The 144179-nt window shown below is 43.0% G+C and overlaps 3 protein-coding genes across 9 annotated transcripts; 2 read left to right on the top strand and 1 right to left on the bottom strand.

Annotated features, from left to right (window-relative positions):
* The first annotated feature begins 34711 nt into the window (after nt 1-34711).
* LOC112252633 (protein fantom) lies at nt 34712-67222 on the top strand. Of its 6 annotated transcripts, none has more exons than XM_042323327.1 (26): nt 34712-34730; nt 41301-41396; nt 41497-41641; nt 41827-41953; nt 42198-42384; nt 42558-42663; nt 51609-51752; nt 52005-52110; nt 52403-52549; nt 52831-52904; nt 53004-53143; nt 53223-53329; nt 53435-53485; nt 54294-54473; nt 54682-54799; nt 54950-55402; nt 55522-55664; nt 57111-57480; nt 57727-58043; nt 58246-58422; nt 60260-60425; nt 61464-61567; nt 62467-62653; nt 65469-65553; nt 65908-66044; nt 66260-67222. In XM_042323327.1, exons 2-26 carry the CDS (start codon nt 41309-41311, stop codon nt 66400-66402), a joined length of 4002 nt encoding a protein of 1333 aa, XP_042179261.1. In that variant the 5' UTR covers nt 34712-34730; nt 41301-41308; the 3' UTR covers nt 66403-67222. The 6 variants fall into 6 exon arrangements, with proteins under 6 accessions (XP_042179261.1, XP_024279825.1, XP_024279827.1 ...); XM_024424057.2 differs by lacking the exon at nt 34712-34730 and adding an exon at nt 40252-40402; XM_024424055.2 differs by lacking the exon at nt 34712-34730 and adding an exon at nt 40738-40877.
* A 3895-nt stretch (nt 67223-71117) lies between these two features.
* LOC112252634 (retinoblastoma-like protein 2) lies at nt 71118-95581 on the top strand. 2 transcript variants are annotated; one of them, XM_024424061.2, is made up of 21 exons: nt 71118-71458; nt 72868-72998; nt 75000-75200; nt 75461-75525; nt 76731-76859; nt 78674-78834; nt 78981-79045; nt 79359-79530; nt 79718-79881; nt 81209-81425; nt 82237-82374; nt 85066-85230; nt 85426-85537; nt 85683-85934; nt 86103-86365; nt 87413-87589; nt 88062-88133; nt 93752-93851; nt 93983-94239; nt 94569-94742; nt 94916-95581. In XM_024424061.2, the coding sequence occupies exons 1-21, from the start codon at nt 71321-71323 to the stop codon at nt 95081-95083; spliced, it is 3321 nt and encodes a 1106-aa protein (XP_024279829.1). In that variant the 5' UTR covers nt 71118-71320; the 3' UTR covers nt 95084-95581. The 2 variants fall into 2 exon arrangements, with proteins under 2 accessions (XP_024279829.1, XP_024279828.1); XM_024424060.2 differs by having other exon boundaries at nt 71119-71458; nt 94563-94742.
* Nucleotides 95582-133979: 38398 nt separating this feature from the next.
* Nucleotides 133980-139465, bottom strand: LOC112253384 (sal-like protein 1). Its single transcript, XM_024425366.1, has 2 exons — nt 136121-139465; nt 133980-134887 (listed from the first exon to the last, which is right to left on the bottom strand). Exons 1-2 carry the CDS (start codon nt 139292-139294, stop codon nt 134453-134455), a joined length of 3609 nt encoding a protein of 1202 aa, XP_024281134.1. The 5' UTR covers nt 139295-139465; the 3' UTR covers nt 133980-134452.
* Between the last annotated feature and the right edge of the window lie 4714 nt (nt 139466-144179).

Raw genomic sequence — 144179 nt, forward strand, 5'->3', positions numbered from 1 at the left:
TGATCTTAGGCTTGTATGCGGCTGCTCGGCCATGGAAACCCATTTCATGAAGCTTCCGACGAACAGTTCTTGTGCTGCCGTTGCTTCCAGTGGCAGTTTAGAACTCAGTAGTGCAACCTAGGACAGACAATGTTTTCGCTCGGCGGTCCTGTTCTGTGAACTTGTATGGCCTACCACTTCGCCTCTGAGCCATTGTTGCTCCGAGATGTTTCCACTTTACAATAACAGCACTTACAGTTGACCGGGGCATCTCTAGCAAGGCAAAAATTTGACAAACTGACATCCTATGAAGCTGGCACGTTGAAAGTCATTGAGCCCTTCAGTAAGGCCATTCTACTGATAATATCTGTCTATGGAGATAGCATGGTTGTGTGCTCGATTTTATACACCTGTCAGCAATGGGTGTGGCTGAAATACCCAGAATCCACTCATTTGAAGGGGTGTCCACATACTTTTGTATATATAGTGTATGTCTTAAACGTTTCACTTGGGTAATCTGTGGTGGAGAATAGAGAGCAGCCTGGAGCAGAGCCATCTTTTCTGGGGTTCATCCCAAATAAGCATCCTATTTCCTATATAGTGCACTACCTTTGAGCCCTATTTGCCCTGGTCAAAAGTAACAAACTAAATAGGGAATAGGGTGCCATTTGGGAAGCAGCCCTGCTCTGGTGTGCTGTGGTCTGGTGAGCACAGTGGAGAGACATTACTGAGAGTTAACTGGCTGTGAAGCTCTGATGGGACTATGAGTCTTCATGTCTGAGAGGGAGTTGTAGATCTAGTCCAGGATAAGTCAGGACACAAAGCCTTGGTGCAATTGCAGTACCTTGATGGAAACGACTTCAGTAATTCAAAAGTCTAGGGGCCCTATTGTTTTATTATCAAGCAAACACTATGAACCTCTTTTCAACATGTGCAGTTGTTGTGATTCTTATTGATTGCACAGATTATGTGACTCCAAGAGCAATTATTCACAAAAAATATGAATTTGTCGTGTAAATGAGTATGTTCTGACAGGGCATACAGACTTCCTTTAATCGTCTTGGCATTACAACTCTCTCCACTCAGAAGGGAACAGGCAATGGAGGTGGTGATTGGCCCTCGTGGTCAGGATTAATCTCACTAAGAGGATCAATACAGCTTGAAGACAAGACAAACATCTGAAATCCTAAAGGCTTGTTGTACAGTATAGCATTATGGGATTGAAATCGCACAAGCCCATACCTGCCCTTCCCTTACCCCAAACTTGGTGCCTTAACCACTGCTCCCCAATTGAGTAATGTTGTAGCTGCAGATGCATCAGAAAATGTTTATCTGGATTTACTGTGGGAGGAGGTGGCGGATTGGCAATTGGATGTCGCACATAAACACAAACATCTAGATGGGAACACACACCCTAATGAAATCAGGGCGATTGAATGAGGAAAGCTATAACAGGAATACAAATATTCCACCCACACTGATCTCAACTGAAACAGCATTTTCACATCTTGACAAGAAGAGATGTTGAGCTGGCTGGCATTCTAATTGGCCTCAGACTGGAGTTCCGAGTTCTCCCTCGAATACCAATATTGATCAGGCAGATGTCCGTTATGGTTCATAAATGTCCATCTTGTTACAATGCCCATTCCTGTGTAGTACAATGACACCGCAGCCTGTGTGCAAAGTGACTTTACTGATAAATCAATGTCTGTTAGTTACTGATACGAGGTTGGATAGGACACGAAATGACGACGGTGTTGTTATCTTGTAAGGGGTAAAATTCTATAAATAAGAAAGCACATGTAAGCGTAAATTAATGAAGACACATTCTCTTTTACAATGACGGCCCGAGATTGCGTTTTTAAGAGGTTGAAAGAACTTAGACCATGTAAAACGTGCGCGCGCGTACTGTATGTGCGTGCCTGCGTGTGACACAGTATTGTGTCTGAAATCTCAATTGACAGCTTTAATCAGATGATTACTTAACTGAAACTGAGACCTTCTCTCAAGGGAGCCAAAACATAATAGATAGGATCGCACCATGTGATCACGAGAAAATGCATATCTAATGTAGTTTATGGTTGGTTCTCTCAAAAAATGTGATTGTAATTGCCCCAAAAATTCCCAAGAGTTTTATTATCCTGTTTTCAGAAACGCTGAATTGGTGGCATCTTTCTTGATATGCCACATGAAACAATGTCGATTGTATTAATAGAAGAATGCATACTTTAAAAGGGAGGATGAGATCAAACAGATTCAATTCATTAAAAAAAAGTTTTACATTTACTATCATTATATTGCTTGATGAAAATATGTTTAATTCTGATAGCTGGGATTATTAGTCTGATGTCTGGAGTGTAGTGATGAAAGATCCTGACTCTTTCAAACCCTTGTTTAGAATGTACAGTCTCTATAGGTTGCCTGAAGTACATGTGGGGTATGCAATCAAACTTGTCACGCAAAACACAGAGACCCATTGGCTATGTTGGCTTAGCTATACTGTAGATGCAATATGGTCTCTATTGTCTTTATCAAGCTTTGTTTAAAGCGCTCATTGATCAGGCTTTGTCATTTTATCTATAGCTAAATCTGGTATTTTTTTTACATCGGGTAATTATGTAATGAGCAACCTTACCTAAGACCTGAAGAGTTGTATTAGCTCCCCAAGATAATACCCAGGCATTTAGCTCAGTGGGCTAACACAGTCCTGTGGCATGCAATAGACCTGGTTTTACACTCAGTCAAATTCGAGGGGTAACACTGTCATGATGATTGTACCATCCATTACCAGGCAGCATCAACTACATGAATTTGTAGGGAATTTATTAAACAAGTCTATACTGTGCTGTATTATGTCAAACATATGAAGCCCGGCTTTGAGATATCCGGAGCTTTTAAGTTCAGTGACCTCGGCACCTTGTCATCATTAGTGGTTTTAAGAACAGAATGAACCAACAAGGTGTTTCTGAACATCCATTATGCTCACACTGCAGGGAAAGAAAGTGTATGTCCCAAAATGGCACCCTATTCACATTGTAGTGCACTACATTTGAAGAGAGTCCTGTGGGGCCCTGGTCAAAAATAGTGCACCATAAAAGGGAATAGGGGCTCATTTGGGAAGTAGAAAACAATGTCCTAATCATCAATCGCTGCTCTGTTGTCTTCAAATTATGCTGACAGATAAATGTGCTTCTTTACAAAGGAATCAAAAGCATGATGTGTTCCTTTCATTTGGATTCCTTTTTGAAGAGCCTGTCTAATAAAATTAGCATCTGATGAATAGTTGTTGTTGGAGGAAAACATATGTTTATCAGAGGAATACTCTTTTGATAAAAATTTAGCTAACTTTTAGGCAGTTTTGTGGAGAAGATCAGGCCATATTGAGACAATGCGAGGAGTCTGAGAACGGTAGAAAGTAACTATTGTGTTTTCAATGATATTTGTAACCAGCTGGTCACCGATATCATAATGATTAAGATATTTAAATCTATGTCTCTGCTGTGATGAGGAATTAAACCTATTTATATATATATTTTTAAACTCTAAACATATTCAACAGTGGTATAGTAGTGTAGGTGTAAGTCATGCTCTAATAATTGGTGCTCCAATTAAGATAATAATAATTTTTCTCCTCATCAGAACAACACTCTAGTTAGTGTCTTAACTCATTTTCACAGTCACAGAAACACATTTTGATAAGATAACATCGGGGGAATTTGTTTGTTTTTAATTAGCTTCCCTCGGACCAGAAAATCAACACATTCAAAGAGCATCTTTTGTTTGTGGGGCCGTGTTGTACTGATACCGAATCAGCCTGGCAATTTATTCATTGTTTGGCAAAAATGAATCAGAAATTTGCCAGAGGTGAAAGAGTAACATAATAGAGAGAAAAACCATAGTATGGAAATGCATTGCAATCAGTCTCATTGTCATATCTAAAATCAGAATCTTAGCAAGGTATGCAGCCTTTGGCATAGCTCCCTGACCTTGACTCTATATAACTATGTCTCATTAAGCCAATACTATATTATACTATGGCTCCAACAAGACACATTTTGTTAAAGCCCGACTCAGTGATTTTTACAGCCCTTTTTGGTCATTTAAGTTAATTATACATACCCATTGATTCTTGAATTAAGGAGTGGGGCTTTAAGGGTAACAAATATTCAGAAACTGGTGTGCAACCACAGCATAAAATTATGATAATTAGTAAGGTCTTCATATCACATTTCCTCACTGCGTACGGTTGAGCGAACATAACTCAGATTTACTGCTAAACCAGCGCAGAGCGACTCTACCTCATTTCTCATTGAGCTGCCAGCATGCACAGCCGAATTCATCAAAACGAGAGAGAGAGAGGAAGAGGGGGGGGGGCATTACTTATTACTCCGGCTGTATGAAATCATAATGATTGAGAACGAGGAAGGGTTTTGACTCCCATCATAACATATATGTTTAAATGTATATAACGCTGTGATGATCACTGTGGTGCCATAACGTTCCTTCATGGGACATTAGCCACCGTTCCATTAACAGGGGCAGTAGGGCTCACAGGGGACTCATATCAATAGGCATCTGGGTGGAGGGATAACAAATGACTATTAACACAGCAGGCTTTAAATATGGATGCTATAAGCTGGGGTTTACAGCTCTGATTGATATACTGTAGTATGTGTGACCAGACCACAAACAGTAGGCATTGCCACAAACAGTATGTGATCAAAGCCAACAGCGATAATGTTGTTATATTTACGATATTATGCGACTACAACGATTACTTCTGTGTAATGTCTGACACAGCCCGAAACGGAACAAAACATTGACCACTGTGTGCACAGTTAAAGTGCTTTCATTTTCAATGCTGTGTGAAGACGGAGAAATGTACCATAGGTGACCACAGCTGGGGAGGGGGGGGACAGCCACCATAGCAGATATGATTAAAAAAAGTAGACAAAATAATGAGGAAATTGAAAACAAACAAAAACAAAACAATGGAAGCTCCCACATAAAACAAACCAACATGAAACAGACTAGCATAGCAGAGTGAACAGTCCTGAAGGAGCTCTCGAAAGACAGCATTTCCCTTCACTTTCTCTTCAACGCAGCCCAATCCCTTTGTGGCATATTTATTTCTTTATCTAATAGAAAGTAATGACACAGACTGTGTCTCCGGGCCTCTTTGGCAGGACCCCATGCCTCCTGGGCTAAAACACACAAACACAATAAGCATAAATGCATAAAAGCCAGGAAGCACGGCTCCATTTGGCTGATGAGAATGATGGCTAGCTTGTTGCTTATCGGAGCCCTATAAATCTCCATGGCTGGGCGAGAGATGGGAGCAGTTATCACTTCCTGGCAGAGGCGATATGAATGGTGCCTGACGAAGTAAGGCATCTCCTCCAATGATTTATTGATGGAAGGAGGAGGGATTCAAGAGTGTTGGAATGGGGCAAGCCGATAAAGGTAAGAGTGCAAACTGCTCAAAGTAAGAAGGGTGTACACTAGTAAATGCCAAATAGTTCAACTACCTAAAGTCATCCAAAGATCATTCATCGTCAACAAGACTGGAAGCGAAGGTGACCCGGAAAGTTAATATATGGATTGCAGGTTTAATGCTTTGTCATGCAAATTAACGAATCCCCCATTGCTAACTTGACCAGCCTTTCAAAGCACTTCATGGCTACATACGTGACGGCTACGGGTCGGATGTAATTTAGGCAGGTTACCTTAGTGTTCTTGGACACAGAGACTATGGTGGTCTGCTTAAAACATGTTGGTATTACAGACTCAGACATGGAGAGGTTGAAAATGTCAGTGAAGACACTTGCCAGTTGGTCGGCGCATGCTTTTTAGTACACGTCCTGGTAATCCGTCTGGCCCTGCGGCCTTGTGAATGTTGACCTGTTTAAAGGTCTTACATCGGCTGTGGAGAGCGAAATCACACAGTCGTCCGGAACAGCTGATGCTCTCATGCAGGTTTTAGTGTTACTTTTCTCGAAGTGAGCATAGAAGTAATTTAGCTTGTCTGGTAGGCTCGTGTCACTGGGTAGCTCTCGGCTGTGCTTCCCTTTGTAGTCTGTAATAGCCACATCTGACGAGCGTCGGAGCCGGTGTAGTATGATTCGATCTTAGCTATACCCTTTAGCTTGGTGCAGATGTTGCCTGTAATCCATGGCTTCTGGTTGGGGTATGTACGTACAGTCACTGTGGGGTCGACGTCATTGATGCACTTATTGATGAAGCCAGTCACTGATGTGGTGTACCTCAATGCCATCGGAAGAATCTCGGAACATATTCCAGTCCGTCCTAGCAAAACAGTCCTGTAGCTTAGCATCTGCTTCATCTGACCACTTTTTTATTGACCGAGTCACTGGTGCTTCTTGCTTTAATATTTGCTTGTAAGCAGGAATCAGGAGGATAGAATTATGGTCAGATTTGCCAAATGGAGGGAGAGCTTGTACGTGTCTCTGTGTGTGGAGTAAAGGTGGTCTCGAGTTTTTTTTCCCTCTGGTTGCACATTAAACATGCTGATATTCTGCTATTTTGTGTGTTTTCCGCACCGATTGTAACTTTTTTGGACATAATTTTTCCTCAATCATTTCCTATGACAGAAAAGAGCTTCTGGACATCAGAACAGTGATCACTACCTTCGATTTGGATGGAGATTTCTACTTCAACGAGTCGGAGGTACAGGACATAATGCTCACCCTAGACCAGGCCGTATCCCCGGGACACGGAAAATAAAAAAGTGGTGTAAGAGAACAAGGAGGCCTACAAACCTGACTCAGTTACACCAGCTCTGTCAGGAGGAATGGGCCTAAATTCACCCAACTTATTGTGGGAAGCTTGTGGAAGGCTACCCGAAACGTTTGACCCAAGTTAAACAATGTAAATACTACTTGAGTATTGAGTGTAAGTAAACTTCTGACCCACTGGGAATGTGATGAAAGAAATAAAAGCTGAAATAAATCATTCTCTCTCCTATTTTTCTGACATTTCACATTCTTAAAATGAAGTGGTGATCCTAACTGACCGAAGACAGGGGATTTTTACTATGATTAAATGTCAGGAATTGTGAAAAACTGAGTTTAAATGTATTTGGCTAAGGTGTATGTAAACTTCCGACTTCAACTGTACTTCCAAAATTATTTTCAACTGGTACCGGGGGACATTCAGACGAGTCCCTTGACACTTGTGGGGTTGTACAGTAGAGCAAAACAGAGAACACCATCGTGTTCATGAGACCACCACTGTGTTCCCTTTCCATAGAATGGTCATAATAGTTTCTAGGCCAAACCGTTCAGACGATTTTGTGAGAAGACCGATTTTCGGTCACACATCTCCTGCTCTGTCACCTTTCACCACAGATGCGAAAGTGCGACAATCGGCGGATGCAGTGGATTGAGACACATCCAATGCAAACAGATATCTCTAGCTTAAACTGACTGATTTTTATGAGGACTTTATTATGTTAATTCGATTTCAGCAGGGCGTGGACATCCACCTTACTGGGTTTTAAAGACGTTCATGACCAGCAGGATCAGATAATACCCATGGTGGCTATATCGAAGGCGCAACACAGGTATAGGTACAGTGTAGACATATTTGCCTTTGATCAAGTGAAATAGTGACTCAATGAATCAAAAGAGTATAAAGAAAGTATTAACTGTTGGAATATCATGGGTATCCATTGCCATGATGCAGTTCATAAGCTTGTGGATAGTGGTCGATCAGACAATGATTAGGCTTATAGGCCTATATGAGAGCATGTACACTATACACAGATATTGTACAACCAATTCAGCATACCCTAGATGTTAATATGATATGGTCGCAGTGCTCAGCTTCTGTCACAGCACAAGTCTAATTACTGAAAGCAGCCTTTTCTCAGCTGTCTCCTGTCTGCTGATGAGGTAATATGGAGGCCTGTGCTCCGGCTCCACCACAGTTATTATTAACTCTACAGGGACAGGAACTGACTACGTTGGGGAAGACAGTGTAAATATAAATCAGGACGGGCACACTCACACTCCATTGATCATTATCTGGCTTCAAATCGACTGAAGCGTTTTAGGTCTGGTAACAGGAGGAGGGGAGCGTGTCACAGGGCTATTACACAGATAAATGATTCATGTGTGTGTCGTTTTAAGCCCTACATCCACAGGCAACTAACTGTGATTTCATTTCTATTGGCACTAATAAGTGGTAAGTAAAGACAGAATCCCATGTGGTCTGTTATTTCCTCCAGATAGAGAAGAAATGGTCCTGGATGTATGCTGTAGTTCATTATAGCCTCAAAACAAACACAATGTGGGCTCAGCTCATTTTGAGAGAGAGAAAGAGATATAGAGGGAAGGTAAAAAATAAGCTGTCACATTCTGCTAATTAAATAGTTGATTTGTTTGTTTTCTCTTCCGACACACCTTAAACGTCATGTCCAGCTAAACACCGGATTCTCATTAGACAAGCTAATTAACTTTGCAACTGTCAAGCTAGCCAACGCTAACAAAACTGAAGGCGGGAAAAGCGTCCGTTGAAGGGTGTTAATAACTCAAGAGGCTAACAACAGCCGACACTACACTCGCTTGGATGCTGGGAGGAAAAAAGGGAAATGTTGACATCAAATCGAGTTATCTCCGAGAGGAAAGAGAAGGAATCGAGGATGGAGAGAGAGGGAGAGATAGAGAGAAAAGCAAACCAAGGCAATCTCATCTTTAACGCTGGGTTATTGGCACCGGACAGAGTACGCTTTGTTCCCGCTGTTTGCTCTGGCGTCGAGTCCGTGCCTCTTCACGGTCCCTCTGTCAGAGCCAGTAAAGAGACCGTGAGTGACTCTCAATCTGATGATGAATAGTAGCCCTGGAAGACGTGGGAGATTACTCCCCGGAGAACCTTAAAGCCCCGACCGCTGTGATTTATGACATATTTATCTGCCGCTATCTGAGGTGGCTGTCACCGGCCGAGAGAGTGAAGGAGCAGATGAGGGGATGACGGGCCGGGGGGAGAATTATACAGCTATAATTGTCAATCATGAGCAGGATTGAGCAGTGAGCTCTATAGCTGTTTTCATAACAGAGGTGCATAAAGCTGTCTCGGAGGGCAGGGGGGGACTCTTAAAGGAGAATGATATCCACATTATATAGGATATATACGCTTTAGATATCCTCTTTTCCTCGAATGAGAATTATACCCACATTATTCTTCACTCAGTCACACACCGAGGTGATCTCCTTAGTGTTGGCCCTGGCCCAGGGCAATCTACAGCCCCAACCTTTAGGCTACTACAGAACTGAGCAAATATGTGCATATTTCATCCAGATTTTCATCATTCATATATGTAGGGGGCTAAGTGTTTGGATTGTTTGCATTTGTCTGCTTCACGAGGCACAAAACTCCCCCCAAGTGTCATTTGTCATTTTCCATGACGTTTAAAATGGGTTTGTAAACAGTAAATAGGTCTACATAGTGGTATTGTGTTTATAGATGCTTTGTAGATGATTCTTGACATTCACAGTACTTACTCTTTAATTGACTATATATGTGAAACCATACAATGGATTTTTGTTTGGCCCCTTTAATTTGCACCTACATTTAAACACAGCTGGGTGTCTTTGTGTCACTCTCTTCGGGCATACATACTGGAATATCATATTTATTGGGTGTGGAAATAAAGATTTCTGCTCTGAGTTTAAAATAAATAGCCCAATTGATTTGGACAGCCTCCTCCTCGCATAGCTCAGAGTGGTTTGGTTGTTAAATGTGGTAAGCAGCCGCTCTGCTGCCAGAGTGAGATCCCAATCAGCCTGATTACCGTGTGTGCAGTCAAGTGCAAAACAATGTATAAGCTCCTTAATCAAATCAATAGCCAAAGCAACTCCAAACTGATGGCTCTTATCAAAACCAGAGTAAAGCCTCAGTCATTTTTCATTTAATTACGAGTTAAATCAGAGCTGGGATTTGTGTCATAAAAAATAAGATGATTTCTGTCTATTCGGTTTAAGATTAGGCCTTATGTTCTTGAGCAAAGGTGCATGGTCGTTGAATATGAAATACTAAAAACTAATGGTATTGTTATGACAGGTAACACCAGTTCTGTTTTTGATTTTGTTATTCCTTTTGTAGAATGTTTTTTTATGTATGTTATGTACTGTAATATATGTGTGTTGTATAGAGAGACTGTTTCTATACACACGCTTGCAAATGTGTCTCTGTGTGCATATAAGGTGTGTGTTTGTGTGCGTAGTAAATTGCTGATGGACTGGGGTACTGGTGCGGATAATTAACTCACTGAATGTGCAGATGTTTCTGAGGACTCATGTTGTTAGCGCGCACGCACACACACACACACACACACACACACACACACACACACACACACACACACACACACACACACACACACACACACACACACACACACACACACACACACACACACTCCAGCATCTGCCTAAGCACCTTCCTGAGCATGAGGAGCTCAATCTTTTCCACTTGACAGCAGTGCAAGTGAAGCCATTTAGTGGCAGCTGGTTCGGCATGGCCAGGAGTAGATGGGGTTGGAAAGCCCTGTGTGCTTTAATTAATTAAGGGGAGATTACATGGTCTTTCAACCATGTAGTTTGTCATCAGAATCCATTACGCATTGATATTAGACATTTCTCCACAGTGTCAACAGCAATTTAGAGGGCAGCTGAAGTTTAAGGAGTGTGAAGGAAGTTTTCTGCTGAGACCTGATTATAGTAGTAAATGACCGTTTGCAAAAAAAAGAGGTCAGTGACAATCTAATTACAGCAGTGGTTCTCAATTGGTTTTGCCTCGAGACCCAAATTGAACTAGGTTGTCTCAGTTGCAATCCAATATTCACATTGTGTTTTTTGTTGTTGCCAAAATGCAATCTGAAAAAATATTTTTTAATGCTATATTGATAGTGAATGTACCAATTATATGACAAGGGAACAACATCGTAAATCATTCAATTTTGCACATATTCTTGATGAAGAATGATAAGCTCACTGGTTTGTGACCACAAAATCAACCAAATCCACTAAATAGCGCCGCTAATTATATATGTCACACCCTGATCTATTTCAACTGTATTGTGCTAGTCTCCACCCCCCACCAGGTGTCTCCTATTGTCCCCATTATCCCCTTTGTATTTATACCTGTGTTTTCTGTCTGTCTGTTGCCAGTTCGTCTTGTCTCGACAAGTCATCACAACACGTTTTTTCCTGTGTTACCAGTTCTCAAGTTCTTGTTTTCTAGTCTTCCCGGTTTCGAACTTTCTGCCTGCCCTGATGTTTTAATAAATATTCTGAGAGCCGAACTATCCGCCTCCTGTGTCTGTATCTGGGTCATATCCTGAGTCGTGATAGTACGAACTGGCCATGACTGACCCAGCAGACTCAGACCAGCTCCACAACGCTGTCTCCCTGCAAGGAGCCACCATTGGAAGACACGAGGAGCTACTTCAGAACCTTATGGAGGTGCTCCATACCTTGGAGGAACGCTGTGACCATATGTTCAACTCATCACTGGAGCAAGCCCCAACGGAAACCTCCCAGGCGCTCAGTAACCTCGCTACTAGCGATGCTTCTTCCCAGCCTACCCCGGCTTCCCGAGAACCCCGCTTACCTCCTCCGGAGCGCTATGCTGGAGATCCTGGAACCTGCCGGGCGTTTCTCTCTCAGTGCTCCCTCATCTTTGAGCTACAGTCCTCTTAGTTGCCTTTGGATCGGTCGAAGATAGCGTATCTTATAATGCTGATGTCTGGAAGGGCGTTCGTCTGGGCTATGACGGTGTGGGATCAACAATCCACCGTTTGCCTTAGTCTGGAGGATTTCGTGGCGGAGGTAAGGAAGGTGTTCGATTCCCCAGTGTCTGGGAGAGAGGCGGCTTGGAAGCTACTCCCGCAGTGTGGCAGATTCCCACAGTGTGGCATACGCTGTAGACTATCGCACGCTGGCCGCCGATAGTGCCTGGAACCCGGAGTCCCTGTTCGACACCTTCCTTCACGGATTATCGGAGGAAATCACTATATATACTGCTCGTTGGGTTCCGTTATTCATTCAATTTTACCATCGCCTACCGCCCTGGGTCCAAGAATGTGAAGCTTGACGCCTGCCCCTGCCTGTATAGTTCCGTTGCTACACCATTTGACCCTGAGACCATCCTCTCTACCTCCTGTCTAGCAGCTACACTGGTCTGGGGTAGAGCCGGGTCCGCAAGACGCAGAATTCCCAGCCGGACCATCGAATGTTTGTCCCAGATTCGTCCCCGGTCCTGGAATGGGCCCATTCCTCTAAACTCACCTGTCATCCCAGAACCCTGGCTTTCATCTGCCAATGTTTTTGGTGGCCCACCATGGTTCCGTACGTCTCTGCATTCGTCAACACCTGCACTGTGTGCGCATAGAACAAGACTCCGCAGAAAGCTCTGGCTGGCCTCCTTCAACCATTCCCTGTTCCTCATCACCCCTGGTCCCATATATCCCTGGACTTTGTCACTGGTCTCCTTCTGTCAGGTGGCAACACCACCATCCTTACTGTGGTGGATAGGTTTTCCAAAGCTGCACATTTCATTCCCCTTCCCAAGTTACCCTCAAACAAGGAGACAGCCCAGCTTATGGTGCAGCACATCTTCCGGATCTATGGACTTCCGGTCAACATGGTCTCCGATCGGGGTTCTCAGTTCTCGTCCAGGTTCTGGAAGGCATTCTGCACCATCCTTGGGTCATCGGCCAGCCTGTTCTCTGGGTTTCATCCCCAGTCTAACGGCCAATCGGAGCGAGCCAATCAGGACCTTGAAACTACTCTTTGCTGTCTCGTCTCTGCCAATCCCACCACCTGGAGCCAGCAACTTGTGTGGGTGGAGTACGCTCGCAACTCCTTTGCCTGCTCGGCCACTGGACTCTCGCCCTTCGAGTGTTCCTTGGGTTACCAGCCCCCGCTCTTCACTGAGCAAGAGATCAGCATACCCTCGGCCCAGATGTTCGTCCTCCGCTGTCGGCGGACAAACCACCTCCGGCTCCCCGCTATCGGCCCGGGCAGAGGGTATGGCTGTCCACCCATGATCTGCCCCTCAGGGTAGAGTCTCAAACTTTCCCCCCTTTTTATTGGTCCATTCCCCATCTCTGAAGTCCTTAGCCCCTCTGCTGTTTGTCTTCTGTTGCCCCGTACCCTCCGTATTCATCCCACTTTCCATGTGTCTAGGATTAAACCTTTGTCTCACAGCCCTCTGTCTCATGTTTCCTGTTTGTCTTGTCGCATCAAATCATCCCAGCGTGTTTTCCGTGTGTTACCAGTTCTCATGTCCTTGTTTTCTAGTCTTCCCTGTTCCAACCTTCCTGCCTGCCCTGACCTGCCCTGACCCTGCCTATCATTCTGTCCCATTTTGACTCTGCCTATATATATATATAAGTTAATGATCATTTCTACACACTTTCTACTAGGTTTTAGTTGTTTAAGTTCAGACTGGAGTATTTTTCATAAAAAATAAATGAAAAGGTTTCATTTTTTGTTTTACTCAGACAATCGCGACCCATTCAAAATCTCCTGCGACCCAATTTGGGTCGCGACCCACCAGTTGAGAATGGCTGAATTACAGCCATCTATATAATAAGCTGTAAAATAACATGATGTGATCAGACATTTTCTACCGCTTAAATGTAAACAGGCTGAAAAAGACATTATCGAAGCCTCCTACAAATATTGTTTTATTTTGAAAAACATTTCTGAATCTTCACCCTCACCTGAATTGTTGAGAATTCACTATTGCTGAAAGTGATTTAGCTTCATAGCTTCCAATGGCCTCTCATCATCTCATAATTAAATCCATAACCAATTTGGTTTACATTGATAGCCCCAGTCCGCTGCAGGTACAATTTAATGACCAGCAACACTCATGCTTCAACTGCACTTATTCTGCACCACTTTACTCGATGGGCTCTTAAAGACCTCTCCTGTGGGTTATTATTGTCTCTCTGTCAATGATAGCTCTTTTAATTTGATGTGTTTGTAAAGCTCTGGCGGCATGGCTGGGGGAGATTGGGTCCATTTAACACCCACAGCCTGGAGACAGACCTCATAATGGCAGACTGTAAATAAAACATCAAGGCTTTGTCCCAAATGGCACCCTATTCCCTATATAGTGCCTTGCTTTTGACCACAGCCCTATGGGCCCTGGTAAAAAGTAGTGCACTTTAAAGGGAATAGAGTGCCATTTAGGACTTAAAGCAATTATGAGCTCTCTGAGGTGGAATCTGCCCATTATAATCACATCAAGTGTTTGTTTACTGGAACAATGGGGCAGAATGTTAGGTAACCTTCTGGAACTGAGGAGATAATAATTACAGGTACGGAATCCATTTTCTTCTATGTTGGTTTCTTTTCTTACGTTTGGCACTTCCAAGCAAGAAAGAAAAGATATGTTTGACTTCATCTCTCAAGAAGCTGCCTACTGTACATCTTCTGCAAAATATTCTGAAATACCTCAGTGTCTCTGTGACAGGGAAGAGAGGGCTGGGTGAGACAGAAGGGCAAAAGCAGGTTGACAGCAAAAGCATAGTAAATATTTACCATGTGTCTATTCCTTTACAGTATGATTCAAAATAAGATATGCTCTTTGACGTATTTTTACATTGAGGAGACAATTCAGCAGGGAGCGTTTTAACCATTTTAAAGTGTAAATGTCTCTATTTTGAAGTTTTTCTTTTTAATTGCTACCCTCATCTACTTAAAACAACATTCAATGATCCCCCATAGACTGGAATAAAAGCATTGTTTTAACTGTGATATTTCTTTCAAGAGTTTTTGAGATTGAGCTCACACTTAAAATGAAATAGTTTGGAAATGAAAAAATACAAAAGTCACAGATTAACTTTTTTTTACACTTTATTTTTACACTAAAAGGGACATTATTTATTTGATAAATTACATACTGTCTTTCTTTTTGAGGAAATTAGAATGTGACAGTTATTGAATTGTCTAAACTGACTCATGATTTATGAGACACTGTCAAAACCCCCAACAATGATATCTGATTGAATCTGAATGTGAGCGAATAATTTGAAAGCAATGTCAAGTAAAGTTGCCTTTCTCTACTGGACATCTGTTGGGAGTAACCTCTATTCTTCTAATAATACCAAGAGACATTTTCTAAATCTTCATTTTGCATTCTGCATCAGAATGGTGCCGAAAAAGATGGCTGCCGTTTCACGATCACCTAACCAATTGTGCTATTGTGTATGTTTTTGGCGTTATTTGTAATTTATTTTGTCTTATGACCGAAAACAGCTAAAAGAAATCAGGACAGCGATTACTCACCGCATACTGAAGGAATACTTTTTCTTCAGTGAGTCGGATGGGAAGGATTTACTTCAGATGCCCGACAAGGCCCTCATCCCCGTCATTCGCAGGAGAAAGATACGGAAGTATCGTGGACAAAGGTTCGGGTGCCTTGTAAGGATTAGACACCGAGACGGTAATCTACCTTTACCTATTAGCTAACATACAATCAATCAATAATAAAGTAGATGAACTACTATCACGTACATCCTACCAACGGGACATTAAAAACTAATATTTTATGTTTCACCGAGTCGTGGCTGAAAGATGACATAAATAACATACAGCTGGTGGGTTTTAAACTTTTCAGCAGGATAGAACAGCGGCATCTGGTAAGACGAGGCGTGTCGGTGTATGTATATTTGTAAACAACAGCTGTTGCACGAAATCTAAGGAAGTCTCAAGGTTTTGCTCGCCTAAGGTAGATTATCTAATGATAAGCTGTAGACCACACTATTTACCGAGGGAGTTGTCATTTATATTTTTCGTAGCTGTCAATATACCACAACAAACCGTTACTGGCACTAAGACCACACTCAATGAGCTGTAAACGGACATAAGCAAACAGGAAAATGCTCATCCAGAGGCGGAGCTCCTAGCGGTCGGGGACTTCAAATGCAGGGAAACTAAAATGTGTTTACCTAATTTCTACCACACACAGAGATGTGTACAAAGCTCTCCCTCGCCCTCAATTTGGCAAATGTGACCATAATTCTATCTTCTTGATTCCTGCTAACAAGCAGAAACTAAAGCAGGAAGCACAAGTGACTCAGTCAATTAAAAAGTGGTCAGATGAAGCAGATCCTATGCTACAGGACTGTTTTGCTAGCACAGACTGGAATATGTTCTGGGATTCTTCTGATGGCATTGAGGAGTACACCACATCAGTCACTGGCTTCATCAATAAGTGCATCGATGACGTTGTCCCCACAGTGACCATACGTACATACCCCAACCAGAAGCCATGGATTACAGGCAACATCCGCACTGAGCTAAAGGGTAGAGCTGCCACTTTCAAGGAGCTTACAAGAAATCCCGCTATGCCCTCCGACGAACCATCAAACAGGCAAAGTGTCAATACAGGACTAAGACTGAATCGTACTTGATAAAATAATTTAAATGTTGAAAGATAATGATGAAATAATTCCACTCTGAAACCTTATAATTGTATGAAATTGATTAGAATCATAAAATTATAATCTGATGATGTGTGTAGTTTTAGTCAGAATTAGGTTAAACAATGTATCTGTATAGTGGAAAAACACAGACTGTCTGAGCAAGGCATAGCTCAGGATTTGAACTTGTATGTGGGGGCAGAGGAAAGATACCGAGAACAGTTAAACTGTGTTTGGACCAACCTGGCTAGGCCTCTGAGGAACTTATGAGAGCATAGGGAGTACTTCTCAAGGTTTCCCTAATCTCGGGGAATGGAACTGTCGGCTGGGCAGCGATACACAGTGGTGAGAACTGTAGAGATAAAAACTCACCTACTGTTTGTGTGGAAGTATGTGTGCAGCTATAAAATGGATGTCTTTGTATAATGGACTTTAGAACGTTCTCGTGAATAAACACTTTGATTTTTGTATGCTGGGACTCTTGTCTGCTTCATTCAACCAGAATCTTACAAACTATGGGTTGCAGACTGAGTAGATTAATTGAAGTTTATGAACATTGATAACAAAATTCTCAGAACAGTACTACACTGGCTCTGACGCACGTCGGATGTGGCAGGGCTTGCAAACTATTACAGACTGCAAAAGCAAGCACAGCTGCAAGCTGCCCAGTGACACAAGCCTACCAGAAAGAGCTAAATATGATCACTTCGAGGCAAGTAACACTGAAGCATGCATGAGAGCATCAGCTGTTCCGGACGGATCTGTAAGACTACTAAACAGGTCAACTTTCATAAAGAAGCAAACCCAAAGTTTCATCAGCTGTTTGGAAGGCTCTTCTCAGACCATCCTGCAGGTGAAGAAGCCGGATGTGGAGGTCCTGGGCTGGAGTGGTTACATGTGGTCTGCAGTTGTGAAGCCGGTTGGACGTACTGCCAAATTCTCTAAAACAACATTGGAGGCAACTTATGGTAGAGAAATTAACATTCAATTCTCTGACAACAGCTCTCATGGACATTCCTACAGTCAGCATGCCAACTGCAAGCTCCCTCAAAGCTTGAGACATCTGTGGCATTGTGTTGTGTGACAAAACTGCACATTTTATTGTCCCCAGCACAAGGTGCACCTGTGTAATGATCACACTGTTTAATAAGCTTCTTGATATGCCACATCTGTCAGGTGGATGGATCATCTTGGCAAAGCAGAAATGCTCACTAACAGGGATGAAAACATATGAGAGAAATAAGCTTTTTGTGCGTATGGAACATTTCTGGGATCTTTTATTTCAGTTCATGAAACATGGGACCAACACTTTACATGTTGAGTTTATATTTTTGTTCAGTATAGTTGAGATTAACACCTTGGCATTTGTTCTATGATTAACAACAGCACCAATATGATGACCTGTGACCACAATTACATTTTGGGGGATAAAACGACATGCGTTTCCCAAAATGCCCACTACTGTCTAAACAGTCTAGATTTAACTGAAAGTCACACACAGGATACTTTTCTGGGGGGTTTGTTCAGGTTCTCTCTTCTACAAAATGATGTAGGTACTGTATAAAGGACTTCCAGCTCAAATAGACATAAGGATCCAAGGGTTGAGGGGGATGGGTGACAAACAATGCTATAGAACCCATAAAAACACAAAGGGGTGTCTTTGAACCAATATTTAAAGGTCTTTGGCCTTGACCAAACTGACAGCCCTGAGTCCCAACGGCACCAAAGGTGCTCTCCCTCCAGAGCCACCAGTCTAGTCCTAATTACCCCCTAGCCTTCTGACACTATTTTCCCTCCCTGCAAGGTCAGACAAACAGACAAGAGGCAATACTTCCTCCTTCCCCGGCCCTCAGCCAGGGGCGGCATAAAAATGGAGCAGAGACGTACAGCAACTGATAAAAACCATAAACCAGTGTGAGTGGACTGTGATTGGAGATGAAGGGATAAGAGAGCTATTCACTAGCCCCCTTGGGATATAATTAAGAGGGACCCCCCCCAAGCTGCAGTTTAAAACAGAGAGGCGGTGAGTGGTTAAGGAGGTGGTGTAGGATGTCTGTAGTCTAGGCAGTAACAGCAGCTGAGTGTGTGCTAGAGTCAGTGTTCCGTTTCATTCTGTCTCTTGCTCTTTTGTAAATCTCAGTTGATTAAATGTTGTTAGCGGAGGCCAACTGAATCCCACCGTAATAATTAAAGAATAACAGCGTGCGACATTCTGCGACGGCAAATGGTGTCATTTGCTCTCCAGACCAGCTGCCTGCCAGCATAACCGTCCGACCGACACTTAACTGGTTAGGATTTACTGAGCTAAGGCTGAGCTGAACTGTCTTGGAATCCACAGTTTATACAGCCTTTATAAAACCAGACAAGCCCCTCTCACATTAAGAATACTACCTCGGACTGCTGGCCATTAAAGTTCCTCGCAGTCAATCATTCATTTAGGAGTGATGGTCAGTTATTGTAAATTCCAGACAATGGAATTAAGCATTAGATTTAGATGCGTGTAGCAGAATATCTTTAGCTGATCCGTCAATTAAGTGATGGCGTGATGGTGTAATGTGCAAATGGGGATGCAGCTGTTAGTCTGCTATACAGACAGGTCAGCTGTCCTGTACTTTGAAATGGCACACACAGACATTAGCAAAGAGCAGAGACGACAACATAGGCTACAGCTCAGGCGTCAACAACATCAGTTTGTTATGATTGTTGTTGTAGCTCCAGTTCTTGATATAAATGGGGTAACTTTGCACCTTGATCAGTGGTTCCTAACCAGGAGACCATAGGCTTACTGGAAAAATGCACATGGGGGGGGGTACTTCAGGGGTCTTCTGGGTAGAGCAAAATTCAGTTGTTGGTACAGTAAGCAGAAAAGATTGGGAACCAGAGACCTAGATGCTGCATTACAAGACATGGTGACTCCTTCTAAAACTGCATATTTAGCTATAATGCATGCATATTGGGGTCTTCAGGGATTCTGACAAGCTGTTGTCCCCCCAAGATCAGAAAAACTACACTTACGGCACTCGGGTGGCAGACAACAAGATTGACGTCACCGAACTTTAATGAATGTCTCTCATCTTGTCCTGTCCTTGTCCCTTGTCAGTATGTAAAGTAGTGTGTCTCCATAACCATAGGGCATATGTGCCGTATCCTAATGGGAATGTGTGTATGCATGTGTTCCTGGCTGTCCGAAGTTGAATGGAGTACAGGACCAAAATAAATAATACATAGAAACCCACCCAGACTGGCCAAGGGTAATTATCAAAGGGAAAATATCATCCAGTCTGCGATAGACAGATATCTCATCTCATTACATGATCAAACCACACATGGGCCAAAGCCAGCGTTACATAGCCTACTTTCCAGCCGGCTGGCGTGTTCCTCTGTTCAATTAAAGATGTTCAGAGCCGCAGTCTAGCAGGTGAACATGTGCCGCTACAATTATTCCGACTGACGTTGGAATAACTGCCAGGTAGCCCACCAAATGGTGCTGTCAGCCCCCAGGTTTAATTGCCTTGGCACCGGTGCCAGCTATAATCACCTGTCACCGCAAACAACGGCTGCATCTGTTTACACGTCTGTCAGAGGTGCCAGAATGCGCCGGCCTTTGGGACGAGACAACTTTCAGCAAAGAGCGCGACCTAGACACAAAAGGTCATGTGTCCTCCTGCTTTAGAAGTCATTCACCCAGCAGGAAGAAACTAACAAGGAAGAAAACCATGGATAGTGGATGAGAAATGATGCCTCCGTAAATGTTACTGGGCTCTTGAATGTTAGTTTTTCTTGGATGGAAACGTTGCATTCTTGTGAACTGGACCAGATAATGTCCAGTAGTTTCTGCACAAGATGCTACATTCAATTAATAACTTTCTACCCTGATGTGTGTGGGTGCCAATGTGTATGTTCGTTTATTCTGGTAGCAGAAGAACCAGTATTGGCCCAGCCATCCCAACTGAGTAATGTGATAGCCAGGCCCTATCCGTCCCAAAGCCAGCAGCCCCTTTAGCCCACATAAGTCCCTCCAAACCCACCCCTCCAGTCCCCACACACCCAGGTCTGATCCCCAGCACCCGGCCCAGTTCCTCAACACAAGTGGCCACTAAAAAGAGCAGCTGGTTCTCCCCTCGCCAGATTGAGGACATTTTTATTACTGGTCCTTTCCCCAAGTCACCGTTCACCTTCAACATAATTTATGACCTGCTCAGGAGCCTTGAACAGACAATATGCTTGCTATGAAATTAACTGGAACAGTCTGGTGGATTATAACCAGACCCTAACAACAGTGCCACATGAACTCTTTACACTGTCATATCTAATGGTCCTCTATATATATTCTAGGGTATATCCTAAAACTCATCACAATTACATATTTATTTCAACAAGACATCACTATCAACCATACTCTCAACCAAAGGCTGAATATCATACTGTTTGCTTGTATGTTGTATCTGACAGATGGGGGGCCCTTGTGGCTATAAAATATGTTATTTCCAAGTTATGCCTCATATGTCTGGCAACTCCACACCTGACAATACATATACAACCCTCTCTGCAGCGTCGAACAGACGGAGAAGCACACAGTGCATTAAAGTATTGACATTGACATTATCCTCCTTCCTCACCACTTAAACAGACTGATAATAACCTGCAGTAATAAGTGTTCAGGGCAGACTGGGCTTCGTCCCAAATGGCACCCTATTACCTATATAGTTGACTACTTTTGACCAGTACATGGAAAAAAGGGTGCCATTTGGTATGCAGGCTGGGTCTGCTACCATGACTGCATTGGGCTCATCTGTCTTGGGAGTGTAGAGTCAGATAATGACGCTTCTCATTAAAGTCATTGGATATGCACACGACAGTCACATTTTTAACTTGGTTAGGTAGGCAGGCCCAAGAACATGTTGTCAGTCACAACACCATCGGCAGATAGTGAAAATATGTGATTAGATCCTTTACAGTACCCAGCTAGCACATAATGTCCTGAGAACCATATGTTTCTTAGAGCTTTGTGAGAGTGTCGTTGTCATATGGTTATTTTGCATACATATTTTGCATCCTCTCTAGGTTTCTTCCTAGGTTCCGGCCTTTCTAGGGAGATTTTCCTAGCCACCGTGCTTCTACACCTGCATTGCTTGCTTTTGGGGGTTTTAGGCTCTTTGTGACATTAGCTGATGTAAGAGGGGCTATATAAATACATTTGATTGAAATTTGATTGAACCTTCCCACAACTGTCTCGAAATGGTGCAGGTTAGTTGCTTGGCTTTGGAACTTTTTCAGCACATTTAAGGAACTTGACAAAAAATGTAGTATTTCATTACTTTAACAGAACGTTTCCTAAAAGTTAAAACACAATTATATTCAATTTGGTAATGTTCTAGGAACATTCTCCAACTGGTTTGACATGTTGGAGAATGTTCTCAAATAGAGACATGTTGGGAATGTTCTCAAATAGTTCAGAGAACGTTAAGAAACTTCTGTGGGAATTTCAGTACTTCAGCGTAACTGTAACGGCTGTCTTCCTCCGACGAGGAGGAGTAGTAAGGATCGGAGGACCAATGCGCAGCGTGGTACGTGTTCATGCTCTTTAATAAAACAAGCGAACACTGAAACAAAACAATAAACAACACGTGAAATAACCAACCGAAACGTGTGGAACACACAGACAGAAAATAAACACCCACGAAACACAAGTGGGAAAAGGCTACCTAAGTATGATTCTCAATCAGAGACAACTAACGACCACTGCCTCTGATTGAGAACCATACCAGGCCAAACGCAAAACACAACATAGAAAATGGAACATAGACAACCCACCCAACTCACGCCTTGACCATACTAAAACAAAGACATAACAAAGGAACTAAGGTCAGAGCGTGACAGTAACGTTTCCCTACAGGGTTCCTCATGGTCCTATTTAAAAGCCATGTTCTCAAATTGTTCCGTGAACATTAAGAATTATCAATAAAAACAACAAGAAAACTTTAGTAACGTTCAGAGATCGTTCTAAGAATGTTATTTATTAAAAACATACACTGCTGTTCAAAAGTTTGGGGTCACATAGAAATGTCCTTGTTTTTGAAAGAAAACCAAATTTTTTGGTCCATTAAAATAACATCAAATTCATCAGAAATACACTGTATACATTGTTAGTGTTGTAAATGACTATTGTAGCTGGGAACGGCAGATTTTTTATGGAATATCTACATAGGCGTACAGAGGCCCATTATCAGCAACTATCACTCCATTTAAAAAACGTTCCATTTTACCGGACAGGAAACATATGGCTTTGTTCCCACAACCAATGTGAAACATATTTAAATTGTGTATTGCTTTCCCTTAGTTAAACCACATAAGAGAACAGCAGAACGGTTCTGGAAACCTTGATTTACAACCGGTCTCAAAAATTCCTCAGTTAAAAAAGTTGTATAAAAGGTTTCACACAAATCCCTCTCCCTTGAATTCTGCAAATTACAAAAAGTACAAATTTACTCACCTACTTCAAGTATCCCCAAAAATATATCCTTAAATAATATAAAGTCAACTTGGAAAATCATTAATCAAAAATGTATTGTTGGAAATAAGACCTATAGTGATCCTGATGTTATTTCATGTGAATTTAATAACTTTATGAATGTAGGTTCCTCGATGTCAAAGACAATTTTGAAAACTGATGGAAATCCCTTGGATTACATTAAGGGACATTTCCCTTCTTTGGTGTGAATAAATAAAACATAAACCAAAAACATACATTCCCACAAGGAACCAAATTCCCTTCCAAGGAACCAAATGTGCTAGCTGGGTAATATCAAACATTAACATTACTTTAATATCAATATAAACTTTTGCATTTCTAAAATTGTGTGAATATTGTTTAGTGGTTAAGTCTCTTGTAACAAAGAGACTACACTTCAATACAGTATTCATACCCATTGACAGCCTGAATTCAAAATGGATTAAATAAAAAATAAAAACTCACCCATCTACACACAATACCCCATAATGACAAAGTGAAAACATGATTTTCATAAATGATTGTTGATTTATTGAAAATGAAATACAGACATACCTAATTTGGCTTACCCCGGCCACACCCTAACAACGCTGGGCAAATTGTGCGCTGCCCTATGGGAGTCCCAATCGCAGCCGGTTGTGATACAGCCTTGAATCGAACCAGTAGTGACGCCTCTAGCACTGAGGTGCAGTGCCTTAGACCACTGCGCCACTCGGGAGCCCACATTTCTAAACAACCAATTTCATGTCTTGCCATAGATTTTCAAGCTGATTTAAGAGTGGATTGATGATGGCTAGAAGACCGGCGACACCGACCACAGAACGCCGCCCGAACAAGGAGAGGAACCGACTTCGGCGGAAGTCGTGACAGTACCCCCCTTTGAGTTGCGGCTCCAGCAGCGCGCCGACTCCGGCCTCGGGGACGACCCGGAAGGCGAGGCGCAGGGCGATCTGGACGAAGACGGTGGAACTCCTGCAGCATTGAAGGGTCCAACACGTCCTCGACCGGAACCCAGCTCCTCTCCTCCGGACCGTACCCCTCTCACTCCACGAGATACTGAAGGCCCCTCGCCCGACACCTCGAATCCAGTATGGAGCGAACGGAGTACGCCGGGGCCCCCTCGACATCGAGCACCTCCAGCACCTCAGACTCCTGGAGCGGACCAGCCACCACCGGCCTGAGGAGAGACACATGGAACGAGTGGTTAATACGATAATCGGGGGGAAGCTGTAACCTATAACAAACCTCGTTCACTCTCCTTAGGACTTTAAATGGCCCCACAAACTGCGGACCAAGCTTCCGGCAGGGCAGGTTTCGGGTTGAGAGCCAGACCCGGTCCCCCGGTGCGAAAACCGGGGCCTCACTGCTGTGACGATCTGCGCTTTTTCTCTGGCGCAGCACGGCCTGCTGAAGGTGAACACAGGCAGCTTCCCAGGTCTCCTACGTGCGCCTGAACCAGTTGTCCACCGCAGGAGCCTCGGTCTGACTCTAATGCCAAGGCGCCAGAACCGGCTGGTACCCCAGTACGCACAGGAAGGGAGAGAGGTTAGTGGAGAAGTGGCGGAGCGAGTCCTGTGCCATCTTGGCCCAGGGCACGAACCCAGCCGGTTCTGGCAATAAGACCTCAGAAACCTGCCCACATCCTGGTTTACTCTCCCCACCTGTCCATTACTCTCGGAGTGAAACCCGAGGTAAGGCTGATCAAGACCCCCAGATGTTTCATGAACGCCTCCCAGATCCTAGACGTGAACTGGGGGCCTCGATCAGACACTGTATCCTCAGGCACCCCCTGTCCGCCTCAGCCGACCACTGCAAGCTCACCGGGCCACCCTTCAGCAGTGAAGTAATGGGAGCCGCTACCTGACCAAAACCCTGGATAAACCCCCAGTAGTAATTGGCAAACCCAAGAAACCGCTGCACCTCCTTTACCGTGGTGGGAGTCGGCCAATTACGCACGGCTACAATGCGGTCACTCTCCATCTTCACCCCTGAGGTGGAAATGCGGTACCCTAGGAAGGAGACTACTGGAACAACAGGCATTTCTCAGCCTTGACGTAATAGGTCATGCTCCAACGATCGTCCAAGCACCCTGCACCAGGGACACATGCTCGCGGAGGCGGGTGAAGTGGAGGACCGAATGTACCACTGACGCAGGGATTCAGAGACATATGTTTTCATAGCCGCTGTCTCCGCTTGTGACAGAGGATACACGTGACTCCTGGGAAGTGTGGCGTCTACCAGTAGATTTATTGCACAATCCCCCTGTCAATGGGGTGGTAATTGAGTTGCCTTCTTCTTGGTGAATCGGCATATTCAGGGGAATGCGCACGGTGGAGACCTGGTCTGGACTTTCCACTGTGCTAGCACCAACGGAAACCCCTAAACACCTCCCCGAGCACTCTCGCGACCACCCCGTGAGATCCCTCCGTTGCCAAGAAACAGTGGTGTCTTGACAACCATGGGAAACGCAGGAGAGTCAATGAGCAAGAGACTAATTCTCTCCTTGTGACCACCCTGCGTCACCATACCCAGAGGAGCGGTGGCCTCCCTAATCAACCGTGACCCTAATGGTCGACTATCTAAGGTGTGAACGGGGAAGGGCACAGCCACGGGAACAATGGGGATCCCTAAACTATGGGCGAACGATCTATCTATAAAATTCCCAGCTGCGCCTGAATGGACGAGCACCTTATGCTGGGAATGCGGGGAAAACTCAGGAAAAGTGACATACAAAAACATATGTGCAACAGAGGGCTCGGGTGAGAATGGTGCCTGCTCACCTGGGGTGACGCCAGAACGCCCTGCCTGCTGCCTCGATCCCCAGAGGAACCAACCCAGCACCGACCGGCAGTGTGACCTCTGCGGCCACAGATGGTGCGTGAGCTGGAACCTCCTCCGGTCTCCCTGTGCACCCAGCTTCATGGGTGAACTCCTGGGTGCTCCTCGTCCCCTGCCTCAGATGAAAGAGGCGCTCCCCCGCCGCTCGGCGTTCACCCGCCACTACCCTCGGGCAGGTGGTCGAAGACTGCCCGGAAGCGGCGGGTGAACTCCTCAAACTGGTCTACCCTCTACCCTCGGGCGGGTGGTCGAAGACTGCCCGGAAGCGGCGGGTGAACTTCTCAATCTGGTCCAAAGCCGCATCTCTCTCTCCCCATACGGCATTGGCCCACTCCAGGGCTTTCCCGGTGAGGCACGAAACGAGGGCAGACACCGTCTCACGGCCCAAAGGAGCCGGGTGGATGGTTGCCTGTTATAAGTCTAGCTGCAACAGGAACCCCTGGCAGTTCGCAGCCGTGCCGTCTTATTCCCGGGGAAGGGAGAGATGAATCCCACTGGAACCAGGAGAATGGGGGGCGAGTAGTGGAGACCCCGCTTGTGCTGGTGGAGGAGCTGGTAGAACTCCCTGTCTCTCCCAGTGGTTCATTGTCTGGACAACGCAGTCCATGGTGGTGCCAAGATGGTGGAGCATCGCCGCGTGCTCCCGGACGCGCTCCTCCACCCCTATACCCGGGGTACCTGCTCCTGCTGACTCCATAATACAGGTCCGGAATTCTGTGAGGGGTGCGTACTGGCGACAGGGAAATCAGGTGCAGGACCCCTGAGCAAATGTATTGGGACAAATTCATTTATATGTGTATTAAAGTATTCATTTATTTGGTCCCGTATTCATAGCACGCAATGATTACATCAAGCTTGTGACTCATTTATTGGATGCATTTGCTGTTTGTTTTGGTTGTGTTTCAGATTATTTTGTGCCCAATAGCAATGAATGGTAAATAATGTATTGTAATTTTGGAGTCACTTTTATTGTATAACCTGTTTCTAAACACTTCTACATGAATGTGGATGCTACCATGATTACGGACAATCCTGAATTAATTAAGAATAATGATGAGTAAGAAAGTTAGACGCACAAATATCATACACAACCCCCTAGTTCTAGTAATAAACTTGTGTTACTTCGACACTGTCTGCATCTGGGCCTTCCCTAAAATGTGATACTTATTGACTCAAGACTTTTCATTTTTATGAATTATTAAACATTTCTAAAAACATAATTCCACTTTGACATTATGGGGAATTGTGTGTAGGCCAGTGACACAACATCTCAATGTAATCCATTTTAAATTCAGGCTGTAACAACAAAACGTGGAAAAAGCCAAGGGGTGGGAATACTTTCGGAAGGCACTGTATATACAAGCTAATTCAAATGTGTAAATGCCACATCAGACACAGCAATGGACACAGCCTGATCCAGTAATCAGTCATTAACAAGAACACAGACTATGGCTACATCTCAAATGGCACCCTATTCCCTATAATAGTGCACTACCTTTGACCAAGGCCCTTAGGGTAGTGCACTATAAAGGGAATAGGGTGCCTTTGGGACGGATCCTGTATATCTATGTGGCTGCTGCATAATCAGGAAGTTTCATGGTGTAATACGCCATAGGAGTCATTAAAACAGCCTTCAAAAGGAGGGACACTGACTGCAGGGTAAAGCATGTTAAAACAAGCTCTCCTTTGACTCATGGAATACTAAGTGATAATTAATGTATTGCTAACTTAGATGGGCATTCATCTTAAAGCTAGTTGCTATTACTGGGTGTCAGGCCAGTCGGGCCCTGGCTGCAGATTTATATTGTAACAACCCAGTCAGCCTTGTCTATAAATCATACAAAGTCCCGATGGCAGTCCTTCCACAGGCACGCACGCCCCCCCACACAGTCACTCCACCCCACACACGTTTTGCCAACCACTCGATCACTATGGCATTCATTCTGTAAAACCACCATGAAAAATGAGTGTGCCAGCAGACCTCTTCTGCTTTCTCACAGTGATACCCAATGGAAGAGTCCACTAATTGTTCTTTCAGTCTGGGGGAAGTGCTATTCATTGGTCTAAACAGCAGGGTTGACAAAGGTGAAATCACTCCTATGAAGATGGATCTCTCCCTCTCTCTCTGAATGTGTGGCCTAGATTTGATGAAGAGAAGTACAGTACCGTACAGTGATCTCAAGCTTCTCATGGCCCAAGTGTATTTACTCTTATTAGAACAATACAACCAAAATACCATTATGGCACAAAAACGGCTGATCATTGACAGTATTATAACCATAAAGACAAAGAGCTATAGGACATGATGTAAGATACCAAACTTCTCTTTGGCACACATACACATTCATAGGCTGTTTCCACTGCTAATGCAATCACGTCATACGGAACACACACCAAAAATGTTTTACGGATTTTACGTATTGTTTTGAGGTGAACTGGTTATAATTGACATCACTTTTTGTAAATAGTCCCCCCCATTTTAGGGGAGCACAAGTATTGGGACAAATTCACTTATATGTGTATTAAAGTAGTAAAAAGTGAAGTATTTGTTCCCATATTCATAGCAAGCAATGATTACATCAAGCTTGTGACTGTACACGTTTGTTGGATGCATTTGCTCTTTGTTTTATTTGTGTTTCAGATTATTTTGTGCCCAATAGAAATGAATGGTAAATAAATGTATTGTCTCATTTTGGAGTCACTTTTATTGTAAATAAGAATATGCTTCTAAGCACTTCTAAATGAATGTGAATGCTACCATGAATCGTGAATAAGGATGAGTAAGAAAGTTACAGATGCACAAATATCATAGTCCCAAGATACGCTAACCTCTCATCATTACAATAACAGGGGTAGTTACCCCCCAAAAATGCTATGATATGTGTGTGTCTGTAGGAAAGTTATGCTAATGTACAAAAATTCCCACAGAAGGACATTGTTTCTTAATGTTCTTGGGGAAAAACCATAAGGAAACGATATGCTGAAATTCCCACAGAAGAATGTTATTTCTGAATGTTCTCTGAACCATGAGAACATTACCAATGTCAAACCAGTTGGAGAACGTTCCTAGAACATTACCAAAATTGATATGAAATGTAACCATGTTTGAACTTTTAGGAAACTTTCTGTTAAAGTTGTGAAATAAAATACCAAGAAATTATTCATTTAATGTGCTGTGAATGTTCCAAAGCCAAGCAACTATTCCGCTCCATTCCCAGAAAGTTATGGGTTGTCTGCAAAATAACCATATGACCATGCTCACAAAGCTCTAAGAAACATATGGTTCTCAGAACGTTATGTGTTAGCTGGGTATTTTCCTATTGAGACGCAATACATTGAAAATTGTTCACCGTCTCTTTAAGAGCGTCAAGTTTCCGCAAGAGATCTGTCATTCATTCATTGCTATGATCATTGACCTCCTGAAGAAGCTACCCCTTTGCCTTCCTTTCTTTGCCTCACAAATATTTTGTCGCATATGACATATGATCGCACTTTAGAGCCCTGGGTGCCAGTAATTTGGACCCCTAGCTTTTTTAGATTTGCTTTGTTACTTGTTAAGCAAAATTTCTTTCTCTGAGCAAATGTAGTATAAAGTATAAAATATTATATTTTCTTAATTTCTTTAGCATACAATATAGCTCAGTATTTCTATTATTTATTTTATACAGTCTTTTTTGCTCATCTTTATTAATAAAGGTTGCCAATAATTATGGACCCCACAGTAACATATGTGAATTTTCTAGCCAGACAAGAATAACTTAACCTTCCCTAGTGTGCAGTAGCTTCTCCGAAACACTCAAATCAAATGTATTTATAAAGTCCTTTTTAAATCAGCAGAAACCTAAAACCCCAAACAGCAAGTAATGCAGATGTAGAAGGACGGTGGCTTGGAAAAAATCCCTAGAAAGACAGAAACCTAGCAAGAAACCTAGAGAGGAACCAGGCTCAGAGGGGTGGCCAGTCCTCTTCTGGCTGTCCCGGGTGAAGTCCTCTAAAAATAAAGTACTATAATAATGCTAAACTAGTGTTATTTATACGTTTCTGTTCATATGAAACCAACAGTTTTTTTTAATGAAACCAATTTAAACTAGACTGTTGTTGAAGACACCTTGAAAACATGTCTAGCAGATGTATTGTGGGCTGTGACAGAGGTGAATGAATATTCATCACTGTGACCTATGGTAACATAAGGCTGCCATGGCCCTGCACTGCATGAAAACAAACAGAAACAATAACAGAACGAAAGGCTATGCCACCAAGAGGATGAATGAGGGAGTGTGGGCTGTAGCCTCTCAGAGACTGGTAACCAAGTGCCATCTAGTGTCACATGGGGGTTGTGAGTGTGTGTGGAAAAGGCTCTAATTTTTCTTCAACTTTTTAGTTACCTGTCCCTTTAATTGCACTTTTTGGTTAACTGTCCCTTTAACTGAAGGCACATCTGAGCCATATAAATGTATAGAGACCACAATGTATCAGTCCTCAATGTCGTCCCATGTAATATAGGCTTTTGGGCACTGTAGACCTCTATATAGCTCTATGGTGTAAGGGCACCTGCAACCAATTATTTTATTAAATACCTGAGCTCCTTTTGTCTTTTTGGTCAATGCCAAACAAGCCATGTCTCTTGAAGAAACTCTCCAGCATTTCTACCTTTTATTTCTGTTATCTGTGCGTCCAATACCCAACATGAGTAGCCACAATATTGTTTACAATTTACTTTGTTTCATGTGTGAATATATTTGCATATAATGATGCACTGTTGTATCAGTAGTGGTAGACCTTTGAGTTCCTGCCACATGTCACGTAAGGACATGAATAATTAATATTTTGTATATGCTTTGGCGAATGATGATTTAATAATGAGATTTATGAAAATACTGAAATGGAAATAATGGGTTTGATAATTGTTTTGACGACTCTTATGTTTATGATATGAAAATATGCTGATGCAAATATGTTTTGTTTTCTGTTTATTTCTAGCACACACTTATGGAAATGAAATGGATAATTGAAAGGATAAAATAAAATGGGAGCCGCAACTCTCTAAATCAAAAGCCCAAGTCTCTCTGCCATATCCTTGTCCTCTAAAAGCCAATTTATGCTTGATTCAGATATTTTTAATACAACCTTCCCACTACTTTCTGGGAATGTTGCAGGATAGTTGCTTGCCTTTGGAACATTCTCAGCACATTTAAGGAATTTGACAAAAAAAATGAATCTTGTTACATCATTACTTTCACAGAAGTTCCTAAAAGTTCCAACATGGTTACATTTAATGTCAATTTTGGTAGTGTTCTAGGAACGTTCAACTGGGTTGACATTGGGAATGTTTTCAAATTGTTCAAAGAACGTTAAGTTATTCTGTGGGAATTTCATTTAACATGTACTGTGCATTCCGTTCTCAGCATTAACAAAACTTTCTAGCCTCTATTTTAAGTGTGTTGGCCGCGCCCACTAATTGGACACCTCCTGCTCTTAATGAGTGTTTGTTTCCATCGAAATGGGGTCCATTTGAATACATAAAAATGTACAGCTTTGTATGCGTAAAAACATAAATAGGGCATGCTAGCTCCATCATGTTGGCGCAAGAGACTAATTACATGGATAGAGAACAAAAAACTGTAGGTATGAATTTCACTGATGCAGTGACAAAAAAATGTATGCATTTGCATGATTAAATTAATATTCACAATCTCCAGCACCACCCCAACATTAACATATGTGAAAATTGTACATTTCTATGTTTTGTAGTCGGTGTGTGTCATGTGATTTTAACCAATTATGAGTAGGTATTGCGTACTAATTGGTTGATGTCAATGGAAACACCTAGATTTTTTACTACAAAACATAGAAACACACCATTTCACAAATGTTATTGTTGGGGTGGTGCTAGAGATATGAAGTTGAAACATTTAGAAATTTCATTAACTAACTAACTAACTTTTCATAGAAATGTTCCTGTGGTGTGCAAGTAATGTTTCCAAGAGACTAATCCCTTAATGTCAAATTGAACTTACCCAGAACGTTGTTACCATGTTAGCAGAACTTAAGATATGAAATGTTCTAGACACGTTTCATGGGAAAGTGGCAAAAACATTGTCATTTTCTGTGAGTTAGGAGAATATTCCATCAACGTCCCACCAAACATAACACAGAACATGGTTGGCATGTTCTCAGAACGTAAGATATTAATGTTCTAGACACGTTTCTTTGGAACGTTGCAAAAAATAAATAATAATCATTACAAATCAATTCTTGTTACTGTTGCCGAGCCAATCAAGTCCCTGATTGGTGAACAACTGTTCCATTCATAGCTTTTTTTTGTTGGCAAGGATAGGGATAATCACACACACAGTGCTTTTAAGATAGTGTTTTCAACTAAAATATTTGACATGCATGAAAACATTGTGCATGTTCAATTAATCAGAAATTATTATTCAACATGTTCTCACCTGGGATTTGAACTCCTGACCTATTGGCTCACAGTATACCGATCATGCCACCGTGTCAAGTATCAGTTAATTTGACAATTCTATCATCATTAATGTGATTGACTTATTTCAACAATTTAAGGGCTTTCTGTACAGTTGTCTAATGTCGGTGTGACATATTTACCTGTTTTAATGATACTCCTGAGTGTACCTTTAACAGAGCTGAGATTTACTTTAAAGTGCATTCAACAGATTGCTTACATCTATCTATCAAGTGGTTTTAGATCGACATATGTGCCTCGGGAGGAGTGGTTAGGTTTTTTTTCAGGACAGGACCTATAAGCACATGCCCTAGAGCAGTGGTCACCAACCACTGAATACTGTGAACCAAGAGGTTGAGTAAATGTTGAATAATAATTACTGTATACATGAACATGCACAATGTAATCATGCATGTCAAATATGCAAGTTAAAAGCACTGTGTGTGGGAGTATCCCTAACCTTGCCAACAGGCAAAAAGAGCTGTGAATGGATCAGTGGTTAACCAATCAGGTCCTTGGTCGGCTTGGAAACAGGAACAAGGGTGTGATGTGTAATGAAACAATTTTAGTAAAAAAAAATATTTTTGACCATCAGGCGACATCCTGACAACCGATACACAGAATGTTCTTGCAATTTTCCCATGAAAAGTGTCAAGAACATTAATGTCTTATATTCTGAGAACGTGGTAACCATGTACTGTGTATGTTTGGTGGGAGGTTGATGGAATATTAAGGGAATGTGCTCCTCACTTTAACACCAAAACATGTTAAAAAGGTTCTCAGAGGGTTTTTGCTATCATGGATACAATGTTCCCCTAACGTAAAACTGGACACGAAAACATTAAGGGAACATTGCGGGTAAAGTTACAAAAATGTTTTCTCTCCCTAAAATTGTTAGCTGGAGAAACTACTTCAGAATAAAACCAGACCGCTAGGAGACATTGGGAGGGAAATCTCCTCATTTTACAATGGAGGGAGGTAGGGGAATTGAGGCGTGAAAAAAAGTGCCCTTTCCATGCTCGTCTGATCATGTGCTTGACAGTTCTGTTCTGCAGTGCTTGTTGAACAAAAGTTAGAAAAGCATCATGGAACTCAACGACAGGCCAGCTCTGACAGTTATATGAACAGTGACCTGACAGATAGACACGCCTTGTCTTTGCTGACCGCCAAAACAAAAAAGCACCCTGACACACTCCAACCCTCCGATAAAAGAGAGAGAGAGAGGGGGGGGTCGGAGAAGGGAGTCAAAGGTTAGGATTTAAGGAGGCAGCCATGGGAGGAGACTGTCATGCCCCAGCACTCTCTGCGTGGCAACCCAGGAGCAGAGCATGCAGAGTGAACTCATTCTGTCCAGTCCAGCTCTCATCTCAGCCTTCTAAATTAGTTTAATTGCCAATTCATGAAAGGCAGAGAGCTGACAGCTTGCCTGTCAAATCCCAGACTGTAAACCAGAGCTCTTTTTCCGTCTCAGATCACAAATACACCTACAGGCAAAGTTTGGGATTATGCATAGAACAGGACCTGAGTGATAGCCCTGCTACTTCCCTTCACAGAGGATGGTCAGAGGGAAAGAAAACGAACGATAAACATGAAGCATAGACTGGATTGTATAAAAAAGGGGGACATTCATTAACTTCATTGTAAAATCCCCTAAACATGTAGGCTACAACACAACTGATCTTGCCTGCTCTGTGCAACTGGGTCCTGGACTTCCTGACGGGCCACCCCCCAGGTGGTGAGGGTAGATAACAACATCTCCACCCCGCTGATCCTCAACACTGGGGCCCCACAAGGGTACGTTCTCAGCCCTCTCCTGTACTCTCTGTTCACCCACGACTGCGTGGCCATGCACGCCTCCAATTCAATCATCAAGTTTGCAGACGACACTACAGTGGTAGGCTTGATTACCAACAACGACGAGATGACCTACAGGGAGGAGGTGAGGGCCCTCGGAGTGTGGTGTCAGGAAAATAACCTCACACTCCATGTCAACAAAATAAAGGAGATGATCGTGGACTTCAGGAAACAGCAGAGGGAGCAGCCCCCTATCCACATTGACGGGACAGAAGTGGAGAGGGTAGTAAGTTTTAAGTTCTTCGGCGTACACATCACGGACAAAATGAAATGGTCCACCCACACAGACAGCGTGGTGAAAAAGGCGCAGCAGCGCCTCATTAACCTCAGGAGGCTGAAGAAATTCGGCTTGTCACCAAAAACACTCACAAACATTTACAGATGCACAATCGAGAGCATCCTGTCGGGCTGTATCACTGCCTGGTATGGCAACTGCTCTGCCCACAACTGTAAGGCTCTCCAGAGGGTAGTGAGGTCTGCACAACGCATCACCGGGGGCAAACTACCTGCCCTCCAGGACACCTACACCACCCGATGTCACAGGAAGGCCAAAAAGATCATCAAGGACAACAACCACCTGAGCCACAGCCTGTTCACCCCGCTGTCATCCAGAAGGCAAGGTCAGTATAGGTGCACCAAAGCAGGGATCGAGAGACTGAAAAACAGCTTTTATCTCAAGGCCATCAGACTGTTAAACAGCCATCACTAACATTGAGTGGCTGCTGCCAACATACTGACTCATCTCTAGCCACTTTAATAATGAAAAAATGTATGTAATAAAGGTATCACTAGCCACTTTATATAATGTTTACGTACCCTACATTACTCATCTCATATGTATATACTGTACTTTATACCACCTACTGCATCTTGCCTATGCCGTTCGGCCATCACTCATTCATATATTTTTATGTACATATTCTTATTCATTCCTTTACACTTGTAAGGTAGTTGTTGTGAAATTGTTAGGTTAGATTACTTGTTAGATATTACTGTATGGTCGGAACTAGAACCACAAGCATTTTGCTACACTCGCATCAACATCTGCTAACCATGTGTATGTGACAAATAAAATTTGATTTGATATTACCAGGGCCCAGTTTTTCAAAAGTTATCTATCCGGATGAATTATTTCGGCTATCGGATAGGATTAAATGCATAGAAATACAATGAATAGAATGGGCGTACCCATTCAATTCAATGATTCGTCCATTCTATTGATTCTATTTATATGCGTTAACCCTATCTGCTAGACGGCATACAGATAGATAACTTTAAAAAAACTTGGCACAGGCCATCAGATTGTTGAACAGCCATCACTAGCCGGCTACCTGCCCGGTACTGTCCTGCACCTTAGATGCTTTCTTGCACACAAACTCCCAGACACACACAAGTTCATACACACCTCATACACATGCAGACTCCTGCATATGCCCATACTCACAACACACAAACATACTCACGCACACAGCCAACGCTGCTGTCCCATGTATACAGAGACATTAAACACTGGACACTTTCCATTTCTTTTATACTGTTTTTCATACTGTATTTATATACTGAATTCTCGGCATAGCTCATTCTAATAAACTCAGCAAAAAAAGAAATGTCCTGTCAGTGTCAACTGCATTTCTTTTCAGCAAACTCAACATGTGTAAATGAACATTAGATTCAACAACGGAGACATAAACTGAACAAGTTCCAAAGACATGTGACTAACAGAAATGGAATAATGTGTCCCTGAACAAAGGTGGGGTCAAAATCAAAAGTAACAGTCAGTATCTGGTGTGGCCACCAGCTGCATTAAGTACTGCAGTGCATCTCCTCCTCATGGACTGCACCAGATTTGCCATTTCTTGCTGTGAGATGTTACCCCACTCTTCCATCAAGGCACCTGCAAGTTCCCAGACATTTCTGGGGAGAATGGCCCTAGCCCTCACCCTCCGATCCAACAGGTCCCAAACGTGCTCAATGGGATTGAGAGCCGGGATATTCACTGGCCATGGCAGAACACTGACATTCCTGTCTTGCAGGAAATCACGCACAGAATGAGCACTATGGCTGGTGGCATTGTCATGCTGGAGGGTCATGTCAGGATGAGCCTGCAAGAAGGGTACCACATGAGGGAGGAGGATGTCTTCCCTGTAACGTACAGCATTGAGATTGCCTGCAATGACAATAAGCTCAGTCCGATGATGCTGTGACACACCGCCCAGACCATGACGGACCCTCCACCTCCAAATCGATACTGCTCCAGAGTATAGGCATCGTGTAACGCTCATTCCTTCGACGATAAACACAAATCCGACCATCACCCCTGGTGAGACAAAGCCGTGACTCGTCAGTGAAGAGCACTTTTTTGCCAGTCCTGTCTGGTCCAGTGACGGTGGGTTTGTGCCCATGTCTGGTGAGGACCTGCCTTACAACAGGCCTACAAGCCCTCAGTCCAGCCTCTCTCAACCTATTGCGGACAGTCTGAGCACTGATGGAGGGATTGTGCGTTCCTGGACGGATTGTGCATTCCTGGTGTAACTCGGGCAGTTGTTGTTGCCATCCTGTACCTTGCCCGCAGGTGTGATGTTCGGATGTACCGATCCTGTGCAGGTGTTGTTACTAGAGGTCGACCGATTATGATTTTTCAAAGCCAATACTGATTATTGGAGGACCAAAAAAAGCAGATACCGATTAATCAGCCTGTTTTTAAATATATATTTGTAATAATGACAATTGCAATAATACTGAATGAACACTTTTATTTTAACTTACTATAATACATAAATAAAAATAAATTTACTCAAATTAATAATGAAACTTTTAAACCAAATTGAACATAATGCAAAAACACAGTGTTGGAGAAGAAAGTAAAAGTGCAATACGTGCCATGTAAAAAAGCTAAAGTTTAAGTTCCTTGCTCAGAACATGAGAACATACGAAAGCTGGTGGTTCCTTTTAACATGAGTCTTTAATTTTCCCGGTTTAGAAGTTTTAGGTTGTAGTTATTATAGGAATTATAGGACTATTTCTCTCTATACCATTTTGTATTCCATATACATTTGACTATTGGATGTCCTTATAGGCACTATAGTATTGCCAGCCTAATCTCAGGAGTTGATAGGCTTAAAGTCATAAACAGCACTGTACTTCAAGCATTGCGAAGAGCTGCTGGCAAATGCAGGAAACTGCTGTTGAATGAATGCTTACGAGCCTGCTGCTGCCAACCACCGCTCAGTCAGTCTGCTCTATCAAATCATAGACTTAATTATAATATAATAAACACACAGAAATACGAGCCTTAGGACATAATATGGTCAGATCTGGAAACTATCATTTCGAAAACAAAACGTTTATTCTTTCAGTGAAAGTGGAACCGTTCCGTATTTTATCTAACGAGCGGCATCCATAAGTCTAAATATTGCTGTACATTGCACAACCTTCAATGTATTGTCATAATTATGGCAAATTATTTACGGTCTTTGTTAGGAAGAAATGGTCTTCACACAGTTCGCAATGAGCCAGGCAGCCCAAACTTCTGCATATACCCATACTTTGCTTGCACTAAACGCAAGAGAAGTGACACAATTTCCCTAGTTAATATTGCCTGATAACACAAATTTCTTTTAACTAAATATGCAGGTTTAAAAATATATAGTTGTGTATTGATTTTAAGAAAGGATTTGATGTTTATGGTGAGGTACATTGGTGCAACGACAGTGCTTTTTTTACGAATGCGCTTGCTAAATCATCACCGTTTGGCAAAGTAGGCTGTGATTCGATGATAAATTAACAGGCACCGCATTGATTATTTGCAACGCAGGACAAGTTAGTTAAACTAGTAATATCATCAACCATTTGTAGTTAAACTAGTGATTATGTTAGGATTGGTTGTTTTTTATAAGATAAGTTTAATGCTAGCTAGCTACTTACCTTGGCTCCTTGCTGCACTCGCTTAACAGGTGGTCAGCCTGCCACGCATTCTCCTTGTGGAGTACAATGTAATCAGCCATAATCGGTGTCCAAAAATTCAGATTACCGATTGCTATGAAAACTTGAAATCGACCCTAATTAATCAGCCATGCCGATTAATCGGTCGACCTCTAGTTGTTACACATGGTCTGCCACTGCGAGGACGATCAGCTGTCTGTCCTGTCTCCCTGTAGTGCTGTCTTAGGCGTCTCACAGTACGGACATTGCAATTTATTGCCCTGGCCACATCTGCAGTCCTCATGCCTCCTTGCAGCATGCCTAAGGCACGTTCACACAGATGAGCAGGGACCCTGGGCATCTTTCTTTTTTTCAGAGTAAGTAGAAAGGCCTCTTTAGTGTCCTAAGTTTTCACTGTGAACTGTGACCTTAATTGTCTACCGTCTGTAAGCTGTTAGTGTGTTAACGACCGTCCACAGGTGCATGCTCATTAATTGTTTATGGTTCATTGAACAAGCATGGGAAGTGTTTAAACCCTTTACAATGAAGATCTGTGAAGTTATTTGGATTTTTACAAATTATCTTTGAAAGACAGGGTCCTGAAAAAGGGACGTTTCTTTTTTTGCTGGGTTTATATCTATTATATCTACTGTACATTGCATTTTCTGTTACACTGTTTGTACACACCATGTATTTACATACTGGATTCTTGACATAGCTAATATATCTACTGCTGTACATACTGTATCATTTGCATAGCTTGCATTTGGATTACTGTTAGTGTTATTTGTATTCTTTCTGACATTTCTTGTTTGAATTTTTACTGCATTGTAAGGAGCTAGTAACTCAAGCATTTTGCTGCACCCGCTATAACATCTGCCAAACTGTGTATACGACCAATATACTTCTATTTAATTTTGCATTGCAGGTATCACGGTAAAGGCTAGCCCTGGATCATGACTCTCAGTTCCATTACATTACAAATAAGTCATTGTGCGATGTTGTCTTCTGTACAGGGGAGTTTTGTTAATCCCCGACACTCGGTCTGAACATTAACACGCATCACTTGTGGTACGGTTTTGGAAGCATAAAGACCTTATCTTTCATATCAGCGAGAAATAATAATAACACATTTTTAAAAAGTTAAATTGAAAAGTCATTGAAAATAAGAATTTGTTCTTAACTGACTTTCCTAGTTAAATAAAGGTAAAATAAAAAATAAAAATAAATAAAATTACCACCGAGTTCTTAAACTACCGCAAGCAATATGGTTCAATGTGACATTATAACAGTACAATCTACTTTTTAGTTTTATCAAATTACCGCCTACTTGGACCAAGAATTGGGATCATGTATACTGTGCAAATGCCTATACAAAAAAAAATGAGCAATGTACAATACAGCGAACTTCGCAAACGAGGCATTTGTTGTATGCACACCGGGGCCGCCATCTTTATTAACTTTCGCCTATTAGCTATCTAGCATGCTTCGACACCTGTGTGTAATGGAAGCCCCAGTAGGGTCGAGCTGTACCATCATCTCTCAGAGTAGTCATCCCTCAGGGTCTCTATGCTGCCACCTACTGATATGTCATCTCTCAGTGCAGTGCATCTCTCACGAAAATTGGGGGTGTCGATAGGTGAGAGCATTTAGAAAGGAACCATTATAAGTGGGGGTTTTGAAAGGCGCCTTTTAACACTAGAAGCGCTGGAATTCCATAACTACTAGCACTGCCATGACTTGATATTTCAATTATTATTATTCCAAATATTCAATAATACATTAATGTAAAAACTAAAATTATAAATTAAGGTAGCTAGTCCCGTGTAGCTCAGGTGATAGAGTATTTTGGAGGCGCATGGGCGCCAGCGTCGGGGAGTTCTTTTCCCACGAGGGACCAATAATGAAACAAGTATTCAAATGTATGCACTCACCACTGTACGTTTGTTAAATTACGTAAATGTAACGTTGGCTAGCATTTACAAGAAAAGTATTGTTACATACATACTACCTGTATGTAACATTTAAAGAAACAGCTTAGTCAGTGAATATACTTTTTTGTTTTTTCTACATAACTGAAATTCCTCACTGTCGTCTCTGCATACCATTACTAATGTCCGATAACCCAAACGACATATTGAGTGAAACGTGTCGAAACCCCCACTTCTCCATATAGTTCATTTGAAACGTTCACTCTTTTCGAAAATTCCACTTTTCCTGAGAGATGCGCTGCACTGAGAGATGACATAGCAGTAGGTGGCAGCATAGAGACCCTGAGGGATGACGACTGAGATGATGTCGCAGCAGCTGGAACCCTCTCGCCAGAAATGTGGCGTCACTGAAAAATACTCTCGGCTGCAACTAAAACAGTGTACAGTAATTGAATAGTTTGTATTTGTGAGATTATTTTGATGTGATATGAAAGTCTAGGACTTTATGTTTCTATAACCGCATCACAATTGAGAATCGATTCACGTTTAGATGGAGTATTTGGCTGTTTTGGTCCTTGGACCTTATTAAGGCTAACAGTAAACTCCATTTTGGGCTAGATTAAGGCTTGTCAACATGGTAATGAAAGGAGACAGTGTAAAAGACACAGTGCATAGGAACATTTACTGAAATAATGCCTATCAGCATTGCAAAGTAGCCTACTGCACCAAATACCTGTTAGATATTGACTCACAGTACATAATATTATGAAATGCTCAGTCTTCTGACTGTACTGCTCCTCTCCTGAAACTACGTATCCCATGATTCTTTTGAAACACATGCGCACATGGGAACAGGAAGACAATTGTTTGTTAGCAACAGTCAGTCGCTGAGGAGTGAAGTGTTTATGTGAAACGGTAACAAATGTGTAGGAAATGAATAGTTAATGGTAAACATTATGCATGCATGCTTTACTATTGGATATACACTTTTAAACTGGACGATAGCTAACTTGTTAGCTTGCTTATCCACTCTAAAACTAACGTTAGCTAGTTCATTGAGACTTTGCTTCAGACGAGCCGCTTGTTTTTGTACGTACGTAGCCAAACGAACCTAGCTAGCCTATTTGTGAGCTATTTTAACCTAGAAAGAAACATTTAGCTAAGCTAGTAGAGCAGTAATAATATGTACGCCTATTCTAGACATTGATGGCAACTAGTTAGTACTGTTAGTTGCATGGTTTTCATCTGACCTTCCTAGCTAAAACAAGCCACAGGAGGCTGTGTCCTGTTAGTCTTTCATTGATGGATAGCTGTGATGTCTCAACCTTTTGTTTCCAGATTGAACCATGTCAACGTTTGCTGACGAGACTGCAGCAGATGTGCCGGTTAAAGACATCACCCTAAACCTCACTAAGGTTGGAGTGGGATTATCAGGTTATTAATGCCATTACTTGACTTTAGTTTACTTTACTCTAACCTATGGACCTTAACAATTGGGTCTAAACTGGTGGTAACTTCCTGGCTCTGTTTGCAGAGATGCTGGTAGCCCAGAATGCCCGGGCGAGGCAGGCGATCTTGCGGGTGAGCAGGGAGGAGCTGGAGGACAGGTTCCTACGGCTCCATGAGGAAAACCTGCTCCTCAAACAACACACACACAAACAGGAGGACAAAATCAAGAGGTGGGAACTGCACCTGGATGTATGCACACACACGCAACACACACACACATTTAGCTAAGGTTTCAACCTCAATGCATACCCCTACAGTATCAACCCTTAGAGTTCAACAACTCTTCATGTGGATTTCTGACCCTTGCCTCTGCTCCCATTCTATTGAACTTCAAACTTCTCTTGGCTTTTCACAGGATGGCCACCAAGCTGGTGCGCTTGGTGAAGGACCGTCGGCGTGTGGAACAAGTGGCTGCAGGTGGGGTGCGACCAGGGAGCCGGGACGTGGAGCTGGAGGAGATGATGGAAGAGCTGCAGGAGAAGGTGGACCACTTTGGAAATAAGTGGATGCGTCCGAAATTGCACCATCATTCCCTATATAGTGCACTAGGGCTCTGGTCAAAAGGGCTCTGGTCAAAAGTAGTGTAGGGAATAGGGTGCCATTTGGGACATAACCAGTGTTTTCATGAATGTTTTTGTGTGTTATCCTCTAGGATTTCAAATGCGCATCTTGTCGATGTACGTTTTGTTTATTTGCAACCCAAAATTGAGTGTAATTCAATTCTAGGTCCAGGAGCTGCAGATGCAGAATGAGGGCCTGAAGCAGCGCCTGTTGGCCGCCAAACAGCAGCTACAGACGCAAAGCAAACGGCCCACCCCCTATGGCCATGTCCAATCACGAGTCAATACAGGCCTGCGGAGGCTGAGGGAGGACACGTTCAGCCTGGCTCAGCTACCCCCTGCTGCCCCCAGAGGTGACCTTTGACATTTTACTCTTATACTCTGACACTGAATCCCAAAAGAACTCCTAGTCTTTACTCCCTAGGCATAGATTGGATAGGAAAGCAATATGGCTTTAGCCTCATGTTTGAATTTTGGTGGGAGTTTTCTGTTAGCCTTAACTTTTGTGTCTGTTTGTGTCTCCCAGGCCCTAGAAGTGTGGAGGTGGAGATGAGTGGCAGGGCCCCTCAGGGTCTGCTGCCCAGATACGGACACAGTTTGCTGGACGACGCCAGAGCTGAGATCCGCAACCTGTATGTAATGTTTTTATCAGCTAGCTAGACTGTGAGGGACTGTACCTTTTGCACCATATTAGCAACATCCCCTCCATGATTGCAATGCTCTCTCTCTTATTCTCTTTCTCTCTCTATCCTCCCTCTCTATCTGTCTCTCTTTCACTCAGTCTTTTTCTGTCTCTCCAGTTTTCTGTCTCCCCATCTCTATCTCTCTCTCCCCTTCCCTCTCGTTTGTCTTTTTTAAAATTCATTTTATTCATATATTTGAATACATCTACTTAAGTGATAATGCCCAAGAAGCCGGTGTTTGGAAGATATATTGGCACAGGTACTGTTAGGGTTGAAACGAAGTCTAGAGCCGGCAAACCATACCAATATATCCTAAAAACTGGCTTCGAGGGCATTTTCACTTTTACCAACATATTGAAATAATTATTGACATTTTCGTAAAAAATGTTATTTTGATGAATTTATTAATGCTATTTCATCCTTCCACAAGATATAGTCCCAACACAAATCTAGGGTTGATACCCAAGCTGGCTGGTTGTTCGTTCTATTGGTTTGGTTGCGAGACCGTCGTTCAGTCTTCTTGATCTGTATCTATGGACGCGACCCAGTCGTTCGTTATAAATGTTCCATTGCCATACTGGCTGGCAACATTCTTATCCCTTGCTTGCTAGCTAGCCAACTACTGCTAACTTACAGTCACATCAAAAAGTCCAGCCAAATAACAACAGTAGCTGCATTTGCATTTGTTTAAGCTGTTTTCTAGTGACCTTTATTTGGACGCATCCATAACAATGAGCTAATGAGGCATGATTTCACCTGGCATAGAAAATGTCAGGACACTGTTGTTCAGAGGAGCTAGCCAACAGCACAGCTAACACAATCACTTCAAACTGAAGGTGGAAAGACTGCAAACTAGCTGCACTTCATTTCGTTGGACCTTTTTTCAATTTACATTTCTTTGAATATATCCATAAAAATTATGCCAGCTGATTCACGAGTTCGAATGGCTGAGAAACACTGCCTGTCGGTCTCGTCCCGACTCTCGACACGTTCATTACTATGGGACACACGGAGGTCAAATTTGAATATTGAAACAATGTTGCAAATGACATGAGAGACAGACAGCAAGGTTTATAGAAATCTCCACTGTTGAAAACTACATTTTAGTCTCAAGGAAATGTGAGATAATGTCTAGATGCTTTTTATAGTGGAGATCAAGTTTATAAATTGTTTAGCTGAGTTAATGAGACATTGGATTGCGCAGTCAGATGGAACAAAGTAAATAGGCATTTTAACATCATATGTTTAGCCGGTGGTAACTTGTGGAATAGACACAGGCTGGAATGTGGTTTTAACCAATCAGCATTCAGGAATAGACCCACCCGTTGTATAAATTATAATAGAGCCCCACAGTGGTGTCATAAAACCTAGTGGTCAAACAGGATAATGGTTCCAATTGTTTTTCCAACATTTGATAAAAGTCACCTTGTCCTAGAGAGACGTACATGGTTATCAGGGTAAGCCCTTATTTGAAGTGTTTCTAAAATCCACTATGGGAAAAATCTATGGTGGAAAAACGATTGGAACCATTTCCTGTTTGACCGCTAGGTTTTATGGGTATTTTGACTCATGCTGTGGATCGCCTACAATTTTACACCAATTTTCTTCATTTTTGGCTCTTATATCCTTCTGGCCACTTTTTATATTCTGTTTTGTATTACTTACCCATAATGCTCATTGAATTGACATTCCAAATGACCATTAAATAAAGCTCTGATTGATTAGTTCTACCATGATTCATTGTGTTGGCCAAAAAAACATAAGCAAAAAAACAAAAACATCAATACTGCTATTTTACTTTTCAAAATCCAAACCGTCTAATTATTGCATCATCATTTATCCCATGATGACGTCACTCCACCCCCCTCCAGCCCTATAAAAGGGGCCCCCGGCCCATCTAAAAGTCATTCATAGTCTTATCTATCAATCACAAAGCCCAGAAGAAGCAGATTAGCCACCCTGTCCGCAGGCAACACCGCACCAGGGTGTCCCGGCGTCGAAGGAGAGGAGGCTGCAAGCGATAGACAGGCTAGGTAACCTACCTGACTGAACCTCCCCCTCCCGTTTCTCCCTCCCGACAGACCCCTGGTAGTGTAGAAATGTTAGTCTGCTTAAGTTAAAGAGGGCTTTCAACTACACTGAACAAAAATATAAAGGCAACATGTAAAGTGTTGGTCCCATGTTTATGTGCTGAAATAAAAGATTCCAGACATTTTCCATATGCACAAAAAGCTTATTTCTCTCATTTTGTGCACAAATTTGTTTACTTTCCTGTTAGTGAGCATTTCTCCTTTGCCAAGATAATCCATCTACCTGACAGATGTGGCATATCAATAAGCTGATTAAACAGCATGAGCATTACACTGGTGCACCTGGTACTGGGGACAATAAAAGGCCACTCAATGTGCAGTTTTGTCACACAACACAATACCACAGATGTCTCAAGTTTTGTGGGAGCATGCAATTGGCATGATGAATGCAGGAATGTCCAGCAGAGCTGTTGTCAAAGAATATAATGTTCATTTCTCTACCATAAGGCACCTCTATTGTCGTTTTAAAGAATTTGTCAGTACGTCCAGCCGGCCTCACAACCGCAGACCATGTGTAACCACACCAGCCCAGGACCTCCACATCTGGATTTTTCACCTGCCGGATGATCTGAGACAAGCCACGCGGACAGTTGATGAATCTGTGGGTTTGCACAACCAAAGAATTTCTGCACAAGCTGCCAGAAACCGTCTCAAGGAAGCTCATCCGTTTGCTCGTCGTCCTCACTAGGATCTTGACCTGACTGCAGTGAAGTGAATGCTGTCCCACTTCATGTGACTAACAGAAATGGAATCATGTGTCCCTGAACAAAGGAGGGGTCAAAATCAAAAGTAACAGTCAGTAGTATCTGGTGTTGCCACCAGCTGCATTAAGTAGTGCAGTGCTTCTCCTCATGGACTGCACCAGATTTGCCCGTTCTTGCTGTGAGATGTTACCCCACTCTTCCACCAAGGCACCTGCAAGTTCCCGGGCATTTCTGGGGGGAATGGCCCTAGCCCTCACCCTCCGATCCAACAGACGTGCTCAATGGGATTGAGATCCGTGCTCTTCGCTGGCCATGGCCGAACACTGACATTCCTGTCTTGCAGGAAATCATGCACAGAACGAGCAGTATGGCTGGTTGCATTGTCATGTCAGGATGAGCCTGCAGGAAGAGTACCACATGAGGGAGGAGGATGTCTTCCCTATAACGCACAGCGTTGAGTTTTCCTGCAATGACAACAAACTCAGTCCGATGATGCTGTGACACGCCGCCCCAGACCATGATGGACCCTCCACCTCCAAATCGATACTGCTCCAGAGTACAAGCCTCGGTGTAACGCTCATTCTTTCGACGATAAACGCGGATCCTACCAGCCCTGGTGAGACAAAACCACGACTTGTCAGTGAAGAGCACTTTTTGCCAGTCCTGTCTGGCCCAGCGATGGTGGGTTTGTGCCCATAGGTGACATTGTTGCCGGTGATGTTAGGTGAGGGCCTGCCTTACAACAGGCCTACAAGCCCTCAGTCCAGCCTCTCTCAGCCTATTGTGGACTGTCTGAGCACTGATGGGGGGATTGTGCGTTCCTGGTGTAACTCGGGCAGTTGTTGCCATCCTGTACCTGTCCTGCAGTTGTGATGTTCAGATGTACCAATCCTGTGCAGGTGTTACACACAGTCTGCCACTGCGAGAACAATCGGCTGTCCGTCCTGTCTCCCTGTAGCGCTGTCTTAGGCGTCTCACAGTAATGACATTGCAATTTATTGCCCTGGCCACATCTGCAGTCCTCATGCCTCCTTGCAGCATGTCTAAGACACATTCACGCAGATGAGCAGGGACCCTGGGCATCTTTCTTTTGGTGTTTTTCAGAGTCAGTAGAAAGGCCTCTTTATGTCCTAAGTTTTCATAACTGTGACCTTAATTGCCTATCATCTGTAAGCTGTTAGTGTGTTAACAACTGTTCCACTGGTCCATGTTCATTGAACAAGCATGGGAAACCGTGTTTAAACCCTTTACAATGAAGATCTGTGAAGTTATTTGGATTTTTATGAATTATCTTTGAAAGACAGGGTCCTGAAAAAGGGAAGTTTCTTTTTTTTGCTGAGTTTAGAATATTATATATACACTGCTCAAAAAAATAAAGGGAACACTAAAATAACACATCCTAGATCTGAATGAATGAAATATTCTTATTAAATACTTTTTTCTTTACATAGTTGAATGTGCTGACAACAAAATCACACAAATTATCAATGGAAATCAAATTTATCAACCCATGGATGTCTGGATTTGGAGTCACACTCAAAATTAAAGTGAGAAAACCACACTACAGGCTGATCCAACTTTGATGTAATGTCCTTAAAACAAGTGAAATGAGGCTCAGTAGTGTGTGTGGCCTCCACGCCTGTATGACCTCCCTACAATGCCTGGGCATGCTCCTGGACAGTCTGTGGTGCAACGTGGCGTTGGTTGATGGAGCGAGACATGATGTCCCAGATGTGCTCAATTGGATTCAGGTCTGGGGAACGGGCGGGCCAGTCCATAGCATCAATGCCTTCTTCTTGCGGGAACTGCTGACACACTCCAGCCACATGAGGTCTAGCATTGTCTTGCATTAGGAGGAACCCAGGGCCAACCGCACCAGCATATGGTCTCACAAGGCGTCGGAAGATCTCATCTCGATACCTAATGGCAGTCAGGCTACCTCTGGCGAGTACATGGAGGGCTGTGCGGCCCCCCAAAGAAATGCCACCCCACACCATGACTGACCCACCACCAAATCGGTCATGCTGGAGGATGTTGCAGGCAGCAGAACGTTCTCCACAGCGTCTCCAGACTCTGTCACATGTGCTCAATGTGAACCTGCTTTCATCTGTGAAGAGCACAGGGCGCCAGTGGCAAATTTGCCAATCTTGGTGTTCTTTGGCAAATGCCAAACGTCCTGCACGGTGTTGGGCTGTAAACACAACCCCCACCTGTGGACGTCGGGCCCTCATACCACCCTCATGGAGTCTGTTTCTGACCGTTTGAGCAGACCCATGCACATTTGTGGCCTGCTGGAGGTCATTTTGCAGGGCTCTGGCAATGCTCCTCCTGCTCCTCCTTGCACAAAGGCGGAGGTAGCGGTCCTGCTGCTGGGTTGTTGCCCTCCTACGGCCTCCTCCACGTATCCTGATGTACTGGCCTGTCTCCTGGTAGCGCCTCCATGCTCTGGACACTACGCTGACAGACACAGCAAACCTTCTTGCCACAGCTCGCATTGATGTGCCATCCTGGATGAGCTGCACTACCTGAGCCACTTGTGTGGGTTGTAGACTCCGTCTCATGCTACCACTAGAGTGAAAGCACCGCCAGCATTCAAAAGTGACCAAAACATCAGCCAGGAAGCATAGGAACTGAGAAGTGGTCTGTGGTCACCACCTGCAGAACCACTCCTTTATTGGGGGTGTCTTGCTAATTGCCTATAATTTCTACCTGTTGTCTATTCCATTTGCACAACAGCATGTGACATTTATTGTCAATCAGTGTTGCTTCCTAAGTGGACAGTTGTGTTGTTTAAGTGTTCCCTTTATTTTTTTGAGCAGTGTATATATTTTTTAAATCATGCACACACTTTCCACTGGGATGTTTTGTGTATGAAAATATGTATAATATATATATTGAAAATGAAATGCAGAAATATCACATTTTAAAACCCAAATATCACATTTACCTAAGTGTTTCGACCCTTCACTCAGTACTTTGTTGAAGCACCTTTGGCAGCGATTACAGCCTTAAGTCTTCTTGGGTATGACGCTACAAGATTGACACACCTGTATTTGGGGAGTTTCTCCCATTATTCTCTGCAGATCCTCTCAAGCTCTGTCAGGTTGGATGGGAAGTGTTGCTGCACAGCTAATGTCAGGTTTCTCCAGAGATGTTCGATTGGGTTCAAGTCCGGGCTCTGGCTGGGCAACTCAAGGACATGTCCCGAATCCACTTCTGCATTGTGCTTAGGGTCGTTGTCCTGTTGGAAGGTGAACCTTTGCCCCCAGTCTGAGGTCCCTGAGCGCTCTGGAGCAGGATTTCATCAAGGATCTCTCGGTACATTGCTCCGTTCATCTTTCCCTCGATCCTGACAAGTCTCCCAGTCCCTGCTGCTGAAAAACATCCCCACAGCATGATGCTGCCGCCACCATGCTTCAACATAGGGATGGTGCAAAGTTTCCTCCAGACATGAGGCTTGTCATTCATGCCAAATAGTTCAATCTTGGTTTCATCAGACTGGAGAATCGTGTTTCTCATGGTCTGAGAGTCCTTTAAGTACCGTTTGGCAAACTCCAAGCGGGCTATCGTGCCTTTTTCTAAGGAGTAGTTCCCATCTGGCCATTCTACCATAAAGGCCTGATTGGTGGAGTTCTGCAGAGATGGTTGTCCTTTTGGAATGTTCTCCCATCTCCACAGAGGAACTCAGGAGCTCTGTCAGACTATCGGGGTCTTGGTCACCTCCCTGACCAAGGCCCCCCCCGATTGCTCAGTCTAAGAAGAGTCTTGGTGGTTCCAAACTTCTTCCATTGAACAATGATTGAGGCAACTGTGTTCTTGGGGACCTTCAATGCTGAATAAATGTTTTGGTACCCTTCCCCAGATCTGTGCTTCGACACAATCGTGTCTCTGAGCTCTACGGACAATTCCTTCGACCTCATGGCTTGGTTTTTGCCCTGACATGCACTGTTAACTGTGGAACCTTATATAGACAGGTGTGCCTTTCCAAATGATTTCAGATCAATTTAATTGACCACAGGGGGACGTTTTTATTTATTTTTAATACATTTTCAAACATTTATATAAAATAATTTTATTTTTGTCACTATGGGGTATATTGTGTAGATTTTAGAATAAGGCTGTAAAGTAACAAAAATTTGGGGAAATGAACGGGTCTGAATACTTTAAGCTGGAAAATATGCACTGTAAGCTGGAAAATATGCACTGTAAGCTGGAAAATATGGAGAGTTGTACTTAGTAATGTGTTGTATTGGATTTGTCCTAAACATAGCAATTTGTATTCAGGACAAAGCGTTTATTGCTTTGCCACATTTTTTGTAGTATTGATTTTGTACCTGTTGCATTTTTTTTGAATATTTTTATTCTGTACAGGCTTCCTTCTTTTCTCTCTGTCAATTAAGTAAGTATTGTGGAGTACCTACTGTGTTGTTGATCCATCCTCAGTTTTCTCCTATAACAGCCATTCAACTCTAACTATTTTAAAGTCACCATTGGCCTCATCGTCAAATCCCAGAGTGGTTTCCTTCCTCTCCGACAACTGAGTTAGGAAGGACGGCTGTATCTTTGTAGTGATTGGGTGTATTGATATACCATCCAAAGTGTAATTTAATAAGTTCACCATGTTAAAGGGATATTCAAGACTGCTTTTTTATTTTTACCCATCTACCAGTAGGTGCCCTTCTTTGCGAGCCATTGGAAAAGTTCCCTGGTCTCTGTGGTTTAATCCGTGTTTGAAATTCACTGCTCGACTGAGGGACCTTACAATTATGTGTGTGTTACAGAGAAATCATTTGAAACACTATTGCACACAGAGGGAGTCCATGCAACTTTATTATGTGACTTGTTAAGCACATTTTTGCTCCTGAACTTATTTAGGCTTGCCATAACAGTGTTTGATTACTGATTAACTCAAGACATTTCAGCTTTTTATTTTTTAACTAATTTGGAAAAAATATTTTCACTTTGACATTATTGGGTATGCTAGTGACAAACAAATCTAAATTTCATCCATTTTAAATTCAGGCTTTATCACAACAAAAATGTGGAAACAGTAAAGGTGTGTGAATATTTTCTGTGGCACTGTGTATATAGATAGGTTGTGTGTGTGTGTGTATAAACACTCAGTGGCAAGTTTATTAGGTACACCTATCTAGTACCGGGTCGGACCTCCCGTTGCCTCCAGAACAGCCTGAATTCTTTGGGACATGGACACTTTGCTCAGGTGGTATCACGGGACCTAACGTGTGCCAGGAGATGCTGTTCTCTTCACCACCGTTGTACTGTTCCGTCATTTGCCTGATTGTGACCCGCCTGTTAGTTTGCATGATTCTTGCCATTCTCCTTCGACCTCTCATCAACGAGCTGTTTTTGCCCACAGGACTGCCGCTGATTGGAATTTTTGTTGTTGCTGTTTGTCTTACCATTCTCGGTAAACCCTAGACACTGTCGTGCGTGAAAGGCCCAGGAGGCAGGTAATTGACAAAATAAAGGAAACTCCAACGTGGTGTCTTAATAGGGCGTTGGACCACCACGAGCCAGAACCGCGTCAATGCACCTTGGCATAGATTCTACAAGTGTCTGGAACTCTATTGGAGGAATGCGACACCATTTATCCATGAGAAATGTCATAATTTGGTGTTTTGTTATTGGTGGTGGAAACCGTTGTCTCAGGCGCGGCTCCAGCATCTCCCATAGGTGTTCAATTGGGTTGAGATCTGGTCACTTAGACGGCCATGGCATATCGTTTTCATCAAACCATTCAGTGACTACTTGTGGCCTGTGGATATGGTCATTGTCATCCTTTGGGTTCATAGCCTTGGTAGCCAAAATAATGGCCTGCCCAGCAATTTTATACATAACCCTGAGCATGATGGGATGTTAATTTCTTAAATTACTCAGGAACCACACCTGTGTGGAAGCACCTGCTTTCAATATAGCTTGTCATACCTTGTATCCCTTATTTATTCAATTGGATCCATTATTTTGGCAGGTACCTGTAAAATGTATTTTTTACTTTTATTGTTGTCACTCTCACTTTGCTTTAGCAACAGTGGCCTTGTCATTGATTCTAATAAAACTAATCTGAATCTTTGTCTGTCAGTGAGAATGTGATTGAGACTCAACGGTCTCACATAGAGGAGATGGACAAAGCTGCAGAGCTGCTGAGGGACCAGCTGAGGAGGAAGGAGAGAAAATTTGAGGAGTCGCTCCTCCACCTGCGAGAGCAGCAGACCACTGGGCAGAGGTAACACACTATGCAGAAGTAGCTACTCTGCATCCTAACAACACACTCCTCAATCTACTGCATTGAGCACATAAGTTTAAACTTTTGATTGATTTTGTTTTTGGTGGAGATTCACATCCACAATAAGTGGTTGTGTTCACGTACCTGTATATTTCCAGTTGTTTTATCCAGCAACGGCATACACACACACACACACACACACTATATGGGAATAGTGCTCAAAACCATGCCTCTGTGTTGTGGTGTCTCCAGATCTACTATCAAGGACAACGTGGAGATGATCAGGTTGCAGAAGCAGCTTGTTGAGAAGGGCAACGCGTTCACTGTGCTCGAGGGCCGATTCCTACAACTCCAAGAGGTAAAATACAACTGCATGTTCCAGGGGACACTAGTTCATTAGCAATACTCTAGCAATGTCCAGTGTGGATTATTTGGGAAATGCATGTGGCATTAGTATTGCACCAGATTGAGGTTTTAAGAAAAACATTTGAGCTGATTTAGAAATAAATGGGATTCACACTATTTTTTTTTGGTCTCCACCGCACATTCTAATCTATAGTCGACATGGAAACTTCAAATATCTTGTTCTTTCAGTCACATACTATTCAAACCCAGTCACCATGGTAATGACCACAGTGTTGTGATTGCAGAGTCAGAGGACCCTGAAGGTCAGTCATGAAGCTGTGATGGCCAAGGTGGATGAGTTAATGGGCCAGCTGAAAGACGAGCGACTGAGGAGTCTGGGCCTGGAGAGCCAACTACAGGCCAACTCATTCTCACAGAGAAGGACAGAGGAGGTAACCTTCCGATACATTTGGGGCTGGTTTCCCAGACCCAGATTACGCCAAGTCCTCAACTAAAAAAAAGTACTTTCAATGGAGATTCTCCATTGAGCATGCTTTATAGTCCTGGACTAAGCTTAATCTGTCTGGGAAAATAGCCCTTATGGTTTAGTCATTTAGCAGGCACTCTTATCGAGAGCAATTTGATGAGATTGTTTCAATCTCATAACATTGTAGGGACACCCTCGGCTAAACTCTTGGTTAATAAACTATCCTCTTTTTTTAACGAAACACAGTTGCAGGAGCAAATCTTTGACCTGGAGAAGGAGAGAGTGTTGCTGAAGGATAACTGTGATAAACTGGTGAACAGGTGAGGGGTTGGACACCACATTTGTACGTTGCTTTGCGTGTTGAAATCCTACATGGAAAAACTCTTCTCTGTGGATGACATATGGCTTTGTGTTCCCAGTGCTTTCGATGTAAGCCAGGATCAGACATTTAGGATGCGGGAGCAGCAGCTGAAACTACAGATAGCCCAGCTAGAGTTGGCACTGAAGTCGGACCTGACGGACAAAAACGAGATTCTTGACAAGATCAAGGTTGAAAGAGGTAACTGTCGACCAGAACGTTTTGTGTACATTCAGAGACGTTTTTACATTGAAATGTTTTAATTGTGTTACTATTTTAGATATGAACGAAAAATTGAGCCAAGAAAAGGAAGACATTCAGCTTCGGTTCCTGGAACAAAAGCAGCAGTTAGATGAAATAAGGGATCGAATAAAGTTTTACACCAAGGTACAGGAGCCGGTTCTCACTCCATATAAAAATGAATGTTTTTTTTTATGTATATACCTCAACCAACATGGTTGTAGATGTGCGTTCATGTTTTTTCTCTTGCAGGAGAGTGAGGTCGATGTAGCAGAACTCAGTGAGGCACTGATGCTAATCAAGGTAATTGGTCATTTTACCTCAAATCAAATGTATTTAGAAAGCCCTTTTTACATCAGTAGATGTCACAAAGTACTTATCCAGAAACACAGCCTAAAGCCCCAAACAACAAGCAATGCAGATGGTAGTAGCACGGTGGCTAGGAAAATCTCCCTAGAAAGGAAGAAACCTAGAGGGGAACCAGGCTCTGAGGTGTGGCCAGTCCTCTTCTGGCTGTGTCGGGTGGCGATTAGAGTACATGGCCATTTAGGCCAGATCGGTCTCTTATCTCTACCTGAAATCATGCTCTAAGGCAGGGCTGCCCAACCCTCTTCCTGGAGATCTACTGTCCTGTAGGTTTTCAGTCAAACCCTAATTTAGCACATCTGATTCAGCTAGTTAAGGTTTTGTTGAGCAGCTAATTAGTGGAATCAGGTGTGTTAAATTAGGGTTGGACTGAAAACACACACTGAAAACCCTAGGTCTCCAGGAAGAGGGTTGGGCAGCCCAACTGTAAGGTCCACTTTGACCATATGCAGCATCACCATATGTTACCACTCCCATCCACAAGGGGGCACCGTGCATTACAGTTTGCACTGAAATGAACGCCTTTCCCGTTTGTCACTAGTTGCCACAAAGTAAAAATTGGCTATATTGTACAAATGTATGAAAACAAAAAATAGCTCTTTTGGTTTTAATTTAAGGTTAGCAGTGTGGTTAATGTTAGGGTTAGGTTTATAATCATTGTAAATTGTAGCAATAGGTGGGGTTTAGACAAAATTATGACTTTGTTGCTGTGGTAACTAGTGACAACCATTCTTCCCTCCCTCAGGTGCGTAAGTCCCAGAGGAGTGGTGAGCTGGGCTTCCTGGAGCAGGTGGAGGAGGAGGTGCGTAGCGACACGGAGCACTCCGTGAGGGAGCTGCAGGCCACGTACGCTGAGACCATCCAGGAGCTGGAGAAGACCAGGAACATGCTCATAGTCCAGCACAAGATCAACAAGGACTACCAGGTACGTGATTATACACAGCATGAATCACTTGGACTACGGTTCGGAAAATAACTAGATATTCCATAACATTTGCAACAAGGACAATTGAATGGTGTCTTACATTACACATACTTTTAGAAATGGTCTTTATTCGTAGTATTTCACTTGAGGTGACATACTTTTTTTTTTTTTATTAAAAAAGAAATTACACCGTATTCTTGTGTTTCAGGCGGAAGTTGAAGCGGTGACGCGTAAGATGGATGACTCCAAACTGCAGTACGAGCTAAAGTTGGAACGCCTTGCCCAGCTGCTGGACATGAGGGCTGCCAAGATCAAGAAACTAGAGGGTATGTATTTATTCTGTCACGATTATTGTGTGTTGTGGTGATTTTATTGTTATGTCTAGTTTTGTGGTGTTTGGTCGTGTCTGGTTTTGTTTTTATTGTCATTTTAACTGATTTTCTTGCTGTACTGTACTCTCTCCGTTCACCCCGCAGCCCAACTGAAAGACATTGCCTACGGCACCAAATCACACGTTTTCAAACCCGAGGTTACCGACGACGACGTAGCCGACGAGTTCGACGAGACCGTACACCTAGAGCGTGGAGAGAACCTTCTGGAAATCCACATCGGCATGGCGACCCTCTCCCCAGTCGCCCTGGAGACACTGAGCGACCGCGAGCCCTCCACCTTCTGCACCTACGCCTTCTACGATTTCGAGCTGCAGGCTACACCCGTAGTCAGGGGAGCCCGGCCGGCGTACGGCTTCACGTCGCAGTACGTGGTGAGGGTGGACGATCTATTCCTGCAGTACCTCCACACAGGTTCGGTGACGCTGGAGCTGCAGCTGGCCCGGGGCATGGACTTTACGACTGTGGCTGTGGGGCAGCTCAGGCTGTCGCAGCTCCTAGAGAACAACAGCAAAACCCATGGGATCGTACAGCTGGTTGGTGAGTGGAGGGGTTTTAATATGGACTTCTTTCTACCAGGGTATGCAACACAGATTCTCAGGTATCTACTGTATATCCAGTACCTACAGTACCTCTGCTCTCTCTTCTCTGTTCCTCAGGTGTGGCTGGCGAGGTGCAGTCATTTGGCTCTGTGGAGTACTGGGTGAGGCTGCGGGTGCCCATGGAGCAGGCCATTCGGCTGTACAAGGAGAGAGTGAAAGCCCTGGGCTACCTCAGCTCTGCTTTCAATGCGGAACAGCAGGTAGCTAGTGGATATTGTAACCAAACTAATCTTTCTTGGACAGACTACGTAAAAAATTGGACCATACATGCACTACATGGTCAAAAGTATGTGGACACCCCTTCAAATGACTAGACTAGGCTTTTTCAGCCACACCTGTTGCTGACAGGTGTATAAAATCGAGCACACCGCCATGCAATCTCCATAGACAAACATTGGCAGTAGAATGGCCTTACTGAAGAGCTCAGTGACTTTCAACATGGCACCGTTATAGGATGACTCCTTTCCAACAAGTCAGTTCGTCAAATTTCTACCCTGCTAGAGCTTCCCTGGTCAACTGTGAAGTGGAAACGTCTAGGTGCTATATCGGCTCAGCCGCGAAGTGGTAGGCCACACAAACTCACAGAACAGGACCACCGAGGGCTGAAGCGCTTAAAAATCGTCCATACTCGGTTGCAACACTCAACACTCCCGAGTTCCAAACTGCCTCTGGAACTAACGTCAGCACAAGATCTGTTCGTCGGTATAGCTTCATGAAATGGGTTTCCATGGCCGAGCAGCCGCACACAAGCCTAAGATCACCATGTGCAATGCCAAGCGTCGGCTGGAGTGGTGTAAAGCTCGCCACCATTGGACTCTTGAGCAGTGGAAACGTGTTCATTGGAGTGATGAGTCACGCTTCACCATCTGACAGTCCAACGGACTAATCTAGGTTTGGCGGATGCCAGGAGAACCCTACCTGTCCCAATGCATTGTGGCAACTGTAAAGTTTGGAGGAATAATGGTCTGTTTTTCATGGTTCTGGGCTAGGCCCCTTAGTTCCAGTGAAGGGAAATCTTTGCTACGGCATAGAACGACATTCTAGATGATCATGTCCTTTCCTGTTTCAGCATGACAATGCCCCTGTGGACAAAGAAAGGTCTATACAGAAATGGTTTGTCAAGATTGGTGTAGAATGGCCTGGAACTTGACTGGCCTGCACAGAGCCTTGACCTCAACCCCATCGAGCCAGGCCTAATCGCTCAACATCAGTGCCCGACCTCACTAATGCTCTTGTGAAAGAATGGAAGCAAGTCCCCGCAGCAATGTTCCAACATCTAGTGGAAAGCCTTCGCAGAAGATTGGAGGCTGTTATAACAGGAAAAGGGGGACCAACTTAATATTAATGCCCATGATTTTAGAATAAGATATTCGACGAGTAGGTGTCTACATACTTTTGCATCGCATAACGAGCAGCAGTATTTGAACCCAGAACTTTATCTGACCAAATTCTATGAGATATTAGTTCCGGGTAAACAAGATTCATAACCATACCACAACACAGAACTAGAAAAATGTAATGTCTATCCTATTTTGGTGGTTCATTGTTGGTGCTTCAATTTCACAAAACTTTTATTTAAAATACTTATTTCCTATTTGGCCCATAAATCCTCACTAACCCTACTCTGTTTTTCTATAATCCCCCAGGTGTCAACCTCAACCCTAACCCCCCATTCAGTGTCAGCCGACGGAGGCATGAACCTGAATGAGCTCAACGTCACCGTCCGATGCTGCAGCAACCTGACCTCCCGCCATGCCCACCCACCCAGCCCCTACGTGGTCTACCAGTTCTATGACTTCCCTGACCACGACACCTGCATCGTGGGCGACTGCAGCGAGCCTCAGTTTGAGGACAACATGTCCTTCCCAGTGGCCATGGAGGCAGAGCTGGACAGCTACCTGAAGGCAGGGGCTCTGCTGCTCTATGTGTTCGATGACCACGATACCCAGAGTGAGATGTACCTGGGCAAGGCCAGGGTGCCCCTCCTGTCTCTGGCCCACGACAAGGCCATCACTGGTTAGTTTGGTAGTTAGTCAGGGTGGTTAGTTAGAGCAACTACACTGGTAATTATTGACTTTGAGTGTGTTTGTATGGGTTTAGGTTTGGTAAGTACTTTTATCTGTCTCTTCAAACTGCGTACATTACTTCCATGTTTTGCCTATTTTATTGAATCTTAGTCACACAAACAACTCTTTTTGTTTGAGTGGGACCAGTTGGGCCACTCCAACCATCGACATCCCCCCCCGTGTGTCCACATCTCAGGTACATTTGAGCTGACTGACCCGTCCGGCCTCCCCAGTGGCCATATTGATGTGACGCTGAAGTGGAAGTTCACCTACCTGCCTCCTCCTGGCTCTACAATGACAGTTGAACAGGCCAAGTTTGTACCCAAAGAGAGACCAGTGAAGCTAACAACACAAAAGGTAGAGGAGAAGAAGGTGGAAGTGGAGCAAAAGAGGAGAGAGGAGGAGGAGGAGGAGAAGAGGGAGGGGAAGAAAGAGGAGTTGAGGATGGTGGTGAAGGAAGAGAAAAGGGCCAAAGCTTTAATTCCTCTTCCTACTACTTCAACTGCATCCGAGGTAAGTACAGGTACTATGAGGGTAATGTTAGCTTGGTCTGGGATGGTTTGATGGATTTTGAGGTGGCTTCCAGTACAGAAATAGTATTTACTACAATGTACCGTTTGAAAGGCAGTTTGATGGGAAAAGATTGCAGTATGTTTCAGTTACCTTTTTGGTTTTTGATTTGTCATGAAATTGTGTTTGATTCTTGTCTCCCAAGATGCCGTTACCAAAACCTAGAATACGGACCTTGGTGAAAGAAAAAACGGCAAGCAAAAAAGTCTCATTCGTAGATGTCACAGCACCCGGAAATCAAGAAGCTGAAAATGTTTCATGTCCCTCTATTTTGCCTGGAACAGAGAAAAGGGAAGTCTCAAAGTTACCGCCCCTAACAAAGGTACTTTATGTCTCTCTCGTCTCTGAGTTATATGTTATATTAAACACATACCTATTTCTGGGGTTTGGTGACTGGGGTTATTTTGCTTCATGTTATAGTTGAAATTTTAGCTTGTGTGTGTGTGTGTATACAGTTGAAGTCGGAAGTTTACATACACCTTAGCCAGATACATTTAAACTCAGTTTTTCACAATTCCTGACATTTAATCCTTGTAAAAAAGTCCCTGTTTTAGGTCAGTTAGGTTCACCACTTTATTTTAAGGATGTGAAATGTCAGAATAATAGTAGAGAGAATGATTTATTTCAGTTTTTATCACATTCCCAGTGGGTCAGAAGTTTACATACACTAAATTAGTATTTGGTAGCATTGCCTTTAAATTGTTTAACCTGGGTCAAATGTTTCGGGTAGCATTCCACAAGCTTCCCACAATAAGTTGGGTGAATTTTGGCCCATTCCTCCTGACAGAGCTGGTGTAACTGAGTCAGGTTTGTAGGCCTCCTTGCTCGCACACGCTTTTTCAGTTCTGCCCACACATTTTCTATAGGATTGAGGTCAGGGCTTTGTGGCCACTCCAATACCTTGACTTTGTTGCCCTTAAGCCATTTTGCCACAATTTTGGAGGTATGCTTGGGGTTATTGTCCATTTGGAAGACCCATTTGCGACCAAGCTTTAACTGATGTCTTGATATGTTGCGTCACTATATCCACATAATTTTCCTGCCTCATGATGCCATCTATTTTGTGAAGTGCACCAGTCCCTCCTTCAGCAAAGCACCCCCACAATATCATGCTGCCACCCCTGTGCTTCATGGTTGGGATGGTGTTCTTCGGCTTGCAAGCCTCCCCCTTTTTCCTCCAAACATAACGATGGTCAAACAGTTCTATTTTTGATTCATCAGACCAGAGGACATCTCTCCAAAAAGTACGATCTTTGTCCCCATGTGCAGTTGCAAACCGTAGTCTGGCTTTTTATGGCGGTTTTGGCGCAGTGGCTTCTTCCTTGCTGAGCGGCCTTTCAGGTTGTCGATATAGGACTCGTTTTACTGTGGATATAGATCCTTTTGTACCTGTTTCCTCCAGCATCTTCACAAGGTCCTTTGCTGCTGTTCTGTGATTCATTTTCACTTTTCGCATCAAAGTACGTTCATCTCTAGGAGACAGAACGCGTCTCCTTCCTGAGAGGTATGACGGCTGCGTGGTCCCATGGTGTTTATACTTGCGTACTATTGTTTGTACAGATGAATGTGGTACCTTCAGGCGTTTGGAAATTGCTCCCAAGGATGAACCAGACTTGTGGAGGTCTTCAATTTTTTTTCTGAGGTCTTGGCTGTTTTTATTTGATTTTCCCATGACGTCAAGCAAAGAGGCACTGAGTTTGAAGGTAGCCCTTGAAATACATCCACCTCCAATTGACTTAGGCTAATTGACATAATTTATCAGAAGCTTCTAAAGCCATGACCTAATTTTCTGAAATTTTCCAAGCTGTTTAAAGGCACAGTCAACATAGTGTATGTAACCTTCTGACCCACTGAAATTGTGATACAGTGAATTAAAAGTGAAATCATCTGTCTGTCAACAATTGTTGAAAAAAATACTTATGTCATGCGCAAAGTAGATGTCCTTACCGAATTGCCAAATCTGGAGTTTGTTGACAATACATTTGTGGAGGAAAATGAGTTTTAATGACTCCAACCTAAGGGTATGTAAACTTCTGACTTCAACTTTACACTGGACCTGTAATGAGGCAATTCAATGTGATGATTAAGCTTTTAGAGTTATTGTCTACTGTGAGATTAGGCAAGGGATACATGCATAAGAACGGTGATGTGCTCCACAGGTGGTCACAGGGTCAGCGGTAGCACCAGAGCCTCCCCAGAGCACCACAGAGGAAGAGGATGATGAGGAAGAGTCTCACTTCTCTGAGGGACAGGTGATCGTAGCCAGCTCTCAGTCTACCTCAGACGAATCAGACATTTCCGAGGAGATTCTCGAACAGATGGAAGGTTAGCACCTCACTGATATCAACAACAACACTAGCGGAAACATGTAACAAAAATAACAACCAGTTTCCTTGGTCCAACGATAATGCTAATCATTTGTATCGAGGTCCTATCGGAATTGGGAAGAATATGTTTGTTTTCCCTGCTCTCCCTGTCTTGTGGTTTGGAGTGCAGCTGCTACACTCTGTTTAGAATTTTTCTACTTTTTGCATCAATCTTAATCATATTCCAGCAAGGCCTAATTTACAAACAAAACCCAAACCTGTACTGTAACTCTCTTAAGTATGACTTTAGTGTACAGTACCTACTTTTTAGTCTGAGTTCGGATAGGGTTAGGGCTGCAGGGCAGCTCTGGCTTTCCAGCCTTAATAGCCAAATGTATATTCACATTTTAGTCATTCAGCAGACGCTCTCATCCAGTGCATGCATTTTTGTCCTGGTCCCCCGTGGGAATCGAACCCGCGCAACCCTGCCGTTGCAAGTGCCGTGCTCTACCAACTGAACCCACGGGGCCAAATCCCCTATGGATCCTTAGGAAACAAATACTTACTATTGTATTCTCTTTCAAGTGCAAACAGTCCATGTTATTGTTTGCTGACGTGTTTCTCCACCAGAAAACCTATAAATATTTTAGTTCTGCTGCCAATAGTCTTCAGGCTGGGGATAGCTGAGCCCATCAATGTTAATGCTGACCTTGAGTAGTACGCGAGAGAGACCCCCCCCCTTTCAATGTTCAGCAGTGGTACATATCACTCAGCCTGCATCAATAAAACTTGCTGTCAACATGTCAATGCCAATAAGAATAGGTGATGTCATGTCAACTGTTATCACTCTCCCCAGTTTCTTTCAAAACACATATGCAGTGTACACACGCTCACAGCAACACTTATGAATCCTCTCCTTCTCTATTGCTCAGTATAACCCCCCTCTTGCTTCCTTCTGCAAAACATCAAGCCTGAAATGCTCTTCTTGGTTATGACTGAATCTTTTTTCTCCTTCTCTCCCCCTCTCTTTTTCCCTCTCTCCTCCCCCCTCCCCCAGACTTGGAGGCGGCCCCAGTGGCAGAGGACGAGGAACAGAGTGAATCTATCCTCTCAGACAGTGATGACTGCATTGTTCCTGGCCAGTCCTCCATGGGACGGAAGGTGGGTGAACCAGGGATAGAGGATAGAACCCAGCCTGTTTGCCTTGTACTCTGAGTCCATAGAGGATAGGAGTACAGTACAGTTGGATAGAAAGTACTGTATCAAGGTTATTGGGCTTGTTGTGTTTATATCATGGGAATATAACAGCAGCATCCAAGTAAAAGTTTTTACCCAACAAGTCTAGTTTGCTTTAAGTTATTTGTATGGTTTATGTTGCCAACCATTGTTTGGACAAACCTCTAGTGCTGTAAGTATATTTACTGTGCCAAGGTTCTCTACTGATCATCTTTAACCAGTTTGTCAGATGGGATTATTGATTCTTTATTGGAAGCACAAAACACAAGCATTCATTCATCATTAATGGTGTTTATTTGAACTGTACGTACATGATATCCAGTTCAATATTAGCTGCATTATTATTGTTGATGGATAGGGAAAAAGAGATTTCTCACTGATCATCTATCTGGAAGGAGGTGGAGCGATTGTTCTGCAAGTGAGTTACTTGCACATTCCTCTCACATCTGCTAAGGATGTTATTTTAAAGTAAATGTACAATTGACTTAGCTATTTTAGATGACTCTCATTATTTTAGTAGTTTATATTTCAGTACAATTTATGTCGGACCCCTTCCAAACATATTAGGAGGTATAAGAAATCATCTCCAGTATATGATCATCTAGAAATCTTCAGTCATTACTGCCCTGGTAGGTTAAGATTCTACTGTGTGTTCTTATAGACCCATCAGCCTAGTAAATGGGATCCACAGCATGAATATTAGCCAATAGACTTTCCAAAATCCCACCGCGGCTAAAGCCTAAAGGATGACCCACCCTTTATTATTCCAGTGGCGTTATGTCACTGAGTCTTATTACGTTACAGCGTCCTGTTTGTCTCTGCAGCCATCGGAGCGTGTGCGTGTGGAGATCGTGTCTCTGAGCCTGAGGCCTGAGTCGCGGGCAGCAGCAGACTGTAGTGTGGTCAGGTTGTTTGTAGAGTACTCCCTGTTGGACATGCCCTCTGAAGAGACACCACTGTCCCTGCCCAAACCCTCGCCGGGTATGACCAGCCACTACAACTACAGCAATGGTAAGGGAATACCAGAGAGCTGAAATGCTGAACCTTAATTGGGGAGGACGGATTTGTGGTAATGAGTGGAGCGGAATGTGTGGATTGGTATTAAAAACCATGTGTTTGATGCCATTCCAGACATTATTATGAATCACTGTCAGGAGGAACAAGGCATGGCTTACTGGAAACCATGTGTATGATGCCGTTCCAGACATTATGAATAACTGTCAGGAGAAACAAGGCATGGCTTACTGGAAACCATGTGTATGATGCCATTCCAGACATTATGAATAACTGTCAGGAGAAACAAGGCATGGCTTACTGGAAACCATGTGTTTGATGCCATTCCAGACATGAATCACTCAGGAGAAACAAGGCATGGCTTACTGGAAACCATGTGTTTGATGCCGTTCCATTAGCTCCGTTCCAGACATTATTATGAGTCGTCATAATGGTGGAAAATAAGTATTTGGTCACCTACAAACAAGCAAGATTTCTGGCTCTCACAGACCTGTAACTTCTTCTTTAAGAGGCTCCTCTGTCCTCCACTCGTTACCTGTATTAATGGTGTCGTGGAAATTTCCTTAATTACCAACTGATGAGAGGGCAAATCACACGAGCCAGAGTTATGCTTAATCTTCACCTTTAATAATAATTAAGCTTTTGCAATAGCATTTTGACTTTCAACAGTTCAGTATCTCTAATGAAAAGTTGAGAGTGCCTTACACAATGGCAAATGGGATCCTTTATAGCAAAGATCCACCCCCTCCTACACAACATGACAAAACACAGGTCTTAGGAACTTACACAAAGGAAAAACCTTACTTCAGAGAGAATATCCCCTAGTCAGACAGTGGGCTATAAATTATCGTTCAGTTTGGTCTCCTAAACAAAGCTCTTATCTCGTCCTTGGTACAAAATGGTACCAAGACATTACCCCCACCCTATGATATATATCAAATTGTCATTTAGATAGAACCAATTCTAAATACAACCAATCAGAGGACAAACTCACGGAGAGGAGAGTGACCCTATAGGTCAACAAAGAGGGAGCATAGAATGATTCCAGACACTGTCACCCTCCTTTCCCCGATGAGAAAATGAGGGAGTCACTGGCACACAGAAAAGATATGTTTACACATGATGACCCCTTGACCTCTCCCCTCTCTGCGGCCCATGCAACTTAGTCCTGACATAGAACAGATAACTGCCAATGGCCACTACTATAGTACAACAAAATACATTCTTATGAGAAATAACTCATAAGCATATCATGAAAATAAAACATCTTATCTAATTCTGATCATTCCACAACAATGGTACCTGTTTGAACTTGTTATCAGTATAAAAGACACCTGTCCACAACCTCAAACAGTCACACTCCAAACTCCACTATGGCCAAGACCAAAGAGCTGTCAAAGGACACCAGAAACAAAATTGTAGACCTGCACAAGGCTGGGAAGACTGAATCTGCAATAGGTAAGCAGCTTGGTTTGAAGAAATCAACTGTGGGAGCAATTATTAGGAAATGGAAGACATACAAGACCACTGATAATCTCCCTCGATCTGGGGCTCCATGCAAGATCTCACCCAAATGATCACAAGAACGGTGAGCAAAAATCCCAGAACCACACGGGGGGACCTAGTGAATGACCTGCAGAGAGCTGGGACCAAAGTAACAAAGCCTACCATCAGTAACACACTACGCCGCCAGGGATTCAAATCCTGCAGTGCCAGACGTGTCCCCCTGCTTAAGCCAGTACATGTCCAGGCCCGTCTGAAGTTTGCTAGAGAGCATTTGGATGATCCAGAAGAAGATTGGGAGAATGTCATATGGTCAGATGAAACCAAAATATAACTTTTTGGTAAAAACTCAACTCGTCGTGTTTGGAGGACAAAGAATGCTGAGTTGCATCCAAAGAACGCCATACCTACTGTGAAGCATGGGGGTGGAAACATCATGCTTTGGGGCTGTTTTTCTGCAAAGGGACCAGGACGACTGATCCGTGTAAAGGAAAGAATGAATGGGGCCATGTATCGTGAGATTTTGAGTGAAAACCTCCTTCCATCAGCAAGGGCATTGAAGATGAAACGTGACTGGGTCTTTCAGCATGACAATGATCCCAAACACACTGCCCGGGCAACGAAGGAGTGGCTTCGTAAGAAGCATTTCATGGTCCTGGAGTGGCCTAGCCAGTCTCCAGATCTCAACCCCATAGAAAACCTTTGGAGGGAGTTGAAAGTCCGTGTAGCCCCAAAACCTCACTGCTCTAGAGGAGATCTGCATGGAGGAATGGGCCAAAATACCAACAACAGTGTGTGAAAACCTTGTGAAGACTTACAGAAAACATATGACCTCTGTCATTGCCAACAAAGGGTATATAACAAAGTATTGAGATAAACTTTTGTTATTGACCAAATACTTATTTTCCACCATAATTTGCAAATAAATTCATAAAAAATCCTACAATGTGATTTTTTAGATTTTTTTTCTCTCATTTTGTCTGTCATAGTTGAAGTGTACCTATGATGAAAATTACAGGCCTCTCTCATCTTTTTAAGTGGGAGAACTTGCACAATTGGTGGCTGACTAAATACTTTTTTGCCCCACTGTACATACACACACACACACACACATACATACACACAAATACTCAGTCACTCTTACTGAGCCCTTGCCAGTGTAGGATTTCAGCTACAGATTAAGTAGCTAAAGAGAAACTGGCAGGCTTGATGGAGCAACTCTGAAATATTTCATCCATTGAGTCTGTATGTGTGTGTGCTTGGAGTGTCAGATGTGATTCAGTAAGCCATGCCTTGTTTCTCCTGACAGTGATTCATGTGGACAAAGAGAACAACAAGTCCAGACGGGAGATTCTAAGGGGGGTGCTAGAGGGACGCAACCCCCAAATGGAAAGGTAAGGAAAAGGTTGTTAAGAGTGTGTGTCGTTTGTCCATTGCATGCTCATGCATGCTGGTAGTAAAAAAGGAGGCGTAGCTGAGATTTCCCTTTAACATTATGCAACATTACTGTCAGCTAGAAAATAGCCTAAATGAATAGACCAGATAGTGATGAGCTTCTCTATGGTGTCGCTGGTCATGGAAGGCAAGAAGATGAGGACAGGACTGTTGTAGACCGAACGGTTCTAGAAATGACAGTCTGTAGCTCTAGAAATGTACACACCGTTCCAGAGATTACATATTAACCTTGCCTGACCACTAAACTGCTGTGATTGGTCCCGTCTGACCTCTGGTGTGTTGTGATTGGCCAGTGTCAGGTTCACGGTGGTGAGCGAGCCACCGGAGGAGGAGGAGCAGGAGAAAGAGTGTGAAGATGTAGGCGTGGCCTTCTTCAGGATCCCTGACATCCTGGAGCAACAGCAAGACCTGATTGAGACCAGCCTGAACAGTGAGTATTGTGTATGCATATTGTGTAGAAAACTGTGTCTTTATGTCAACTTGTGCAACAGGAAGTAAAACATTTGTGTTTTTTCTCACCCCCAACCCCCTCTTTTTGTGTGTGCATCTCTCTCTATCACTCTCTCTCTTTCGCTCCTTCTATTTGACTTTTACTTCCTCTCCCTCTCCACTTCCCCCCCTTTGCCTCTCTTTCTGTGTGTGTAGTTGTGGATGTGCAGGACAGCAGTGTGGTGGTGGGCAGTCTGTGTGTGTCTGTAGAGGGACTGGAGGCACTACAGTCTATCATGGAGGACGCAGACCATGACTACACGCCCCTCTCCTCACTGGAACAAAAGGCAGAGGGTTAACTCGCAACGGACATTTTACTAGTGTGAACGACTTGGGTGTTTAGCCTTGCACGCCACAAGACTGCGTCAGCTCATTGAGCTAAAGCCTAGGCATTAGCTAGCACAAGTCTTCTGGTCTCAGACAAGGTTACTCGTCACATAAAAATGCTTCACCAAATCACAGCTGTGACACTAGAAATCAGTGGAGGCTGGTGGGCGGTGCTATAGGAGGACGGGCTCATTGTAATGGATGGAATGGAGTCAAACTTGTGGTTTCCATATATTTGATTAAATTCAATTCCAGCATCTACAGTGAGCCTGTCCTCCTATAGCTCCTTCCACCAGCCGACTGCTAGAAATACATTTTACTGCTGCTTACACAAGCATTCATCACTTCACTTATTTCTTCCCGGGAGCTACAAGAAGTAAAACTTGGAATGTGTAATGGCTAATGTGGTCTATGGACACACTATTCTATGTTCTGATACTGTTATGTATGCAAATTATACTGTATTTAGGTAATGTATTTTATTTATATATTTTTATAGTTGAAAGGGATTATTTTATGAGGCAGTATGGCACGCCATGTCAGTGGCGTGATGTGTGAAATTGTGTTGGTAAAAAACGGTGTATTTATATGGCCTTGTGACATTGGCTCTGGTTATAATTGGATAATTAGCACGAACCAGGAGTAATGTACGGACTGTGAAAACGTGTACCTCAAAAATATATTTTATATCTGAAATGAGGGTGTTCAGTAGAGTTATAGAATGTCCAAAGCATTGAGAAAGATCTTATTTTTACCTGTGTTAGAATAATAAAGAGTTTAGTTTCTAAATTACCTTATTTTGTTGTATTGATTCCGAACCATTTGTTTAGTTTTAATGATTGCCAGAACAACCTCTATTTGCAAACATTTTGGCATGTAAAGTATTTTGCAGGATTTAATATTGCAGGGTTCACTGGCTCTGATAACATTTGCTCAATTCCCTGTGACATATTAAATATCTGCCCCCAGAGGTCAAGGCAATTGAGTGTCCACTAATTTGTGTGTTATGAAGCCCTTTGAAAAGAGGATCATAGTCCTATAAGCAAAATCCTAACATTCTGCTCAACGCTTGTCGTTGTAAGCGAATTAAGTGTTGATTACACCATAGAAGAATGGTATCCAAAACCTGAAAAAGTATTTTGTGGTTATCAAAAGGATGTTGATTTACACTACAGTACCATCTAGTGTACATTTGATGCACCTCATCTAAGACTATATTTTAAAAAGTAATATGCATCCACTGTGTAGAAAATGCAATCAATGACTGTCCTTTCCCATGCCACTGATTGCATAGGAATCTAATCTAGGGGGCAGTGCTGTGTGCAGTGGCATCTTTTTCAACAAGGAGTTGCCGAAGAAATAAGATGCCATTTTTTAACAATGTAGGTTCAATTGGAGGCAATGCTGTGCAACAAAAGAAACACGTATCTCTACAAGAGGATTCATTGTTGTTTTTTTACATTGTAGCATTTCAATCTGCCTAGCTGCATGTTGTTACAACATAGTTGTTACAATTTGTTGACTGGCACGTGGTGGTAGTTGCTACAAATGAACACATCTGGTTTATTGGGCAAAAGAATTGGGAAAGTTATCGGATTTATATTTTACGCAGTGGTGACCCGTCATTCAGGGCAGCTGGGGCAGTTTGCAAACAACGGGGGAAAATAAAATAAATCATAGTTATAAAGCCGCATACAAACATGGTCTATTTTTTTGCTTTCTTGAGTAAGGCAGCTCCAAAATGCAGCTGTTTTAGCCTAGCTCAGTGGTTTCTGTGGTGGCAGGGCAGCCAGCAGGTCAGTAGGGGTTGGTAATGTTCTCTGGTTGCGCTGTCATTGGCTCAGTGTTCTATCACTCACTCATGCGGACACTACATCACATCCAAATCTAAGGGTAGATCCCGAAAATTCAAGCCCCTTGGGTGCTGCCATAGAGTTACATTAGAAGTGCCCATCCCAAGAAGGCTCAAGGTCATTGGCCACAGATAAAATGTAAAATCACGTTATATCTACAGTAGCTTGGATTGGACTGATCATGTCAATGTCATGAATCAAATCGACAATCTACTGGCAAATACTTTGTAATCCTTGTCATATGAAGAGAAATGAATAGAAATTATAGATAAAACGTATCGGTGCTCATCGCCCATTGGACATAAACATTACACAAGTGGAAATCGCACATTCAACAATGAGTGGTTTGGAAGGAATCAGTGGCTAACTGCAAGCGCTGCAAAGAAATCACTAGCCTGCTATTCAGTGGAGTGGGTGTGTGGTCCGAAGTCTGGGTTTAAGGGTCTCTATCCAAGCTTAAAAGGATAAACATTCAACATTCACAATGTTGTCAATCCAAATCCATGCTGCTGCGCTCAAAACTCAGAACTGGGAAATCTGACTTCAGTGAGTTCAAGACAACTGGGAACTCGGAAAAAAACTAGCTCCTACTGGGAAAATGTGTTTTGAACGGTCATCCAACTCAGAATTGCAAGTCAGGAACTCGGGCCTCTTTTTTTTATTTATTAACAAACAAATATTAACAAACAAAATAGGAATATTTACATGCAAACAAGCATACATAAACTATTTACATTGCCATAAATCCTAAACAAACATAATCATTAATAATAAGGCAGGTAGCCTAGTGGTTAGTGTTTTGTACTACAAGTAACAGAAATGTTGCAAGATGGAAATCCCGAGCTGACAAGGTAAAAATCTGTGGTCCTGAACGAGGCAGTTAACCCACTGTTCCTAAGCCGTCTTTGAAAATAAGAATTTGTTCTTAACTGACTTGCCTAGTTAAATAAAACTAAAATAAAAAATACAAGTTGAAGTGCCTTTTTGTTTTTCATTTTAGTTCAAGTAGTAGTGCCATATTGTTTAAAATCATTTAAGTTAGGTTTTGAATTAGAACCATTTGCAAATATGAAATGTACCTAATACCTCCGACCTGACGATCACTGACGTCATCATGATTCGACCCTGTTCTTTTCCGAGTTTACAGTTGTCATGAAAGCATCATAAATGCAGAGAATGACAGATTTATGAGTTTGATGGCACAATTTGTCCACGAAGGTCCGCGGCGCCACTTTCCTGTTCAAGTTAGCACAGCACAACAAGGTGTGTCCAAAAATGCATTGTATGAATCGGCATAAATTATGTAATATGCCAGGGAGATACAGTTGAAGTCGGATGTTTACATACATTTAAGTTTCAGTCATTAAAACTCGTTTTCCAACCACTCCACAAATTTCTTGATAACAAACTATAGTTTTGGCAAGTCGGTTAGGACATCTACTTTGTGCATGACACAAGTAATTATTTTAACAATTGTTTACAGACAGAATATTTAACTTAAATGAGTCGCAAATGAGTCTTCCAAATGAACAATGACCCCAAGCATACTTCCAAAGTTGTGGCAAAATGCCTTAAGGGCAACAATGTCAAGGTATTGGAGTGGCCATCACAAAGCCCTGACCTCAGTCCCATAGAAAGTTTCTGGGCAGAACTGAAAAAGCGTGTGCGAGCACGGAGGCCTACAAACCTGACTCAGTTACACCAGCTCTGTCAGGAGGAATGGGGCCAAAATTCACCCAAATTATTGTGCGAAGCTTCTGACCCGCTGGGAATGTGATGAAAGAAATAAAAGCTGAAAGAAATCATTATTTCTACTATTATTCTGACATTTCACATTCTTAAAATAAAGTGGTGATCCTAACTGACCTAAAACAGGGAATTTTTACTAGGATTAAATGTCAGGAATTGTGAAAAACTGAGTTTAAATGTATTTGGCTAAGGTGTATGTAAACTTCCGACTTCAACTGTATACTGTAGCTAAGAAAGTAATGCTAAGTGTATGTTGCGTAGTAAACTGTTAGTAGCCTCACCCTAATAATTTGGTCATTTTCCCCTCCTAATTTTGCCTACTGTTCTGACTTGGTGGTGCACATGTAGCCTATAGCCTGTTTTAGAGAAATGTAATCATTGCATATTGTAAGAGCTTTCATTGTCTGCTTATATACCCCCTTTATTTATCCTACGGTTCTGACTTGGTGTACAGGAAGAATACTGTAAGAATGTCTTCATCTTTAATGATGCATTGCCTCGTCTCCATATGCCATATTTTCTACATCTCAATTGTCAGTAGAAACCACATTTGTTTAAGCAAGTCAGCCATATCAGCTATGTTTTTTAAAGGGCAGTAAATGAGGCTGAATGAACTGTTTAGCTGCCAGACAAGGCAAGGCAGTGGTAAGTTGTTGGGACTCTGCCGTTGGGACAGCTTTATGTAGGGCCTAACAGTCTGTGGGTACCGTTTGTCACCGTTATAGGGCAATTCATGTATTGTTTAGTGTTGTGTGGTGTAATGGCTTTGCTGGCATGCGTCTAAAAATATATATTTTTTGCGCCACCAAGATGTACATGCTAAAATCGCCAGTGGTTTGGTTTACGTTGTTGAACATAGCATGAATGATTAAAAAATCTCACAAAAAACTGGTATGAATGATATAATCAGCCGGAAGTATTATTGTATTGAATGACTGGTATTCATCCATTAAAGGTTGGAAACGCATTTTTTGTGGGCGGAAACCCCCAGTACGGTTGATATCATATTCACCAAGCAAATACCGTCAACAATGTCACGTTTTCTATCGCTCATGTACTTTACGCAAGTCTTTTGCGTAATCTGCTACGCAAGATAGTAGCTTTCACTCAAAGGACATTTAAATGGCTACACTGTATAGCACCCACTGTATATTGGATCGCGCAATACGAATAGTAACATTGTTTATATGTACGTTGTAACAAACCGCGCTTGAGTCGACTCTGCTTTGCAACTGCGTTGTAATTTGGACCCGAATCTATTTGCTGTGTACCCTTTGGAACAGTCAAAATGAACGAGGAGGAAGACTTTTTGCAGAAAACAAGGCAGGGGTTTGAAGATCTCTGTCGAGCTTTGAATATGGACGAGGAGGCGAGCAACGAAGCATGGAAGAGCTACGAAAACATAAGCAAAAATTACACATTAGAGGTAAATATGTTTTGCTTTGTATATTGTACAGTAATATACATTTAGCCATTTTGGCAACCGGTTTACCACAGGCTTCACTTGCAGAATAGCATTGCCTCTACCTTTCACGACCGACATTTTACGTCGTCTCATTTCATATTTAAAGACGCAGCTTGTATTACGTTTGTAGTTTTACAGAAATATTTGATATAAAACTCCATTATTTGTGATATTTTTCTGTGGAAAGGGGAGGAGTTTACCGGTCTGAATTTACCGGTCTGTGTCAGTTTTAGAGGCGGACCAATCTCATGGTTTAGAATAGGACAAGGTTAACTGGGGTCAGAGGTTCTCAACCTTTTTCCCCCCAGGGCGCCTTTTTTCACATTTAAAAAATGTCACTACAACATTTTGTTTATCGAGATACCTCATACTAAATACACCACCAGCTTGATTTTTTTATTTTATTTGAGGGACCAAGGAAAAGGGTTTTGTTTTTGAAGCTAATTTCCTGCAAACTACATAGTTTAACAAGACATCATGACATCTTTTAGGTTGGCTCTTTATTTAGGTAGGCTCTTTAATGATGCTTACTGTAAATAAACTCTAGACCCTATTTCCCCAAATGTTATTCCGCTGCCAAATATGTTTATTAAGATAATTTATATGAACTCTCTATTTAATGATGCATATCCTCTATTACATAAAGTGAATAGATCAATTGATAGCGACAGAGTCACACATTGTATAAGATTGCTTCCCATGCAAAGTCCCATTTCTTTGACTCCTTGACTTTAGAAGGTTGTTGCTCAGCTTCTGAATGTCATTGAGACAAATATATTCCCCCATGTGCATTAGAGTCAAGTCTTCCTCTCTCATTTTACCTCTTGTTTTTAGCTTAAAGCATCGTACGTAGATTTATTATTTATTATTTTTAGATCAGTATAAAAACAAACAAAAAATTACTCCTCAAATCAAGGAAGGTCCCGCACCTCCCAACGGAACATTGCCGCCCCATATGGGGGCGCACCCTCTAAGTTGGCAACCCCTGGTCTAGAAAAGGGGGCGCTGCTCTTTGGTCCTAACACTGAATGATCCAGCTTACTTGATATTTTTTTTAAATATGGTAGAGTTATGAATATCAGGGTTGTTATAATAAAGTCTGCATTGTGCATGTGCCTTATTCACAAACCTTTCCTCATAAGGGTTAGCCATCTGCTGTATCTGTGTATGGTTTATTTGGAGGTGGTTTGACAGAAAATTAGGAATAGGGATTACAGAAGAAACCACTAGAGGGGAGAATTTCTAACATGGCCTATCTCCTCTCTGGCCCCACCAGCTCTAACTAGTATCCTTAATAGTGAGATAGAGCCTGGGACAGAAAAAGTAACCCCCCCCCCCTCTCTCGCTTTCTCCATCCCCCTTTCTTACAGGGCAGTGAGCTACACTGGTTAGCCTGTGCTCTCTATGTGGCCTGCAGGACAGCCATACCAACGGTGGGTAAGGGCACCGCGGAGGGAAACTATGTCTCTCTGACCAGGATCCTCAGCTGTTCAGAACAAAGGTGCGTATGCCCAGGCACAAGTCCCTATGGTCCGGTTTCCCGGATACAGATTAAGCCTAATCCTAGACTAATAAAGCATGTTCAATGGAAATTATACATAAAACGGGCCTCTTAGTCTAGGACTAGGCTTAATCTGTGTCCAGCCTTAAATGTGCCCCACTTCATATATACAGTGGGGCAAAAAAGTATTTAGTCAGCCACCAATTGTGCAAGTTCTCCCACTTAAAAATATGAGAGGCCTGTAATTTATATTATAGGTACACTTCAACTATGAGAGACAAAATGAGAAGAAAAAAAATGCAGAAAATCAAATTGTAGGATTTTTAATGAATTGATTTGCAAATTATGATGGAAAATAAGTATTTGGTCACTTACAAACAAGCAAGATTTCTGGCTCTCACAGACCTGTAACTTCTTCTTTAAGAGGCTCCTCTGTCCTCCACTCGTTACCTGTATTAATGGCACCTGTTTGAACTTGTTATCAGTATAAAAGACACCTGTCCACAACCTCAAACAGTCACACTCCAAACTCCACTATGGCCAAGACCAAAGAGCTGTCAAAGGACACCAGAAACAAAATTGTAGACCTGCACCAGGCTGGGAAGACTGAATCTGCAATAGGTAAGCAGCTTGGTTTGAAGAAATCAACTGTGGGAGCAATTATTAGGAAATGGAAGACATACAAGACCACTGATAATCTCCCTCGATCTGGGGCTCCACGCAAGATCTCACCCCGTGGGGTCAAAATGATCACAAGAACGGTGAGCAAAAATCCCAGAACCACACGGGGGGACCTAGTGAATGACCTGCAGAGAGCTGGGACCAAAGTAACAAAGCCTACCATCAGTAACACACTACGCCGCCAGGGACTCAAATCCTGCAGTGCCAGACGTGTCCCCCTGCTTAAGTCAGTACATGTCTAGGCACGTCTGAAGTTTGCTAGAGAGCATTTGGATGATCCAGAAGAAGATTGGGAGAATGTCATATGGTCAGATGAAACCAAAATATAACTTTTGGGTAAAAACTTAACTCGGCGTGTTTGGAGGACAAAGAATGCTGAGATGCATCCAAAGAACACCATACCTACTGTGAAGCATGGGTGTGGAAACATCATGCTTTGGGGCTGTTTTTCTGCTAAGGGACCAGGACGACTGATCCGTGTAAAGGAAAGAATGAATGGGGCCATGTATCGTGAGATTTTGAGTGAAAACCTCCTTCCATCAGCTAGGTCATTGAAGATGAAACGTGGCTGGGTCTTTCAGCATGATAATGATCCCAAACACACCGCCCGGGCAACGAAGGAGTGGCTTCGTAAGAAGCATTTCAAGGTCCTGAAGTGGCCTAGCCAGTCTCCAGATCTCAACCCCATAGAAAATCTTTGGAGGGACTTGAAAGTCCGTGTTGCCCAGCAACAGCCCCCAAACATCACTGCTCTAGAGGAGATCTGCATGGAGGAATGGGCCAACATACCAGCAACAGTGTGTGAAAACCTTGTGAAGACTTACAGAAAACGTATAACCTCTGTCATTGCCAACAAAGGTTAAATAACAAAGTATTGAGATAAACTTTTGTTATTGACCAAATACTTATTTTCCACCATAATTTGCAAATAAATTCATTAAAAATCCTACAATGTGATTTTCTGGATTTTTAAAAATCTAATTTTGTCTGTCATAGTTGAAGTGTACCTATCATGAAAATTACAGGCCTCTCTCATCTTTTTAAGTGGGAGAACTTGCACAATTGGTGACTGACTAAATACTTTTTTGCCCCACTGTAACTTACTAATGGACTTTCACACAAAGTCCTCCATAGATTTGCATAGCAGTCCATATGGTTTCTTGCTTAGTTCTTGGATTCTGATTCCAACCTGGTTATTTGTGTAATGCTGAACAAGGACCCACACATCTACTAACAACATAACTGTCCTATGTAATATATAATTTATTGAACTGGAAAATACTGTCAATTCTCAAAGAGTTGCCCTGTTTCTGATTGCAGCCTCATTGAGTTCTTTAACAAGATGAAGAAATGGCAGGACATGGCAAGTCTGCCCCAAGAATTTTGCCAGAGCACGGAGAAGCTGGAGAGGAATTTCACAATTTCCGCCGTCATCTTCAAGAAATATATCCCCATATTTAAAGCCATCTTTAAGGCACCCTCTGACGACCCACCCAGAGTCCACAGGAGCCGCAAACAGAGGTGAGTTAGTTGTTGATACTGTAGCTCGCTATGAAGTTCTGACAAATCACTATTTTCTACAATAGTTTGACCACTCTTGAACAAAGCCAAGTAGATGTGTGCACTCACTACTGTAAGTTGCTCTGGATAAGATCATCTGCTAAATGGCTAGAATGTACAAATGGAATTGTTTCCATCCTGGTGCCAGCCAGATCGTGAGATCTCTGAGCACAGCGGTCAGTCTCCTTGACCAGACTGACCGCCGACTTATTCTGATTTAGGCGCCATCCCTGCACCGTCGCTGAAGTCTTCAACTTCTGCTGGATTCTGTTTGTCAACGCTAAAGGTGAGTACTTTTGTTTCGTTCATGGCAAAAGACAGGAAAAGAGGGGGAGGACAGAGGGGAAAGGACTAGGGATCAGTGGGGTCCTGGGAAAAGGGATCGAAGGCTATGTGAAGTGATCACTATTTGGTTACTCACAAAGTATAACTGACATTGGGCACTGGGCATGCCAAGGACTGCACTGAGTTGTTGGCATCAGCAGGAGAACAGAGGCCAGGGCAAATAGATGTCACTGGTTGGTATGGCAACTGCTCGGCGTCTGACCGCAAGTTGCTACAGAGGGTAGTGCGTACGGCCCATTATATCACTGGGGCCGAACTTCCTGCCATCCATGACCTCTATACCAGTTGGTATCAGAGGAAGGCTCTGAAACTTGTCAAAGACTGCAGGCACCCAAGTCATCGACTGTTCCCTCTTCTACCACACGTCAAGTGGGTACCGGAGCACCAAGTCTGTGACCAAAAGGCTCCCGAACAGCTTCTACCCCCAAGCCATAAGACTGCTGAACAGTTAATCAAAATACCCAGACTATTTACATTGCCCCCTTTTATTATTTATTTATTTATCTTCATTATTTTGCACTGACATCCTTGCACTGGCTCTATGCACACTCACTAGACTCTACACTCTTAGAAGAAAATGTGCTATCTAGAACCTTAAAGGGTTCTTCGGCTGTCCCCGTAGGAGAACCCTTTGAATAAATATGTTTGGTTACAGGTTAATCCCTTTTGGTTCCAGGTAGAACCCCTGTCCCCAGAGGGTTCTACATGGAACCCAAATGAGTTCTACCTGAACCAAAAAGGGTTCTGCCTGGAACCAAAAAAGGGTTATTCTATGGGGACTACCGAAGAACTCTTTTGGAACCCTTTTTTCTAAGTGTCCTCACACATACTACACTGAATTTGATTTGATTTTACTAGTTTTGTTAATTGAATTAGGTGAAAGGTGACTTTGGTAAGTATACTGTGATATCCATTGTTCTTTAGACGTAGTTGAAATAATCAAAATCGAGGTTTGAGGCTACCAGCACTACTCTGCTGTCAACACGAGACATCTCTATCTTTCAGATCAATTCATTTCAACAAGCTTTATTGTTAGGACCAGATCATTGTGCCAAACTATCTTTGTGTCTTAGAAAAGCAGTGTAAAATCCTACTTATTATTATTATGATTATTTTAATGTCTCTTCTCTCTCCCTCCCCTGCCAGGAAACTTCCCTATGATTAGTGATGACCTGGTGAACTCATACCACCTGCTGCTGTGTGCTCTGGACCTGGTTTTCTCCAACGCTCTGCTGTGTAACACCAGGAAGGAGCTGCTCAACCCCAACTTCAAAGGTGACCTCCCGGCCCAAACCGATATCCCCTCCCTATCCTACCATCTCTCACCCCCTATGCATACAGTACATTCGGAAAGTATTCCTACCCCTTGGCTTTTTCCACATTTTGTTACATTATCAATCTACACACAATACCCCATAATGACGAAGTGATAATAGGTTTTTAGATTTTTTTAAACATTTATTATTATTATTATTATTTAAATACCTTATTTACATAAGTATTCAGACCCTTTGCTATGAGACTAGAAAATGAGCTCAGGGTCATCCTGTTTCAATTGATCATCCTTAAGATGTTTCTACAACTTGATTGGAGTCCACCTGTGGTGAATTCAATTGATTGGACATGATTTGGAAAGGCACACACCTGTCTATATAAGGTCCCACAGTTGACAGTACATGTCAGAGCAATAACCAAGCCATAAGGTCGAAGGAATTGTCCGTAGAGTTCCTAGACAGGATTGTGTCGAGGCACAGATCTGGGAAGGGTACCAAAAATTTCTGCAGCATTGAACGTCCCCAAGAACACATTGGCCTCCATCATTCTTAAATTGCAGAAGTTTGGAACCACCAAGACTCTTCCTAGAGCTGGCCGCCTGGCCAAACTGCGCAATCGGGGGAGAAGGGCTTTGGTCAGGGAAGTGACCAAGAACCCGTTGGTCACTCTGGCAGAGTTCCTCTGTGGAGATGGCTGTCCTTCTGGAAGGTTCTCCCATCACTGCAGCACTCCACCAATCAGGCCTTTATGGTAGAGTGGCCAGACAGAAGCCCCTCCTCAGTAAAAGGCACATGACAGCCCGCTTGGAGTTTGCCAAAGGGCACTTAAAGGACTCAGACCATGAGACAAAATATGATCTGGTTTGATGAAATCTTTGGCATGAATGCCAAATGTCATGTTTGGAAGAAACCTGCTACCATCCCTACAGTGAAGCATGGTGGTGGCAGCATCATGCTGTGGGGACGTTTTTCAGCGACAGGAACTGGGTGACTAGTCAGGATCAAGGGAAAGATGAACAGAGCAAAGTACAGAGAGATCCTTGATGAAAACCTGCTCCAAAGCGCACAGGACCTCAGACTGGGGCGAAGGTTCATCTTCTAACAGGACAACGACCCTAAGCACACAGCCAAGACAACACCGGAGTGGCTTCAGGACAAGTCTCTGAATGTCCTTGAGTTGCCCAGCCAGAGCCCGGACTTGAACCCAATCAAACATCTCTGGAGAGATGAGAGATCCAACCCGACAGAGCTTGAGAGGATCTGCAGAGAAGAATGGGAGAAACTCCCCAAATACAAGTGTGCCAAGCTTGTAGCATCATACCCAAGAAGACTCATGGCTGTAATTGCTGCCAAAGGTGCTTCAACAAAGTGCTGAGTAAAGGGTCTGAAAACTCATGTAAATCTGATATTTCAGTTTAAAATGTATTACATTTGAAAAAATGGCAAAAAAAACTGTTTTTGTTTTGTCATTATGGGGTATTGTGTGTAGATTTATGGGGGGGGGGGGCAATGTAATCCATTGTAGAATAAGGCTGTAACGTAACAAAATGTGGAAAAAGTCAAGGGGTCTGAATACTTTCTGAATGCACTGAATATACCCTCCCTATAGATAACAACATTCATAGTATCCAACCAGTATCCGTGCATGTGTACGTGTGTGCAGGCATGCATGCATACATGTGTTGTTACTCACATGATCCGTACGTAGAGTATGTTCAATCTCTGTGGTCCTTTTCCGTGTTACTGCATAGTTACTGTAATACCTTATCACTTGCATCTAATGCAGGAAGCTGCTATGTCTCGTCTGATCTACAGGCCTTCCTGAGGACTTCAACAGTAAGGACTACAAGCCTACTGCGGGGCCTTACTGCTTCATAGAACAGCTGTGTGAACTGCATGATGGCCTGGTGCTGGAGGCCAAGGGGGTCAAGGAACACTTCTGGAAACCGTTCATCAAGAGGCTCTTCCATAAGAAGGTTAGGCACACACACCTCAGTCCTACACACACACACACACACACACACACACACCTCAGTCCTACACACACACACACACACACCGTAGTCCTACACAATCTACTTGTCTGCCTTGTCTCATCATGGATTTTCTGTGTCATCAACAGATTCTCAAAGGGAAAGAAGATAGCTTGACTGGCTTCTTCGATCCTATGAATTTTGGAGACAGTTTGTAAGTCAATCCTTATTTTGTCTCTCTTCACAGAGCAGATATTGATAGTCTTTTGAGTAATATTCAACGTTTCATATACACTGAGTGTACAAAACATTAAGAACACCTGCTCTTTCCATGAAATAGACTGACCAGGTGAAAGCCATGATCCCTTATTGATGTCACTTAAATCCACTTCAATCAGTGTAGATGAAGGGAAGATAGGTTAAAGAATGATTTTTAAGCCTGGAGACAATTGAGACGAATTTAGGCTGTTCTGAGGGTCAATGTGTTCCTAGTGCTCGGTATACTGTATTTGTGTGTGTTTGTCTAGTGCGTCCATGGGGCGTGTGTACGAGGAGCATGTTCTAGCCACAGGGGGTCTGGATGAGAGGATCTTCCTGGGAGAGGGGGCCAATGAAGACATTGGCACACCAGGCCCCTGTCTCTGTGTGGGAGTAAAGAACCAGGACGCCTCCGCATACAGACTCTACAGCAGTCTGACTGTAAGACGCACACACACACACATTATTATAATATTATTATACATTATTGCTTGTTATATATGAAACGTGCTGCTGTTATTATGATTACTGTAACACATAAACGCACATGCACGTCTTGTGTCTGAGTTTGGATTCAATGAAAATGTACAGTAATCCCTTTGCTATGTCCCCTTGGTGTGTCCTGTAGGCCTCGGCCTTGAAGGTGTCTACTCCCCTGACGGGTCTTAAGTATGTCCAGGACAACTGTCTGGGCACGCCGGTATCTACAGCCATGCAGAGTGTTGGCCGACTCCACAGCCTGCTCACAGGACTCAAACACCGCCCCAGTGGCAGACTCACAGACTTACTGAGGTATTGCACACAATACAAATAATAAAATATATTCTAAGCTGCACACAACCACACCAGTGGCCCAGAACATTTTTAATGGGGTGGCCAAGGTGGAGCACAGACCCAGTTTTGTGGGGCCAAAACATTTTTAACCTTAATCGAAGCAAGGTGGATATAAAAAATATATATATATAATTCTGATGGTTCAGCGCATGAAATGCTTCAGCTTAGGTTTGGTACATTTCCCTGTTCAATAAATCATAAATCAATTAAACCAAAAGCCTTGTTATAGTGTTTGCATTCAAGGTTGTGATTTTATATAAGGGTATTAGCATACCGTAGTAAATTCTCTTGAAAGTGGCATCCAAAGTGCTTATTATACCATGACATTTAGGGGGTCTCTATTTTTTTTAACAGGACCTCCTATGTGTGTACTTTGTTTTTGATGGACTTCATGGTAAAGACATGTAATTTAACTGTAAAAATGTGTTACCTTTTAATGTGTCATGAACACAACCAGTTTTCCCCCGATTGTCTTAACAAATCACTTCAAAATGTAGGTTACCTATGCACTTTCGTCTACTCCAAAATAAGTCTAGCATCCGAACAGTGCACTGTGCACCCACCACTTGAATGGAAAGGGACATCCTATTACAAACACCATCAGTATAATGACATTCAGCCTATAAAGTGGTGTGTATTCATGGATGCCAAAGGAAGCCAGGCGTCCCCCAAAAATGTTACAATAAAAAAATAAAACCTTTTTCTAATGCGATTTCTCATTTGTGTCTATCCATGTTTCATCATTCTCCTTCGATTTACAAGAGGCTGAGTCTAATTCAACAGAGAAAGCATCCGAGCGAGGCAAACAGCACCCCTCCATCTTAGTATCTGTAGCCCATGTATCTGATGCTGTCTGGTCAAAAATAATATGACATGTCATACTCTTTTTGGCCAGATGGCATCAGATACATGAGCTACACATACAAAGACAGAGGGGCGCTGTTTGCCCCTGCTCGTATTGTATTCTTTCTCCGGTGAGATTGATGAGTCTTGCTGAAGGTGTGCATCTCTGGAGGGGCCACTTGGGTGGCCAGTCAGATTCCACATTCTGTGTGTGTGTGAACCACATACAGATTGTTATTATTTAGTGTTTTATGTATTGGAAAGGCCTTACCTTTTCAAATACTCACCCATCCTTATATTGTTACCACACGGAAGAGTTCAGTTGTCTATTTTCATTTCAGGTTGTTAGTATTTGAGCCATGAAAGGTGTTATAACAGTGTAAGGGGTGTAAGTATGAGTTTGGAGGGTGATTTATCAGTAACTGTCTCTGTCTTGTTCCAGGGCGTGTGCCAGAGACCCAAGTGAGACCATCTCCACTAGGCTGAAGGACATGTGCCAGGTCTATTGTCAGCACTTTGAGGGCAAAGGGGAGGAGAACGCAGGACTGGGGAAAGACATCGCAGTGAAGTACTTCCGCCTGGCGGAGGCGCTCTACTATAAAACCCTGGAGGCCGTCATTGACCAGGAGAAAGAGAGACTGGGCGACACGGACCTCTCTGTGAGTCCCACCTGCGCTGCCCTGCTAGCTCAGCTCAGTTTGCTGTAGCTAACTAGAAATTGCACACACATTTCCCATTGACGTCAAAGCATGATTTATGCAAAGGTCCAAGTTACGGTATTGTATTTTCAGAGTGTACAAAACATTGGGAACACCTGCTCTTTCCATGACAGACTGACCAGTTGAATCCAGGGGAAAGCTATGATCCCTTATTGATGTCACTTGTTAAATCCACTTCATTCAGTGTAGATGAAGGTGAGGAGACGGGTAAAAGAAGGATTTTTAAGCCTTGAGACAATTGAGACATGGATTGTGTATGTGTGCCATTCAGAGGGGGAATGAGCAACACAAAATATTTCAGTGCCCTTGAATCGGGTATAGTAGTAGGTGCCAGGCGCACCGGTATGAGTATGTCAAGAACTGCAACACTGCTGGGTTTTTCACGCTCAACAGTTTCCCGAGTGTATCATGAATGGTCCACCACCCAAAGGACAACCAGCCAACTTGACACAACTGTGGGAAGCATTGGAGCCAACATGGGCCAGTATCTCTGTGGAGCGCTTTAGACTCCTTGTAGAGTCCATACCCAGACGAATTGAGGCTGTTCACAAGGCAAAACGGGGTGCAACTCAATATTTGGAAGGTGTTCCTAATGTTTTGTACACAGTATATGTTTAAATTTGGCTCTATGTTGAGATATTGCATGTTATGACACTTTCATCTCTGCCAGTCCTGCTTGTAAAATATGGAAAATAATTTGTTCTCTATGGTGGATGAGCAATAAACCCTTTGTTCTGTTGTGTGTCCTTAGGGTATTCTGGAGCAGGATGTGTTCCAGCGCTCTCTGCTGGCCTGCTGTCTAGAGATTGTCATCTTCTCCTACCGACCCCCAGGGGACTTCCCACGAGTCATACACATCTTCCAGCTCCCCGCATACCACTTCTACAAGGTACATGCTTGTACTTATATCTGTATTGTGTGTTTGTATGTGTGATTGTCCTAGTCACGAGAGTGTGTGTTAGTCATGAGTGTGTTTTATTTATTTGATTTATTTCACCTTTATTTAACCAGGTAGGCTAGTTGAGAACAAGTTCTCATTTGCAACTGCTACCTGGCCAAGATAAAGCATAGCACTTCGACACATACATCCAGACAGAGTTACATATGGGATAAACAAAACATAGTCAATAAAACAGTAGAACAAAAGAAATCCAAAAGTCTATATACAGTGAGTGCAAATGAGGTAAGATAAGGGAGTTAAGGCAATAAATAGGCCATGGTGGCGAAGTAATTACAATATAGCAATTACACACTGAAATGGTAGATGTGCAGAAGATGAATGTGCAAGTAGAGATACTGGGGTGCAAAGGAGCAAGATAAATAAATACAGTATGGGGATGAGGTAGGTAGATAGATAGGTGGGCTATGTACAGGTGCAGTGATCTGTGAGCTGCTCTGACAGCTGGTGCTTAAAGCTAGTAAGGGAGATATGAGTCTCCAGCTTCAGAGATTTTTGCAGTTTGTTCCAGTCATTGGCAGCAGAGAACTGGAAGGAAAGACAACCAAAGGAGGAATTGGCTTTGGGGGTGACCAGTGAGATATACCTGCTGGAGCTCGTGCTAAGAGTGGGTGCTGCTATGGTGACCAGTGAGCTGAGAATAGGCGGGGCTTTACCTAGCAGAGACTTGTAGATAACCTGCAGCCAGTGGGTTTGGCGATGAGTATGAAGCGAGGGCCAACCAACGAGAGCGAACAGGTCGCAATGGTGGGTAGTGTATGGGGCTTTGGTGACAAAACTGATAGCACTGTGATAGACTGCATCCAGTTTGTTGAGTAGAGTGTTGGAGGCTATTTTATAGATGACATCACCGAAGTCAAGGATTGGTAGGATGGTCAGTTTTACGAGGGTATGTTTGGCAGCATGAGTGAAGGATGCTTTGTTGTGATATAGGAAGCCGATTCTAGATTTAATTTAGGATTGGAGATGCTTAATGTGAGTCTGGAAGGAGAGTTTACAGTCTAACCAGACATCTAGGTATTTGTAGTTGTCCACGTATTCTAAGTCAGAGCTGTCCAGAGTAGTGATGCTGGATGGGCGAGCAGGTGCGGGCAGTGATCGGTTGAAGACCATGCATTTAGTTTTACTTGCATTTAAGAGCAGTTGGAGGCCACGGAAGGAGAGTTGTATGGCATTGAAGCTCGCCTGGAGGTTAGTTAACATCGTGTCCAAAGAGGGGCCAGAAGTATACAGAATGGTGTCGTCTGCATAGAGGTGTATCAGAGAATCACCAGCAGCAAGAGCAACATCATTGATGTATACAGAGAAGAGAGTCGGCTTGAGGATTGAACCCTGTGGCACCCCCATAGAGACTGCCAGAGGTCTGGACAACAGGCCCTCTGATTTGACACACTGAACTCTGTCTGAGAAGTCGTTGGTAAACCAGGCGAGGCAATCATTTGAGAGTCCAAGGCTGTCGAGTCTGCCAATAAGAATGTGGTGATTGACAGAGTCGAAAGCCTTGGCCAGGTCGATGAATACTGCTGCACAATAATGTCTCTTATCGATGGCGGTTATGATGTCGTTTAGAACCTTGAGCATGGCTGAGGTGCACCCATGACCAGCTCTGAAACCAGATTGCATAGCGGAGAAGATATGGTGGGATTCGAAATGGTCGGTAATCTGTTTGTTAACCTGGCTTTCGAAGACCTTATAAAGACAGGGTAGGATAGATATGGGTCTGTAGCAGTTTGGGTCTAGTGTGTCACCCCCTTTGAAGCGGCAGCTTTCCAATCTTTAGGAATCTCAGACGATACGAAAGAGAGGTTGAACAGGCTAGTAATAGGGGTTGCAACAATTTTAGCAGATAATTTTAGAAAGAGAGGGTCCAGATTGTCTAGCCCGGCTGATTTGTAGGGATCCAGATTGGAGAAATGGTGGGGGCTTTGGCGGATTGCTGTGGAGGGTGCCGGGCAGTTGACCGGGGTAGGGGTAGCCAGGTGGAAAGTATGGCCAGCCGTTGAGAAATGCTTATTGAAATTCTCAATTATAGTGGATTTATCGGTGGTGACAGTGTTTCCTAGCCTCAGAGCAGTGGGCAGCTTCCTTCGATACACATGTAGTGTCCCAGAACTTTTTTGAGTTAGTACTACAGGAAGCAAATTCTGTTTGAAAAAGCTAGCCTTAGCTTTCCTAACTGCCTGTGTATATTTGTTCCTAACTTCCCTGAAAAGTTGCATATCACAGGGGCTATTCGATGCTAATGCAGATGTTTTTGTGCTGGTCAAGAGCAGACAGGTCTGGAGTGAACCAAGGACTATATCTATTTCTAGTTCTAAATGTTTTGAACGGGGCATGCTTATTTAAGATGGTGAGGAAGGCACTTTTAAAGAATAGCCAGGGATGAGGTCAATGTCATTCCAGGATATCCCGGCCTGGTCGATTAGAAAGGCCTGCTTGCAGAAGTGTTTTAGGGAGCGCATGACAGTGATGAGGGGTGGTCGTTTGGTCGCAGACCCATTACGGATACAGGCTATGTGTGTGACTAGACAGTATGTAACTTTCTCCCCTTTTTGTCTGTGTGTGTTTGTGCATGCGTGCTTCCGTGCGTGCGTTCATGCATATCTGTGTAATATATCTCAGGTGATTGAGGTGCTGGTACGGGCAGAGCAGGGCTTGTTCAGGGAGGTAGTGAAGCATCTCAACCAGGTGGAGGAGCAGGTCCTGGAGAGCCTGGCCTGGAGGGGGGGATCCCCGCTGTGGGACAGCGTCAGGGAGGCCAAGAACCAGCCACCAGCTTGCCAGGAGGTAGGACATCCACAGCACCCCTCCTTATCCCCACCCTACTCATCACGTGCACAGCTAAGAAAATGGTGCCAAGTTTCACTTCTCGCACACATGCCGAATCATTTGGCCCCAAAGTAACTCTGAAATCAATGTCTTGAAAAAGGTGGACTGGACGGAAATCAGAACAAAATAACAATCTTTCTCATTGATGTTCAGGTGATGCCACCGCAGCACCTGGAGGATGGGAATGGAGACAGCAGTGCTGGCAGTGCCCCTCTCTTCCCTAACAACCATGGCACTGACCTAAGCACCAACAGTGGTGGGAAAGGTTAGTCATTTAGCTTGTTAGCTAGTCAGGAGGTCAATTTGTCTGTCAGTTGTGCAATAACTCATTCAAATAGTCAGTCAGTCAACAGGTTGTAGTCAGTTGGTTACCTCCTCCCTCCCCCTCTCCTCTCCCCACTTCGCCACAGGTGTTTCTCCCTCTCCCACCACCCTGTTGGACCGCTACAGCTCCCCGCCCACGGGCTCGGCCAGGAGACGGCTGTTTGTGGACGCTTCCTTCGATACCCCATCGGACCCCTCCTCCACCACCACCACCACCACCGTCAGGACCTCCCAGGCCATCGTCACCACCACCATCCCTGCTGGACAGACAGTGGTCACTATGGCAACAGCCACGGTTACCGCTAACAATGGACAGACGGTCACCATACCCGTGCAAGGTGACGTTTGCAGATTCATTACTGTACAGTATGACATTATGGTTTTCTGTACACCTTTGCCCCTACTGCCAAATGATACTGTATATGACTCCTATATGCATTGTATAGTGGGGTTTCTGACTGATGCAGGTTATTAATGAGAAATCTCATGCCCTCTGACCTCTGCAGGAATAGCCAATGAGAATGGGGGCATCACCTTCATCCCTGTCCAGGTGAGTGTGACGGGACAAGGCACGGCCATGCTCCAGCCCCTCTCTGCCCAGTCCCTGACTGGCACTTTGACCAGCCAACCACAGACCACCACTACCCTGAACAGTCCTGCCCCACAGGGCAGCCCCGCCACCAGTAAACCAATCAAGAAGCTGGCAGCCCAGGTCCTGTCCACTAACAAGCCTCAGAAAAAGGGTTCCCTCTCGCTGTTCTTCCGCAAGGTAAGGGCACACAAACATATTCTCCATTTGTCACTGAATTTAAAGGGATAGTTCAGGCACGTTAGAAATATAACTCATCTCATCTTTTGGATAGGGAGGAAGTATACTGAACAAAAATATAAACGCAACATGTAAAATGTTGGTCCCATGTTTCAAGAGCTGGAATAAAAGGTCCCCAGAAATGTTCCATGTGCACAGAAAGCTTATTTCTCTCAAATTTTGTGTACATATTTGTTTAAACCCCTGTTAGTGAGCATTTCTCCTTTGCCAAGATAATCCATTCACCTGACAGGTGTGGCATATCAAGAAGCTGATTAAACAGCATGATCGTTACACATGTGCACCTTGTACTGAGTTTTGTCACAACACAATGCCACAGATGTCTCAAGTTGAGGGAGCATGCAATTGACATGCTGACTGCAGGAATGTCCACCAGAGCTGTTGCCAGGAAATTGAATGTTCATTTCTCTACCACAAGCCGCCTCCAACAGTGTTTTAGAGAATTTGGCAGTACGTCCAACTGACCTCACAACTGCAGACCACATGTAACCACGCCAGCCCAGGACCTCTACGTCCGGCTTCTTCACCTGCAGGATCGTCGACAGCTGATGATACTGAGGAGTATTTCTGTCTGTAATAAAACCCTTTTGTGGGTTAAAACTTATTCTGATTGGCTAGGCCTGGCTCCCAAGTGGGTGTGCCTATCCCCTCCCAGGCCCACCCATGGCTGCACCCCTTTCCAGTCATGTGAAATCCATATATTAGGGCCCAATTAATTTATTTCAATTGACTGATTTCCTTATGTGAACTGTAACTCAGTAAAATCTTTGAAATTGTTGCATGTTGCGTTTCAAATTTTTGTTCAGAATAGTTTAAATCCATCCTAGTATTCTGTTTCTGCCCTCTGTGCCATATGCGGCCAGTTTCAACCCTACCTTTTAAGAACCCCACAACTGTAGCATTTCATACCATGAATGATGGATTTTTGCTTGAGTTTATAGACTTAAACCCTGGTACTGTTTTGTGCCTGCTCTGTACCACCAACAGGTGTACCACATGGCCAGTGTGCGTCTGAGAGACTTGTGTGCCAAGCTGGACATCTCTAGTGAGCTGAGGAGGAAGATCTGGACGTGTTTTGAGTATTCCCTGGTGCAATGCACAGAGCTCATGATGGACCGACACCTAGACCAGCTCCTCATGTGTGCAGTTTACGTCATGACCAAGGTAGGGTTAGAGTGTGTGTGTGGGGGGGGGATGTCAGTCCCTCCAGGATTTCATCGAACTTTGTTTGTGATCGTTGTGGGCCAAAATGCTTGATTTTGCTGCGGCAATGTGAAAGGATTTTGTCACGAAAATGCACTGACGAGGGAAACATTTGTTGGCGTGTTGCTTGATTGAACCATTTATGCGGTAAAAGTGTTGTGATTGGTTAAAATTGCGAGCCCTCTTTTTGTAGTGTGGTGATCCGACAGTTATATGCGATAATATTGCGATGATTTGACTGTTTTATGTAGTAATAGTGTGGCGATTGGTCAAAATTGCGCAGAATCGCAAAATCCTGGACAGATTGGGATTGTTTGTGTGGGAAGTGGGATATGGATGTGCGTGCGTGCATGGTGTGTATAAACTGTGGGTGTGTAAGGTCGCAGGAAGTGTGTGTAGCATGCTGTGTATATGTGTTTCTACTGTTGTGCAGGTGACCAAAGAGGACAAGTCTTTCCAGAACATCATGAAGTGCTACCGCTCTCAGCCCCAGGCCAGCAGCAGCGTGAGTACTGTTAGTAGGGCCTTATGCAATGATGTACAGTACATTTGGAAAGTATTTAGACACGTATGTGTGTATATATACGTACCAGTCAAAAGGTTGGACACACCTACTCATTCATCCCCTCTGATGAATAATGGCGCCGGAGGGAATGGCTGCCTAACTAACTGCTATTTTTTAAATGTTTTTGTTGTCTTGTTTGTAACTTTTCTTAAAATTATTATTTTGTACAAAATGTTGCTGCTACCGTCTTCTATGACCGAAATGAGCTTCTGGACATCAGAACAGCGATTACTCACCTCGAACTGGACAAAGATTTTTTCTTTAATGAGTCCGACGCGAAGGATATACTGCTTTCTCGAGACCAGACCCAAACTCCCAACATTTGCGTGAAGAAAAGATGGAGAAAAAGGGGGTGGAGGTCAGGCTCCCTTCTGATAATTCGTAGGCAAATGAGTAAACTTCCGCTACCGTCTGTACTTTTGGCCAACATGCAATCGCTGGAAAATAAAATCGATGATCTACGATTTAAGAATATCCTACCAACTGGACATAAACTGTAATATCTTATGTTTCACCGAGTTGTGGCTGAACGACGACACAGATACTATAGAGCTGGCTGGGTATTCCTAACAGCGGCAGGACTGAGAAGCTACGTCTATTAAGAGGAGGGGCAGGGGTGTGTGTCTGTTTGTAAATAACAGCTGGTGTGCGATTTCTAATATTAAAGAAGTCTCAAGGTATTACACACCTGAGGTAGAGTACCTCATGATAAGCTGTAGACCACACTAGCAAGAGACTTCTCATCTATATTATTCATAGCTGTCTATTTACCACCACAAACTGATGCTGGCACTAAGACCACACTCAACGAGCTGTATAAGGCCATAAGCAAACAGGCGCTCCTAGTGGCTGGGGACCTTAATGCAGGCAAACTTATCCATTTTACCAAATTTCTACCAGCATGTCACGTGCAACCAGAGGGGGAAAAAAACTCCACTAAACCACCATTATTCCACACACAGAGACGCATACAAAGCTCTCCCTCGCCCTCCTTTTGCCAAATCTGAACATAATTCTATCCTTCTGATTCCTGCTTACAAGCAAAAACTAAAACAGGAAGTACCAGTGACTCTCTCAATACGGAAGTGGTCAGATGACGCAGATGCTACAGGACTGTTTTGCTAGCACAGACTGGAATATCTTCCGGGATTCATCCAATGGCATTGAGGAGTATACCACCTCAGTCACCGGCTTCATCAATAAGTGCATCGACAATGTCGTCCCAACAGTGACCGTACGTACATATCCTAACCAGAAGCCATGGATTACAGGCAACATCCGCTTCGAGCTAAAGGCTAGTGTGGGACATTAATCCCGCTACGCCCTCAGACAAGGAACGGGACACTAATCAGGGCGCTTATAAGAAATCCCGTTACGCCCTCAGACGAACTATCAAACAGGCAAATCACCAATACATTGAATCCTACTACACCGGCTCTGACGCTCGTCGGATGTGGCAGGGCTTGAAAACTATTACAGACTACAATGGGTAATCCAGCCACGTGCTGCCCAGTGACAGAAGTCTACCAGATGAGGTAAATTGCCTTTTTAGCTCGCTTTGAGGCAAGCAACACTGAACCGTACATGAGAGCACCAGCCGTTCCGGACAATTGTGTGATCACGCTCTCGATAGTCGATGAGAGCAAGACGTTTAAATAGGTCAACATTCACAAAGTCGCAGGGCCAGACGGATTACTAGGACGTGTAGTCAAAGCATGCGCGGACCAACTGGCAAGTGTCTTCACTGACATTTTCAATCTCTCCCTGACTGAGTCTGTAATACCTACATGTTTCAAGCAGATCACTATAGTCCATGTGCCAAAGGAAGCGTCGATAGCCATGAAGTGCTTTGAAAGGCTGGTCATGGCTCACATCAACACCCTAGGAAACCCTAGACCCACTCCAATTTGCATACCACCCCAACAGATCCACAGATGAGGCAATCTCAATCGCATTCCACACTGCCCTTTCCCACCTGGACAAAACAAACACCTATGTGAGAATGCTGTTCATTGACTACAGATCAGTGTTCAACACCATAGTGCCCACAAAGCTCATCACTAAGCTAAGGAACATGGGACTAATCACCTCTGTAACTGGATCTTGGACGTCCTGACGGCCCGCCCCCAGGTGGTAAGGGTAGGCAACAACCCATCTGCCACGCTGATCCTCAACACTGGGGCCCCTCAGGGGTCCGTGCTTTGTCTCCTCCTGTACTCCCTGTTCCACCATGGCCAAACACGACTCCAACACCATCATTAAGTTTGCTGACGACACAACAGTGGTCACCTGATCACCGACAATGATGAGACAGCCTATAGGGGGAGGTCAGAGACCTGACAGTGTGGTGCCAGGACAACAACCTCTCCCTCAATATGATCAAGACAAAGGAGCTGGAAAAGGAAACAGGAAAAGGCGGGCCGAACAAGCCCCCATTATCATCGATGGGGCTGTAGTGGAGCAGGTCGAGAGTTTCAAGTTCCTTGGTGTCCACATCACCAATGAACTATCATGGTCCAAAGGTGAAGAGGGCACGAGAACGCCTTTTACCCCTCAGGAGACTGAAAATATTTGGCATGGGTCCCCAGATCCTCCAAAATATCTACAGCTGCACCATCAAGAGCATCCTGACGGGTTGCATCCCCGCCTGGTATGGCAACTGCACCGCCCTCAACCGTAAGGCTCTCCAGAGGGTAGTGAGGTCTGCACAACGCATCACCGGGGGCAAACTACCTGCCCTCCAGGACACCTACACCACCCGATGCTACAGGAAGGCCATAAAGATCATCAAGGACATCAACCACCCGAGCCACTGCCTGTTCACCCCGCTGTCATCCAGAAGGCGAGGTCAGTACAGGTGCATCAAAGCTGGGACCGAGAGACTGAAAAACAGCTTCTATCTCAAGGCCATCAGACTGTTAAACAGCCACCACTAACATTGAGTGGCTACTGCCAACACACTGTCAATGACACTGACTCTACTCCAGCCACTTTAATCATGGGAATTGATGGGAAATTATGTAAATATATCACTAGCCACTTTAAACAATGCTACCTTATATAATGTTACTTACCCTACATTGTTCATCTCATATGCATACGTTGATACTGTACTCTATATCATCGACTGCATCCTTATGTAATACATGTATCACTAGCCACTTTAACTATGCCACTTGGTTTACATACTTATCTCATATGTATATACTGTACTCGATATCATCTACTGTATCTTGCCTATGCTGCTCTGTACCATCACTCATTCATATATCCTTATGTACATATTCTTTATCCCCTTACACTGTGTATAAGACAGTAGTTTTTTTTTGGAATTGTTAGTTAGATTACTTGCTCGTTATTACTGCATTGTCGGAACTAGAAGCACAAGCATTTCGCTACACTCGCATTAACATCTGCTAACCATGTGTATGTGACAAATAAAATTTGATTTGATTTGATTTGATTTACATAGGGTACTACAGAGGCTAGTGCCTACGGCCCAATACATCACTGGGGCCAAGCTTCATAGGGCTAAATCCATATTATGGCAAGAACAGTTCAACAACATGTTTTTGGTTACTACATGATTCAATGTGTTATTTCATAGTTTTGATGTGTTTACTATTATTCTACAATGTAGAACACAGTAAAAGTAAAGTAAAAAACTCTTGAATGAGTAGGTGTCCAAATTTTATATATATATATATATATGTGTGTGTGTGTGTTTACCTCACATATAATTTAAAAGTATGTATTAAGGTGTCTGTAATAGAATGAACTTGGCAAAAACAAATGTAGACATTAATAAAGACAGTCCTATAGCTTCCAAAATATTTTTGACAATGGTGTGGGAGTGGCAAGATGGAGGTGTGTTGGCATCAACACAGCGCCCCCTATCAGTCATCTAGTGTATAGCTCTTATGGCTAGGGCCAGGAGATTTTCCTGACCTGACCAGGAAAAACTTTAAGCCCTAGTCTGAGGCAAAAGTACTGTGACAGCGTCACTGTTTCTTCCCCCTTTGGACACTGGATTATGTTCACAAATAGTGCTAATGCTGTCAAGGAACCACTCAGAGGTGGCACCACAGGTCCCAGAGTTGTGTGGCATTTTTTTTTTTATCTAGTGCCCTTGGTTTTTCCTGATCTGGTAACCTAACCAGGTAGAACTCTGGACCTTACACGGTATGACGTGATTAATCTGTTGTAAAATTGTTTAATACGGGCTTTGATGGATCAGAGTTTTTCTAGTAAGGTCACATGGTTTTAAAAATACTCCTGGAACAACTCCTGGCCTCAGAGTGGATGAAAACCCTGTCAAACTGCAGCAACCTTGAACCTGTTCATATTAATTATATTTTAAAGAAGGACAAGGGGGGGGTTCTTATATGCAGACAGTGAAAACAACATGATTGGAAAATAAAACTCAGTGCTGAGCTTGCTTTATGCAGGTGTGCGTCGTAAATCCTGCCCTATGCAACTGTAGGCCAAGTAAGAAATGTTCTCAGATTGTCATAGTAGGCTAGGCTATAGACCATTTTCCAGTACACGACACACCGACGTCCCAAACTCCTGCGCACGACTCTTGGTGGCAGTAAGAAAGCCATCGCCATCTGTGCCCATTCAACATAGCCTAAGATTTAACTTTTTATTACTTCTCATACACTTACAATGATGTTTTGATTCGCTAAGTCGCTAAGATTATAGTTGGTTGTGATCTTTGCAAAATAACTAGTTTGGACGCAGCAGTTGAAAGCTAGAATGCTAATGCATTGATATATGCTTAAGCAAATTAAGCAAAAAAAAAAGCTTAAGCTAGCCAAAGAGCCATTTTACAGGTTGAAGTGTTTAAACATTTTTTTAAAAGTATAATGCAGTTGATTTACAATGATGACAAAAATATTATATTAGGCAGGACATTCAATCAAGCCTTAAAATCCAATTATGATCCAAAATTAGTGTGAAATGCACTCATAATCAACACGTAAATTAGAGGCTTCTTTTGCTGGCGTTCTATTAGAACTCCCTTGTTCTGCCACCATCTTGCGCGCATCGCCCTCATGCTGGAATGTTTGCAAAAACAGAAAGGGGTCTATGCAGCTGCTGTTGTTAGTAGCCTACAGTTGATTAGACTGAAAAATGGACTCCTTTCTATGTAATACAGCGTGTAAGATCGCTAATGTTTAGGTGTATAGGCTGCTACGTTTATGTAAGAGTTTCTGCTTGTGTCTGTCAGGGGTGATGCTTGCTAAATAAATACCGGAGGAACGTGGAGAGAGCGCCTTGAGTGTTGTTCCCGGCCCGGCGTGACCCGCGATTTCCATGAATCTGATTGGTCAAGACACGCAAAGAGCCTACGGCAGCACTCCGATGTGAAGGACAGATAAATTGTGTGCAAATTTACAAATCATGAGGCAAATCGGTCCAAAAAACAGCACTTGTCCTCCTTTTTTAATGCTTTGCGTCGATGTATTAAACTGATTGAAAAGTGCAAATTACACCTCACCACACGTTTTCCGGCAGCCCTGGAACCACTGGTTGTGTGTGATTTTCTTTACCAGGTCTACCGGAGTGTGTTGATCTCTGGGAAGAAGAAACGTCTCTTGGGCAGCAGTGTGGGAAACACACAGAACTCTCCCACAGACAACAGCCAGAAGCAGGGTAAGAACACACACACACACACATACACTGTGTTAGATCTGGGTTACATGTTGAGACGCAAACTCTTTCCTGGACCTCTTCTGCCCTCCCTCGGTCTATTTCCCCCCTCCCTCACTCTTTACCCCCTTCAGGGAGTGGAGACAGCAGCCCGGTGCCCATGTGTTCCACCAGCACCCTACCTGCCTCGCAGCCTGGCAGCATTCCATCCACCCCCACCCTGGCCCCCTCCACCTCCTCATCCCTCCCTCCCTCCCAGGAGCAGGATAAGGAGGGGGGAGTGGTGGGGGAGGAGGAGCGAGGAGACCTCATCCACTTCTACAACCGGGTCTACATCAAACAGATGCGTCACTTTGCCCTCCGCTACTCGCCCAGCTCGCCCTCTGCAGGGGTGAGTGAGTGAGAGGGAGGGAGCGGGTGGGGGGAGCTTGGGATGGGGGTTGCAAGGGAGGAAATGAGAGAAAGATAGGAAAGGGAGAGATGAAAGAGGAGAAAAAGTAGGAGTTTTGTTTACAAACTTAGAAGAAAAGAAAATCCCACACACTGCTCTTGCTAGTATCTTTACAAACTTCACTCTATTCTGCAAACCTATTGGTTAAAAGCAAGAGAGGATAGAGGTAGAGAGTGAGGGATGGAGAGGAAAATGACATTAACAAATGTAATGTATGTTTTGAATAGGTATCTGCCTATGCTCTTATAATGTTTTTGTGACAGGTACAGTCTCCTCCCCTGTGCCCGTACCCCTCCCTGAGGACCAGCTCCCCTCGCAGGGTCCTTCTGTCCCACAACCACTCGATCTACATCTCCCCCCACAAGACTACTGGAAGCCCCCCCACCCCCTCCACAACCGCACGGGACAAGATCTTCTACTACATCTGCAGCAGCCCATCCAACGTGAGTCACAAGTACATACACATACTCATGCACACAATGTATGCTGGTTAACGTTGATTCAGCACAGTACTTTTCAAACCCTGACAGTGAGTCTTTAATCATACCATACGATGATGTGATGATGATGAACCCCCCCTGACCTGTGTCTATGATTTCTATCTCTGTCTGTGCAGCGCCTGGCGGAGATCAACAGTATGATCCGCACCGGGGAGACACCCACCAAGAAGCGCAGCATGCAGCTTGAGGAAGAGCCATCGCCCAAGAGGGTGTGTCCAGACAACCAGACGGCCCTGCTCCGCAGATTACAGGACGTGGCCAACGACCGTAGCTCCTCCCACTGAGGCAGGACACAACCCCTTCAGGCCACACCACAGGCTGAAGTCGCTAGTCACTAGATGGTCATGATAGAAAGGAACATTTTGGCAAGATAATAAATATCAACATTTTATGAGCATATATTTGTTTTTCATTTAGGGGTAAGGACAGGCGTAAGGTTAGTTGTTAGTGTTCATGGTCAGTGGTTGGTAGTTCTTATGATTTGTGTCTAGAAAGTACCATACTTCTGTCCATGGCCAGATTGTGATGAACGACTCAATTATTTTATCACCATGGCAATAAGACTAGTTGGTTGTTTTAGCAACAAAACCGATGCGTGCGCGATTATGGTGCAGAACAGACGGGGTTGGCTTAATTGTTGACATGTCAACTATATTTCGTCTCCAATGTTTATTGAAAACATATATACAATTGAAGTCGGAAGTTTACATAAACTTAGGTTGGAGTCATTAGAACTCATTTTTTCAACAACTCCACAAATGTATTGTTAACAAACTATAGTTTTGGCAAGTCGGTTAGGACATCTACGTTGTGCATGACACAAGTAATTTTTCCAACAATTGTTTATAGACAGATTATTTCACTTATAATTCACTGTATCACAATTCCAGTAGGTCAGAAGTTTACATACACTAAGTTGACTGTGCCTTTAAACAGCTTGCAAAATTCCAGAAAATGATGTCATGGCTTTAGAAGCTTCCGATAGGCTAATTGACATCATTTGAGTCAATTGGAGGTGTACCTGTGGATGTATTTCAAGGCCTACCTTCAAACTCAGTGCCTCTTTGCTTGACATCATGGGAAAATCAAAATAAATCAGTCAAGACCTCAGATAATAAATTGTAGACCTCCACAAGTCTGGTTCATCCTTGGGAGTAATTTCCAAATGCCTGAAGGTACCGCGTTCATCTGTACAAACAATAGTACGCAAGTATAAACACCATGGGACCACGCAGCTGTCATACCGCTCAGGAAGGAGACGCGTTCTGTCTCCTAGAGATGAACGTACTTTGGTGCGAAAAGTGCAAATCAATCCCAGAACAACAGCAAAAGACCTTGTGAAGATGCTGGAGGAAACGGGTACAAAAGGATCTATATCCACAGTAAAACAAGTCCTATATCGACATAACCTGAAAGGCCACTCAGCAAGGAAGAGGCCACTGCTCCAAAACTGCCATTAAAAAAAGACTACGGTTTGCAACTGCACATGGGGACAAAGATCATACTTTTTGGAGAAATGTCCTCTGGTCTGATGACACAAAAATAGAACTGTTTGGCCATAATGACCATTGTTATGTTTGGAGGAAAAAGGGGGAGGCTTGCAAGCCAAAGATCACCATCCCAACTGTGAAGCACTGGGGTGACAGCATCATGCTGTGGGGGTGCTTTGCTGCAGGAGGGACTGGTGCACTTCACAAAATAGATGGCATCATGAGGAAGAAAAATTATGTACATATATTGAAGCAACATCTCAAGACATCAGTCAGGAAGTTAAAACTTGGTCACAAATGGGTCTTCCAAATGGACAATGATCCCAAGCATACTTCCAAAGTTGTGGCAAAATGGCTTAATGTCAACAAATTCAAAGTATTGGAGTGGTCATCACCGAGCCCTGACCTCAATCCTATAGAAAATTTGTGGGCAGAACTGAAAAAGCGTGTGCGAGCAAGGAAGCCTACAAACCTGACTCCGTTACACCAGCTCTGTCAGGAGGAATGGGCCAAAATTCACTCAACTTGCTTGTGGAAGGCTAAACACTAATTGAGTATATGTAAACTTCTGACCCACTGGGAATGTGATGAAAGAAAACAAAAGCTGAAATAAATCATTCTCTCTACTATTATTCTGACATTTCACATTCTTAAAATAAAGTGGTGATTCTAACTGACCTAAGACATGGAATTTTTACTAGGATTAAATGTCAGGAATGATGAAAAACTGAGTTTAAATGTATTTGGTTAAGGTGTATGTAAACTTCCGACTTCAACTGCACATTTGCACAATGAGCACTTGTTGTCTCTCAAATGCATTGTTAGTTGTTGGTTGCCTAGCTAGTAAATTTTAGACATGACCCCTCAAAACAAGACATCAAGAACAAATTAAAAGTAGCTGATACAAGCCACCTACGATTCCCCACACGGCAGCTTCTTGTCATTGTTGCTCTCTATCTGGCCATCCAGAATCACAACACCACACAGACATTTTCATTTTCATTTTCTTGATTTTCTTCTTCAGCTAACCCATCTATATATTTCTACACATATCCAGAGTCAAAGGAATGTATTTTGTCTAAATACACAGCAAATACAGAATGGACTGTCAGTGTTGTGGTGCTTTGCAAATTTGCATATATGGTGGAGTATGCTTCAAAATCACATGCATTTTAAGGTCTATTCTAATAAATAATGTTACTAACTTGCTCATGCCTACAATTTAGCTGTTCAATATGCTATGCATGAATGCCTTTCAGTGTTTTGAGATTATTCTGGAGACAAAACGCATCATTACATCATCTGTCATGTAGAAATGTATTTTGGATTTTATATGTCAGATGTTTATATGAGTTTTTTTGTTTTTTTTTGAGCCAGAAGAGAAAGCACTTGACAATGACCATGTTCTTAAAATACTTTGTACACCGTTTCAAAAATAAGTATTTTAATAAGCTTTTGTAATACCGGAAAAGATGACATGATGTCATAAAGTCTCCCGGGTTTCTTTTCCAAAGTCAGAAAAACATTGTCTTTTTTAAACAGTTGAGCTTTTATATACTTCATTTTATGCTCTTATTTGTTATGTTTGTGTGAAATCTGTCAGGTATTTATGCTACTTTTTAAACTTGAGATATGTTAGCAAGCAACTATAACTATCCCTTAACAATGACGAGTAGTAGAATCACTGACAACAATATTTATTTTCAGTCTCATGTAGCTACCATTAATTCTAATGTAATCCTTTTAGTATCCAATCTATTTGATATTTGTGTTAGTCACAATGGTATGTTATCGTTTTGTTCATCACCAATTTAGGAAAAAAAAAAGCATTTTATCGTGAGATTCTGTTTCTGAATCGATTCATTTAAGCTATACAGTACATGTACATGTCTTTGTTTAACTTGTCTAGCTGGTAAAAACAAAAACATCCTTGGAAATAAAAATATATATTTAGGAGTCATACAATTTTTTTCATTCACCTTTTTAAAGGCAACCTCTGTGGACCTCAAAAGTGTCATCAGAAGATTTATGTTTATGATTTTTAGTAAGTTATATTTTCACCACTAGATGGTGCTGCAAGAATGACAGGTCTTTACAAAGTACAGCATCACTATGTCGACACCATAGTTTAGTGGCCCATGCCAAATTGGCCATACTGTATTGTATACTTCTAATATGTGTGAGAAGTATACAGGATGACAGGGATTGTGCTTCTGTGAATGTGTCTTTGTTGTTACTTTTTCAATGAGGCATTCAACAGTCTCCACATTTACATATGCCAATGTTTTCACGTGTCTTGTGGTGCTACTGCTTTTGTCTAGCAATATCATGAGCCAATTATGTGTAATCAGATCCTAGTAATAAGCGTTTTCTCTACAAAGCATTCGATTTGTATGGGGCCAATCTGACCACCGCTGGAAAGAATAGCCAGGGTTGTAGCAGCTTTCAGCAGGAACCTGGCCAGGTCATAAGCAATATACCATCTTTTAACTTCAATGGCACAGAACATAAAACAACCCGTTTGTGCTCTTGAACGGAAGCATGTCAAGGTTACGATAACCCAAACATAGTAAAGCTCGTTTGGAGGTTTGTTAATACAGTGTCCAAAGAAGGGCCAGATGTATACAGAATGGTGTCGTCTGTGTATAGGTGGATCAAAGAATCCCCCGCAGCAAGAGCAACATCATTGATATTTACAGAGAAAAGAGTCGGCTCGAGAATTGAACCCTGTGGCACCCCCATAGAGACTGCCAGAGGTCCGGACAACAGGCCCTCCGATTTGACACACTGTCTGAGAAGTAGTTAGTGAACCAGGCGAGGCAGTCATTTGAGAAACCAAGGCTGTTGAGTCTGCCAATAACAATACGGTCATTGACAGAGTCGAAAGCCTTGGCCAGGTCGATGAAGGCGGCTGCTCAGTACTGTCTTTTATCGATGGCGGTTAGGATGTCGTTTAGGACCTTGAGCATGGCTGAGGTGCTGTGGGGGGGATGCAGAGCTGTTGGCCGTTGTTGGAGTAGCGAGGTGGAAAGCATGGCCAGCTGTAGAGAAATGCTTATTGAAATTCTCAATTATTGTGGATTTATCAGTGGTGACAGTGTTTCCTAGTCTCAGTGCAGTGGGCAACTGAGAGGAGGTGCTCTTATTCTCCATGGACTTTCCATGGACTTTACAGTGTCCCAAAACCTTTTGGAATTAGTGCTGCAGGATGCAAATTTCTGTTTGAAAAAGCTAGCCTTTGCTCTCCTAACGGACTGTGTATATTGGTTCTTGACTTCCCTGAAAAGTTGCATATCGCGGGGACTATTCAAAGCAAGTACAGTACGCCACATGGTGTTTTTGTGCTGGTCAAGGGCAGTTAAGTCTGGAGTGAACCAAGAGCTATATCTGTTCTTAGTTCTACATTTTTTGAAAGGGGCATGCTTATTTAAGATGGTGAGGAAAGCATTTTTAAAGAATAGCCAGGCATCCTTTACCGATGGGGTGAGGTCAATATCCTTCCAGGATACCCGTGCCAGGTCGATTAGGAAGGCCTGCCGCAGAAGTGTTTTAGGGAGCGTTTGACAGTGATGAGTGGAGGTCGTTTGACCACGGACCCATAACGGATGCAGGCAATGAGGCAGTGATCGCTGAGATCCTGGTTGAAAACAGCTGAGGTGTATTTCGAGGGCAAGTTGGTCAGGATGATATCTATGAGGGTGTCCGTGTTTATGGATTTGGGGTTGTACCTGGTAGGTTCCTTGATAATTTGTGTGAGATTGAGAGCATCTATCTTAGATTGTAGGAAGGCCGGGGGGGTGTTAAGCATATCCCAGTTTAGGTCATTGGGGTGTTTTGTTGGAACTTTAACAAATCTCTGTCCTCTGCAGCAAAGCTAACTGTTTTAAAGACATGTTTAATGCATCCAACTGTAAGGCATTTAGCCAGAGCGAGATATCCCATTCCCTCATGTTTTTTCTGCTTCATATACAGTCAATGACCTTAGCCACATGTCAAACTCATTACATGGAGGGCCGAGTATATGGGGGTTTTCACTCCTCCCTTATTATTGTTTGATGAATTAAGGTCACTAATTAGTAAAGAACTCCCCTCACCTAGTTGTCTAGGTCTAAAATAAAGGAAAAAGTAGAGCCCGCAAACACTAGGCCTTCCTTGGAATGAGTTTGACACCCCTGAACTAAGCAGACCAGACCTAGCTGCTATCGCATTGGTGTGTATGGGAGAGCCACCCCTGGCTTAAGAACTGTGACCATTTTTTCAATGGTAAACAGCCTGGTAAATAGCCTGAGTAAGACATCTTCATTTATCCCCCATCTTTGTTTATACAACAAAACGGGACAAACAGTGATGTCACAGGTGTGACTCATTTCGGGGTTGGGGGGGTTCTACCTTTATACTGCTGCTCAATCCAGATCCAAATCTGTCAATTTTCCAGCTTTTGACATTGAGTGTAGCTCTGCAGGATCTGAGAAGTTGTGAAGTAGATACTTTTGCTGTTGTGTGTGTGTGCGCAGTGCTGCCTCTGTCTATACGCTTTCACGCAGGGCCTCCGACCACTAGAACTCAGTTGGGGTCTCAACTAACTGTTGAGAGTTAGAAATTTTACCTTGTATATTCTACTAAATGTGTTAGTGCCTCAGCAGTTTTCCTCTTGTTATGTTAGTCAATGACAATGAGAGGCGTCATGCCCATAGGGGGCACAGGGGCACGTACGCTCTCAGATTTTTCCTGTTTACTTATACATGTATTTTCCCCTGTAATACTACTAGCCACTGGCTTGAGCGAGCACAGATAGGTTCCCAATCTCCCAACCTTATAACTCGACCAACCAAGAAGCCATCTCAGTCTATCAATCAAGTTAGAGTAGCTAGCTTGTCTATCTTAGCTAGCATGCCTGCTGGAAAGGTTGGATGAAAAGCAAGCAATAACTAACATTCCTTTGTCTTTTACCCAGATTTTTAAAAATCTTTTAAAAAAGAACCACAAGTCAGGATATAGACAGAGGTATGCATAGATATGCAGAAAATAAACCTTTTTTTTTACATATAAATACAGTACACATAATGACCCTCCCCGAGCCATCCTCACGTACTTTGTGCCCCCTCAGATGTTTGACGTGTATGACAGCCCTGATGACAATCACTAATGAAAAGGGTAAAACCATATGTAAACATTATTAAAGTGACCTGTGTTCCATGTCTATGTACATAGTACAGCAGCCTCTGAGGTGCAGAGTTGAGTATCTGAGTGGTAGTGGCTGAGGACCTTGATGATCTTCTTGGCCTTCCTGTGACACCGGGTGCTGTTGATGTCCTGGAGGGCAGGCAGTGTGCCCCGGTGATGCATTGGTCAAACCATACCCGCCTCTGAAGAGTCCTGCGGTTGCAGATTGTGCAGTTGCTGTACCAGGCAGTGATACAGCCCGACAGGATGCTCTCTATGGTGCATCTGTAAAAGTTTGTGAGGTTCTTAGGCGCCTGATCAATTTCTTCAGCCTCCTTCTTCACCAAACAGTTTGTGTGGTTGAACTATTTCAGATTGTCAGTGATGTGTACGCCGACAGAGATGGCCACCTCGCTTCGCGTTCCTAGGAAACTATGCAGTATTTAGATTTTTTATGTGTTATTTCTAACAATGTTACCCCAGGAAATCTTAGGTTTTGTTACATACAGTCGGGAGGAACTATTGGATATAAGAGCAACGTCAACTCACCAACATTACGACCAGGAATACGACTTTCCCGAAGCAGATCCTCTGTTTGGCCCACCACCCAGGACAATGGATCAGATCCCAGCCGGTGACCCAAAACAATGGTGCCGTAGAAGGGGCAGACGGAGCGGCCTTCTGGTCAGGCTCCGTAGACGGGCACATCGCGCACCGCTCCCAAGCATACTACTCGCCAATGTCCAGTCTCTTGACAACAAGGTAGACGAAATCCGAGTAATGGAGACATCCAGAGAGACATCAGAGACTAACGTTCTTTGTTTCACGGAAACATGGCTCACTCGAGACACGCTTTCGGAGTCGGTACAGCCACCTGGTTTCTTCACGCATTGCGCCGACAGAAACAAGCATCTCTCTGGTAAGAAGAAGGGCGGGGGTGTATGCCTTATGATTAACGACACGTGGTGTGATCATAACAACATACAGGAACTCAAGTCCTTTTGTTCACCTGACAAATGCCGACCGCCCGCGTTATCTACCAAGAGAATTCTCTTCGATCATAATCACAGTCATGTATATTCCCCCCCAAGCAGACACATCGACGGCCCTGAAATAACTTCACTCGACTCTATGTAAACTGGAAACCACATATCCTGAAGCTGCATTTATTGCAGCTGGGGATTTTAACAAGGTTAATCTGAAAACAAGGCTCCCTAAACTCTATCAGCATATCAATTGCGCAACCCGGGCTGGCAAAACCCTGAATCATTGTTATTCTAACTTCCGCGATGCATACAGTGAGGGAAAAAAGTATTTGATCCCCTGCTGATTTTGTACGTTTGCCCACTCACAAAGAAATGATCAGTCTATAATTTTAATGGTAGGTTTATTTGAACAGTGAGAGACAGAATAACAACAACAAAATCCAGAAAAACACATGTCAAAAATGTTATAAATTGATTTGCATTTTAATGAGGGAAATAAGTATTTGAACCCTTGTTCTTGTAGTTGGCCACCAGGTTTGCACACATCTCAGGAGGGATTTTGTCCCACTCCTCTTTGCAGATCTTCTCCAAGTCATTAAGGTTTTGAGGCTGACGTTTGGCAAGTCGAACCTTCAGCTCCCTCCACAGATTTTCTATGGGATTAAGGTCTGGAGACTGGCTAGGCCACTCCACTCCAGTACCTTAATGTGCTTCTTCTTGAGCCTCTCCTTTGTTGCCTTGGCCGTGTGTTTTGCGTCATTGTCATGCTGGAATACCCAGCCATTTTCAATGCCCTGGCTGAGGGAAGGAGGTTCTCACCCAAGATTTGACGGTACATGGCCCCGTCCATCGTCCCTTTGATGCGGTGAAGTTGTCCTGTCCCCTTTGCAGAAAAACACCCCTAAAGCATAGTGTTTCCACCTCCATGTTTGACGGTGGGGATGGTGTTCTTGGGGTCATAGGCAGCATTCCTCCTCCTTCAAACACGGCGAGTTGAGTTGATGCCAAAGAGCTCAATTTTGGTCTCATCTGACCACAACACTTTCACCCAGTTGTCCTCTGATTCATTCAGATGTTCGTTGGCAAACGTCAGACGGGCATGTATATGTGCTTTCTTGAGCAGGGGGAACTTGCGGGCGCTGCAAGTCCTTCACAGTGTAGTGTGTAACCAATTGTTTTCTTGGTGACTATGGTCCCAGCTCCCTTGAGGTCATTGACAAGATCCTCCCGTGTAATTCTGGGTAGATTCCTCACCGTTCTCATGATCATTGCAACGCCACGAGGTTCGATCTTGCATGGAGCCCCAGGCCGAGGGAGATTGACAGTTCTTTTGTGTTTCTTCCATTTGCGGAAAATCTCACCAACTCTTGTCACCTTCTCACCAAGCTGCTTGGCGATGGTCTTGTAGCCCATTCCAGCCTTGTGTAGGTCTACAATCTTGTCCCTGACATCCTTGGAGAGGTCTTTGGTCTTGGCCATGGTGAAGAGTTTGGAATCTGATTGATTGCTTCTGTGGACAGGTGTCTTTTATACAGGTAACAAGCTGAGATTAGGAGCACTCCCTTTGCTCCTAATCTCAGCTCGTTACCTGTATAAAAGACACCTGGGAGTCGTAAATCTTTCTGATTGAGAGGGGGTCAAATACTTATTTCCCTCATTAAAATGCAAATCAATTTATAACATTTTTCTGGACATGTGTTTTTCTTGATTTTTTTGTTGTTATTCTGTCTCTCACTGTTAAAATAAAATACAATACTAGACTGATAATTTCTTTGTCAGTGGGCAAACGTACAAAATCAGCAGGGGGATCAAATACTTTTTTCCCTCACTGTATAAGGCCCTCCCCCGCCCTCCTTTCGGAAAATCTGACCACGACTCCATTTTGTTGCTCCCAACCTATAGACAGAGACTAAAACAGGAAGCACCCGTGCTCAGGTCTGTTCAACGCTGGTACGACCAATCGGATTCCACGCTTCAAGATTGCTTCGATCACGTGGACTCGGATATGTTAATAACATGTGAGCTAACATCGAAAAACAACATTGATGAATACGCTGATTCGGTGAGCGAGTTTATTAGCAAGTGCATCGGTGATGTTGTACCCACAGCGTCTATTAAAACATTCCCCAACCAGAATCCATGTATTGATGGCAGCATTCGCGCAAAACTGAAAGCTCGAATCACTGCTTTTAATCAGGGCAAGGTGACCGGAAACATGACTGAATACAAACAGTGTAGCTATTCCCTCCGCAAGGCAATCAAACAAGCTAAGTGTCAGTATAGAGACAAAGTGGAGTCACAATTCAACGGCTCTGACACGAGAGGTACAGTGGGGAGAACAAGTATTTGATAAACTGTATATACTGTACTCTATACCATCTACTGCATCTTGCCTATGACGTTCGGCCATCACTCATTGATATATTTTTATGTACATATTCTTATTCATTCCTTTACACTTGTGTGCATAAGGTACGCAGTTGTGAAATTGTTAGGTTAGATTACTTGTTGGATATTACTGCATGGTCGGAACTAGAAGCACAAGCATTTCGCTACACTCGCATTAACATCTGCTAACCATGTGTATGTGACAAATAAAAATTGATTTGATTTGAGGATGTGGATAGGGGCGTGCTACCTCTGCTATCTCCTGAAGTCCACGATCAGCTCCTTCGTTTTGTTGAGGTTGAGGGAGTGGTTAATTTCCTGGCACCACTCCGCCAGGTCCCTCACCTCCTCCCTGTAGGCTGTCTCGTCAGTGTCTCGTCATTGTTGGCAATGTTGTGTCATCTGCAAACTTGATGATTGGGTTGGTGGCGTGCGTGGCCACAAAGTCATGGGTGAACAGGGTGTACAGGAGGGGGCTGAGCATGCACCCTTGATGGGCCTTGTGTTGAGGATCAGCGTAGTGGAGATGTTGTTGCCTACCTTCACCACCTGGTAGCCTCCCGTCAGGAAGTCCAGGACCCAGTTGCAAAGGGCGGGGTTCAGACCCAGGGCCCCAAGCTTAATGATGAGCTTGGAAGGTACTATGGTGTTGAAGGCTGAGCTGTAAAAATGAACAGCATTCTTACATAGGTATTCCTCTTGTCCAGATGGGAAAAGGCAGTGTGCAGTGCAATTGCACCATCCATGGATCTATTGGGGCGGTATACCAATTGCAGTGGGTCTAGGGTTTTGGGTAAGGTGGAGGTGATATGAGCCTTAACTAGCCTCTTTAAGCACTTCATGATGACAGAAGTGAGTGCTACGGGGCGATAGTCATTTAGTTCAGTTACCTTCACTTTCTTGGGTACAGGAACAATGGTGGACATCTGAAAGAAATTGGGTGGACAACAGACTGGGATAGGGAGAGATTAAATATGTCCATAAACACTCCAGCCAGCTGGTCTGCGCATGCTCTGAGGACGCGACTAGGGATGCCGTCCTGCAAGGATTAACACGCTTAACTGTCTTACTCACGTCAGCCATGGAGAACGAAAGCTCACAGTCCTTGGGGTGGCCCGAGTTGGCTGTAAAGTTAAGCCCTGGAATTTGGGGAATTTTGCTAAAATATCGTCAAAAAGGTTAGCTCATAACAGTGAAGCTTTTTTGTGGGAAACACATAAGGCAATTCTAGATCTTGTGGGATATGTTGGTTAATCTGTCCCCAATTCAATGGAATTGAATTGATGGAAGAATTGCATTCTTCCATCACATGTACAGCTGATTCTCAAGATCTTGCACACTAATGAGATGCTATTGAGCCCACACTACTACACTGTCTGAGCCAAGGACTACATGCTTTCTTGTAAGTTTTAATTTCAATACTGGGTGGGGTGAATATATTTGATATGACATACATGATTTTTTTGTTAACTAGTAAATAGTAGCCTACAGCAAAGTGTGTTTAAATCATTTCTAACTTGTTAACATTTTCTGCTAGTTAGGTTTTGCTACCATGTTGGTTTTTAGCTTGCTTGAGCCTGCTAACTGAGTGTTAATTCACCTGTTTCCATACATGTTTCATTTTAAAACATGTATCTTCATCTGGCCAAGTGCATAAAGTTCCCTCAGCGCTCACAACAAGCAACCTCTGAGAAAAGTCCTTCTACTTCTATTTATGGTGAAAATGATGAATCAGACACCTTATTGATAGCAACAGCTCATGGTCCTCCTCAAATCAGAAGTTTTTTTCCTCAATGGAGGAACGTAGTCAGAGAAATGCTTTGGGATGGAGATGCAATATGGCAGCCGTACCAACAGATCTCATCAGCCACCTGGTGAAAGGGACTTTGTGGATCTGAGGCTCTTTCCCCTGTTGCCTCCATCATCCTCCAAATCCCACCAATATCAGACGCCTCAGAGCGCAACTGGTCTTGTTTGGGACCACACACACCAAAGCACGAACAGGCTGACCAATACAAGGGTTGAAAAATTGGTGGCCATCCAGGCAAATTTGAGGCATTTTGAGCCTGACAACGAGCCATCCTCAACAAGGAAAGTGGACAGTGACAGTAAAGATGAGGCCCCAGAGTCTAATGTTCAAGAGGTGCACATTGAGGAGGTCCAGGGAGAAGACATGGATTCCTGAGAGGAAGACAACCAAAGCTTAGTTTCTAGATCATTTTACAGATGTATGTTGAAAACGTTTTTTGGGAGATGTGATGGATCATTGGGATCATTCAATATTCCCTTTCTTTTGTTGTTCAGTGAAATCATCCAATGTGAAGAGTCAACTAATTTAATTAAAGTTCAATTCATAACCAAATTGTTTTTAAAAAATGATATTGGAAGGATTTAATCATTTGTAATTATGTCTACGTTAAAAGGTTTATGTTTCTGTCTCCTTATGATATGGTAAATATATCCAATGCAAAAAACATCTACATTTAAATGGTATAAATGTTAATTTGCATTTATTCCCATTTCCATTCCCACGGAAAGTTTCCACCTCTGAATATTCCCCAAAATGTGCAACCGTAGTCAAGACTGAACTTGGAACACAGGGGGCAAGGAAAAGAGGTTGCCCAAGAAACACCTGAAAGTGGAAGCTTATAGACAGGTTGGTTGTTTAGCAACAAAACCGACTTGTGCACAACTATGGGGCGAAACAGACTGGGTTGTCTTATATTGTTCATGTAAACTATATTTAGTTTCCAATGTTTACATTACATAAAGTTGCACAATGAGCACTTTAGAAGTATTGAAGTACACCTTTGAAGAGCGCATCTTTTTCGTGACATCGTCAGCTAACCCCTAATAAACTGGCATGGGGTGAAGTGAGCTGGAGAAGACTACCCAGAACAGAGTGTGTTGGAGAAGAGTAGTCGATGGCCCTAACTGTGCTTCCTGAAGAGCGATGCTAAGACAATATTGGCTGGTGATAAATGGCATTGTTCTGTTTTTGCTCCCACTGTACTTTTGCGTCCTATACTCAGGTGGAATTTACTCAGGTGGACATTATTCCATGTCCATGTCTGCGTTGGATAAAAGCATTTCATATGTCCCTCAAGCCCCTTCGATCTCTTCAAATCAAGTCCGATACTTTTGGTACTTAAAACGCACCTGCCACCTTGCTACAAAATGTGATTTTCTTGCGCTGCTGTGCCCATGGGTCACAGTCACAACTCTCTCAACCTTACATTTTCATGTTGATTTTCACCTTCAAAGTAAATTAGTGCTCAGCATCTCTTCCCCCTATGGATTTGTCTGTTGTGTCTATTATAGAAGTGTCTGCTTACGACAACAAAATAACACAGACCCATTGCTTGTATTTATTTTACACGGTAAGTTGACTGAGAACACATTCTCATTTACAACAAGGACCTGGGCAATAGTTACAGAGGGATGAATGGGCCTATTAGCAGCTGGGGATGATTAGGTGGCCACAATAGTATGAGGACCAGATTGGGAATTTAGCCAGGACACCAGGGTTAACACCCCTACTCTTAGGATAAGTGCCATTGGATCTTTAGTGACCACAGAGAGTCAGGACACCTGTTTAACGTCCCACTCGAAAGACGGCTCCCAAAACAGGACAATGTCCCCAATCACTGCCCTGGGACATTGGGATATTGTTTATAGACCAGAGGAAAGAGTGACTGGCCCTCTGACACCACTTCCTGCAGCGTCTTGTCTCCCATCCAGGGACTGACCAGAACCAACCATGCTTATCTTCAGAGATACACCAGCAGTGGGATGCTGGTTGGTATGCTGGTTGGTATGCTTGTTGAAGTGATTACCAATGCACACCCTTGTGAAGTACAGTATTACACATTTTAGCATCTCTTCCCTAGGAGAAATTGAAGGGGACGAAATGCAAATATGGTTCAGTGGTAGTAAGATGTACATTTATTGTATCTGTTCTTGTAGTGCTGAGTCACACACCACACACAGAAACACAAACAATGGTTCATCAGTTACTCTCCATTATCATATCAACCAGCTGCCCTGAGACATAATTTCTGAACAATGGTGTGCCAGCGTGTGCCAGGCGGGCAGGGTGCTGTGCGCGGGGGAGGGGGGGGGGGCAGATTTCATGGTCATATAATGTTTAGTATCAGTCAGAGCAGAGGATGGTATACAGTGCCCTCTGTAGTTATTAGGACAGAGAAACATTTTGTATTATTATTTTGACACTGTACTCCAGTACTTTGTATTTGAAATGATACAATGAATATGGGGTTAAAATGCAGGTTTGAGGATTTGAGGGTATTTCCATCCATATCGGGTGAACCATCTAGAAATTACAGCAATTTTTGTACATTTTCCGACCGAAGGTATTGAGACAAATTCACTTATGTGTATTAAAATATTAAAAGTTTAGTATCTGGTCCTATATTCCTAATATGCAATGATTACATCACGCTTGTGACTCTTCAAACTAGTTGGATGCATTTGCTGCTTGTGTTTGATTATGGATAGTCCTGAATGAATCATGAATAATGATGAGTGAGAAAGTTATAGACGCACGTGTCAACATAAAAAAATGCTAACCTCCCCTGTTATAGTATGTAACGGCGTTCGTCTGTTGAAGGAGAGTCGGACCAAAATGCAGCGTGGTGGTTACTCATGTTCTTTAATGAAAAAAATAGCGATACATGAAATAACTAAATAAATACAAAAACAACAAACGAAACGTGAAAACCTTATTACAGCCTATCTGGTGAACACTACACAGAGACAGGAACAATCACCCACAAAATACACAGTGAAACCCAGGCTACCTAAATATGGTTCCCAATCAGAGACAATGAGAATCACCTGACTCTGATTGAGAACCGCCTCAGGCAGCCAAGCCTATGCTAGACACACCCCTAATCCCAATGCCTACAAAAACCCCAATACGACAACACAATAAACCCATGTCACACCCTGGCCTGAACAAATAATTAAAGAAAACACAAAAATACTAAGACCAAGGCGTGACAGAACCCCCCCCCCCCCAAGGTGCGGACTCCCGGACGCACCTCAAAACCATAGGGAGGGTCCGGGTGGGCGTCTGTCCATGGTGACGGCTCCGGCTCGGGACGTGGACCCCACTCCATAAATGTCTTAGTTCCTCCCCCTTGCGTCCTGGGATAGTCCACCCTCGCCGCCGACCATGACCTCGTAGTCCTCACCCAGAACCCCACTGGACTGAGGGGCAGCTCGGGACTGAGGGGAAGCTCGGGACTGAGGGGAAGCTCGGGACTGAGGGGAAGCTCAGGCAGGCAGGTAGTTGGCTCCGGCAGATCCTGGCTGGCTGACGGATCTGGAAGAGTCTGGTTGACTGGCAGATCTGGAAGAGTCTGGTTGACTGGCAGATCTGAAAGAGTCTGGTTGACTGGCAGATCTGGACGATCATGGCTGACTGGCGGATCTAGCTGCTCTGGCTGCTCCATGCAGACTGACAGCTCTGGCTGCTCCATGTAGATTGGCAACTTTGGCTGCTCCATGCAGATTGACAGCTCTGGCTTCTCCATGCAGACTGGTAGCTTTGTGCAGACTGACAGCTCAGGCTGCTCCATGCAGACTGACAGCTCAGGCTGCTCCATGCAGACTGGCAGCTCCATGCAGACTGGCAGCTCAGGCTGCTCCATGCAGACTGGCAACTCTGGCTGCTCCATGCAGACTGGCAACTCTGGCTGCTCCATGCAGACTGGCAACTCTGGCTGCTCCATGCAGACTGGCAACTCTGGCTGCTCCATGCAGACTGGCAACCCTGGCTGCTCCATGCAGACTGGCAACTCTGGCTGCTCCATGCAGACTGGCAACTCTGGCTGCTCCATGCAGACTGGCAACTCTGGCTGCTCCATGCAGACTGGCAACTCTGGCTGCTCCATGCAGACTGGCAACTCTGGCTGCTCCATGCAGACTGGCAACTCTGGCTGCTCCATGCAGACTGGCAACTCTGGCTGCTCCATGCAGACTGGCAACTCTGGCCGCTCCATGCAGATTGACAACTCTGGCCTCTCCATGCAGACTGGCAGTTCTGGAAGCGTTGAACAGGCAGGAGGCTCCGGCAGCGCTGTAGAGGAGGAAGGCTCTGGAAGCGCTGAACAGGTGGGAGACTCCGACAGCGCAGGAGAGGAGAAAGGCTCTGGTAGCGCTAGACAGGCGGGAGACTCCGGCAGCGCTGGAGAGGAGAAAGGCTCTGGCAGCGCTGAACAGGCGAGGCGCACTGAAGGCCTGGTGCGTGGTGCTGGAACTGGTGGTACTGGATCGAGAACACGCACAGGAAGCCTGGTGCGGGGAGCTGCTACCGGAGGACTGGTGTGTGGAGGTGGCTCTGGATAGACCGGACCGTGCAGGCGCACTGGAGCTCTTGAGCACCAAGCCTGCCCAACTTTACCTGGCTCGATGCCCACTCTAGCCCGGCCAATACGAAGAGCTGGTATGTACCGCACCAGGCTATGCACCCGCACTGGAGACACCGTGCGCTCCATAGCATAACACGGTGCCTGCCCGGTCTCTCTAGCCCCCCGGTAAGCACAGGGAGTTTGCGCAGGTCTCCTACCTGGCATCACCATACTCCCTGTGAGCCCCCCAATACATTTTTGGAGGTGACTCTCAGGCTTCCATCCGCGTCGCCGTGCTGCCTCTTCATACCAGCGCCTCTCCGCTCTCGCCGCCTCCAGTTCTTCTTTGGGGCGTCAATATTCACCAGGCTGTGCCCATGGTCCTTTTCCGTCCAATATCTCTTCCCAAGTCCAGAAGTCCTTTGATCGCTGCTCCTCACGATTAACAGGGAGAGTTGGCTCAGGTCTGACTCCTGACTCTGCCACGCTCTCCCTGAGCCCCCCCCCAATACATTTTTGGGGCTGACTTTCGGGTTTCTTTCTGCGCCGCCGTGTCTTTCTCTTCGACTCCATTCTCCTATAGCCCTCTTCGCACTGCTCCAGCGAATCCCAGGCGGGCTCCGGCACTCTCTCTGGGTCGACCGCCCACCTGTCTATTTCCTCCCACGTCGTATACTCCATACTCCTGCTGTCCATAACGTCCTCCCATGTCCATTCCGCCTTTCGCTGCTCCTGCTGTCGCTGCCTGTTACCACACCGCTCGGTCCGGGTGTGGTGGGTGATTCTGTAACGGCGTTCGTCTGTTGAAGGAGAGTCGGACCAAAATGCAGCGTGGTGGTTACTCATGTTCTTTAATGAAAAAATAGCGATACATGAAATAACTAAATAAATACAAAAAACAACAAACAAAACGTGAAAACCTAATTACAGCCTATCTGGTGAACACTACACAGAGACAGGAACAATCACCCACAAAATACACAGTGAAACCCAGGGTACCTAAATATGGTTCCCAATCAGAGACAATGAGAATCACCTGACTCTGATTGAGAACCGCCTCAGGCAGCCAAGCCTATGCTAGACACACCCCTAATCAGCCACAATCCCAATGCCTACAAAAAACCCAATACGACAACACAATAAACCCATGTCACACCCTGGCCTGAACAAATAATTAAAGAAAACACAAAAATACTAAGACCAAGGCGTGACATAGTAATGGTGAGAGGTTAGCATGTCTTGGGGGTATGATATTTGTATGTCTGTAATTTTGTCACTCATCATTATTCGCAATTCATTCAGTACTATCCATGATCATGGTAGGATTAACATTATTGTAGAAGTATTTAGAAACATATTCTATTTTTATTTACAATAAAAGTGACATCAACATGACACAATACATTATTTACCATACATTTTTATTGGGCACAAAATAATCCGAAACACAACCAAAACAAATAGCAAATGCATCCAATTTGTAGAGCCACAAACTTGAGGTAATCATTGTGTGCTAGGAATATGGGACCAAATACTAAACGTTTGACTACTTTAATACACAGATAAGTGAATTTGTGTGTGCGTGCGTGTGTGTGATTGCACCCATTGCATGCATCACAATCTAGCTGCTGTTCAGTCAGTGGGTGAGTCCCAAATGGTACCCTATTCCCTATATAGTGCACTTATTTTGAGCAGAGCCCTATGGGCCCTTCGACATCCTCTAGGCCCTGGTCAAAAGTAGTGCGCAATATAGGGAATAGGGTGCCATTTGGGACTCAGACAGTGTAACACCACTATTCTGGACAGTGTAATTTTGTCATGTCAGCACAGTAAAAGGCCAACGAAAGGCCTCTAATGGCAGAACTAAGCAACAATGAAAAGAATGCTGACAAATTAAGTCAAATGAAGGAAAGTTTAATGATATATACGATCTTTAATAATAGCCCACATTTGACGTTTCTGCTCAATGAATACCATTAACAGTGTATTAGTGTAGTCTATGTATTATCGGCTCCCATTCATTTCTGCCCAGACAGACACCATATAGGGTTGTGGTTAAGTAGTAGGTGCAATGGCCAGTCAAGGTTAACTGGCTGAATGGAGCGGTGAGGCGCATGATTTCCACAGCAGATAGGCTCTGTGCTAAAGAGTGATAAGGGCAGGTCTTGCCCCTTAATAATGAATTTTGATGCCAAAGCTGAATTATCTTGTGACTTTTATCCTTACTATAGGGGTGAATATGTACATCACAGTTTAAGCCTTGCTGTATGTATATACAACAGCCTGCCAGCTTCGGGACAATTCAGGCCTCCTCACAATTGATTCATATTTGGTTTCAGAAATGGCGTGATGATGCATGGTCCCTCTCCCCATGCAAATGAAATCTTTAAGGAGACGAATTGCCTCTAGTGAAGATTGTATTGTCCGAGCAGTAGATTTAAATATTTATATTAGAGGTTACTGATAATAGGTGCAGCTGCAGATAGGAGGAGATGCATGTGTTTGTCATCTTAAATATCATCATCCTGCACTGCGGACTGTATTATTAACAGGGGCGCAACTTTGGTTTTAGAAGTGGGGGGGACAACTTGGCGGGGGGGTCTTGGGGTCCTCCCATCTTTTTCCTGACTTTCTACACAATCTATTATGACCTATGGCCCTTCTAGCTGTCTCGATTTAGAACAAAAAGTAAGCAAAAAGTCCCGCAGTCATCAAGCTAGGGAAGAGATCCTTATTAAATATGCTTAAGTGATTGATAAGACTGAACTAAATCAATGATAATTCAATAATCAATTATTCAATAATCAAATATATTTAACCAATAGCCTAACAAATGAACAACTCTTACAAATAAAGTACAAATATTTTTGATTGTCTTGATTTAGACATCCTCTACATTCAATTTCAGCCATCCCAAGCCACCAGCACACCTGAACCCCACCAGTCTAGTCAATAACTCTCTCCCCAACTTCCTTCCCATATTCTTTTTTTAATGTCTCAAGGGAAAGGTTTGGAAAACAAAAGTTTTATAAAAAAACACATTCACCCACACATTAACACACAGAAACAGTACACCCTCCGTGTAATTCATATCTCATGCGTAATAGTACTGTAGAGCTCTTTTTACTTGCACACAATATAGCTGGGTCACCCCGTCCTGCTCCTAGGGGTCCACGGCCAGGTTTTCCAAACCTGCAGTGCCCGAACCCAACACACACCACTCAGTCTGAAAAGTAAGGAATTAGCTAGGGAAACTGACAGATCAATAACGCTACGTTGCTATACTGACTAATAAAACTCACAGTGTACTGAAAAAACATCAGAATATCGGTGTTCAATTATTTGGCTGCTGGTTTCATTGTTTGATTCAGGTCTAGTGTAATTGAGGCAAAAATAATAGCTAAAGTTAGTGAGCTAGCTGACAGATAGCTAGAGGCTAGCTAGAGCTGAACTGGCTGTGGTAGCTACAGTGCATTCGGAAAGTATTCAGACCCCTTGACTTTTTCCACATTTTGTTACATTACAGCCTTATTCTAAAATAGATTAAATCATTTTTTCCCCTTATTGATATGCACACAATACCCCATAATGACAAAGTGAAAACTGGTTTTAAGAAATTGTTGTACATTTATAAAAATAATTTAAAAAAAAAAGTGAAATACCTTATTTACATAAGTATTCAGACCCTTTGCTATGAGACTTGAAATTGAGCTCAGGTGCATCCTGTTCCCATTAATCATCCTTGAGATGTTTCTACAACATGATTGCAGTCTCCCTGTGGTAAATTCAATTGATTGGACATGATTTGGAAAGGCACACACCTGTCTATATGAGGTCCCACAGTTGACAGTGGATGTCAGAGCAAAAACCAAGCCATGAGGTTGAAGGAATTGTCCGTAGAGCTCAGAGACAGGATTGTGACGAGGCACAGATCTGGCAAAGGGTACCAAAAAAATGTCTGCAGCATTGAAGGTCCCCAAGAACACAGTGGCCTCCATCATCCCTAAATGGAAGAAGTTTGGAACCACCAAGGCCAAACTTTGCAATCGGGGGAGAAGGGCCTTGGTGCAGGTGATGAGTAACAACCCAATGGTCACTCTGACAGAGCTTCAGAGTTCCTCTGTGGAGATGGGAGAACTTTCCAGAAGAGCAAACATCTATACAGCATTCCACCAATCAGGCCTTTATGGTAGAGTGGCCAGACGGAAGCACATCTGTAAAAGGCACATGACAGCCTGCTTGGAGTTTGCTAAAATGCACCTAAAGACTCTCAGACCATGAGAAACAATATTCTCTGGTCTGATGAAACCAAGATTGAACTCTTTGGCCTGAATGCCAAGCGTCACGTCTAGAGGAAACCTGGCACCATGCCTACGGTGAAGCATGGTAGTGGCAGCATTATGCTGTGGGGATGTTTTTCAGTTGCAAGGACTGGGAGACTAGTTAGGATCGAGGGAAAGATGAATGGAGCAAAGAACAGAAAGATCCTTGATAACAACCAGCTTGAAAAGAGCTGTGCAGCAATGCTCCCCATCCAACCTGACAGAGTTTGAGAGGATCTGCAGAGAATAATGGAAGGAACTTCCCAAATGCTGGTGTGCCAAGCTTGTAGTGTCATACCCAAGAAGACTCGAAGCTGTAGTTGCTGCCAAAGGTGCTTCAACAAAGTACTGATTAAAGGGTCTGAATACTTCTGGAAATGTTATATTTCAGTTTTTCATTTTTTTTTTGTAACAGTATTTTTATTGGAATTTCACAATTTTCACCCATATTAAGAGATACAACAACAGAGACAAAGCACACAGAACAAAAACAAGAAAAACAGCACCCACTTACACATATCTACGTGCATTTATATACACATACATACATACACATACATACACACACATACATATACCCATGCATATACACACACATACGTATACATACACGCACGCACACACACACATATACACACCCATACATACGTACACCATTTTCCTCTTCCCGCTCTGTGCTTCTCTCACCCCATCACCATCATTGCGTCTCTCAATACATACATTTTAAACAAACTTACAAACAGAAATTAAACAAAAAAGCTCAGTTTAAACCAAGAGGTTAGGTTCCACACATGGAACGTACAGTGTAGTTCTGAAATACATAGATCCCCGCCATTCTAAGAGAATCCTTGCAGCATAATAGCTGATACCTCAGGTTCTAGGTAATTTAGATAAGGTTCCCATACTTTGTAGAACTGGTCTGTTTTAGAATGCAATGTACATGTCAGATATTCCAGAGGCACCCATTCAAATAGTATCTTATGCCAATCTTTAATAGAAGGAACCTTATCACTAATCCACTGTAAAAGGATGTTTTTCCTCGCTGCGAAGGTAAGGATGTTGTAAAGCCTCCTTTTACCGACAGAAGTAACATGCCTACTAGGGAGACCTAACAGTAAAGAAACTGGGTCCAATTCTAGATCAACCCCTAGGATCTTTTCAATTTCTTGCAGAACACCAGACCAGTATCTTTGTATTTTGGTACATGACCATAAACAATGTGTTAGGGTGCCTGTATCAGTTTTGCATTTAAGACACAGAGGGGAAGAGGAAGTGGGGCTAAAAGCATGTCTGCGATTTGGGGATATATGCAATCTGTGTATTATTCTTAATTGGATTGCTCTAGTACGGTTACATATAGATATTGTTTTTGCATATCTCCAAATGTCCTCCCACATCTCTTCGTCAATAGTAACAGACAATTCTTTCTCCCACACTTGTTTCACCCTCTGTGTGTTGACAGCAGAAAAGGACCTTAAAGTATCATAAAACAGACTTACAGACATTTTCCTTTGTGGGAAAAAAAGCATTCTTTCAATGACAGACACATCAGGGTTACCAATTAAGGTGGTGCTCTTCAGAATATAATGTCTTACTTGTAGGAAGCGGAAAAAGTCCTGCTTTGGGAGTCGATATTTCTCGACCATCTGCTCAAATGACAACAAAATCTTATCAGCAAATAAGTCATTTAGCCTGCGTATGCTCTTATTAAGCCATAAGTTAAAGCCAGCATCCAGCAATCCTGGACTGAAATCTGGGTTGTTAAGAATTGGGGTAAGAGCAGAGGTTAGTTTGGACCTTCCCAGGAAGCGTTGAACTGACCTCCATACTTTGAGTGTGTTAAGTGTAATGGGATTATTGCAGTGATCTTCTACAGACTTGAAACTTCTGAAAAATAAAAGATCCTGTAAGGGGTATTTTGAAAGAGAAGTCTCAATGTCTAACCAAATAGAGGAGTCATCATTTGTGATCCAGTCAGAAATATAACAAAGGTGGGCACACCATTGATAGAACCTGATATTGGGCAGGTCCAAGCCGCCCATAGAACTTGGCAGCTGCAATATTGCCATCTTAAGTCTTGGCTTGCGTTTACTCCATATAAAGGAACTTAGCCATCCATTTACATCCTTTATTACCTTATTGGAGAGTAATACTGGGATCATTTGGATTGGGTAAAGTAGTCTAGGTAAAATGTTCATTTTCAAGAGGGATATTCTACCCAACCAAGAAATCGGGAGAGAGTTCCAGCGATCCAGATCCTGTCTTATTGTATCAAACAAGGGAACAAAATTGGCTTTGTACATTAGCTGGAATTTAGGAGTTACAAATATACCCAGATACATGAAACCTGAGGGAAACCATTTAAAAGGGAAGGGGGGAGAAGTATTAGGTACAGAGTGTAGGCTACCAAGTGGCATAGCCTCTGACTTAGTAAGGTTAATCTTGTAGCCTGAGAATTCGCTGAATAATTCAATAATATTAATAAGAGATGTAATTGAAGTCTCGGGACTAGAGATGAATATCAGGACATCATCAGCATACAAGCTTATTTTATGGTGAACATCACCAATGAGCAGCCCCTGTATAGCAGGCGTTACCCTGATGGCCTCGGCTAGTGGTTCCATAACGAGTGCAAAGAGGAGGGGGGATAAAGGACAGCCCTGTCTGGTACCTCTGTGTATAGAGAAGCTATTTGACCGTAGCCCATTAGTAAGGACAGCAGCCTGAGGATCATCATATAAAACTTTCACCCATTTTAAAAAGTTGTCCCCCAGACCAAATTTATTTAGAGCAAATAATAGGTAAGACCACTCCACACGATCAAATGCTTTCTCAGCATCAAGGGAGAGCACAAGACCATCCACAGCACTTTGTTGGTAGGCTTGAATTACATTAAGAAGCCGCCTGACGTTGTTGCATGACTTACGGCCCCTAATGAAGCCAGTTTGGTCTCCTTTCACAATTAGTGGCAGTGAGTCCTCTAATCTTGTGGCTACAATTTTAGAAAGCAATTTTCTATCCACATTCAGAAGGGAAATTGGCCTGTATGAGGAACAAGACTCTGGACATTTTCCCTTTTTGAGAATAAGTGAAATGTTGGCTTCTCTCAGCATTTGAGGGAGTTGGTCATTTGAAAATGAGTGGTTAAACATATCACGCAATGGCTCAAGGATCAGGCCATGGAACTCTTTATAGAACTCACTACAAAACCCGTCTGGTCCTGGGGCCTTACCATTTTGCAGATTCTTAATTGCGAACATTATCTCTTCCTTGGTAATAGGGGCATTAAGGAGGGACCTCTGCTCTTCGGAGATAGTAGGGAGCTCAATCTTACAAAAGAAGTTCTCCATTAATTTGGGTGCATCCTTTGGCAGTTCTGAGGCATAAAGGTTTGTATAAAATTTCTTAAATGAGTCACTTATCAATTTATTTTCATATAAATGATTACCATCAGAATCAGTAATAGTAGCAATTGACTGAGAGTTAGCCCTCTTTTTAGATAGGTATGCCAAGTACTTTCCTGGCTTATCGCCATGTTCATATAGCTTTTGCCTGACAAATCTCATTTTCTTTTCAGCGTCCTGTGTTAGGAGAGAGTCTAACGTTGATCTAATGACTGATATTTCCTTTAATAGGGCAGGAGTGGGTGTTTTAATGTAGTCCTTCTCTTTAGTTCCTAATTCACCCTCTAACATTTTTTGCTTTTCCCGCTTTTTCCGTCTCTTAGTAGCTGTGTACGACATAATCAGACCCCTGGCATACGCTTTACAGGTCTCCCAAAGGAGCGAGGGGTTATCTGTTGATTGAGAGTTAATAGAGAAAAATGCTTTAAACTCTGTTATAAAATATGATGTGAATGTATGGTCTTTAAGAATGGTTGTGTTCAACCTCCAAGGTCTTGACCGATTGAATGCCCCATTGAGTTTTATGTCCAGGATCACCTCAGCATGATCAGATATGACTATGCTTCCTATCCTAGCGGATAAAACAGACTGCAAAGATGTCTTGGGCATAAAAAAATAATCTATTCTAGTCTGACATCCATGAGGTGCAGAGAAAAAAGTGAACTCTCTGTTGGAGGGATGAAAAGCTCTCCAGACATCCGCATACCCCAGATCATCACAAATAGCTTTAAGTGACTTAGCTTGAGGAGAGGGTGAAGCTATACCACTGGGAAACTTATCAATAAGGGGGTTCAACAAGCAGTTAAAATCTCCTCCGACCACTGCAGTGTCTGAGTTTAATTCTGAAAAGTCTAGAAATGCCTTAGTGAGGAAATCAGGGGGGTGAGCAGGGGGGAAGTAAATATTCATTATGGAAATGTTCTGCCCTTGTAAAGCACCATTAATTATAACAAAGCGACCAAATTTATCTTTCACACAATTCAAGACCTTAAGTGGTAAGTTCTTTTTCACCAGAATTGCTACACCTCTACTTCTGGATGTAAATGATGAGAAAAACACTTGACCAAACCCTCCTTGTTGTAATTTCAGGTGCTCCTTATCATCCAAATGAGTTTCTTGCAACAGGGCAATATCAATATTTTCTTTTTTCAAAAAAGACAGTACTTTCTTCCTTTTAATGGGGTTATGGCTCCCTCTAATGTTCCACGTACATACACGCAGTCTGTTATCTGCCATTGTATCTTGACCATTCAATATCCAGAATGGATCCTACTGTAAAAGTGTGGTGGTACCTTTTTCCATGTGTTGAACTCTCCTCTATCTCACTGAGCATAAACAAAAAATATGAACCCTGAACTCGAACTATACTAAACCCAAAAATGAAACATGTAAAAATCCAAAAGGGGGTTTTCCCACTAGCTAACATGCAGGGGATTTCAACTCTCCAATGTAGACTCTTAAGTCCGCATTGCCGCTCAATAGCCTCATCCTTTATATATATGGAAAAGAAAATCAATAGAAGAAGATTGAGGCTCTTCCACCTAAAACCAAGCCTGGGCACCAATATGGATTCACACATATCTCAGCCTGAGCTATAGCGGCTATTACTTTAGCAAGAAAAATAATAAAGATACGAATATTACTGAGCCGGAGTACGTGAGGACTCACACCATTGTTTCATGATCAGATTCAACCAAAAATAAACAAAGTTATTCAATGCTGTGGAGGTGCAGCTTAAAGTTATTTACCCGAGAGAGTCAATAAACGCAGCAGCCTCTTCAGGTGTGTAGAGCTTTTAGGTGATCCGTTGACCATAATCTTCAATGTGGCCGGGTACAACAGTGCGTAGTCCATCTTCATTCTCCTGAGTCGAGCCTTCGCCTCATCAAACGCTTTGCGTCTTCGTACAACCGCTGTGGAATAATCATTGAAGAATGAGACCTTTGGACCTTTATGTTGACTACCATCAGAGCCGATGTTTCTAGCCGCATCCATGACGCGCTGCTTGTCGGTGAAGTTGTGGAACTTTATAACCACCGGCCGTGGGCGCTGATTGGGCCCGGGTATCGGTGCTTGAGAGCGATGGGCTCTGTCCAGCTTCACACGACCAGCCTTAGTGTCCATTTGTTGGTAGCCAGGGATCCATTCCTCAAAGAATTTTACTGAACGTGTCCCTTCAGAATTTTCCGGGAGTCCCACAACACGAATATTGCATCTGCGTCCTCGATTATCCAAGTCGTCAATGTGCTCCGCCATTTCGCGCACCTGTTTCTCAAGTGCTTTTATCTTAGCGTCCATAGATGTAGTTGAAGTTTCCACTGCAGCAATTCTCCCTTCCGCCTCAACAACACGTTTCACAACGCTCTGTATTTCAGCTGAATGGCCTGCTATTGCTTCCAAGACCGTTCTTATCTTAGCATCGATCACTTTAGTAATGTTATCAGTCATCTTTTGAATCATCAGGTCCATTGTGCCTGGATCCGCAATGGTGTTAGCTTCGCTAACGTTAGCTAGCTCCTCATGCACATCCACAGGGGTGGTGGTTTTGGTCGACTTCTTAGTAGTTCTATTGGGCATGTTGTCTGAGATTTTTGCGAAATAGTCGTCAAGACTCATTATATGGTAACTTATTTAGCCAATTCTACCACTTTTTCAAGCTAGGAGATTAATGTAAGAATATAAATTTACGAATGCCACGAGAGCTCGCTGAAACACCGTATTCTCTCTACGGCGCCATTTTGTCCCCCCAGTTTTTCATTTTTAATACATTTGCAAATAAATTCTAAAAACAGTTTGCGTTTGTCATTATGGGGTATTATGTGTAGATTGATGATGGGAAAAAAACAATTGAATACATTTTAGAATAAGGCTGTAACATAACACAATGTTGAAAATGTCAAGAGGTCTGAATACTTTACGAATATACTGTACTAGCTAGCTAACTAGCTGCTAGTAGTTCATTCAATTCAGTTTAGAGGGGATGAAACATTATCTAACGTAACATATCAGTTGCATTACTAGCTCTGTCAAACAGAATTGACTTCAGCTGCTAGATCAGTCAACTAAAGAGTAGCAAGTTTCTGCTCTGCTTGCTTTTAAAACTTTAAGAAAAAGTGCAACACAGACAGCATCCGCCTCTATTCATCTCTCCCGTGCTGGTCCTATATGGCAGCTTCTCAGAAGCTTTGCCTTCACACAGCCTGTCCACTTGTTCTGCTCTGTGGTGTCTGTGCGGTCCTAAATCCAGCCGGCTGAAACCGGAAACAGCCTACCCAACCGCTCTGAGGCATCCGCATGGTCTTAAAGCACACAGGTGTCGTGTTATGAATCACAGTGCAATTATAAAATTGGGGGGGACAAAAATGCAATTTCAGAATGTTGGATGGTCATGTTCCCCCCCGTCCCAAGTGAAAGTTGCTCCCCTGATTATTAACCTCAACTGAACTGGTGTTAACCACTTGCTCAGATAACACAGAATTCGTTCTAAGATTTTAAAAGGGGTGCTTTAGGCTATACCCTATCAGGTTTAAGAATATAGGCATTATTTACAATGCATGGGTAAAGTTGTAAATAATTTACAATTGCAGACAATTTCCTCTACCGTATATCAAGTTCAAGAGCAGAATAGGGAGTGAATGCGGGTAAATTCTCTCTCTCTCTCTATCTCTCTCTCTCTCTCTCTCTCTCTCTCTCTCTCTCTCTCTCTCTCTCTCTCTCTCTCGGGGGGATCAGAGCCTTGTGAATGGCAGTTTCACCTTTCTCACCATCTACCATGTCCACCCTCATCCTCCACAGACGGCTCCTCTGTGACACAGATATCCCAGCAGTACCAAGCTATTACTATTCAGAGAGCTGACTGCTCTCTCACTGAATGAAAAAACATACTATGTGTGTATCCCAAATGGCACTCTATTCCATAGCGTAGGCCTACTTCTTTTTACCTGGGCTCATAGGACTATGGTCAAAAGTAGTGCACTCACCTGGATTTTTCAAGGCCTATATGTACATGCCAAGTTGAAAAATGAACTTGACACATTTTTCAAAAACTCCAAAGGAATTTTTTCTCCCTCCCTGTGTGACTCCTTAAACACAGGACCCAGTTATGACCCAAATGGCCAAAGGGCACACTATTTCCTTTATGGTGCACTATATTTTTCAAATTTAGTACACTACGAAGGAAATAGGGTGCAATTTGGGACACACATATTATAGGTCAGAGGCCTGCTCATCAGAATGTAATACTGTCATGTCTTTTGTACATCAAATGGGATGAAAACATACACGTTCACTAAACAACAAACACAGCCTAGTAACCATAGAGGAATGCTCTCCAGGTGCAGAGTCTATCTCCTAGCCACAGGCTACCCATAATCATTTATTAAAACATATATGCACGGCGCCGCTGTGTGTGACAGAGTGGAGATCAGGTGTTTAGTGGGGATATGAGGTTGAGATGACAGGTGCTGAGTGATATTAGGATGGACAGAGAACTAGCCAACCCTGAGGGAAGGATAACCTACACGCTCTACACCTGATACAATGTCACTCAGAAGTAAACTTACCCCACTGTATAGGACATATAAGAAAAGTAGATCAGGATGTTGGCTCTCTGTTTTTGGAGTATGCATTGAGAGACGAGACGGATAGATTGATATAATGCAGGTGTGATAAACAGCGAGAGGAGAGCAGTTACAGCAGTCAGAGGTGTGAGGAAACAAGCTATAGTATTACTGACACCACTATATCCATGTCAACTACTATCACAGGTGCTGAGTTGATGAGGGCAATGGTGTGAATAATGAAAGCAGAGGTATTTGTATTTATTATGTAAGCCTGGGGTCCAGCAAATAAGGTAGTTATACTTTTTAAAAAACATTACAATACATTTGCAACAGCCCCTACTCTACCACCACATATCTACACACAAAATCCATGTGTACATGTGTGTGTAAAGTGTGTATATTATAAATCAAATCAAATCAAATCAAATGTTATTTGTCACATACACATGGTTAGCAGATGTTAATGCGAGTGTGGCGAAATGCTTGTGCTTCTAGTTCCGACAATGCAGTAATAACCAACGAGTAATCTAACTAACAATTCCAAAACTACTACCTTATACACACAAGTGTAAAGGGATAAAGAATATGTACATAAAGATATGTGAATGAGTGATGGTACAGAACGGCATAGGCAAGATACAGTAGATGGTATTGAGTACAGTATATACATATGAGATGAGTATGTAAACAAAGTGGCATAGTTTAAAGTGGCTAGTGATACATGTATTACATAAAGATGCAGTAGATGATATAGAGTACAGTATATACGTAGAAATATGAGATGAATAATGTAGGGTATGTAAACATTATATTAAGTAGCATTGTTTAAAGTGGCTAGTGATATATTTTACATCAATTCCCATTATTAAAGTGGCTGGAGTTGAGTCAGTATGTTGGCAGCAGCCACTCAATGTTAGTGGTGGCTGTTTAACAGTCTGATGGCCTTGAGATAGAAGCTGTTTTTTAGTCTCTCGGTCCCAGCTTTGATGCACCTGTACTGACCTCGCCTTCTGGATGATAGCAGGGTGAACAGGCAGTGGCTCGGGTGGTTGTTGTCCTTGATGATCTTTATGGCCTTCCTGTGACATCGGGTGGTGTAGGTGTCCTGGAGGGCAGGTAGTTTGCCCCCGGTGATGCGATGTGCGGACCTCACTACCCTCTGGAGAGCCTTACGGTTGTGGGCGGAGCAGTTGCCGTACCAGGCGGTGATACAGCCCGACAGGATGCTCTCGATTGTGCATCTGTAGAAGTTTGTGAGTGCTTTTGGTGACAAGCCGAATTTCTTCAGCCTCCTGAGTTTGAAGAGGCGCTGCTGCGCCTTCTTCACGATGCTGTCTGTGTGGGTGGACCAATTCAGCTTGTCTGTGATGTGTACGCCGAGGAACTTAAAACTTACCACCCTCTCCACTGCTGTTATTGTGTGTTTGTGTGTATGTATGGTTAGTGTTGCTTCACAGTCCCCACTGTTCCATAAGGTGTATTTTTATCTGTTTTCAAATCTAATTTTACTGCTTGCATGAGTTACTTGATGTGGAATAGAGTTCCATGTAGCTTTATTCAAAGCCAGTGGCATGACATTAGTAAAGATTGAAAAAATTAAGGGGCCTAGACTGCTCCCCTGGGGAATTCTGAATTTTTGTTGTCCATTAAAGAACACCCTCTGTTCTGTTAGACAGGTAACTCTTTATCCACAATATAGCAGAGGATGTAAAGCCATAACATACAGTATATGTTTTTCCGCACTGAAAAGTCGCACCGAAGTCGAACAAAACAGCCCCCACAATCTTTTTTTAAAATCAATTTGTGCTGAAAATATGTTGTCAATTTGTTTACTGTAAAATAGTATTGTATTGTAAGTTTATTAAGGGTTGGTAACTCATTGGTCAGCTATTTGAGCCAGTAAAGGAGGCTTTACAATTCTTAGGTAGGGGGATACATTTGGCTTCCCTCCAGGCCTGAGGGCACAAACTTTAGAGTAGGCTTAGGTTGAAGATATGTCAAAGAGAGTGGCAATGCTGTCAGCTATTATCCTCAGTCATTTTCCATCCAAGTTGTCAGACCCCGGTGGCTTGTCATTGTTGATAGACAGCAATTCTTTTTGTCACCTCTTCCACACTTATTGTGCATAATTCAAAATCAAAATGCTTGTCTTTCAGAATTTGGTCAGACATACTTGGATGTGTCAGCGTTTGTTGCTGGTATGTCATGCCTAAGTTTTCTAATCTTGCCAATTAAATAATAATTAAATTAGTTGGCAATATCAGTGGGTTTTGTGACGAATGAGCCATCTGATTCAATTAATGATGGAGGCGAGTTTGCCTTTTTGCCAAAAATATAATTTAAGGTGCTCCAAAGCTTTTTACTATCATTCTTTGTGTCATTTAACTTTGTTTCATAGTGTAGTTTTTCTTCTTTTTATTCAGTGCGACTAGCATGATTTCTCAATTTGCAGTACGTTTGCCAATTGGTTGTACAGCCAGACCTATTTACCATTTATTTTGGCTCATCCCTCTCAACCATACCATTTTTCAATTCCTTATCAATCCACAGGAATTTAACAGTTTTTACAGTCATTTTCTTAACGGGTGCATGCTTATTAGTAACTGGGATAAGCAATTTCATAAATGTGTCAAGTGCAGCGTTTGGTTGCTCGTCATTACACACCACGGACCAACACATATTCTTTACATCAACATCATAGGAATCACTACAAAACGTATTGTGTGACCTTTTATACACTATATTAGGCCCAGTATTTGGAACTTTGGTTTTAAAAGATATGGCTACTATATTGTGATCACTACATCCAAAAGATTTGGATACTGCTTTCAAACACATTTATGCAGCGTTTGTGAAGATGTGATCAGTACATGTTGATGATTTAATTCCTGTGCTGTTTGTAACTACCCTAGGTTGATTGATAACCTGAACCAGATTGCAGGCACTAGTTACAGTTTGAAGCTTTCTCTTGAGTGGGCAGCCTGATGAAAGCCATTCAATATTTAAATCACCCAGAACATATTCCTCTCTATTGATATCACATACATTATCAAGCATTTCACACGTTATCCAGATACTGACTGTTAGCACTTGGTGGTCTATTGCAGCTTCCTATCAGAATGGACTTTAGGTGAGGCAGATGAACCTGTAGCCTTATTACTTCAACAGTATTTAACATGAGATCCTCTCTAAGCTTTACAGGAATGTGGTTCTGAATATAAACAGCCATACCTCCACCTTTGGTATTTCTGTATTTTCTTTAGATCTTCTAACCATGTATTGCTACCACTGTATCATCAAAGGTATTATCTAAGTCAGTTTCAGAGATTGTCAGAATATGAATGATTTTACAGAATGAGTGATGACAGAGAGAGATTTATCGACACAATGCTATTTGTCACTGTTAGTGTTAACTAAGCAAATCTACCATGTGGTTGTATTGATTCAGGGAGGGAATGATATATACATATACCTGTGAATCAAGCAGACTTGAAAGATTATGTTAACGTTTATCTGCTGTTTCAATCCACCTCATCCGCCTATGTCGGTCTTCCGCATGTGCGGTTAAAAGTGGCAGAGCTACAGCGCTGTTTGTGAGAACAGGAAACATCCCAAAGATCAGTCTTCCCACAAAAAAACATTTGTAGCATTTGAACGGTTTGGCCTTCAGACGATATACCGCTCAATGGAAAGATGAGACTCTCACGAATGGTATTCTCCATTTTGTTGTACGACCCCACAAGTGTCACGGAACTCATCTGAAGTTAACCGAGTACCGGTTTTAAAAAATGAATGGAAGTATGGAAGCAGTTTTCTTTTGTGCCCCCCAAAAAAGGGGTCTAATATGTGTCATAAATGTTTGTTTAAAAAAAAACATTTGTGAGCTTTCTTTCCTAGATTTAGGACAGACACATCTAAACCTTAATCCTTAAGAATTATTTTTGATTGTATGTTTTGACATTTATTCATCTGTTATTCAATGCGTTTCTGTGGGCTATAGCAGTAAAGGCCAAATACAATATCAATAATTGTTTTATATATATTTTTTATATACCTACAGAGGTCATAAAATTCCAAATCAAATAGCTAAACGAGCCATGGTATGACCACCTTAAAATAATTCCATATTTTAGCTTAGTATATCCCAACTGCTTTATTCATAAAATATTTCATACGCGAGGTGATCTGTGGACAAATGCAAATTGTAAATAACTGATTATTATTAGTATGGAACAACCCTTATGATCACACTTTCAACAAATAACGACTTCCAAGCCTTCACAAACCTTCATAGACCACAAATGCCTATATGGCCTTTACGAGTTGAAGTTTATTTGAAGTGGGACCTACAACTCTATTCAGATAACAGGGCAATTCTTGTCAAAGTGACATTGATACAGTACTAGGCTACAGCACTAAGCCAGCTATGGGCTGTGAGCTATCAGAGGGTTGATGTAGACAGATGGATTCAGGCTAAAGCTGCCTGCTCCCAACCTGTCTCTAGAAACACAGGCACAAATGGAGTCGGCTGGCCGGTGGGTCACCGTGAAACAGTTGACCCATGCACGTTTATGATCAGAAATGATCTGTGCAATAGGCACGTCAGATAGCCACAAAGGCATAATCACAATGTTATCAACGCTCTGGTTCGGTGGAGGGGGGGGTAGATTTTCGCCCCGCCGGAGATTTGGCAGGTCTTCTATTATTGAATATTTCCTTTGTCACTGTAACAAAAGTGTGAGGATCACTGTTCAAATGCGTACAAAGGAAATGCCATCTTGCAAACAGCATGCTGACCTCGGCAGTTTTGAAGTGAAATATGCAATGATTAGAAAAGCACGTTTGTTTGCCTGTGATGAGTTTAAAAAGTAAGCTGTTGAATTCATTGTGTAACAGCCTCTCACTCCCACCTCACTTGCTCCTCTGTCTGATTCTCTACAATGTATTCTGAAAAACACTGTACATATTTCAATAATAATAACCCTGGACAGAGGTATAATCATTTTGGAATGCATTTGGTGACTCTCCAGAGAATTCTATGTTTCTATTGTGGAACGAGTCAACACCAAGGATACTATTCACTGTAAAAGCTAATGCACTCACTCACACCCATACAAACCACTCATTTGTTAGACTGATATCACCAGAGATGTTATGTGTGTTGTCATGTACATTCAACATTTTAACCAACAAATAACTTTTGTCTGTTATTTGTCAGCCAGGTCAACATGTCCATCAAGGGCAAACTCAGTCTGACAAAACATATTCAACTTGCCAGTATCTATTTTCTCAGAACTAGAAAATACCATTCCCATGTGATTCAAATGATTCAACACACATTCAGTGGTGTAAAGTACTTACGTAAAAAATACTTTAAAGTACTACTTAAGTAGTTATTTTGTTAGACTTTACTAGGGTACTTTACTATTTATATTTTTGACAACTTTTACCTAATTACATTCCTAAAGAAAATAATGTACTTTTTACTCCATACATTTTCCCTGACACCCAAAAGTACTTGTTACATTTCGAATGATTAGCAGGTCAGGAAAATTGTCAAATTTACTCACTTATAAAGAGAACATCCATGCCCATCCCTACAGCCTCTGATCTTGCGAACTCACTAAACACAAATGCTTAATTTGTACATTATGTCTGAGTTTTGGCGTGTGTCCCTGGCTATCCGTAAACAAGAAAAATTGTGTCGTCTGGTTTGCTTAATGTAAGGAATGTGAAATGATTTATACTTTTACTTTTGATACTTAAGTATATTTTAGCACTTCCATTTACTTTTGATATATTTAAAACCAAATACTTTTAGACTTTTACTCAAGTAGCATTTTACTGAGTGACTTTCACTTTTACTTGAGTAATTGTCTATTAAGGTATCTTTACTTTTACTCAAGATTGACAATTGGGTACTTTTTCCACCACTGCACGCGTTACCTCTCAAGTGATAACACACTTAAACCAAGTTTATAGTGTGTGTGTGTCCACAAGAATAGTAAACAACATTTGTTTTGACCAACTGGGCACATTATGCTATTTCTAGGGGGTTTAGGGTTAAGGTTAGAATTAGTTTTTGGGTTAGAATTACGTTAAAGGTTAGGGTTAGGAGCTAGGGTTCGTTTTAGGGTTGGGGTTAGTGTTATCTTATCTGTCAAAGAATGCACATCTGAATAGTTTCACATTAATACATCACTCTGTGGTTTAATGACATTTGCCACTCATTCTGACAACCCATTCACCCGTAAAGCACTGTCGTAAACCATAACAACGTACAGTACGACGAACAGCACGTCGTACCATACATAACAGTTAGGAGCTAGGGTTATGTTTAGGGTTTGGGTTAAGGTTAGGTTTTTGGGTTAAGGTTAGGGTTAGGGTTAATGTAAGGGTAAGAGTATGGGTTAGGTTTAGGGTTAGGGAAAATAGGATTTTGAATGGGACGGAATTGTGTGTCCCCACAAGGTTAGCTGTACAAGACTGTGTGCGTGCGCATGTGCGTGTGCGTGACATTCATCTGTCTGTATCAGATATGTATCTTTGAAAAGCTTAGGACCAACTGGCCTTTGTTTTGGGCTCTGTAATGGTTCATTCCAGTTGATTACTCATGTTCTAATGCTAATGGCGAAGAGCTGGTTTAAGGTTTCAGCCCTGTCAGCTGGTCAGATATGTATAATAGGTTGTGACAGCACAGGGACCATGTCTCTTTCACAGGGGATTTGATATGTGGGATGAATGTGGTTACCGTCAATGGACATATTAGTGGCCATTATGAGTCAGAGGTGTTGTGCATTTGTTAAGCCGGGATACTGCTACAGCCATACAGGCTAGATAGGGGTAGTGTTTCACAACCAGCAGGAATCAGATTTACTCCCTAGAGTAAAACAGGAGACAAAAGTACTGACTCCTGACTCAAATGTTTATTTTGTGAATTAGTGATGCAACATGAAAATAAATATACAAAATGAAAAACTTTTCATGTGAAATTAAACTTGTTTGAAAAGCAAAAATATGCTTATTGGTCTTTGTTAAAACACAAAATTGACAATATGATAGTGTAACAGCAATAGCATGACATTGTTGAGTCCAGCTTTCAAGATAAACACACATGATATCCCTAGGTGACTGACACTTTGTACCGTCTCCATTTAAAAGTGACAAGGTGTAGTACACAACAGAGTAGCATATCTCCATTAGCTGTTAGCTGGAAATTGATATGTCATATCAAATCAACAAATTGTATCATCAGCAGAGAGCATTCACACTTGAATGCTGAATAAGGTGACTAAACACCTCAGAACAGAAACAAATTACTTTATTGGTTCATACATAGAGTACATACAGTGGGGCAAAAAAGTATTTAGTCAGCCACCAATTGTGCAAGTTCTCCCACTTAAAAAGATGAGAGAGGCCTGTAATTTGCATCATAGGTACACTTCAACTATGACAGACAAAATGAGAAACAAAATCCAGAAAATCACATTGTAGGATTTTTTATGAATTTATTTGCAAATTATGGTGGAAAATAAGTATTTGGTTAATAACAAAAGTTTCTCAATACTTTGTTATATACCCTTTGTTGGCAATGACAGAGGTCAAACGTTTTCTGTAAGTCTTCACAAGGTTTTCACACACTGTTGCTAGTATTTTGGCCCATTCCTCCATGCAGATCTCCTCTAGAGCGGTGATATTTTGGGGCTGTTGCTGGGCAACACGGACTTTCAACTCCCTCCAAAGATCTGGAGACTGGCTAGGCCACTCCAGGACCTTGAAATGCTTCTTATGAAGCCACTCCTTCGTTGCCTAGGCGGTGTGTTTGGGATCATTGTCATGCTGAAAGACCCAGCCACGTTTCATCTTCAAATGCCCTTGCTGATGGAAGGAGGTTTTCACTCAAAATCTCACGATACATGGCCCCATTCATTCTTTCCTTTACACGGGTCAGTCGTCCTGGTCCCTTTGCAGAAAAACAGCCCCAAAGCATGATGTTTCCACCCCCATGTTTCACAGTAGGTATGGTGTTCTTTGGATGCAACTCAGCATTCTTTGCCCTCCAAACACGACGAGTTGAGTTTTTACCAAAAAGTTATATTTTGGTTTCATCTGACCATATAACATTCTCCCAATCTTCTTCTGGATCATCCAAATGCTCTCTAGCAAACTTCAGACGGGCCTGGACATGTACTGGCTTAAGCAGGGGGACACGTCTGGCACTGCAGGATTTGAGTCACTGGCGGCGTAGTGTGTTACTAAGGTAGGCTTTGTTACTTTGGTCCCAGCTCTCTGCAGGTCATTCACTAGGTCCCGCCGTGTGGTTCTGGGATTTTTGCTCACCGTTCTTGTGATCATTTTGAACCCACAGGGTGAGATCTTGCGTGGAGCCCCAGATCGAGGGAGATTATCAGTGGTCTTGTATGTCTTCCATTTTGTAATAATTGCTCCCACAGTTGATTTCTTCAAAATAAGCTGCTTACCTATTGCAGATTCAGTCTTCCCAGCCTGGTGCAGGTCTACAATGTTGTTTCTGTTGTCCTTTGACAGCTCTTTGGTCTTGGCCATAGTGAAGTTTGGAGTGTGACTGTTTGAGGTTGTGGACAGGTGTCTTTTATACTGATAACAAGTTCAAACAGGTGCCATTAATACAGGTAACGAGTGGAGGACAGAGGAGCCTCTTAAAGAAGAAGTTACAGGTCTATGAGAGCCAGAAATCTTGCTTGTTTGTAGGTGACCAAATACTTATTTTCCACCATAATTTGCAAATAAATTCATGAATAATCCTACAATGTGATTTTCTGGATTTTTTTTCTCATTTTGTCTGTCATAGTTGAAGTGTACCTATGATGAAAATTACAGGCCTCTCTCATCTTTTTAAGGGAGAACTTGCACAATTGGTGGCTGACTAAATACTTTTTTGCCCCACTGTACATGTGTTTTTGGAGAGGTTTTGGGGGCTGCCTCACTGAGCGCACTGAGAGCTGTTGTTGTGGCGGGCTAAATGCCTTAAGTGCCCACAATGGCAGACAATGGCATCTAGGATTTGACACCAGCAACCCTCCGGCTGCTGGCTTGCCTCTCTAGCCGCTAGGCTACCTGTCGCCCACAGGAAGGACATCAAGAAGAACGTGATTCAAAGCTATAACCCATCTCAATCTTTTCATTTTATTTTGACGTCCACCTTTACCATTAATATGTATATCAATTGTTATTGAACAGGGGAAAAGATAACAGTTTCCACAGCATATCACAGAATATGATTATTCAACAACTGGGGTACAGAAGTGGTGTAATAGCCAATAATTTTCTGAAAACCAATGGTAAAAAGATTTACAATGTATTACAGCACCTCAAGTAACAGTACTTCTCTTTACAGTTGGCCTACATGTGCAATGTATGTTGCCTCCTTATTTAACATGTCATTATTACATATTAGTCATATTTTGCTGCGAGTGTTTGAGAAATAGTAAATGAACATGAATTACTTAAGTGATAATGCCCTCGAAGCCGGTGTTTCTGGGATATATTGGCACGGATGATGTTAGGCCAGAGACTTTGTCTAGGTCCAATATGTCCTCCAAACACCGGCTTCGAGGGCATTATCACTTTTATACAACGGGTTACCAACATATTCAAATAATGGTTGACATATTTTCATGAACTTTATTTGGATTAATTTATTAATACTATTTCATCCTACCACAAGATATAGTCCTGACACAAATCTAAGGTTGCTACCCAAGCCGGCTGGTCATCCGTCCTATCGGTTCGGTTGCCAGAGATGCGACCCAGTCGTTCAGTCTTTTTGTTCTACATCTATGGACGTGTCCCAGTCATTAATTTTTTGTAATGTTCCATTGCCATACTGCTAACTTACAGTCATATCAAACAGTGCAGCCAGAATAACAACAGTAGCTGCATTTGCATTTGTTTAAGCTGTTTTCTAGTGACATTTATTTGGATACATCCATAACAATGAGCTAATGATGCACTATTTCACCTGCCTTAGAAAATGTGCTCTCTCGTCTGGACACTGTTGTTCTGAGGAGCTAGCCAACAACACAGCTAACACAATCACTTCATACTGAAGCTGGAAATACTGCAAACTAGCTGCACTTTGTTTCGTTTTACCTTTTTTCAATTGACATTTCTTTGTATATATCCATAAAAATTATGATTTCGACTGGATGATAAATGCTGCTGCCTATTTGTTACGTCCCAAAACGTTCATTACTATGGGACAGATGGAGATCGAATTTGAATATTGAAACAATGTTGTAAATGTCGAGAGAGTTTATACTGACACAAATCTCCGCTGTTGAAAACTAAATGTTAGTCTAAAAGAAATGTGAGATAATGTCTAGATACTTTTTATAGTGGAGATCAAGTTTATAAATTGCCTGGCTGGGCTGATGAGACAGTGGATTGTGTAGACAGATGGAAGAGAGTAAATAGGCATTTTAAACATCATAGATTTAGCCAGTGGTAACTTGTGGAATAGACACCGTCTGGAATACGGTTTTAACCAATCAGCATTCAGGATTAGACCCACCCGATGTATAAAGTATATTAGTACATTGATATTGACACATCAATTATATATCCATGTGTTTCACAAAGATATGACAAAGTATGTTACAAGTGAATTCCTCTTCAATAACATAATCAACACCTCAAAATTCTATTAGAATTATAAAACCGTAACATTAAGCATAATTACACAACCAATAGGCTATTTTACCCATGTAAATAGGTCATAAAAAACAGGCAAACTCTAATAAGCACACTGAAAAGCAGGGAGACTTTACTAGACACTTGACTCCAAATAAGGTTATTATCATTTATACACAAACTCAAAGAAACTCAGTCTATTCCAACATCGCAATTAATTTCCTTCAAAAAAGAAAGCTCTAGTCCATCAACAACAGCAGCCTTCCCTCTCCCTAAAATAATATACAGTCTCTTTAATTGGCAATCATTTCCTTCCTCTCCTCCATCAAATGAGTGAAATGGAAGTAAGTCGCTCTTTCTGTATCATTTTCCCCAGGCAGCGTCAAAGAAGCATTGTGTTCTGTACTGGGAAATTTGTCTAGACCAACATTTACACTCCCTTTGGTTGAGCTGGCCCCATGCCCCATTGGTCCAGAGAGGTAAGGCCCACCTCCGTTCTGGATGACTGAGATATCATTGGTCCTCAAGGCCAAATTCTTAGAGAAGGAGTCTGTACAGTGGTTCCAGAGACTAAAGGAGTCTCCATTACTGGACCTAATGTCTGGCCTCTGAATTGGCTCTGATAGCTTCACAGGATGGGTTCCCATAAACATCAATGGTCCGTCCACAGACAGTCTGCGTCCTCGCCTGGTGGGGGCACTACTCCACATGTGAGTTCCCATATGGACCTACATGAGGAAGAGAGCAATGGTGAGTTACACTCCTTTTATGAAGACAAATATCACAGTGTAATGATTCGATACACTTAATCTCCCACCATTTAGCAGGTGTAAGCACCTTTTGATATTGGGAAGGGGAGGGGACATTTGGCCCATAGCATTGACCAAAACTTGCAGAGCGAGGGGGGTGGAGCAACCGCCCTGCTTCCGCTCCCCGTTTTAGTATGTTTTCTCATACATTTCCCCAAAAACTGAATTGAGGAGCTGGCGTGAGATTTTTATTCTGGGATGTTGAGACCTTCGTAGGTGGTTTGAAGTCAGATACAAATCTGATTCCTGCCCATGTGACATGTGTCTGTAACAGTCAAATCTAATTTGTTTGCCCTCAAGTGTTTTTTTAGACTGTTATTTGGAATATCTCATTGCTTGCTAACTACTCTGTTGACAGTTTGACAAGAACATGTGGTACCTATTTAGCTTGTTCAGGATTTACAAACAAATGCGTGAATGTGATAGAAAGTTAAACAGCTACCTAGGTAGCTAACTCAGTTGACTGCCCTGGCTAGCCAAAAATGACTTTTGAAAAGTTGTATAATCTTATCCTTCGAGGCTTTAAAAGTGTTCCTACACTATGATTTTGAACATCCAAAGCAACTGGGAAACGTCCATGGCAAGCATTGTTGTCACCTTAGCTTGCTACATAACTTCCTAGTGATAGGAAGCCTGAGCACCACCACCAATCAGCCTACACCTCTGTGCACACACCTGCCATTACTATGACAACTAGCATAGTCGTGTCAGCAAATGACTGCTGTCTGAACACACACAAATCCGATGGGGTTACTTGTCTCTTGCTGTTTGGACAGACAGTATTCCAAAATGGATTTGAAAACACAACTGATTTGAGCATGAAGGCCTGAAGTGTGAACAAGCCATTAGATCATGTATTTTCAGTCTTGTGAATTAACTGCTTTCTATCCCTCTCAATCGCTCATTTTCTCTTCTCTCAGTCTCTCAGAAACTGCCCAAGGAGCTCACAGAACAAATATGAATTGAAAATGGCATTCAAATAATTGAACCAATGTCGGTCAATTAGCTGTTTAAAAACTGAAAAATAAGCTACATTTTGGTTAATTCTGCAGCACTAATGAATGGAACAACGCCTAAAAAACACAGTTTTGACATTTTTTCGCTAGTCAATCAGTTTAAACCCTATCTCGTAAATGCAAAAGTGGAACGTACCTTCAGATTTCCTTTGGTGGTGAATGCCCGACCACAGACAGTGCAAGCGAACGGCTTCTCCCCAGTGTGAGTCCTCTCGTGGATTTGCAAGGCGCTGGAGGAAGAGAAGGTTTTCCCACAAGTGTGGCAGTAATGCTGCTTGGGAGTTCGTCGAGGTGGCAGGGCAGCGAGCGCTGGGGAGGAGGAGGCTGAGGACATCCTCAAACTCAAACTGCCTTGAAGATCCCTTGGTTCCCCATAGGGGACGCTACCCAGGAAACTGTTAACTTCTGGCTTAATCATTTGGGAGGCCAGAGGATTTACAAAGGAATTGGGGCTGGAAGCAAGGCTGGGAATGGAGGGCTCAAACAACTGGGATGGCAGGTCTCTCATCTGATGGGTTAGCATGTGCTGTTTGAGATTCCCCTTAGTGGAGAACCCTCTGTTGCACCCTGTGCAAATGAAGGGTCTCTCCTTGGTATGGCTTCGATAATGGATATCCAAGGCACTTTGGCAGGCAAATGTCTTGCTGCAAATATTGCATGCAGTGTTCTTAAAAATGCCTCGTTGTTCACAGAATGTGTGGACCATATTAGTGGGATTCGTTAGTGGGTTTAAAGATTTTAGGTGGTGAAGAGATGCCATGCCAGTGTCAGTGAATTGCAGAGGGCTTGGATTGATATGTGCCTGGGATAAACCATTCTGGTACCTTTCCTCACAGCTTGTGGGGCTAGAACATACTGGAACACTCTCGCTTGGGGAAAAAAAGTGCTTTGCAGCTGTATTCTCAGAAACAGCAAGTCTCCCATCACTTCGGTCACCGCAAAGAGATGATGAGTCATAGGCATATTGATCCTCTTTAGCCAGTCCCTTTGTCTTAAACCAGCTGACCTGCATCTCCTCCACTGGCCTAAGATAGTTGAGTTTCTTCTGGGCATCAAAGGAGCCTGCTCCTGTACTATCAGAAGGAGACAAGCTGCCAGATAAGGAGTTAATAAACCTGGACATACCTGCAATCCCACAGTCATTGAAGTCCATATCACCATCAGAAAAGTTCTCTAACTCTTCTAATTTCCTTTCATCCACTGAACCTCTGCCAGACTCCATTGACTTTGGGTAGCTCTGTTCAGAGACAGGAGTGTTGGGAATCTGGCCACCCATGTGCATATGAATATGCTGCTGTAGGACAACAGCGTTGGTGAACTTCCTCTGGCATATGGGACAGGAGTGCTGGACCCTCAGTGGAGGCGTGGCACGATGAACTGCATGGTGCGTCTTCAGATTCCCTTTGGTAGAGAATGCCCGTCCGCACACTTTACATCTGAAGGGCCGCTCTCCTGTGTGGGTGCGGTAGTGCATCCTGAGGGCGCTCTGGCAACTAAGTATGCGGTGGCAAATGATGCACTCGTTGAGGTCCGTAATCTTCTTGTCAATGTTCTCCACTAGCTGCTGGAGTTTTGAGGTCTCTGATGTCTGCAGGGGATCATGGACTCCTCCGAAGGGACGTTTGATCTTGAACTGCTCCAACTTGATGGGATTTGTGCTAATGGAAGTGATGTTGGCGGATATATAGTCAGCTGATCCTTCTTTTCTCGAACTCATCCTTGAGACAAAGGTCAAAGGGGGTTTAACCTCTTCTCTTTTCAGATTCAAGGTGGGGACGGTGGGGACTTTTCCAGGCTCTACAAGGTCAACACACTTGGTAGACTTTACCGCACTAGATGATTCACGTATGCCTGGACTGGAAAGTGTGGTTATTGAGACAGGCTGCTCCTCTTTCTTGATAAGAAAAGGTAAGTTGGGTGATACAGTTGGGAGCAACTGGCCAACAGAAGTAGTCAAGGTGGCTAGAGATGATTTACTCTCCAGCCAGCATGTAACTGGTTTTTGTGGTGGCATAGACATACCATAAGGGATTCCTGTGCTGGTTGGGATATTGTCAAGGTGTTCTGGAACAGGGTAAGGGTTCATCTGGATGTGAGGGTACCTCTCTTTGTGCCGCTGGAAGTGTACCTTCAAGTTCCCACGGGTGGAGAAACGATTCCCGCAGATGTTGCACTTGTATGGCCTCTCCCCAGTGTGGGATCGCAAATGGATCTGCATGGCACTGTCACTCCCAAATACCTTAGCGCAAAACCTGCATTTGTGTTTAAAGTAAGCCCGTTCAGAAGACATTTTGCGTTCTAAAGAAGTCACATTGGTTGGTTTGTCTTTCCTTTGTTGGGCTAATGCCGTCAAAGCATTCAGATCCTCCACAATTGCACCAATGCTTGGTCCAGCACTCGAGAGTGTTTGATTGCTGGATGGTGGCTGAGGCAGACATGGTTTATTCAATGGCTTTAGCAAGATACCTGTGCCAAGTGCTGGTGAGTTCATTTTGGTATGGGCTGTGTACTTCTTTCTAGAGTGGGGCTTGCTAACTGCTGAAGCTATGAGTTTACCCATGCTTTGTAAGGGTTCGGTGCTAGAGTGCACAATGCTGCTACCAAGGGGGCTCTGTGGTAACTGTACTGTTGCTGTTAATCGTTTAAAGTGACTGATGCTGGCAGACTGAGTGGCGAGACTGTGGGCTAACCCAGTGGCTGCAGCTAGCTGCTGGGATAGATGAGAACTGAGGGTTGTCAGCTGGCTGGCCTGCGTTGATGCTAGACTACCCTGAGGGCAGCTGATGGGTGTCTGTGTTGGAGACTCTGATTCCTCTGACCTCTGGGAGGCAAACAGTAAGACCTGGTGACAAATCTGATCCATCAGCTGCAACTGGTGGATCTGTTGCAGCTGCAGACCCAGGAGTTTCTCCATCAGAGATGAGATGGCCATCTTACTACTGCCACTGTAGCCGGTGTCCGATCGGCTCTGCTGGCAAAACTGGGCCACGGCCACTTTAGTGCTCTCTAGGTTTTCAATGATGACGTTGCTGTTGAACCATGATAATGTCCCCTGCTGTTCCGACAGTTTGTTGCCAGGTTGAGGTAGTGAAATTGGGAGAACTGAGATACACGAGTCAATATCAGTCAGGCTGTCAGTACTGCTGCTCCGGCTGCTATCTAGCCGGCCATTGCTTCTCTTACTTCTGGAAACATCCATAGAGTCTTCATTCCCCTCTGGTTTCTCATCCAACAGATCACTGCACTCTTCCATTTCAGAGTTGTTGACTGTTTCGCCTGGTGTACTGGGCGACGAGGCTAGAGGGAACATTTCAGCAGACGACACTAGGTCTTCATTGTCATTGACAATCAGGACTAACTGATTGGAAAAGCAATCCCTGACATGTCGTTCCAGATCTGATAGTTCAACAAACTCAGCACAGCATCTACTGCAGACATGAGCACAATAGTCCAAGGTGGGGGGAGTCCCTATACCCTGGTGTGTGCCCCCTGAAACAGACAAGAAGGAAACAAGGGTTATACATAGCGGTGGGAAGTATTTGGGGGGAGGGATGCTGCAAAAAAAGAAATGCCAGGGGGAGGGGGGTATGTCCCCCCACGCTGAAGATGTCTATATCGGTCCGCTAATACAGGACTAGTAAAGGCCCAGTGTACTACTTTTGTGAGAAAAAAACAAACATTTAATAGATTTCAGTGTTTACCAGCATTTGTAAATTGAGTCTTATAATTACCTGTACAAAAAAAGTTAATCTGATAATACTTGTGGAATATAAAAATACTTGCTTCATATATGTTTTTCAGTTTCTTGAAATACTTTGCAAATGCAACTTCTTTCTTTGTGAAAACTGAAATGGTCTTTTCATTCTTTATCCATTGCAACTTACAGTAGTGAGTGCATACATTTTCGTGCTGGTCCCCCGTTGGAAATGAACCCACAACTCTAGAATTTAGAATTGCAAGTGCCATGCTATACCAACTGAGCCTCATCATCACATCATCACAAACCGCTTGATGTCTCATTGTACTCAAGTACTGTATTGTGCATTGTTTTTCTTCACGGTGATGGAAAGTCTACAGGTACAAGCGTAGATGACCAGCCTATCTAGAATACAGTAATGTACAGTACCAGTCAAAAGATTGGACACACCTACTCATTCAAGAGTTTTTCTAATTTTTTACTATTTTCTAAATTATGGAATATTAGTGAAGACACCAAAACTATGAAATAACACATGGAATCGTGTAGTTACCAAAAAAAGAGTTAAACAAATCAAAAAATATTTATATTTGAGAATCTTCAAAGTAGCCACCCTTTGCCTTGATGACATATTTGTACACTCTTGGCATTCTCTCACCTGGAATGCATTTAAATGAACAGGTGTGCCTTGTTAAAGTGAATTTGCGGAATTTCTGTCCTTCTTAATGTGTTGTGACAATGTAGGGGTGGTATACAGAAGATAGCCCAATTTGGTAAAAGACCAAGTCCATATTATGGTAAGAACAGCTCAAATAAGCAAAGAGAAATGACAGTTTTAAGACATGACCAATCCGGAGAACTTCAAGAATTTTGAAAGTTTCTTCAAGTGCATTTGCAAAACCCGCAATGATGAACCTGTCTCTCATGACAACGGCCACAGGAAAGAAAGACCCAGCGTTACCTCTGCTGCAGAGGATAAGTTAATTTGAGTTAACTGCACCTCAGATTGCAGTTAACAGACTTCACAGAGTTCAAGTAACAGACACATCTCAACATCAACTGTTCAGAGGAGACTGTGTGAATCAGGCCTTCATGGTCAACTTGCTGCAAAGAAATCACTACTAAAGGACACCAATAAGAAGAAGAGACTTGCTTGGGCCAAGTAGAGTATGTGAACGGATGATCTCCACGTGTGGTGAAATTGGAGATTTTTGGTTCCAACCACCGTGTCTTTGTGATACGCTGTGTGGGTTTGAACGGATTATCTCCTCATGTGTATTTCCCACCGTAAAGCATGGAGGAGGAGGTGTTATGGTGCTTTGCTGGTGACTGTGTGGGATTTAGTTCGAATTTAAGGCACACTTAACGAGCATGGCTACCACAGTATTCTGCAGTGACACTCCAACCCGTCTGGTTTGCGCTTAGTGCGACTATCATTTGTTTTTCAACAGAACAACGACCCAACACACCTCCAGGCTGTGTAAGGGCTTTTTAACCAAGCATGAGAGTGATGGAGTGTGGCATCAGATGACCTGGCCTGCACAATTACCCATCCTCAAACCAATTGAGATGGTTTGGGATGAGTTGGACCGCAGAGTGAAGGAAAAGCAGCCAACAAGTGCTCAGCATATGTGGGAACTCCTTCAAGACTGTTGGAAAAGCATTACAGATGAAGGTGGTTGAGATAATGCCAAGAGTGTGCAAAGCTGTCATCAAGGCAAAGGGTGGCTACTTTGAAGAATCTAAAATCTAAAATATTTTTTGTAAAGAAAAAAATAAAGAAAAACACTTGACTGGTACTGTACATTTGCATTAAGTGGTTTGTAAGGATAGTGAATTAATACTGCAGAAAAAGAGGTTGTTTTCCATGTTATTTGATCAAGAAAAATATTTAATTTGATGTGGATGTTTTGTGTCTTTGCCCATATCTTTTGAGAGTTTTGTTCTTTCTGGATTCCATTAGAAGGACAATCACAGCGAAAGGACAGGGAAACAATTCTTACAATTCCAACTATTGAATCCTGCCAGATACTGTTCTTAATTATACAACCATCTTTTTTGCCAAAGCAGAGATGCTGAACATTTTTTTTTTAAATCGGGATTTTTTAGGGGTGCTGCAGAATCCTCAGCACCCCATACATCCCGCAGCTGTGACTATATATAGAATTTATATTAGGGGAGAGTGGGGTAAGTTGAGTCAAAGGGGTAAGTTGAGCCACCCTTGTTTCTAGAAAACCATACACCAAATGAATCACTTGACCAAGTACTTAGGAAGAGATGATAATTTCATGGAGTCCGTGAAGGACTAAACCACATCGAAAAAGTGACAAGCAAGTTAAGTCCAAAAAATGGATTTTCACCAAGTCAAATTAATTTATTGTGTTAGAGGTTTCATGATGCTTGTATCCAAACCCGAAGTAGATACATGTATTTTAAGATTGTTCTCCATAAGCTTCAATATGAGGTCCTAAACTTAGCGTGAAAGTGCATCCTTGTAGCTGTGTGGGCTAATGTAGTCAAAATGTTTGCCTTTTGAGGTAAGTTGAGCCAATGGCCATGGGGTAAGTTGAGCCAATGGCCATGGGGTAAGTTGAGCCAATGGCCATGGGGTAAGTTGAGCCAATGGCCATGGGGTAAGTTGAGCCAATGGCCATGGGGTAAGTTGAGCCAATGGTTGAGCCAATGGCAAGTTCATCAAATATAAGTGTTTTCTTCCCAGGTGTAATGCAAGGCCTTATCGCTGGGATATGATGTAACAACAGGGCCTGGTCTATGTTAAAAGTGTTAAAAAAAACAAGTATAAAGTGTTTGTTAGGTGTTACGCTTGTATGAAAAGATTATTCAAATTATTAAAGGACAAAAAAGCAATTGTGATTGTGTTGAATAGTGTTTGCGAAGTAAAGATAGACATGGTTTTTAAAAGGTAGTGGTAATATTTCATTCAGTACAGATATTTGTAGGCGGCTTAACTTACCCTGTCCCGCGGCTCAACTCACCCCTTCCCCGTGCCAAGAGACCACTATTTTTGGACAAGCTATGTTTACAATGTTTACATGAATACACAACATCCTGAAATACTGTATATGTAAATAACTTTGTTAGAAAGAATATTATATTTCCCTTGACTGAGTGATGCTGAATGTAAAAAAATGGCTTCATTTACCCCACTCTACTCTGTGACTTTATTTACTATATTCTGTAGAGCACCACCTCATTGACTGACCCATAGCGAAAAAGAAAGGAAGAGAAAAGCAGCTATTGTACCCCTTGTAGTGACATTGGGTAATCATTTATTAAACTGTATGTTATACAGCAATTGCCTACGATCAACAGTAATAAAATAATGTAAGGGAACCCTTTAGTCTCAGAGCTCAAGGCTTTTCCAAATCTACAAGCTTAGGAGAGATTACACTCACAAAGGTGTAAGAGACACTGAGACACAAGAGACACTGCCTGTCTAAGGGGATGGAGGAGTAGCTCTGATATTTTGTTCAGATCCCTCCCCACTCTATGATAAACCTCTGCCACTAATGGCACATTTTCCTCTATAAATATTATTTCAGTTAAGAGTATCACAAGGACAGTGATAAAATGAATAATAATGTTGGTCATGTAGCCTAATTGCCCACCTTTTTCATCAATTTGAAATTCATTTAATAAATTCAATATAATTTAATGTAGCCAAATAATTTATTGCTTATATAAAATATTGAAAATGTCATTTGATTTTGATGTATTTACTCAGGATAGTCCAATCAGTAACACCTATTAACTCTAATGACTTTTCATAATACATTATTTCTGTTCAATTCAAAGGGGCATAAACACAATGTCCGACATGAAAACTGAATCGTGATCATTATTCAAACTTTATTTGGGCATCATTAGGTCTACATTAATAAATAGACCTACAACAATGAAACATACAGACAATTGGACTAACAATCATATTTAGCATGGTAAAACTTGCATGTGAAGACTCTATTGTGAGTCATCACTCAATGAAACAATTACAATTTCAACTTCTAATGTCAGGCTAACATTGCCCCGAACTCAGTACAGAATTGCACACAACTATTAAATTACATACATTTCATTTTCAATTGCACAGTAATAACAATTAAACCTACAGTCTTGTCCCAAACTTACCGGTGGTTTCCAATAAAGACGAATTATGATCCGACTGTACATGTTGAGGCTTAGCTTGCTTCCTGCGCGACATGATGTCCAAGGCGCAAACATCAATTCAGACAGAAGAGAAAACTAGAAAAAAAAAATGTGTCTTCAGTTACGGAAGCTGAATCCACCCACCCAGTTTGTGTCCTATGAACTCTGTAGTTGTAGGCTAACTGCCAGCTGACTGAGCGTGCACCACCACCAGTTTCTCTTTCAAGGAGCAGTCTGCACTTGACCACACACAGTAGGGGAGACCGGGGTTGGTTGTCTCACTGGTTTGGTTGTCACGGTGTAATAATTTCTAGATAAAAATGTGTGTCCT

Source organism: Oncorhynchus tshawytscha, linkage group LG06, assembly GCF_018296145.1.
Source record: "Oncorhynchus tshawytscha isolate Ot180627B linkage group LG06, Otsh_v2.0, whole genome shotgun sequence".
Taxonomy (NCBI): Eukaryota; Metazoa; Chordata; class Actinopteri; order Salmoniformes; family Salmonidae; genus Oncorhynchus; species Oncorhynchus tshawytscha.

Coding starts and splice junctions, on each gene's coding strand:
- LOC112252633 (XM_042323327.1), top strand. CDS start 41,309: ATGTCAACGTTTGCTGACGAGACTGCAGCAGATGTGCCGGTTAAAGAC. Junction 53,144..53,222: donor CAAGATCAAGGTTGAAAGAG/GTAACTGTCGAC, acceptor TTACTATTTTAG/ATATGAACGAAAAATTGAGC. Junction 53,330..53,434: donor GAATAAAGTTTTACACCAAG/GTACAGGAGCCG, acceptor TTTCTCTTGCAG/GAGAGTGAGGTCGATGTAGC.
- LOC112253384 (XM_024425366.1), bottom strand. CDS start 139,294: ATGTTCCCTCTAGCCTCGTCGCCCAGTACACCAGGCGAAACAGTCAAC. Junction 134,888..136,120: donor CCACCAAAGGAAATCTGAAG/GTACGTTCCACT, acceptor TTCCTCATGTAG/GTCCATATGGGAACTCACAT.
- LOC112252634 (XM_024424060.2), top strand. CDS start 71,321: ATGAACGAGGAGGAAGACTTTTTGCAGAAAACAAGGCAGGGGTTTGAA. Junction 79,046..79,358: donor ATGAATTTTGGAGACAGTTT/GTAAGTCAATCC, acceptor GTGTTTGTCTAG/TGCGTCCATGGGGCGTGTGT. Junction 79,531..79,717: donor GACTCTACAGCAGTCTGACT/GTAAGACGCACA, acceptor TGTGTCCTGTAG/GCCTCGGCCTTGAAGGTGTC.